The sequence below is a fragment of the Amphiprion ocellaris genome, chromosome 17, assembly GCF_022539595.1.
Source record: "Amphiprion ocellaris isolate individual 3 ecotype Okinawa chromosome 17, ASM2253959v1, whole genome shotgun sequence".
Lineage (NCBI taxonomy): Eukaryota > Metazoa > Chordata > Actinopteri > Pomacentridae > Amphiprion > Amphiprion ocellaris.
This window is the reverse complement of record NC_072782.1, coordinates 1,613,545-1,746,366: the sequence shown is the minus strand read 5'-3', so window position 1 is coordinate 1,746,366 and position 132,822 is coordinate 1,613,545. Positions and strand designations below refer to the sequence as shown.

The window sequence follows — 132,822 nt, the reverse complement described above, 5'->3', positions numbered from 1 at the left end:
AAACCGTACAAAAACCAAACTAGCACAACCCAAACGCTAAAGTCTCCTGCAGCCTACCAGAGAACCTCTGAGAACAGAGAATCAGGACAGGAACTCTTACCTTCTGGACAACCAACGCTGGTTCTCAAACAAGAATACAGAATGTGTCTGACCAGAAACCTCTGAAGACTCACTACAGCCAAGATAAAGACACAACTCACCTGCACCAAATGCACTAATCACTGCACACATTAGCACCATGTGCCAACTGTGGCTAAAGAACCACATTTACCAAGACAACTATCCAGTACAAAGCCCTAAAACACACCAAGAAACACATTAAAGACGATTTTACTGCTGGAAGCTGCAAGCCAACGCCTAAAGAACAAATTAAAGCAACGGAGCCAAACCCAGTTCAGTGGTGAAGAGAAGCAGAGGAAATGTTTGTCTGCAGCTAGATAAAGCAGGAAGACACTGAGCTGCTCAGGTGTTCCTGATAACACCAAGCTGCTCAGGTGTTCCTGATAACACCAAGCAGCCACCTGGACAGCCAATAGGAACACAGCTTCCTGGAAGTCCAGAGGGCTGGGTTAGTGAAGTAAATTTAGTTTAAAGTTGAAGCAGAAAGTTAACAAAGAAAGTTGAAAACCACCTTCTGATCCCTGAAATCTCTGAGTTTTCACACAAAGAACGCCTGAACATGTCAAACTGGTTCCATAGTAGAACCCTCATTGTAAAAACGTCATAGTATGGTGTGTTGCTCAAAAAACATTAGGATCCGGCTGTCAGGGGACAAACATGTAAGAAACATGAGAACAGAGAGAATCCAACCAGTAGGTCACAGTTTATCATCCCCCAGTCATCTCCTGAAGTCCATATGGTGAGAGACATCAGTATCTGGTTGTTAATTTACCAGAGGATGCTTATAATCATGCTGATGTGGTCTGTACTCTACAGTATTTTAGTGACTCAATAAATGCCAAAGTTGTTTTTTTTAAATGCTTTTTAGTTTTTAATAAACATTTAAGAGTCTATATGTGATCAATAAATGACCTTTGTCTATCTTAAGAAAAATTCACTCAGAACTCTATGTTAACATTACTAAATAAATCAATAAATACATGCATACACACAAAAATAAGTTAATACATTAACTGTGTTAAGATAAGATTTAGATTTTTTTTTAAAAAAAAGTTGTTTATGTTTTTGCAGAATCCAGTATTGCTCACTGGTTGGTCATTACATTTTATTAGTTTGATTTCACTGTTTAAAATGATGCCACCTCTTTTCACACAGAACCTGTGATAATAAAACAATACAAAATTTTTAGTTCCGTGTTAATAAAGCACTTAAAGCTTTAAGTATGGCTAAATGCTTTTTTCAAAATTAAATATATCACTCCTTAGGTGGTAGTGGCCCCAAGTTCAGTAAAGTTGGAAAGATATTCACAGATTCAGACTTCCAGCATCAATAACTCGTTAGATATAGGTTGTCAAAACATAAACGGTGCCTCTTTCCCATTGTTGCAAGGCAGACAATGTGCTACAAGCCCAGTTTTATCAAAAGCAGCTGTCTTTCAAGCTACAGGAATAACATTGGTGTCTATGGAGTGAACAGGGTCCGTCTGCAATTTGCAAAACCGCTGCAACAGTAAAGAGAGACAAATATTCAATAACTTCACTCTTATACATTGTAGTGTCACTAAAATCACTGCAGCCTTCAACTGGCTCCTGTTGACAAAGTGTTTTAACAGAAATGTAAATGCTGTAATTTGATTCTTTTAATGAACCATGTAACTTGAATGGATGTGATGCTGGTGTGACCACAGTGAACACGTCTGATGTTGCTCACAATGGTCCAAGGGACGCTCAGGGAGTTTGTGTGTTTGCGCACACTCAGGAAAAATTACAGGGAACATTGCCCTCCATCCCTTTATATTGGATTAAACCACTTCATAATATACTGTATCTCAGAAATGACGGCAGTTTCATTCTAGTGAGCTGTTTTATACGACCTCCTCCTCTTCCTCTTCACACCAGTCGTATGCCATGCGTGCAAAAGCTGTCTATTAGTCTGAAAAGTAGAATAAAGCTCAGACAGAAGGTCAAGTGGTGTCAAAGAGGGCAGGAGGTGGTGTAACAGAAGTCAATTATTGATTAGTCCAGTGAACTGATATGAATACAGACGACCCAGACTGTCTGAGGACTTGAGTCATGAATATAAAGAAGGAAAAAGAGACTAGAGCAGGGGTTCCAAACATGCGGTCTGCAGACCAAAAGCGGCCTGCCAGAGGGTCCAATCTGGCCCTCAAAGTGTAAAAATTCCAGAGAAGAATTAGATTAATTGCAAATTATAAATTTATAAAACTATAAATTTAAAATTATTTCTAGACCATGACAAGTTGTTTTGGTCATAAAGTAAAATACTAGATTGCTCATTGTTCTTTTGTTGTTTTGTGTCTCATTTTTGTAATATTTTGTCTTGTTTATCTTGATTGTTGTCTGACTTTTGTCATTCATCTCATATTTATGTTGTTCTGTTTCTCATTTTTGTCGCTTTGTGTTTCCCTTTTGTCTTGCTTGTGTTTTTGTCTTTTTTTGTCATTTTGTGTTTTTCTGTTATTTGTTGCTTTGTGCGTTGTTTTTGTCTTGCTTGTGTTATTTGTCCATTTTTAAAAATTATTTTATTTCTTGTTTTTGTCATTTTTTGTCTCATTTGTGTCATTTTTGACTTTTTTTCTCGCTTTGTAACTTTTTTGTCGAATTTTTGGTCTTGTTTTGTTTTGTGCCGTTTGTCTCATTTTCTGTCTTGTTTTTTGTTGTTTCATGTCTCAGTTTTGTAATAGCTTGTCTTGTTTTTGTTGCTTTTTGTCCTTTTTTTATCTGACTTTTGTCATTTTGATCATAAAGTAAAACACTATATCATTCACTTCCCGATATCTGTGACTAAATGTTGTGTTCCTTTGTCAACACTCTGTGATCTGGAAGTTGTAATGTGGAAATGATAAACTGAGGCTGAATGTTGCTGAAACTGAATTTATTTTTCTTAAAAATTTCAGGTAGTTCATAATGTTTTGTAAAACAATTATTTCTTAAATGTGAACTTTTTTGCACTAAAACAAAGGAAGAATTTACAGTTGTGGTTATTTATAGGTTATTATGCTGTGATTTTACTGGTTCAGTCCACAGGAGATCAAATTGGGCTGAATGTGGAACCTGAACTAAAATGAGTTTGACACCCCTGGACTAGATGTTTAGTTTTGTTTTTTCTTAAAAATTCTATTGTTTTCTGTCAGTTTCGTGTCTATAGAATTATCATCTAAAATGTTTGTTTTCTTCTGGTATATTATAAGTTTTATATTCAGTGAATTCCATGTCAGTAAAGCTCATTCATATCTGACATGATTCAGTTTGATGCTGTTATTGAACAGCCCTGAGCACAGATTTCACTCCAACTTGGGGTCTGTTTGTTTAATGAATCTCCACACCAGATGGAGGGCTGTGCAAATCACAGTGTCAACCACATTAATGCTGTTTTTATGGTCCCTGCTCGTGCACACATATAGTGTAAGTGCACATCAGCATGATAGTCCACCTCAGTCTCATCTAAACCGAAAATGATGCTAGAAACGTGGAACGTGGGGTAAATTCTCAAAATCACCTCTTAAAATTCTCAACCTTTGTCCTTTCCAGTGGAAGAAATGTGAATGCTATTGAAATTCTGAGCAGCTGTGCTTGCTAACTGATGTAAAGCTAATATTTTTTGACAAACCCAGATGGTTTCACACCTGTTTCTGTGGGCATAACAGGCTTTATTATGATGCACTATAATACATTTGAATAAGCAGCACATTTCAATTCCAATCTTGACAGTAAACAAGTCAAACATCAAGGTTTCTTTTTGGTCGCAGAAGATGAGATTTGGTTGATGATAAGCAGTTCAAAATTGGATTTAAGGCCTGGATGTGTCCGCAAGTATAAAATGAGGGCGTATGATGCCAAAGTGAGCAGGTGTGAGCATCGTGCCAGCCATGCAACAACATTTAGGAATCATGAAGAACATCAGTGTGTGAACAAACATGTCGAGCAGGGGGTTTAGGCTGTGCTTGTGTGGTTCGGGTGAATTCATGAGACATCTGGCATCCCTGAACCCCCGGCTCTCTATTACCAACACACACACACACACACACACACACACACACACACACACACACACACACACACACACACACACACACACACACACACACAGACCTGAATAATGAGGTGTCATATCTCTCTCACACCCTGGGACCTCCATTCATGCCTCATCCATTCACGTCATCTTCCAAATCCATCTCTTATTCCGCAACTGTCCCGTGTTACACACTCTTTCTCTTCCATTTATACACCCACACACACAATCACACAATGAGGCACACACACACCTACACACACACACACACACACACACACACACACACACACACACACAGCGTCAGTACGGGGGTCAGGTCATGGTGCTGAGAGATGACGCTTCTATTGAGAATAATTACAGCTGAGGATTGGCTGCTCCCTGGCCCCTTCAGTATAAACAGCTCCTATTGGTCAGGCCGGCTCACGCCTGGCCTACCAGCTGCCCTGTTTGTCCCGGGTGGTGTAGGTGATTATTATGAGTAATGAAGACATTGTTTATCATAGCAGATAATTTGACAGCAGAGCTGGCTCTAGCTGCTTCACTACAATGACGTCCATTGTTGAGGTGCTCCTAATTTATCCTTTCGTCTGTCTTGTGCGCTTGTGTGAAAATGAGCAAACACTGAGGTGAAATGAGAGGAACACAGACGTAACACCAGGAATAACCATCTAGCAGCTCAACAGTCATTTAGGATACTGGGTTTAAAGTTTTTGAAGGATATACACAATTTAATAATGTGGCGAAAGTAGTATTTAGGAACACAATAATGATGCAAAAATATGAAAAATACAGCACCAAAGAGGATTAACAGGACTCAATATGTAGTTTCTATTTGATGAACATTTCTAGAAATAAAACCTGCAAAAACTGCAAGTCTTTATTATAATACATTGCTGATTTTACTATCCTATAATAAGCTTTATTGTTCTCCTATATTGTCGCGATGGATACTAGTAATTAAACAATTACCATTTTCACAAGTCCTTGTACTAATGTTACTCTGTGGAACTGATTCAGCTGAAAAAAAGGTGTTTATGATTAAAATGTGCTAAAAATGTGGTCTTACACATCCAGAATGTGCGTAGAACTTATAGCATTTCTCTATAGGACTTCCAGCACCATTAAAAGAGTAAAGTGGCATCAAAAAAGAAGCCAGAAACCCGCTTTGAATCACTTCTCACAGCTACCTACTGCCATTGTTTAAATATTCAGACTTTTCGACATCAAAAATTCATAAAGAAAGCACAAATATATCAAAACTATGTCAACACTGAGTATAAATGCATTAGAAGATTTTCTATGAAACACTGAGGAAGTTTTTCCATCCCCTGTTGCCCTTTAAAGGGTAAGAATTCATCCAGTGGCTAACAGAGCAGGAATGTGTGTGTCTTTGTCTTTAATGTCATCAATATTAGCTGTGCGATTCAGTAGGTTAAAGCGACAAGGACACATGTGAAGACACACGCATCAACACACATGCACACAAGATGCCGTGTTCCTCCTGCCCCGTAACCCCGGTTACCTGTCGGCTGCTTCCAGCTGATGGCAGCTTTATAAAACTGCAAAGACCCACAGATCCCTCAACACTGTATGTAAGTTATGTGTGCATCACCTGAGTCCGTGCATCGGTGACAGCAGACATTACTGAGTGGATAGACCAATCTAATCTAACAGAATTATTTTCTCCTTAATCTCTTGTTGTTTGGCTGCTGAAATATCCGGGATACAGACAAAAAATGAAACGAAGAAAATGGTCATAAATAAAGGAGGAAGGGAGACTAGGATGTACGAAAGGTGATGAAGGAACAAATAAAGGGAAAGAGGCAACAAATGCACAGGCATATATGAGTTCATAGATTGGATGGAGCAGGATAATTTATTCAGCCAGTATGTATATGGTGTGAAGTATAATGCTATTAGCTGTGATTATATTAGGCGGCTATTTCAGGAGAGGATCTGCACCCAGCTGTTATCACAGATGTTAGGAGAGGAGAGGAGAGGAAAAGAGGAGAAGAGAGGAGAAAACGAAACGAGGAGAGGAGAGGAGAGATTTATATAACTTCCCATGCATGCAACCGAGGATTTATTGTATGTATGGGGAGGAAAGTTTTCCATTGTGTCCACGCTCCTACATAAAAACTTGAGTGTCCGTGCGCTTGCATCTCTTTAAAAGGAAGATGCTCTCCCCTGTGGGTGAGTGCATGTGTGTTTGCATCCCTGATGAGCCCTAATGATTGTGTGGTTTTCCGTGTGTGCACTTCATGCATCCTTCTATACCAGCATCCCTCTCAAACCATGTACTCGCGCACTAGCCTGCACATTCGCCATGCATGTGTGTGTCGGTGTGTGTCGGTGTGTGCGTGCATCCTCACCACCTCTCCCTCGCTCTCCTTCCCCCCTCGGTTCCTGTGTTGAGGTATCCTTGTTCTCGGTATTGTGATGTTTTTATCTGTGTGTGATTGCTACAGTTCCCCTCAGCCAAAACACACAGCTCTCTGAAGGCACACACAGTGCCAGCTTTAGCCGCCCTCCGAGGAGTTTACGTCAATAAAATATGAACCGTGGCGTACACACAGCCTAACAAACACTCACGCTAACCCGCACATTAACACACACACTGAGGCCTGCCTCGGCCTGTGCGTTTACACTGCTGTGAACATCAACACTAAGTGGAAGTTTGCACGCAAACATGGCGGCCACGGGAGTTACCTCAGGCCAGCTGCTCTGTCAGCCAGTGAATCAAGCGCACCCCTGTGTTCCCTGTCCATCATCACTGAATCTGATTTGACTGTGGAGAATGTTTAATTGATGAGCACCGTTTGTCCTTTTATATCTTGGCCTGATCTTTCAAGACCTTCCCATCGCTGCCATCCGTGGAAGAGAAAGAAGAAGATTGAGGAGGAGCGATGCGTGTTAAGTAAGAGACAGGGAGAGTTGTTCCCACATGGGGATGCGTGTGCGTGTTGGCTTAGCGTGGGAACTGTTGGTGCAGCAGGCTTGTTTGTTGGTGCATCAAGTGACAGCAACAAACTTCATGTGAAAGCTCTTCAAGCTGAAATGCTTTAAGTGGGCATTTCAGCACAACAGGGGATTGGAGAAACGAGAGGGCACACACAGCATGCACACGCACAGGACACGCATACGGCATGCACACGCACAGGGCATGCACACGCACAGGGCATGCACACGCACAGGGCATGCACACGCACAGGGCATGTACACGGCGTGCACACACACAGGGCATGCAGACGCACACGGCATGCACATGCACACGGCATGCACACGCACACACGCAGATGCACACGGCACGCAGACGCACACGGCATGCACACACACAGGGCATGCACACGCACACGGCATGCACACACACACGGCATGCACACGCACAGGGCATGCACACGCACACGGCATGCACACGCACACGGCATGTACACGCACAGGGCATGCACACGCACACGGCATGCACACGCACAGGGCATGCACACGCACAGGGCATGCACACGCACAGGGCATGCACACGCACACGGCATGCACACGCACAGGGCATGCACACGCACAGGGCATGCACACGCACAGGGCATGCACACGCACAGGGCATGCACACGGCGTGCACACACACAGGGCATGCACACGCACACGGCATGCACACACACACGGCATGTACACGCACAGGGCATGCACACGCACACGGCATGCACACACACACGGCATGTACACGCACACGGCATGCACACGCACAGCAGATTCACGCTACAGACTAACACTGCTAAATGAAGTCCATCACATCAGCTTGACAATTTGTGATGTAAAAAAAGACGTTTCACAAATGTAAGAAATTATATTAATTACTAATAACAGAAAATTCATGGTGTGATCACAAAATTCAAGCTAATATTTTAATCCAAATTATTTTGAGATGCTTGTTTCATATTTTTAAAAATGTTTTTTCGCATAGATCTCTCTTCTCATTCTTCACCCTTCCACTTGCATTATTAGGTCCCTTTGTACTTTTCTATGTGTAATTTTTCATCTCTTTTTTTACAAAAGCTTAACAAGGCAACTAAAAGTCGATAACTGATTTACAATCAGTATAAAGAAATGGATTTTGCTATTTTTCAAACGGACAATAAGGAAGACATTAACATAGAATTTGCTTGGGGGAAGACATTTAAACCCTTCAGTTTCTAGCTCGTTATGATTGAATAATGTCTCAGAGATCTCCATCCACCTCCTCTTTAGCAGACTAAAAACCCAGATACAAGTCTTCCTCTTACACTTTATTTGGTGCAAAGTCAGTCCTCGCTTCAGGTTTGGGTGTTTTAGTCTATACATAGACACAGTAGAACAGTCTTTCTTCTGGTTTCAGTGCTTCTTAGATGTGGTGAGTTGGATCATGAACTGACAAAATTTCATCACCACATACTTTCTGCTCCTTCTTTCCCATAACTTCGCACCTGGAATGGCTAATCAGTGCAAGAGGAGATGAGTCTTTGTTAAACATGGACTCTGGGAGGCCATATTTATGTCTTGGTTCACTCTCCTCCATCCCATGCCAACTCTATGTTCTCTCCCTGAAGCTATACGACCCGTTCTTTCTGCTCATCCTGTGGAGCATGAAAATTATTCATCTGCCTAAATGCCAACCAATAGTGTCAGCTCAAAATCCATCATATCATCATATATAATGGGGCATGGCCTCACGTTGATTCCTTTGTTTATAACAGATGCTTGTCTGTTTGCATTCAGTAAGCGGATGATTACCTGAATCCAGATGTGAAGGTCATGCACACATAGCTTCATATATCACACAGTATGTTTTCATCTGTTTGCATTTTGTGTTTGCATTTAGCATACCACTGATTTCCTGCTTTTAGATGATAAGGCCGTGCATGTTTGCATGAATTCAAAGGAAATGTGATGCGCTTGCCACTAAACATAGGCTAATTCCATTAAATTAGATTTTATTAAAAGGTGATTTGATCTCATATTTTTTGGGACTGTGGTAAAATTAATGACTTGTACTTTTTGCTCTAAAACAATGTAATCTGGATTTTGTATAATATGACCCAATTAAATGTCATTAGGGTTGGTTTCTTTGTTTTTGTTGTTCATATGTATTTGCTGTTCAGGATGTTGTGAATCTTTAGCTCTGCTGGGGGGAATGTGACCTCTTAATTTTAGAATAATAGTCCATTCAGATATTGATGTGACTGTAAAAAATAAACTGTGAAGCCCACAGAAGCACACAACGCACGAAGGCCGTCTATGAGCCTTTTATAGTTTAGAGCTTTTTTTGAGATGCAAATTCAAAAAAAATGTCTTAAACCCACTGATAAACCTGTGTGTGAGATCATCATATCCACAAGGTTAGAAATTCCTTTTTGTTACAATTAAGTCTGTATAGTGTTTAATTATAAAAAATGCCTTTATTGATAAATGGGATAAGTAATGAAAAATACGTATTTATCATCTAAACCACTTTTGAAGAAAATTGTATTGTTTGATCATAAAAGACTGACATGCAGGATGCTCATTTACTCAGCAGGATAAACTACTATTGGATTAACTATTGTTTGTCTCCAAGATAGGTTTCATTTGACAGATGAGATTTCAAAGTTTGTCAGTTGAACATTATTATTATTAGTATCCCCCGCCTTCTATTTAAAATGAGTTGAGTATGATGATGTTTTGAAAACCACTTCCTACATATGCCTGGAGGTAAAATTATGCACATATTATTTACCTGTAGCAATATCATCATTTTGATTACATTTATTCTACTCTACATTCTATCAGCTGGGAATTCAGGCAATTGTTTCTGTAAATGCCCACTTACTTTAAAAGGAAGATGCTCTTCCCTGTGGGGACCTCCTCATTTTGATTTATTGTCAGGAGTGGAACTGCCTCAGAGGTCCTCGAGCATGAATTTCTGATCAACTCAGACGCAGTAACAAATAGTTTCTTTCACTTTGCTCTCAAATGGTGCTGGGATGATGATTCTAACTGCAGCCTGAGGTGACATCAGCGAGCTTCCTCTTTAAGACACGCCCACGGTGAAACAGCATGATCCCTCACTGGCTTCCGACACAGTTAACTCTGTTTACTGGAACACGTGAAACAAGTCAGAGGTACTTTACTGCTCCTGAGAATAGAAGTGTCCTCCTTATTTTCATGTTTAGAGGGTTTTGACAGTCTGTCCATGTTACAGGTTACATATGACAGTTACAACCTGTTTGGATTTTTCAGCTGTCCATCTTGCATGTTTCTTACACAACAAATCCACTTCCATTTTAATCAGTATTCTATGCCTGCCACATAAACAGTTTATGCTTTACATGCTAAACTGCAGATTGTAAGGTTTGGAATTTTCCCAGTGGTCTGTATTTGCCAACCCTGGCATTATATAGCCTGTATACGTGCATTCAATAAGTCATCAGTGCAGTGCACCAAAAAAAGGAAAAGGCTCTGCTGACTGATGCTGCAAAGAGTGTTTAAGATGTGCCAGATTTATCTTGTGATAAGGACAGTGGCAAAGAGGCAGGAACATCAAAGAGAGAGCTCAATATTTGAGTTAAACTTGGGATTCCAGGTGCAGAGTCCCAATGCAAAGTTGACTATTTGTACTATTTGTAAGGTTTAACTTTCTAAGTGCACAAAGTTATCAAGTTGGACAGTCCGTCCATCCATTATCTATACACCACTTCATCCTAATTAGGGTCATGGGAGGGCTGGAGGAAGTCGCAGTACTCGGAGCAAACCCACGCATGCACAGGGAGAACATACAAACTCCGCACAGAAAGAGCCCAGGCTGAGACGTGAACCAGAGATCTTCTAGCTGCAAGGCGACAGCGCTAACCACCAACAGGAAATGGTTCAAACAAAACATCCAAATTCAATCATTGTCTGTTAGAAATATAGCATAGCATGTAAGCCATATCATATTTATTTGCCAGCCCGGCAATAAAAGTGATTTGTTAAATATTCTACAGTCTAAACTAACAGGTGAACGTGGCTCTAAACAAGAAAGAGAAAGAACAGAGGAAAGAGCAGGAACAGATCTAATAACAATGTTTTTGTCTGACTGTGCTGTAAATTCCAGCACAATACACCATTCATATAATCAAACTGGACTTAATTTGAATTTTTTTGATGTTGCATTACAAGAATTAGAACAAATGAAGTTTGATGCCACATTTAAAGAATACACTGATGATAAAAGCAGGTAATCATTACATTAATTCATCTTTAGGAGGAAAATCTTGGAAAAACAGCTTCATTATTTTCCATTTTAGCTTTACACATACAGTAGAGATGAATGGATGATGTGTTGGTTTTACACTTTCTTGACTTGTTTTGTCATATTGTGCCAGTTGAACCTCTGGATTTACTAGGGGCTGCTTGACAACAAATTCCTTGGCTGCTTTTTCCCTCCAGTCTGCTCCTGCACAACTTTGACCACAAGTATAGTTTCAGGTTTCATGTCTATTTTCTTCAAACTGACAATAACTGTGTATTTGAGAGTGATCTCCATGACAGTACCTCTGACTTCACAACAGCACAAAGTATATATAGCATGCATATAATTTTCCTACACACCCAACACAACAAGCTTCGGACCCTTTCAGCTGCAGAAATGCTCGTGTAAAATGCCATGCCTTATTGAAGTTTGAAGCTCTGCGCCCTGCTACACTTCTGTCAAACTTTGCTAATTAGTGTTGACAATGAGAATTGGATTAATATTAATGAGTGTGTTATCACTTTAGATCCAGACTATTGGGGTATTTCATGGTCTGGCTGGGGGGACATGAAGCGTGGACTGACGTTTGCAGACCTTTATGAGCACTAACAAGAATGAGTTTCCGGCCATATGTAATATCTAGTCAGACACAGAAGTTTTTAGCCAATCAAAGTTATTAATAGTCAACTTTTTAATAACCCATCCTGACCCCTTTCTCTTTACATTACCCATCCACCTTCTCTCATCCTCTCTTTGCATCTTTTTTCCTCAGTTTACTTGTCTGTCAGTGTGGAGTGAGATTCATTTTCCCTCACCCTTTCTACCTTTTCTTCTTCACCTCTCTCCTCTTCTTTATTTCTTTCTCACCTCAACCTTTTCTTCAGTTCTTTCATTCTTTCTTTCCTTTTTTTCACATGCACCTCTCTGTGAATGGACAGGGGCACTCATTAAAGCCATTCTTTATCATTTAATGAAGCCATTGGATTAGAGGTGATGCTTTGGCCAGTCGAAGAGGAGAGACGAGGAAGGGTGAGGGGAGTAGAGAGGACAAAAATAAAATCAGATGCAAGTAGCACCAACTGAACAAACATTTGATCAATAGTAACAAAATGGTTTGGCGATGTCTTTACTTATGTAGTTGTATGTACGTAGAATGCATTTTTTCACATTTCTTTTGTCTGTATGATGTCAAATAATTACACTTTCATGGTTTTCATTAAAACATCTCCGCTTACTTTTGTGCAATTTGTACAAACTTTTAAAAAACATGTACTGTTGAAAAGTAACTTTGAGTACGTATTTGGTTCATTAGCATAACCAAATGAAGTTTCTGGATTCAAGGTGCGGTTGGTTGGTTGGTTGGTCGGTTGGTCGGTTGGTCGGTCGGTCAGCTGGTTGGACTTCAAACGAGGTGTTTCAGGCAGGTAAGGAATAGTGTTTTCTTCAGGTGAGAACAAATCCCTTTGGTGTGGACCTTTAACTTGCACAAAAAACTTTATAACCCACTAAAGAATAAGGAAACCCCAAGAAGTATAATATATAGTAGAATATGTGCTCTTTAAATTGTAGGCAGGTAAAATTTTTGCATACTACTTCCATATGCAGACAAAACACAGAGTATCTATTTTTAAACAGACTTCCCCTTTTTATTATTGCAGTTGATTCTCTCACATTGGAAAGTCAGAAAGTGGAAAGTCAGATTTTTCTGAGCGTTAAACCTAAAAAAGACGCACATCTTTCAGTGACTATAGTTGCTTCTAAGGAGGTGAGGTAAAGAACAGATATCTGATCTGATATTCATATTCAGACCACGTAAGAAAAAGTTTTGATATTCAGTTTGAAGAAGAGCAGGACTTCAAGCTTTGTCCTGATGTCGATCCTTGGGGGGATAGAAACATCAATGAGGTGCTGGAGCTTTTAAGTGTGGATGCAGACTGTGCTGTATCCTCCTGACTCCAACCAAAGAGACTGTGCTGTGTACACGCTGCAGTGTCAATATTGAGATATCTCAGCTTAAAGAAATAAGAGAGCAGGCCGGCTCATCCCTCAACGTCTAACTTTCCTCTGCCTGTCTCTTTCTTCTGCCTCTCGATTGCTTTTGCTGTCTTTTTTCCCACCTCATGTCTCGTTTTCCACTTTCTCTGTCTCTACTTTCCATCTGTCTCACTGTCACCCTCTACTGCTGTTCATTCTTCTTCCTTCCATTCTATACCTGAGCCTTTCCTTTAGGATTTTTTACCACTTTTTCTCCAATTCTGTTTTATTTAACTCCATCATGATTGAGACCCCCTCATTCTGCCTTGTCTTCTCTCTGGTTGACCTTTTTCTTTCTTCATTTGTCCTTACTGTCTTAAGTTAAACTGGACAATACTGCCAAAAAGCAGAACTTTTATCACTAATAATGACTTTTGCAGATTTTTTTTGGTTGCTACAGCAATCTGAGCTGAGTCAGTCAGCCGACAGCAGCAGGTGTCTGAACCTGCTGTTGCCAAAAAACAGGGAACCAGTGAAATGGCCGACGGCACTGGAAATGGCAATCTGTCTGTGACGCAGCTATTATCTCCAAGCACTAAGTTACACAAGCTGCAAATGAATTCATTTTGGGCAGTTGGATATTACTTTCTAGACACTTCATAACCAACATCAGAACACTCAGTGCTCTGCAAATTAGCATGTTTTACACTTTCTGGAAAGGACAAAGCATTATTTCAATGAAAAAGTGTAAAACCAGAAAGATGAAGACTGATAAACAAACTGTGGGGGTATTTTAAGGTATAGACTTGTTCCACTTTTGTAAGTTTGGATTATTTCGCATCAGCTACATTTGAGAAATGTAAATGAGACTTCAGCAAGGGATTAACTCCTCACAAACCCTTACGCAAGGATCAGACTACATCATCCCGATAATGGTATGATCCAACGGCGCTCATGTGTCGAAAACGAGAGTTGGGCCTGATGACTTTTATCCTCTCCTTTCATCTTCCACAGAGTGTCACAGCCGCCATGTCACACCTCAAAGGGCCCTGACAGTAAGATGGCATAACTGATTTTTCTAACCTTCCCTCACCCAGTTTGACAGCCATGTGACACTCTGGGTCTCATAGCTGAGTTTATGAGCCCAGAAATCTCTGTCTGGCTCCCTTGGCTAATTCATCATTATGCAATTTGTGAAAAACTGCAAGCTATTATAATAGGAGTTTAGTCTGGTGTGTCTCCCTGGAAAGTTATGCAGCAGTTTAAGGCACCGCAATAAAAAAAAAAAAAAAAAAAAAACCTTAAATGTCAAGCAGTCTGAGGGTGGCAGTAGTTGATTGTGATAGACCTCTTCTGGCTTTTTTTATCAGCATTGTTTAACAAGAGGAAACGTTGCCACTTGTGAGTAGAAAATCAGTTATTTCTGTTCAATTTTGGTGCATTTGCACATTTGACCTTCTAATATTGGGTCTGAGAGTAGCCCTGAGTCCTTCAGTGGAAGCTACAGTCACTGTGCCTGCAAGACAAACAGCCCACAGAATGAGAAGTGAAGCCTTTTTATTAGTGGAAAGTGGCCCCATAGAAGACCAGGACACATGCAGTGGTTGAATGAATGAGTTAAAGTGGGAGGTGAGAGAAGAGCGAACGGTGCTTGACCTTCAATATTCTTCCAGTAATAATCACAAAACTGTATTAGCAGCACTTATTCTGTTTTCATGAAGCAAACAGGATGTTCTTATAGTTCTATAGTACTTTACCTGCTTTCAAATCGCAGACATGACTGGCTGGAGAAGTCACAAGTTAGTTAAGGGAAAATAATTGAAAGCAGTAAATAATGACTCGGTATATATGGACAGACAGACAGACAGATGCTGCCTGCTGGTGAACACAGTGGACTTCTGTCTGATTATGAGCTTATGAAATGCTATTTTTATCTCCATCTAGTGCATCACACACTAAAAAGCTCAATACTTAGCTTATAGAAATTGAAAGTGAATATTTAAAATGACAAAAAAGATCCAAAAGAGATTATACAGTGGGTACGGAAAGTATTCAGACCCCATTAAATTTTTCACTCTTTGTTTCATTGCAGCCATTTGCTAAAATCAAAAAAGTTCATTTTATTTCTCATTAATGTACACTCAGCACCCTATCTTGACAGAAAAAAACAGAAATGTAGAAATTTTTGCAAATTTATTAAAAAAGAAAAACTGAAATATCACACGGTCATAAGTATTCAGACCCTTTGCTCAGTATTGAGTAGAAGCACCCTTTTGAGCTAGTACAGCCATGAGTCTTCTTGGGAATGATGCAACAAGTTTTTCACACCTGGATTTGGGGATCCTCTGCCATTCTTCCTTGCAGATCCTCTCCAGTTCTGTCAGGTTGGATGGTGAACAGCCATTTTCAGATCTCTCCAGAGATGCTCAATTGGGTTTAGGTCAGGGCTCTCCCATCTCCCTGCTGCATCTCTGGAGCTCAGCCACGGTGATCTTTGGGTTCTTCTTTACCTCTCTCACCAAGGCTCTTCTCCCACGATTGCTCAGTTTGGCTGGACGGCCAGGTCTAGGAAGAGTTCTGGTCGTCCCAAACTTCTTCCATTTAAGGATTATGGAGGCCACTGTGCTCTTAGGAACCTTGAGTGCTGCAGAAATTCTTTTGTAACCTTGGCCAGATCTGTGCCTTGCCACAATTCTGTCTCTGAGCTCCTTGGGCAGTTCCTTCGACCTCATGATTCTCATTTGCTCTGACATGCACTGTGAGCTGTAAGGTCTTATATAGACAGGTGTGTGCCTTTCCTAATCAAGTCCAATCAGTTTAGTTAAACACAGCTGGACTCCAATGAAGAAGTAGAACCATCTCAAGGAGGATCAGAAGAAATGGACCGCAGGTGAGTTAAATATGAGTGTCACAGTAAAGGGTCTGAATACTTATGACCGTGTGATATTTCAGTTTTTCTTTTTTGATAAATTTGCAAAAATTTCTACATTTCTGTTTCTTTCTGTCAAGATAGGGTGCTGAGTGTACAATAATGAGAAATAAAATGAACTTTTTTGATTTTAGCAAATGGCTGCAATGAAACAAAGAGTGAAAAATTTAAAGGGGTCTGAATACTTTCCGTACCCACTGTATTTTCACTCCATTTCCCTCTGCCTCACCCCTTTCCTTTTTTATATACTTTTGTTCTGCTTCCTTTCCCTTCCTAAGTCTGCCTTCTTTCTCTCTCCTCCCGCTCTTTCATTCTCCCCCTGAGTCTCTCTCTCCTCTCTTTCTCTCTCCTCTCTGCTTCCTCTTTCACCCCCACCCCCAACCTATAGGGATAGAGACTCAGTAGAATTACCATCCTCTTGATCTATAATTACCACACAACTCTCTCTACCCCTGGCTCTCTTTCTCCTTGCTTACTTGCCAGCCGGTCTCCGATTGTACACAGGATACATACATACAGCATCATTTAAACATTTTGATTTTTTTTCCCCCGGATTTCAGCCTCATACTGTTTGCGGAAAGGAGAGTCAGTGAGAATCCAGCAGAGGATGTCGAACACATGTATGACAAACGCATGGCAGCGTGACCTATATATTGGATGAGCCATGCAGAAAACAGTTTTAAAAAATGATGCCATCACATATTTCCTCCTGATTAAAGGACATGTACCAGATCCATGCTAACACAGAGTATAGATATTTAATAGTGGCTGCGAACAGGAATGCTAATTGCAATATGCAAATGTTCCATTATTCAGCTATCTCAGATGTCTTCCTCATCAGCTGTGTCTTCCTTTCTGGCTAACAATTTCTCTTTCATGTCAGCTTGTTATCTAATCAGGGTACAGTCAGCTAATACCCTCTTAAAGTGTGTGAAGTATATATTCGGCTCGCTGTCATAAATGTGATGACTTCAGTGTTAAAGCCGTACAGTTTTGGGTTGAGTATGGATTTTTTTGCTGAAACTGAAACATTGCAAGGTTCATGGATGCGCCTTTGGCTGAATTTCTCTGTCTAGCTCTCACAACTGTCAGGCCATGGACCATAGACTTGTTATATTTAGGTTATTTGGCAGACTATAGGCTAACAACTAAAATACTTTCGGAGTGAGCAGATTTCATCATGATACGTTCTGTGAGAAAGATGTTTTTTCCCTTTCAAAACACGTCAAAACAGAAAAATAATATGTATAAATGATGCCTGTATGATCACAATTTGCATCCATTGCCAACATTCAGATCCTTTTCTACTCCCACCCCTCCATCCTCCCAACGTATCACAAACCTTATTTTTAGATCATCAACCAAATCTGTGGTAAACTTTTAAAATACTTAGGCTGCGTTACAAGAGAAATGGAAAGATTGTTCAGGAATGCTTTTCTATCCCTAATATGTTTTCACGTCAGCTGGCATTAGGCATTTTTATGCTGTCTGGAGATAAAGACAATGACAGATGTGGAAACAGCGGCTCAGTCATGCAAGTTAAATGTTGTTTATGTTACAATTTATATGCCTTAACTCTTTTCGAAAATGTAAAAAAAAAAAAAAAAAACCTCAAGTTAGAGTAAAAAAAACTTCATGAGGATAGTTTTTAGAATTTTGTTGCTTACATTAACTTACTTCAAAATGCACATAAAAACACATTCTGAAAACACAGTTGCATGGTGTAATTTAGTGTGAAGTCACACTTGGCTGTGAAATGTTCTCTTGATTAAGGTGTAGAACAGAAAAACACCAGCATAATGTATACACTATAGACATAACAATATGTCGTACCTACAGAAGAAGTCTGGATCTAACTTAAGCTTGCATCAGTGCAGACTGTGTTGGACAGCTTATAACTCTCTCCCACTCAACACTAGTTAGTTTGGAATCGCACTTAATGTGGCAGACCGTCCAGACAAGCCCACAAACAGAGTGAGAATGAGCAGGGAGAGAGAATGGAGTTGAGCCATCGCTCACTTTGCTGCATGTTGTGAGACAGAAAGTTTGGGTGTGAAGGTCAGCCTGCTGTAAGGGAACATACACAGAACCAGAACCTGAGTTCTAGCACACAAACATTTACCTTTTCATCCATGATAGTGGTGTTTCTCTGGGGATAGCTGCCAGTCAGCCCTTTCATTTCAGAATCTGGACCTATTTCAGTCTCAGAAATTATTTGATGGGTTGGCATGAAATTGTGTACAGACATTCATGTTCCAAAGGATTCCTAGAACAGGTATCCTGCTGACTCTGCTGATCCTCTCACTTCTACTCCAGTGCGACCAGCAGAGTGTCGTTTTAAAGTGTCCAGTTTTTGGACAGTGAATAGTGAAATGTTGGTTAAGAGAGGGAGGTATGGCACCCAACATGTTAGTGCTGCAGTGTGACCATTTGGCTGCCAAAGAGCGACTTAATCTGGTTATTAACGCAACTCTGCCACACAGAAATGGAATACTATTCCAACTAAACTGCATTCCGAGTTAAGTTTTGAAAGGAAGTGATTGTAGGAAATGTTTCTACATTGAAAAACCACAAAGTCTGTGTTTATGGTGGTGGTAGCATAAGTCCAATACAGGACTTAAACCCAGGGGAGAAGAATTTTTGTTCCAGTCTTACAAAAATATCAAGGCTTAGATTCAAACAGACCCTTTAACAACATGTTTGAAGCTTCGTTTGCATTCCTAAGGTTACCAAGATAACAAGTCTCACCTCATCTAATATACATTTGGTTGGCTGAAATGGAGCAACAGTTGCAATAGAATAAATGACAAATACCAGTATGGCACCCAACACTGCAGTGTGACCATTTAGGCTGCCAAAATACCACAAAATCCAGTTATTAACCCAACCCTGTTGCATAAAAATTGAGTTCTATTGCAACTAAACTGCATTGTCAATTACATTTTGAAAGAACCACGTTTTCTCCCAGTTCTGGTGATAGGAAACGTTTCCACTTTGAAAAGTCACAAAGTCTGTGTTAAGGGAGGTGGAGGCATTAGTCAGATTCAGGAGTTTTTGGCCCATGGGAAATGTTATGTTTAGACTTTTTTTTCCACAAAAAATATTAGGCTTTCAGTTCAACTAGACTCTTTCCAGCGTGTTTGAAGCATCTTCTGCATTCTTTGGGTCACCAAGACAGGAAATCCCACCCTAACTAATACGCATTTGTCTGGCTGAAATGGAGCAACAGTCTGGCAATATAATAAATTGCAAACACTAGCATTTGTTGAATAGAAACATCTTTGTGATATGCCACTAACAGATGTAATCCAGGAGGAAATAGGTTTCTGTCCAAACATAATTCAGAATGGACTTCAGTTGCATAGACGACAGGGCTTTCAGGGTTTTACAGGATTGTCTGATATCAGGATTCTTATTTGTCTATAAGATTGTTCAAACAGAAAAGACACGAAGCTACAAACATGATTCAACTCATGCGGGAATCCATGTGCAAAAGCTGGACAAGTCCTCCGACTATACATATGCAATCAAGACAAACAAGTTACTTAATGACATGTAAATTAACTGCATTTTTTCAACATTTTGCCTCTCATCCACCCACTTACATACTGATATACGCAGCAGCTTATCTTTTCGGAGAGCAGATAATGACTCAGGACAGGTTTGTCTGACATAATACTCGACTCTAAGCTGATATTAGGAAAACGGAGGATGACAGTTTTACTGGGATGGAAACGGAATAAAATCGGTATTTTGTATGATGAATTCAATAAAGCAATACGAAGCAGTGACCCAGCTTACTTCCAATCTATGGCAGATTCGAGACCCAAAGCGGCTGCTGGTTTTTAATCGGTGTGTCATTCGATAAAAAACGAGTCAGTCAGTCAGTCAGTTGTTTAACTATGATGAAATTAATAAGACAGTAGATGAGGCAGTGAGAGTAAACACAGTTTGTAACCTACACTTCTATTCTCCTCAGCATTTATTATTCATCAGCCGAGATGATTCTTTCATGAGGCAAGCTAGTTGCACATAATTCATAACGCAGGCTGTGGAAACTAGGACAGAGTGAGATACAGGCAGAGAGAGGAGGGAGGACGGGGGGAGGAAGGAAGGGGAAGGATGAGAGGGGCTGACTGAGAAAGAGGGTGACGAAAAGGATGAAGACAGAGAGGGTGTCAGGATGAGGAGAGGTGAGAGGGAAAGAAGAAGAAGGAAGAAGAAGAGAGGCAACAGGATTTGGGTTTACAGAAACACAATTGAATGAAGGGGGAAACATTGCTGCATAGTCTGCTCCGGTTCAGCACAGAGAGGGGGAGAGAGGAATAAAAAAAGATGGGAATTGGAAGGTGAAAAGATAGGAGGGGGAGAACAAGAGAAAGATGGGGATGAGAGAAGAGAAAGAAGAGCTTAAGACAGAAGAGGGGGCTGCGTCTAGTCGATGTGACAGACGTCTCTATCAGGCGGAGGGGGGAGGAGTCTGCAGCAAAAAGACAAGTTTATCAGTGGCGCTTTATTTTACCGAAGCAAAGGGACAATACATTTGTTCGAGCTTAACTATGCAGCCTGGTGGGCACACAAATGGATTCCCTGCACGCTTTTTTTCTGCCCCCCTACAGAATCTATAGCGAGGAGAAGCCATCTTATAAATATAACAGCAATGAAAGCTCCGTTATCATCCTTAACCCTCCTGTTGTCCTCATTTACAGGCACCAAAAAATACTGTTTCTTTGTCTGAAAAAAAAATCCAAAAATTCTGTAAAAAAAATTCACCAAATGTCTGAAAATTTGCAAAACCTTCAGGAAGAAAATTCCAATAATTCCTTAAAAGTTTCCCTTAAAAATTTTATTTTTAAAAAATCCCCCAAATTTGGCAAGAAAATTCTTGTAAATATTTTCAAAAAATGAGTAAAAATCTTCCAAAAAAATCCTAAAAATATCTAAAGTGATTCCATATATATCAGTAAAACTTCTAATATTTTATTTAAGAACATTCACAAAAAAATCAACCAAAATCCAGCGAAATTCACTGGATTTTGGTTGATTTTTTTGTGAATGTTCTTAAGAAACATTTTTAACATTTCTTTTTTCCACAAAAAATGTTCAAAGATTTCCCAAAAATGTTGAAAATGTGGACATCAGAAGCTTCACTCTGAAAATGTATTTTTTTTTTTCCACATTTTCAGACTTTAAAACGGGTCAATTTTGACCCACAGGACGACACGAGGGTTAATTTGAGACAATTCTAGTTTCATTTGAACTAGACTCTTTCCAACATGTTTGAAGCATCTTCTGCATTCTTTGGGTCACCAAGACAGGAAGTTCTACCCTACCTAATACATATTTGTCTGGAAAGCAATATAATAAATTACAAACACTAGCGTTTGTTGACATTTGTTGGAAAAAGAGAAATTTATCATTTTCTCAAGTTAAATGTACAAATTGTTGTACTGATAATGGAAACATGCTGCAATATTTATAACAAGTAACAATTTCTGCATTTATTACATGTAAAAAACACAGTTTGTTACTTTTGTGTTAATAACGGACATATGCTTAAATATTTATGACAACTTTAACCACAATTGTTGCTAAAAATACACATATTAAATGTTAAGTACACCAATTGTTGTGCTGATAATGGAAAAATGCTGTGATATTTATAATAAGTTACACAAACTTTATTTTATATGGTATTTTCATGTAAATTTTCAAATGTTTAAAGGCTAAAACTTTTTTTACAGTAAAATATGGAATGAAATATGTTTTTTTAACCCTTAAAATCAACGGTATCAATAGATTTCTTTACTGTAAATGTAGAAAATGTTTTGCGGTAATTTTATGGAAGCATTCCGGTGACCACAGCTGCTGGAATTTTTTAACAGTGTATCGCGAGGGAAAGCCATCTTACAAATGTAACAGCATGAAAGCTCCGTTATCATCCTAAATTTGAGATGATTCTCTTCGAAGCAGCTGTGTCTGCATGGCGCGAAACAGTCGACATCCTTGGCGGTGTAAATGAAGAAAGAAACAACTGGTTGAAGAGGTGAGATAAAAGTTGGGACTGCCTCCGTTTGGTCTGACGCCAAGAGCCAAAAGATCAGAATTCAAACATCATTCAGCAGCAGGCCTGTGCATGTATGTGTGTCTGATAGGGAGATAGTGATGTGGGAGGGGGCAGACAGACACAGAGAGATCACAGAGTGTGTACTTTCCCCCCCTGCTATACAGCTGTGGGCCATGGACACAGCAGAAAGTCCTGACCCCCAAGTACAGCACACCGTCTGAATCCCAATGACTTTCTGACTGACATGGAGCACTTGTGACTTTGCATGATGTGTGTGTGTGTGTGTGTGTGTGTGGGTGTGTGTGTGTGTGTGTGTGTGTGTGTGTGTGTGCGTGCGTGCGTGCGTGCGTGCGTGCGTGTGTGTGGACGCTTCTGTGCAGGCGTATGGGGGACAGTATTCCTCTGGGAGCTGAGAGCAGAAAAAATAGAATGCTGAATTGTGACAATGACACACTACCATGGTACACACAAACATGCACAAATACACAACAGCCACCCTCGGAAAGAGGTGTGAGTGTAGGGCAACGCAAGGTGACCACAAATAGAGTTGGAACAAGGCTAAGCATCTTGGCACCTGCTTCTATATATTCGTGCCATATTACTTGGGGAAAAAAGTTCTTGAGATCATAGAAAATCACAGATAGATGTATCCTAGAATGTCTATTTTCAAAAACAACACTCCATCTTGAGGAGGGCACCGCAGGTTCAGGAGAATATGGCGACACCACGCTGAGGTGTTGCTGAGCGATGCCTTCCAAGTCCATGCTATATTCTTAGCTCTGGAAAGTTGACTAAGGTAAGTGAAATTCTCTCAAAAGAAACTTTCTTTTTGATGGAAACTATTAGAAAAAAATCCACTGCTGCAAAAATAATATGCTCAACATTATTCAGTGACTTCTTGACACCAAATAATTGATGTTTTACATCCATTTGTGTTCATTTAAAATGACTAAAAATCAACATTTTTAAAAAGACATTCCATCAAATAGCAATGGAAAAAAAATGTTACATTATGAAAGAGCTCTGTGCAGCTTTATTGGATATTATATTACATTTTAGCCTACAAGTTACCTGCTGTTTACTGTTCTGGTTAACTCTCACTATTCTATTAATATAATTTTTCCAATTCTGGATACAATTCTCCCTTCAGACAAAATCATATTAAACATACATCTGTTAACCATTTTCTCCCTACGAGGTATAGATTACCCTTCTATATCTAATGAGCTAAAGCATGGCTGTCCAACTTGTGGCCCATGGGCCAAAAGCGGTCCTCCAGAGGGTCCAATCCGGCCCTCAAAGTGTAAAAATTCCAGAGAAAACATTAACTGCAGATTGTACATTTATAAAACTGTAAATTTAGAATAATTTCTGGAACTTAATTTCTTGTTTTTTGTCTGACTTTTGCCGTTTGTCTCCTGTTACAGTCGTTTTCTGTTTCCTTTTTGTCTTGCTTGTGTTTTTTGCCTATTTTTCCATAGTTTTGTTCTTTTTTTTTCAATTTTTGTCTCTTTTTTGTCGTTTGTCCATTTTTACCACTTTGTAGCCTTTTTTTGTCTCTGTTTTTGTTCAGTTTTGTGTCGTTTGTCTCATTTTTGTCATTTTGTGTCTCATTTTGTAATATTTTGTCTTGTTTTTTTGTTTTGTTTTTTTCTGACTTTTGTCGCTTTGATCATACAGTAAAATACGAGAGTTTCAGTTCCAGGTACCTGTGACTGAACGTTTGAGTCTTGGTAGACAAACTGTGATCTGTAAGTTGTAGTGTGTAAATGATAAAATGAGGTATAATATTGCTGAAATTGAACTTATTTTTATTTGAGTTGTCATTATTTTTAGGTTATTATGCTGTGATTTTACTAGTCTGGCCCACTTGGGATCAAACTGGGCTGAACTTGGAACCTGAACTAAAATGAGTTTGAGTCCCTGATCTAAAGCATGGATATAATTAGGTAACTTCATCAGTAATGGGGTTCACAGATTACTTCCACCGCCCTCAAGTGGCCAAAAAAACTGTTGTTGCAGGTTTGAAAACGAAAAGCTCATCGATTACTTTAACAGTAACTGCTAGAAATGGTTGGTCCATTTTGCCATATCCAGAATAAGACAACATAACAAACCAAAGGTGTCCTTTTCATCTTCTTTTCCACAGCAACAGTCACAACATTGAAAGCACCTGTCTAACACTGTGTAGATCAACAGAACAGCTCTGAGCCATCGAGGCTCCGACTCCACCAGACCTCTGAAGGTGTCCTGCGGTATCAAGATGTCAGCCGCCGATCTTTAAGGTCAGTGAGGTGCTGGCTTGTTTTTCCCACACATCTCACAGATGCTCGATTGGATTGAGATCTGGGGAATTTGGAGACAGAGTCAACACCTTGAAATCCTTATTATGTCACGTCCACGTGGTCTACAGCAAAGTTTAGGTAGGTGGTATACGTCCAGTTAACGTCCTGAATGGCAGGACCCAGGGCCCAGGGCATGACTCTTCTTCCTAAAGAGTATCCTGCTGCCATCTCTGCCCCACATATAAAACACACCCAGCCGTCTACATGACAGAAAACAAAACCTGATCCATTAGACCAGGACACTTTTGTCCATTGCTCCATGATTAAACTCTGATGCAGACATGCTGATTGTAAGTGTTCTTTAGAGTTGTCCAGTGAACACTCCGCAGGTATGAAGCTCTAAAGCAGCAAACCTGGACACACTCGGCAAGTCTTTGTTTCCCACGTGAATCAATGAGCCTTCAGTGCCCATGATCCTGTATCTAGTTCACTAATAGTCCTTCTTTGGACCATTTTTGCATTAACCCCTACCAGACCTGCTGTAGTAGAGACGCTCTGACCCAGTCACACATGTCTATCACAACACTGACCTTAACAAAGTCACTCACATCCTTCCACTTGCTTCTCAACATGTCAGTTGCTAGACCTGATGGCTCACTTGCTGCTTAATATATCCCACCCCTTGATAGCTGCCACTGTAACAAGATAATCAACACTATTTGCTTCACCTGTCAGTGGTTGATTGTTGTGTCTGATTGGATATACAACTGTGAACAGGATTTTACATGTGCTTAAAGTGTACAACGACTTCTTTCAAAACGGGACATTTTCTCATTTGCTTCTTTGTTTGCAACAAACACAGACAAAAAATTGCCATAGAGCCATTACTAGATGCAAAGTCATTACGCCACGGCTTTGTTTTTCCTCTCTTAGATACATTACATCATTTACTGTGTGTTTTTCAACCCACCAATATTTGCTTTGTAAGAGTCGGTGGTATTGTAATCCCATGAGCTCATTACTGCGGTTTGCAAAAGCTTCCTGACTGATCAGTTCAAATTTCACTTTTCTCTCCATCTCTTTCTCCAGTTTATGAGTTAATGTATGTGTGTGTGCGTGTCTGTGTGTGTTTGTGTACTGTATTTATTATTATTATTATTATTATTATTATTCATGACCAGCCTTGTATTTTATATGCATGCATGCAGCGTGCACAAATCTGTGCTTATGTCGCAATATGCAGATACTGATTCAATCCACATTTGAGCATTTCTGCCTCCAATAACACAGTGAAGCACTTATAGGACAAAAAAAGCACTGTGTGAGTCTCTCATATTACAGTGTAAGTTACACATAATAGTCTGAAAAAAGCAGTTTTCAGACCGATGCATTCTCTAAATGTTAATACCATTACAGCATTGAAAAAAGAGAGACTTATTGGGATCAATAATCCTACTAGACAATTAAATAATCCTCCAAGCATAAAGTAAAATGAAAACAATTATAGATTTTAATATATACCATATATTCAGCAAGAGCATTGAGCTCTAAAGTTCTAATTTTCTCAGAAAGAAATGAAAGAATTTGCCAGAGGGGTGAAGGAATGTCTGTTAGTGTATTGTTGGCTTGCTTTTAAGCTGTAATAGGATTGTCCTTCCCGTCAGTATTTTGAAACTATCCTAAGTGAACTTAGAGAGAATCACTAAAACGTCTATCATGTAGAGTAATACATGCAAAACTGCTGTGCAAATAGACAAAAAAAATCTCATGAACCTTCACCCCCCTATGCGTCAGATTAAAGAAGTGTCTTCTTCCATTTTTTATGGTATAATTAGAGTTTGTTTACTCAATATATTCATAAACTCATAACTTATTGTCCAGAATCATCTCAGTAACAGAAGGACAGAGGGTCACTGTGGGTCAACCAAGGTCACAAGTAAAACTCCAACCTTCTCTTGATTTCTCTCATGTCATTTTAGAAGTGCTATTTGTTCCATTCTTCACTTAAAACCTTCAGATTAGCACTCAGCTGAAACTTTAGAGGATCCTCTGGCTCGCAGCACACCCTTTTAAGATCAATAGCAGGAGAAACTGCCCCCTTTAAGGATCAATAGGGGCACTTAACACCAGGGCCTGGGTGAGGTCTTCTCTTTGGGTTGGTTTTTATTTTGTCACGATGCACAAAGAACAAAAAAAACAAAAATGGAAGAGTCACTTAGTATTTTAGATGAGGAAATGAATGCAAAACTAGCAACTGTATAATAAGGAGAGTGAGACTGAATCATTGTGATACTTTTCATAGACTGTTGTGTTTTTAGCAGGCTTCAAAGAATGTATCGTCTATTACAGCTGTGACCAATGACAAATGATGAGGAAATGTGACTTACATTAATGTCATCTGCTGCAAAGTAGGGTTGGCTGCTTTCCGGACTCATGCCTCATTGCACCTGATAAAGCAGCTTTAATGTCATCTGCTATGAAAAGGGAGATTATTCAGTAACCTTGATCGCTTTAATTCACACTGATATGCCGTTGCATCGGTGCAAAGAACTGCCGGTCAGGACAACGGTGGATCTTGCAGTTATTTTTCAAAATGTTGTGGATCACAATTAAAACAGACCAACAGAAATCAACCTCAGTATAGACCAGACGCTAATCTGCTGTGGGTCCATTACTTCACACAAACCCTTCCTATGTAGGTGTAAATGCTGATTGATTCCTTGAGAAAAGAGACACGAACCATAAAGCTGCACAAGACATAGAACACTTCATTTTCCCTGTTTTTTTTGTTTTGTTTTTCTTGGGAATATGTAGCATCTTGGTGTTGCTGGGGTTTGATGTAAGAATCCCGTTATTAGCAAGCAGATACTCAGTACATGGACAATTTGAAACAATATTGAAATATGAATATCAATCCCACATATGGCTCACATCCCTGCACAGGTTTCACATTACTCTCACTGTACGCCTGCAGCTGTTTAGCGATGATTCATTTTCTTCTTGCTGCTTCGTCTTCTTGTTTTCTCCTCATCCTTATTGTCCTTATCTATCAGCTTCCAGTTCTTCTTTTTTCCCCTCCTGATCCCCGTGTAGAAGTAGACACGTGCTCTGAGAAAACTTCATGTAGCATTTCAGAAATACCTCCCCGTGTCTGTGTGCGCTGGCACTGTGCACGTGTTAGCAGGTGTGTGTTGATGCATGTGTGTGTCTGAGCATGCTAATTGTAATTAGGTGTTCTTTTGTATCGGGCCTTTTTTGGGGGGGATTTGAAGCACAGATTCTGCCAAGTGCCCCGAGGGTGGGTGTGTGTGTGTGTGTGTGTGTGTGTGTGTGTGTGTGTGTGTGTGTGTGTGTGTGTGTGTGTGTGTGTGTGTGTGTGTGTGTGTGTGTGTGTGTGTGGTGGCTCTTTGTTTATATTGGGGTCAACTGACATCACACTTCCTGTGCACCAGTATTCCCTGTCTGGGAGTGTGCATCTGTGTGTGTGTATGTGAATGTGAGTGCGTGTGAGGGTGTATGAGCGTGTGTGTGTGTGTGTGTGTGTGTGTGTGTGTGTGTGTTACAGAGTGATGAGTATGCACACGGAACCCTTAATAAAGCTGTCAGCAAACGAGTGACTTTCTGTTTTTTCCCTCCCTCCATCTCTTTTGCACCACTTTGCCTCTTAATGCCTTTATCTCTTCACTCTCTTGAAATGAGTCACAAAACACAAATTTATTTCTCATCCTCTTTCTCCCCCCTCTGCAGGCTCCCATCATTAACTTTCTTTTTTGTCTACATCTTTTTGTTCTTCATTTTCCCACCTAACCCACTCGATCTTCCCTATTCCATCTCTTCTGTCTGTTCCTTTCTTCCTCTTTCTCCTTCTCTTCATTCTGCCATCCATTTTCATACCCCGCTCTCACTCTCTCCTCACTGCTCCCTTTAGGAATTGAGGGATTATGGAGATGAGAATGTGTATTGTTAGGGACAGGGCCCGTCTGTGATCCTGTGGTAAAAAAGATCCCAGTGCCCCCCAACAGGAGAGAGCTGCATCACCAGAATAAAGAGCATGTGGCTGTTAAACGCTCGTACCTGCTGCTGTAAACGGAATCACAGTCGCACAAAGACCCCGAGCACACAGGCAGGTACACAGACAATGCATGCACAGACTTTCTATATAATGAGACAGTGACATATACAGTAAAAGAGATGCAACCGCACATAAACAAACACCTACACACAGACACAGAGACGCCTAACAAAGCTGTCATAGCGGGGCTGCTAACTAGACAAGGCAATCACCAGGGGGATGTTCTACCACGGAACGGGGGTCTTCTCACTCTTTTTTTTCTTTATTTTTTATCTCTACCAGCATTTACTCCTTTGAAGTTTTAATTTCCCTCTCCTCGTGTTTACTAGTTGTGCTGCTGTATGTTGGAGAGCAGAAGATAGGAGCCTTCAGAGAGCGGATGCTGTGTGATTTGGTTTATTAGTGTCTACATTCATGTAATGCAGCTCTTTTTTTATTTCCCCAATCTAGTAAAATGTGTGTCAGCGTATGGATTATGTCTGTCTGGGTAATTAATGGGGCAACACTGAGCATGAACATACAGTGTTCATTATTAGGATCTGATAAAGTGGGCAGAAAAAAAGAATAAATCAAACTACCGTCTATTTCTAAGATTGTTTGTATTCCAATGTTTACTGGGCTGCATGGTGTTCATGCAACAGGAGAAGGTGATGAAATTGAAGCTGGTCTGAGGCACCCCAGGGCAAAACAGTTACGACACATACCACATGGATGGAAATGCCCCGAGCAGCACAGTACCCGCTTTGACCCCAGATGTTTATCGCCTGTCATTCCTGCCTGTCTGCAGCACCGATATCCAAAAAAAGCAAAAATAACACAAACATCATAATGATTTTTTTTCCAGAAAAAGGGAGGTCTGAAGTTTCCATGATTGATTCACAGACAGTTCCTCTCTTCAGCTCTTCCTGTTTACTGTCTTGTCACCAGAGTTTAATATTAGATCTTAAGGTAAAAGCTCCATCTGCATGAAGTCAGTCAGCTTTATCTCACGCTGCACAATGAAAACTGATGAAAGAGGTTCAGAACCTTTGGTGAATAAACGTTGAACTCAAACCCGTCTGCACCTCTGTGCTTTTAACCTATGGCCTATTTGTTTACATTTTTGGGAAACTTACATCTTAAAAAGTCCTGCTTCCTTCTGTTTCTGCACAGACAGCAATAAGGCAATAAAAAAAGGTCTGAACGGGATGATTGTTAGATAAGAGTTTAAGTCATAAAGGGGGCACACGTTCTAATGGGAATTGTGACTGTCAACTATACAATATCCGTAGGAATTTCAGAGTTGCTTGGATTGCGATAAAAAGGAACATGTGAAATACATGGAAAACCTGCACTATTCCAGGTATAAGTAGTGTCTTTTGTATGCTAATTTATTTGGCTTAGGACAAAAACAAATGAATCATATAGGGTCATCTCCCCGGAGTTTTCATATCACAAAATGCATATTTTTTTCTCTTTTTTTGATCCCTTATAGGCTTGAAAGGCATTCAGTGTGAAACAACTATGGTGACTTTGTGTCACAGCAAAATGAAAGTTCTCACACATCTCCTGCAGTATTTTATGAAGTCTGTCTGTTCCAAACAGCCTAACATATGGCTTCATATGCTACTTCCATTTGCTACATGTGATAATGCCAACATTTAAACTGATTTTAATTTGAGTGCTTCCTTAAGATGCAGTTCCACCAGACAGCTTCCAGTTTGTAGATTCACATTGCATTTTTTAACCAGTTGATGTAGATTTAGGCTACAATAACGAGTTATTCTCATTAAAGCGCTTATTGCTGAGGTTGACTGACATGGTGGAGGGTATAACAGTGATTATTTCATTACAATGACACTTGTCAAGGAGCGGAATACGTTAGGCAGCAGCACGAACAGTGAGTTCTTGATGTGTTGGAAGCAGAAAAAGATTAGGAACTATGAGGATCTAAGCACCTTTGATGAGGGCCAAATGATTTAGCCAGCCGGAGGCGTGTGCGTTGTTTATCTGAGGAAAAGACGGCAGCAGGCTGCACTGTGGATGGTGAGCGAGCCGTCTGTGATGCTCTGGGCGATATTCTGCTGGGAAATCTTGTGGATGTTACTTTGACATGCACCACCTACATAAACACTGCTGCAGACCACATACACCCCTTCATAGCAGCCATATTCCCTGGTGGGGGTGACCTTTTTAACCAGGATAATGCTCTGTGCCACACTGCTACAATTGTTCAGGGATGGTTTGAGGGACATTACAAGGAGTTCAAGGAGTTGGCTTCAAATTCCCAATATCTCAGTCCAAATAAGCATCTGTGGGATGTGCTGGGAAAACAAGTCTGATCTATGGATGCCCCACCTGGCAAAGAGCAGGGCTTAAGGATGTGCTGTTAAAGTTCTGGAGCCGTCGGGGGTCTTATGGAGTCATGCCTCGACAGGTCAGGACTGTTCTGGTGGCACAAAGGTGACCGATGCAGTATTAGTGGTGGTTTTAATGTTGTGGCTGATCTGTGTGTTTGTGGCATCGAAGCAGCACAGAAAACCATCTCCTGTATAACTGCCTAATCTCGTGTTTGCATTTTTTTATTTAAGTTGCAGCAGAGAACACATCTGAGACAACATCAGATGGTCCGAGATGATGTGTGAATATTTGATGATGCCTTTAATTATTTTTCTTTTCCTTTCTTGTCGCAACATAGGAAGTGAGAACTTAGTAAAAATTCCCGCTGGTTTACATATAAGAGTCTATGATGGAGCGCTGACATCCTCAGAGTGCCTTTTTTTTTTTTGTCGTCTGTCCAGTGCATCCAACATGAACCCTGAATTAGAAATAAATGGGTCCATCCACCCATCCATCCTTTTTCTAAAGCGCTTATCCTGTTCAAGACACACACACACACATACAAAAACATATGCAAACACAATGACAGCCACTATCCTGTGTGCTTCTTTGTTGTTTTTGTTATTTATTAAGAAAAAATTGTCTGGTAAATTGAAAGGCAGGCTCATCAGCCACTTTTACACCGGCATTAGCTGGATAGCTCAGGTCCCCACAGAGGTTGCATCGAGGGGATTGGAATAAGCTGAGAGAGGAATTTGGACTCTTGTAGCGTTGAAACTTTATTCTATTGTGCATCCTTCCAGTCCCTGTGCATGTCTAATGCTGTTAATAATACTGCTAAGAGGTCTTTTTTTTTCACAAACTGCACCACACTGCACCACTGCACAGAGCACAAGGGTAGGAAAACCTTTCTGCTACCTTCCCAAAAAAGATTTCTCTCGTGTTTTTGTCCTTGATGAATGAGGTTTGTTAATTACTTTGATATATTTGAAAGCTACTCTCAGTATATCTCGCTGTGTGAATTGTAAATCCGCTGTTGTCTTCTTCAAACAGCACAGTTCATCACATCTGGGTGAATGGAAGGGTTTTTTTGGACCCTTGATTGAAATCAGTGGTTTCAGCAGTTTTTAGCCTCGGTGTCTTCCTGCCCATGAAAGAAACATAAAGCCATCAGGTCTTTTTAATGTCTCTTTTTATTGCTGTCCTATATGTCTGGCTGCAAGCTGTTATCTCTGCCCCTCTGTAGTGTCGCCAGCTGTGCTGCTGCTCCCCTGGCAAGTAAATGATGAGGCCTGATGAGACGGGATGGCATTGTAACGTCTGTTTTTTAAGTAAAAATTTGTTTTGCATCCCAAGTAGCTGCATTTAACATAAAATATGGATAATGTAATGTGGCGTGACATATGGCCAATAGGAAAAAACCTCAGAAACAAGAAATCTGTTGCCGTGTTGACCTTCAGAATCCTTGCTGTGGTCAATAAACCAGCGGATCAAAGTCGAGGGTTTTGCTGTTTGTATATCAAGCTGATACATCAAGATTAACCCTCCCGTTGTCCTCATTTATGGGCACCAAAAGATATTGTTTCCTTGTCTGAAAAAATCCAAAAATTCTGCAAAAAAATTCCCCAAATTTCTGAAAATTTGCAAAACCTTCAGGAAGAAAATTCCAATAATTCTTTAAAAGTTTCTCTTAAAAGTTTTATTTTTAAAAAAGAAAAAAAAATCCCCTAAATTTGGCAAGAATATATTTTTAAAAATGACCAAAATGAACCAAAATCCAGCAAAATTTGCTGGATTTTGGTTGATTTTTATGTGAATGTTCTTAAGACACATTTTTAACATTTTTTTTCCACCAAAAAATGTTCGAAGATTTCCCAAAAATATTGAAAATGTGGACGTAGAAGTTTTACTGTGAAATTATTATTTTTTCCCCCACATTTTCAAACTTTATAACGGGTCAATTTTGACACAAGGGTTGACTGATAAGAGTCAATTCTCACCTTCAAAGTGACCATATTTCTTTCTATGACCCATAACAGTGTGTTCAACCACTGGACTCACTGTTGAGCCGCTGAATGCCAAAAGATGTGAGTAAATGTGAGTGTAATGAATGATCTACTGAGCACAACAGGCCTATATTTTCCAGTGATACGCTGTGAGCCCGTACACAAGCTGTTATCAGAGAGCCTCTGCAGTGTCTACCAGCTGTGCCAGCTCTCTCCTGGCAGGCCGAATAGTCGCAAAACCATCTGTGTCTGCAGCCATCAGGCAGCGACACCAGCGCGGTATATATGTCCTCCTTCAACGTGGCACGCTATACCTCCACTTCCTCTGTGGCTGGCGAGGATGGAGCTAATGCTATTCAGACAGTGATACGCAGGGGTTGCATCCATCTGTATTTTATTTTCCCATTTGGGTGCAAGAACAGATTTAAAATTTTCACATCACTTAGCAGGTTAAACCTAAGAGATGAAAGATTCTCCTTGTCCTTCTTATTCCTGGCAACGTAAAGGTTGATTGAAATTATAAACCTGCAAGGTAGAAAAAGCTCAAGTATATTATGCATGAAAGAAGAAAGAAAAACGTTTCAAAAGCAAAGTAAGAAGTGAATTTGCTGAGACAGATTGCCCCTGACCTGACTCTACTGCCCTTAATTACTGGCACATTTTTGCTACACAATAGCGCAATGAATCAATTTTGCAGGGTATGGAAAAATATAGGTCCCTCGCGAACACGACAGACAATCCTCCATACCTGAAAAGACCCCAGTGAAATCCCAGACTGTGGCAAATTGTAGTCTGTTGTACTCAGGAGGCTCTCTGCATGTCATGGACTCATCCACCAGCCTGGTGATTCCTCCTCTGGAGGAAAATTGCAAGGGTTTATTATTTTCACCAAGACTTAAGTGCAAAAGTGTTTTATTCTTACGAGTTCAATAAGACAAACAGATGATGTGCCGTCATATTCGTTTCATTTATCTTTCAGAATGTAACAGTTTTTGTTCAAGTCAACGTTTTCTGAAGGGCAGTTGTCAGTTTCATCTCTGAAGGAGCTGCTAACTTTCTAATTCACTTTTCCTTTTCAGTGTGTCAGGATTTGATATGTTGACCTTCTAGCCAATTTTCCCTCCATTATGCTGCACCTCTGCAGAATCTAAATATTCTCTTGTCACCTTTTTTGTCTTTCCAGTTCTTCAGCGTGGATTTAATAAAGTCAGTTCTCACGAAACAAGCTCACTGTCCCAATATGCAAATAGGACTACGTGAAGAGTTTTGAAAAGTGCATGCACTCGAAAAGAAATGGATTAAATGAAAGTAAAAACAGACACCTCAGTTTTTCCAACAGAATGAAGGAAATAAGAACATTTTTCCATTATTCTTACACATTGTTTTGGGTGATATTAAAACAATCACTTAATAACATAACAGCCTGGCTGGCATTAAACGTTCCCACAACATTGGCTAACATTACCTACAAATTCTTAAAGAAAATGTCTAAGTCAAATGTTCTAATAATGTTTTAGGGATATTATCATTTCCAGTAATGTTCCTATTAATTTAATATAATGATTAAGTGTCAACATTCCTGGGATGTTGTCAGGAACACGGATGACGTTCCACGATGACGAAAACTTCTCAAACATTCAAAAAGTGTTTTCCAGATGTTGTTGAGTCCTTAGATGGTTTTTATAAGACATTCCTGTGATGTAATATATTCACAAAGGTGGAACATTCTGCCTGCAACGTTCTGAGAATGTTTTCAGGAACACATCATAGAATGTTCTTCTGTGTAATGGTCTCACACCAAAATTCAAAAAATGTTTTCCAGATGTCATGAAGGCCTCAGAAGAGAGAATGTTTTTTTAAAAAAATAACTTTTTATAACATTGCTTTAATGTGATATATTCAAGGTAGAACATTTTGGCTTTTTGTTGAGGGAACGCATTATAGAACCTATAAAATGTTCCCAGAATGTTTCAGGAGAAGAAGGCAGAACATTCTTAGTGCAATATTCAGCTTTGAGAATGTTAGGACATAACATTTCTGGAACATCTGAAGTTATCTTGCCTTTAATGAATACATTCTGGGAACCTAAAGAAAGCTTTTAGCTGAAAACATTAGCAGAGCTTTCTCAGAACGTTTTCAGAACAGAACAAACGGAGCTGCAGCAGAAGTAATAAATGTCTCTATTGAAAAGGCTGTAAAGACGCTTTTGGTTTTTGATGAAAAACAACATTTATTTTTGAATTATTCAGGGTTCAGTGACATAAATGAGTCACCGAATTGCAAATCTAAATCTTTACATGCATGTGGTTTGACATCTGTTCATCTCCGTCATGTTTCCCATCAACTCTCATGACCCCCAACTTCAGATTATACTATTACACATACAACATACAGTCATATGACCGTCATGGGACCTGACATCATGTGTGAACGTGTGAATGAGCCCATTAAGACCGAACACCTGGAACCCGTTCAGAAGAAACCTTTTGGATCTGAGATAAAAAACATTTAAAAAGTCTTCACCCACGTCCAGTTGCTTTGATTTAACACCGCTGCTGACATACAAACACATAGAAATGCAGCCGTGTACACCTGAATATGTTTTTATTCTGTGTGTAACTGGAGGCGAGTAGAATCCCCATCTACACACACGCCTCCCAGTCTGTCATTGCTCTGCAGGGACTCATTCGTTTTCACATGTAACATTTAAACTGAGCATCATGTGTGGACACATATGTCGAGGTCAGACAAAGTGGAATCAGGATGTAAATACGGAAACAGTTTGCATGTGAATGTTGTCGACTTTTGTGAGTGAGTATTACATGGGATTGACTGTTGCTGGAGGGAAAACATTGATTTTTCTGATTGTGGGCTGCACAGTGGTGTAGTGGTTAGCACTTTCGCCTTGCAGCGAGAAGGTCCCTGGTTCACGTCCCGGCTTTCCCGGGATCTTTCTGCATGGAGTTTGCATGTTCTCCCTGTGCATGCGTGGGTTCTCTCCGGGTACTCCGGCTTCCTCCCACAGTCCAAAAATATGCTGAGGTTAATTGATCATTCTAAATTGCCCGTAGGTGTGAATGTGAGAGTGATTGTTTGTCTCTGTATGTAGCCCTGTGACAGACTGGTGACCTGTCTAGGGTGTCCCCTGCCTTCACCTGAGTCAGCTGGGATAGACTCCAGCCCCCCCATGACCCTAGTGAGGATTAAGAGGTGTGTAGATAATGGAATGGATGGATGGATTTTCTGATTGCAAATCATGTGAAAATTGACTTCTGATTGGTCAATCAACCTGCTCTGTGGTTAAACAGGGAAGTTAGTCCATGCAGCTACTGTTGCTATTAGCTAAATTACTCTGGATGGCTAAAATGTAGCACAGCCATTAGCAGTCTTGGTTGTTTTACTTTTTTGTGTGTGTCAGTGTTGCCGTTAAATGCTGTTGAATGCTGCTTACAGACATTTCTATGGTTGCTTTATCTGCAGTGTGTTTCATTAATGATGATAACATGGTTACAGTAGCCTTTGGATTTCTTCTCAGTTTTGATACTTAATTGATAAAGGAATTAGCTTTCATAATCTTTTTAAATTAATATTTTGCATCAAAAGCTGTCTTTTGTTAGCCGTCAGGCTCAAAACAAATGCTGTGAACTGCTGCAAAGTGGTTTCTGGACCCTCCCAGGCTTTGCTTTACACTCACCTCTTCATTTAGAACTGATTTCCTGCTCTTTGTACGCTAGTTGCACACTGCTGACTGAAAATCTAATCTGTTCAGTAACACAGAACTGTAGCGATGCTGCCAACAAACCCAACTGAACAGCAGCGTTTTGTCACATTTTCCTTCGACCACTCATATCCTGCCTCATATTTACTCAGATTTCAAGAACTAGCATTGATGATCTTTATGAATGCTTGCATTGTCTAGTTTTCCTGCTAGTGAGAGGATGGGAGTGTTAATGATCAAAGGTTTTCTGACTGCATTTTGCTGCCATAGCGTTCTGTCACTTAGCTCTGTTGCCAGATCAATGCTATTGATGCTATAGTACTAATATCGTGCAATGGGCCTCTTTCCTTTGTATTCGGACTTCAGAACATTAAAAAAAACACCACAAACACTGAAGAATGCAGGTAGTTTTTAGTGCAATGCAGCTCTGTATATTTTTGCATTGTTTTGATGCTCACAGAAGTGATTTCATGGATTTCATGGCATTATGTAGAATTCCTTTTCTCCACATCTGAAAATCTCATGCATGTTATCTTTTCTATAAGAAGTCACCGTATGTTGACTGGATTTGTGGACAGATAGATAAGAGCTGGACACAAGCTGGAAAAATGGAGAGACGGCAGCATTTTGTTACCGCAATTGAACTAGACTAACAATTGATTGGATTAGCCTGGATCCCCAGGGTGTGAGTACATATGTGCAGCCAGCATGATGTGGAAGTTGTAGGTTAATAGGAAGAGGAAATAAAGGGCTGCAGCAATGGGAGGGTGTGTGTACTCATGTCTGTGAGCGCACTTCTATACTTAGGAGGACTAAACGTCATTAGAAAGCTGAAACAGAATAGAAGCATCCTATCAATTATGATTTAATTCTACAGCTTGTTGTTCCATTTTTAATGGCTTGATTGCAGAGACGCGGGGGTTTAGCGACTCTGCTAGATGTGTTGTATAATGAAATCCTTGCAGTAATACAATCTCTACTTTTGAAGTCTGAAGACCAAACTCACTGTAGGCTCTGCTTTAATCACATTATAGGGATCGGTATATAAATATAGAGCGTGGTGACACCAGAGCAAAGTGTAGGAGGGGGAAAAACAGACGAGGAAAGGTTAGCACACGGAAAAAAAGAGGCAAGAATGCATCACATGTCGTATTGGTGGAAAAAGCTGAGGGAGATGAAAGCAAAGTGTCAGTAAAGTGCAGAGGAGCTGATGTGAGGGAAGACTGGCAGAGAAATGAGGGAGAGGAGGGGGTAGATTGGGAAAGACAAAAAAGGATGAAACAGATAAAAAGGAGAGGGGAGCGGGGCATGCCTTTGGGAAATGCAGGAAATCGATAGAAAAAGATGCCAAAACGTTGTGGGGCAAAGGAAGGAGGGGGTTTTTAGTGTTATATAACTCCAAAATGGCAGCCCTGGTTCTCAGAATAATCAGAATTCTGGAGCACCCTCATCCCTCCTCTGAGCTGACTTCTGTGTAATCAAACTGCAGACACTGTCTCCTGCGAATGGGATCGCATGAACCTGAGGGGAAGCCGAGGCATTGTTTATGCATCCCAAGACGTCAAAAAAAAAGAAGAAGTCAACATTTCTACACTGACGGATTTCTGCATCGTAAATATTAAATGACGGGGGGTCAGAAGCTTCACTAATAGGAACCAGTCTCATCCCACTTCTCCATCAGTTATCTGGAAGGATTCGTAACAAAATCAGTGTTTTTTTGGTTTTTTTCCTGTTTAAATCCAGCTCTGGTGATTTGTCTCTCCATTGTTTATACATCGTTATTTTTTTCCAACATTCGGCATGATTGTCTGCCCACACACTTCCACAATGGCAGGTAATGAATGGTGCACCCACACCTCTGATTGTTCTGCACAAAACATTTAGTTAATGTGCTGATTTTAATGCATTGTAAACCCCTGTACTGTAGCGTTGTATTTTCATACCGCTCTGGTTTAAAACAACCAAAATAAATGTATGAACCAACTGATTAATTCATTTCTTTCCTACCTAAGCTATGCAGCATTGTGTGTTATGAAAGTGTATTAAGCAAAAGTGTCCTTCGTTCCATTTAATAAGAATCTAAATCAAAGGTGCCGCGTCTTTATTTAGTATTTATGCAACATCTTCAGATCCTCAGGCTCTTTTTTTTCTGCTCCCCGGACTGCACATAGAATAAGTTATCCCTCAGCCCCTACACACTCTTTTTTATATAAAGTATATATTCTGTAGGTCCTGAGTTGGGAGATAAAATGTGTGAAAAGAGAGCAGTAGGATTTGGAGCAGCATGCAGAGGGGAGCAGCCAAAATAGAGAGAGAATATCAGCAGCACTGCCTGCCAGCCTCACTGAGCTGCTAAGCAGGGCTTAACGATGCCCAGGGGCTTGTGTATGTGTGCGTATGTGCATGTCAGTGTGAGTGTGTGTGTGTGCTTTCCTTCTTTATAAGCCCAAAACAAGAGCTCCATGTTTCGGGGTCAAAGAGAGGCCAGAGAATTTGAAATGCAGAACTTTGTTTGAGAGCTGATAACTTGTCAAGTGGAGTTACCAAACCACCAAAGGCAATGCAGGTTGTTTTAATTGCAGCGGGACGACAGGGAGAAGTTGTTCTTATTTTTTTGAACCATTTGCGGTGGTCTCTGGCTGTGTGATTGTTGTTAAGCTCGGCTGTCTTGCAGACAGAGGGGTGCCATGAGGGTCTTGTTGAGACATTTTTCAAAGCAGCCAGTTCTCGCTGCAGAGTCGTGATGGAGTTGTCAGACGCTGTTTGTCCTTCTTACCTGACAGGAGGAAGTTTCACCATGAAGGTTGAACAGCTAATGATGTTCACACCATGTCCCAGGTTCTCTGTCATCTCCTCAATGAACAGTAAACTTAGCCGACCTGCAGGAGCTCTGGACTCCTGCCCTCTGTAGAGGCTGCAGTTGATTTGTCAGGGAAAGTAAAGGTGTAGCAGATGAAGTAATGATGGTTTTTCTTCATTTAGATGCTCTGGTAAGATGTACATGTGCACTAGAAGGCCTCAAGAACTGGGACGTCTAAAAGAAATGCAGCCATAAGTCAAGTTAGTAATTAGACATGGTTTTCCTGTTGTGAAATGTAAAAATGTGGGCCATGGGAAGAGTCCATCAGCATTTTTGGGAACATCACACGTCCATATTATCGATATTTTAACGCTACACCACCATAACATAGTTCTTTCATGGTTACGGAGTCAGATTTGACTCTTTTGCAGTTGATTTAACATTTCTCTCAGCAATGTTTTTATAGTTTCAACCCATCGTGCCGACAGCTCAGCAGCTCTGGAGCAAAGCAAATACTGTAAAACAGCAAATATTGCTCTGGAAACATTAATGTGTTGCAATGCCTCACCACATATTGTCATGGCATACTGGAAAATCCCACAATTCCTTGCAGCAGAGGCCAGCTGGTCAAGCCCCAAAGCTGATTATTTTGGGAATTGGGGTTTGTGGTGATTGCATGTGTGCAAGTGCATGTGTGTTTGTGAGCTGGGGGTTAAAACCATTGAGAAATGTCACATTTGTACATAATATGCATAGTTTGTGCATAAAAATAGATATTATCAATGGTAAGAAGATTTATTTTGTAAAGAAGCTTTATAAAACTGCTGCATTTAAGAGTGTTAAACAATCAATGGCTAGAAATATGCAAACATTAGATGGCACATCTTTAAGTTGCTTTCTTTCTTTTTTATTAATGCAACCTACATGGACCATTAATATTACATTTTATTGACACCAGTGAAGTAAGTAACCAGCCCCTTTTAACATGTCCATGTGGTGTGTTTTTTATTGTCTGGAAAACTTTTTAAGCTCAGATAGTTCAATTTAAAAAGCATTTTCAAGGTAATATAAACCTCAGCAAACACAACAGTAGATTCTACTTATCGATACACTCGTTCTGAGCAGTTTGCAGAACAAAGAGCTGCTGCAGCCGGTTCCTTTTTGCATGTGAGAGTGTGTGACGTGACGTCTTCTCAGCTGGTAGACAGTCACTTCTGACTTCCTGCTTCTGCAACAAACGTGTCTTTAGCGTGCCGACAAAGTGCCGCCTGTAACAACTGTGTGTGCATGCATGCATACATGTGCCAGTGTGCGCTCCACTGACCCTGGATGACCTTGCTTCCCCTTTCCCTCCCCTACTGTCACGAGTGGGCAGACACTAAATCACAGCTGACTGTTCGGCCCCCCGAGGTGCCATCACATCTGATTGCACCAAACCACTGGTTTTGGAAAATGCTTTAATATGGTGCTCTATCCAGCTGTGAAAAAGAGAAGAAAAATCCTACAGAGATGCTGAAAAGGGGGAAATGGTTGAGATTTCTACTAGAGTACCATGTTCATTTTGACATTTTACATTCTATTGTCTGTGTTTTAGTTTGGTGTGTATTTAAGACTACTAGTGAGCATGATTTCATGTCATTGACATTAATGACACTTAAAGAAGGAGATTAAAGAAACCTAATATGTGTGTAATACGGTACAATGATACAAAAAGCATTTACAGAAGCTGCAAAATCATCATTGCATTTCCTCTAACCTTTAAGTGGCTTTATCTATATCTTTGCTCATAGTAAAAAATGGATCAGATAACTGTGACACTCAGAGCCTCAAACCCACAGAGGCTGGAAAGCTGCAGCTCCATGGAGCTTTACAGCCTCTTTCAGCTCATTATTTTGGTTGTCTAGAGCCCAACTTTGTTATCTTTGCTCACTCTGATATCCACATCTTTACCTGCCACAGTAGGCAGTAAAACAGCTCTGATAAATCTGCTGCACACTGTAAAATGCAGACACAATTAGCAACAAGATGGTGAATTTAGTGAAGTATTTAGCGGCTAAACAGGCAGACATTTGGAGTTAGTGGAGATCAACCGTAACTAAAAGGAGAGTGACTGCTAGATGATGTGATTTCAAACAAATGCTAACATTGATCCTCTGGTTCTCTGGTTGATCCATATCCACATGTGGTGACAGCAGGATGAAGCAACTGGGGGAAATATTTATGCATGTAAAGAAAATAAAGAAAAATGCAGTAGACATTTCTGATGTTACAGTAGAATTACATCTTATTCTAATTCTGTTAGAATACATCCATCAGAGTGACGCTACTCGACACATTCAACACATTAACGCATTTAGAGAATATAACGTGTTGCTGTTTGGTTTCCTGATTTAGCCTCTCGTCTCCTCCGGTATCATCCATTTCTTAGTGAGTTCCTAATTTCCTACCTATCCATCCTTGCTATTATGCAAATCCGCTGCCATCAAACTCCATTACTGCTGATCTGAAAATATCTCAAATTGACCTCTCCTCTTCCATCCATTTACCAAACACCCAAGAGGATAAGAAAAATCCACACTGAGACAACAAATGAGAAGATCTCTCGCACCGACGGCTGACGGTAAAGGGTGGTTTGGAGGTGGATTATTTTCTTTCACTTTCCTCCGCAGACCTTTTATAGAATTAAAGCGACACCTCCAGGAGACAACAACAGTTTCTGGCATCCCAGAACCACCTCCACACCCGCTGTCAGTGCTGATCAGACCCCTACACGTCTACAATACACCACCACCCTGGCATTACACCTACAGTTAGGCTTGGCTAACAGCGTTTTTTTAATCATTTACTGGAAAAAAGACGAAACAGTTCAAATCAGAAGAGGGTAAAAATTCAGAAGCAGGGGTGTGTGCACCTGCTGGGGTGACGTGGGAGGTTCAGGTGAGTGAGCAGTGAATTAGTACATGTATGTATTTATTCATATATGTGCAAAAAGAGCGTAGGAGGTGTCAGCGAGGAAAGCCACAAGAATATCACCAAGAGTGATCAAAGAATCTAATTGTACCACTGGGAGTGAAAAAGAGGAAGGAAAAAGCAGAAGGACAGGCAGCAAACACAAATAAGATACAAATAGAAACAAAGACTGAGAAAGAAGGGAAAAGAAACAGACACTGCATTCATTAACCTCCATGAATGAATCTGAGGAAGTGTCCAAAGTAATTAAACATGACATTACTGAACCATTAAACGGCATCTTGAAGTTTTATTTCCCTGTAAATCTGAATTAATTTGACACACTTTGTGAAATCATGAGGATAAAATACAGATTTAAAGGAAAAGAATACAGCAAGAATGTTTTCCTTCACACATATTTATTCAGCCAAAGAACAGAGTGTTAATCACAGTTAAGGAGTTGGCTCTGGTTTGTGTGTTTTTGTTGGTCTGTTTCTTAATGTACATACAACAACTAAATAAAGAGGCTTTTATGGGCTCATTTAAAATCAACTGTTACTGATTAACCTGTCTGTCTAGACTGTTGAGTCAACTCAGGATAAACTATAAACACATTTATCATCATGTACACCACTGAAATAATAGAATTAAACTAATTCTAAGAGGAAAGTCTTTATGAGAATTTTCCAAAAATGTTCTGAATAAGTTCTGCAAAGATTTGTAATAGATATCCAAATGCAATCTTTTTTTCCCTGCAAAACAAATCTACGCAAGGGTATAAATGAAGTAACTTTGAACCTTGAAAGTACAACTAAAAGTTTAAGCATGAAATTTCCATTTTTATCTTAGAGTATTGTTTACAGAACATTTGTCCTTTTGTTATTGTGGAATAATGTGGGAACCTTTTATAGGTTATATGTCTGTTTCCTCAACAACATCCCAATAACATCCTCAGAACACCAAAGGTAGAATGTTCCACTTCTGTTGATATGTCACATCACAGGAACATCATAAAAAACATTCTGTCATCTGAGGTTTCGATAACGTCTTGAAAACATTCTCCAAATGTTGCATTGAGAATGTCCTTCCTTTGTTACACCACTAAGGAACGCCTCAGAGTTATGTGACTATCGGCGTTGGTTTGTCTGTCTGTCCGTCCGTGAGCAACGTTACTCAAAAACAGAATAATGGATTTGGATGAAAGTTTCCAGGGAAGATCAGAAATGACACAAGAACCAAGTCATTAGATTTTGGCAGTGATGCAGCTTATAGCCTGGATCCACGGATTTGTTAAAGATTTCTGTATCATTGCCAGATAGCGGCACAGCATCACTGTATCCATGACAACAAGTGAACACTACGTCAGCTCCCTGCTGACGATCACATGGTTGTAATCCTACTACAAATCCACCGCTGTGGACCAGAAATTTTTTAAAGATTTCATCCGTTGGAAATCATACAGCGACTGAGCAGCCTTGGCGGAGTGTTTTCTTGTTTTCATTGTGGAAACATTGTCTAGAAAAATGTTCTACAGTGTAATGTGTTCTCTCAATAAAAAGGCTAAATGTTCCACCTTAAATATATCACATCACAGGAAAGTTGCAAAATGTTCTGTATAACAAACATTCTGTCGTCTGAAGCCTCGATAACGTCTGGAGAACATTTTTGGAATGTCGGTTTGGTCTTTCTTTTTCACCATGGAACATTGTGAGCATGTTCCATAGAAGAACGTTCTATGTGTTCCTTTAACAACATCCCCAAAACATTCTCAGAAAGTAAACCATTTTACCTTTGTGAATATTTAACATTAGAGGAATACACTTAAAATATTTCTTGAACATTGGATTTAAACTATTATGACAACTTGTAAGTTAAAACTGTGAAGTTAAACCTGCACACTCTAAGCAGACAAACACGTAATAATTCACGAGACCATACCACTAGTGAAAACCAGGTTTACAGAGTATTCACTGTTGCCAGCGTAAAAGCACATGTGGGGAAAAGACCGCTGTGTTCTTGCAAGAATGAACAGCAGCAGGAAAACATCAATAAAAACAAACAAGTCTTGACACAGAGTTGGCCGACCTGAGTCTCAGAAGGAGACGGTTCTAAAACCTGTGCAGAGGCAGAAAACGCTCGGTCACTAGTCCAGACTACAAACAGGACTTTAGAGTCTTGGTGCCAAAGTGGTTTAGATGCCGACAATTTAACCAAATGACCCTCTGATTGACGGAGAACTTAGCTGCATGCCAAACCTCAGCTAGCAGGAAGTTCTAAGAATATTTTCTTTTCAAAAATGTTTCTCACAAATGGTCTAAGAACATTTTAAGAACATTTTAGTTTCCAGTAATCATCCTATAAACTTAACATAAGGTTTAAATGTCAACATTTATAGGATGTTGTCAGGAACACAGATTATGTTCTGTGATGACAAAGAAGAAACGTTCTCAGACCAACATTCAAAACATGTTTTCCAGATGTTGCTGAGGCCTCAAAGCTTTTTTTTTTACTGTTTTGTTTTTAATAGAGAATGTTTTATAACAATCTTGTATTGTAATATATTAAAGGTAGAACATTTTTTGCCTTTTTATTGAGGGGACACATTATAGAACGTTCTCCTGTAAGATGTTTCCCCACCGGTAACAAAGGATAGATGCCTTCAATGAAAACATTTCTTCAAGATGTTATCAAGACTTCAAATGATAGAGCGTTCTATAAAAGAGGTTCCTGTACTCCCAAATATTGACAAAGGTAGAACATTCTGGCTGTAATGTTCTGAGGATGTTGTAAAGGAAGCACATTATAGAATCTGTAAAATGTTCCCACAATCGAGGCCTCAGATGACAGAATGTTTTATGAAGTTATGGTAATGTAATATTTTAAAGGTAGAACATTTTGCTTTTTGTTGAGGGAACACATTAAAGTGCATTTTCCACAATGACAACAAAGGAAGGATGTTCTCAATGCAACATTTGGACAACGTTTTCAAGATGTTATTGAGAGCTCTGATGACAGAATGTTCTTTATGATACTTTCCTGTAATGAGATATATCAACAAAGGTGAAACTTTCTGGCTGTAATGTTCTCAAGATGTTTTGGGAATGTTTTTTAGGGAACACATTGTAAAATCTGTAATGTTCCACGGTGTCATGTGAACTTTCTCAGTGAGTTTTGAGAGCTTAACTGTCCAACAATGTTCTGTTTATGTTTAATTATTCTACCTTTAAGAGAAATACTCTGAAAACTTCCCACTGAAAATATTCGTAGAACTTTGTAAAACTTTTTTAGAATGTTTTTGGAACAAAGAAGAAAATCTATCTGGGACCCCTTTCTCTGTATCCACGGTTTCTATCTGGATCTCTATTCTGTTTTTTTAATTTTTTTTTTAAGTGTTGCCTTTAAGAATAGCTTGTCCACCGGTGGAGCGTACCGTCTGAAAGGTGAGTCACAGCGAGGGAAGTCTACAAGCCAAGGTCGCACCTTGAGTCGTCATGTAGCCCGAAACCATCCATAAAGCCCCCGGACAATAGGGAGCGAGACGCAGAGGGCAGAAAATGCTGCCTGGAGGCCGAGCTTAAGAACCATCCTAACGCTTCTGAATGAGTCATGCGGCTTCACTCGACTTTCCTTTCATAGCTCTTTGTGTTATTGCTGCTGGTATGAAAGCTTCACCACCAGAACAGAATGTAGCGCTGCCAAATCACCAAGTAAACCCACAGGTCACAGAACACTGAAACTGATCTTAATGTGCAAAAAAAAAAACCCTTCCTTTACATCCTCCCTTCTGTTTCTACATAGAAAACATGAACACCACATCTAAAATTAACAAAAAGACTCTTTATAAGGGGATTGATATTGCTTTTAAGCCATAATGGTGCTTGAGTTGACCATCAGGAGCTTCTTTGAACATAATCTCACTATATATTGCAAAGTGCCACAGGTATGACATTATCTAAATGAGGCTAAAAATGAAAAATCTTAAACTAGTGATCTTTATTCTTCAGTTATTTTTGAAGGCATTACATTTAAAACAAGAAAAGCACTCAGAGAGCGCAGTATTCCACCAAGGCTGCTCAGTTGTTGTATCATTTCCAACGGATAAGTCCCAATAAGTCTGCAGCGGTTCATTTGTAGTAGGATCACAATCATGTGATCGTCAACAGGCAGCTGACATAATTTTCACTTGTTGTCATGGTTACAGTGATGCCATGTCGCTATCTGGCAATGATATGGAAATCTTTAACAGATCCGTGGATCCAGACTCTAAGCCGCATCACTGCCAAAATCTAACCACTTGGTTCTTGTGTCATTTCTGACCTTCCCTGAAAATTTCATCCAAATCCATTATTCTGTTTTTGAGTAATGTTGCTAACAGACAAACAAACAGTCAGACAAACATACACCAGTCTTCACATAACTCCCCCCAGGGCCCACCTCCTTGACAGAGTAATAAAAGAGCTTCATTTAAATGATTGGACATATGGTTTTAAGTAAGAATCTCCACTCTGTTCATCAAACATCCACCCTCTGTGTCGTTTTAATCATCCAGAAACACAAGAAAATAGAGAAACTTTAATTTAGTGCGAATAATCGATTATAATTCGGATAACCGAGTCCAGCAGTCCAGCAGCAGCGGGGTTCACCTGTGGAGGGTCTGTGATTGGAGAGACTTTGCGCTTCACTCCGCCCCCCTCCGGCGCGCTGCCCGCCTTCCCAAACCAGAGCGCACTGAGCTCGTCATTACCTCCTCCAGCCGCCGCAGAACATGAGCTCCCAGCTCTGCGAGAGGACGCATGACGAGACACATGGTTCCACTCCGCTTTCTGGTCTTCTGCTGACCCAAACTGCTGTTGTTTACTGAAAAAAACATCCCCTCTGCTCCCGGTTTTGGCTCCTTTTTTTCCCTTTTGGATGCGCCATGCAATCTCGTTGGTGGAGTTGTGGCATCCGGCTGGCGGCATGGATATGGATTTGGAGTGTGGCGTTGCTTGGAGCGTGGTGCATCCCCGCAAACGAAGGTGAGTCGCTGCAGAGACGCTTGTTTTCATGTTTTACTGCTGGTTAATGACACCGCTGTCTGGGCGCACGGCTGGGCTTTAATTGGCTCTGAAAAGTCCTGCTCGGTTAAAGGTCCGCCACCGTCGGTTTTCGCCTCTGACGCCGTTTGACAGGAAAAGGGGTCGCCTGTAAAATGAAAACGAGCGGATAATCTTTATGACAGCTGTGTCCCCCAAGTCTGTAATGACTCCGTGTTCCGAAACGGTGAAAGGTGATATAAAAAAGAGGGACCTTTGGACCAGAACATGCGTCTCTCTGATAACCAGTCCTTTGAGGACATGGCAGCCGACAGACGCACGGTGCGCTGCGAAAATCTCTGGATTAATCTGAAACATTTTCCAGTGCAGCTTGTAGGATTCTCACCAATTCCTATGTGACACTGATCTCAATGGGTATTTTTATTGAAATAACATAAAATAGCATAAAACATAAGACATAAATCCCCACTTAGATCCATATTTTCTTGATCTGGTTTTGTGTTTGATGAGTTTTTACTCGTTTCAATTTAATTCACCGGCTGGCCTTTTCATTTCTTAGACTAACGCCTGCTTTTGGACTTGTATTGCCTCAGTTGTGTTTGTTCCATTTTAAAAAGCACATCAGGTTAAGTTTAATGTGGAATTGTGTCATTAAAAATGGCCTTTGTTGCCTTTTAACCCCTGATTCCAACCTGGCAGACAGTGAGTCACCTACCATAATGTCACCGTTTTCATTTGGAAACATTCATAATTCACCACATTTGCAATTCCTATATGCACACAGTAGGTAGCAAACTAGCAATTTTCATGTCTACTGAACTAATGTACACCTGCATTGTCCAGGAATCTGTGTGAAGCGTTGACAATAGTGAAGTTAAACACATGAAGCTGTGAAACAAAGGCAAAAACAAAACTAAGAAAAGGAGGATAAAACAGTGTGTCAGATATTGTTCCCACGCTATTGTCTGCAGAGTGAGCAGCATTTTAATAGCTGGAGATGAGTGCCATTGTTTGGGGGCTATTAGACAGCATTATCCGGGAAAGAGAGAACATTCATCAACCTGACTATTCTCCAAACGGCAGATTTATTTGGTCAAAGTTTACATCGACAAAAAAAGCCTCCCAATGTGTGTCCATGGGAGAGTTTTGCAGGGCATCAGGTAAAAAGTTCAGCCAGATTGTGTAGATGATGTCTTTGTTTCAGTGTCTTTTGGGTTAAATCACCAAACTGTGGCTTCAGGCTTTTAATTTATGCGTTTATTCTTTATTGGATAAGTTACATTTTGCCACATGTCCATAAAAGAGTGAAAAATAGTCGTTCAATTACTGATGAGGTTTGTGGTCTCAACCACCGATACCAGAAGTTGCAGTAAAAATACTTGAATCCCCTTTTTTGTTGAAAGACAGGCTTGTTAAAGGCAAGCTTTAGGCTGCAGTGAATGAACAGAGACAGGAAGAGAAGTTTTTTTAAAAAACATATTTGATCATTTACATCTTAGAATTACTCAGACGTTTGTTCTCTTTGTTGTTTTCAATTATCAAGCCGATGCTCAGTTCTGCTCTCCGACAGCATGCTTTAAAAAAAAAAAAACTGTTTTAGTTCTTTACAAGTGCTCTCTCTTAAATTTGCCTAGAAAAGCCCTGAACTTCTACTTAACCTAAAATAAGACTGCTCAGCTCCTCACCCATCAAGAATCCTTCGCCAGAGGCTGCCGTTCGACACAAATTTTAGATTAATTTGGCACATATTTGCATCACGATGGATAATCATACGATTGCACGCATAATTGGAGAGGAGACTGAAGTCCATAATTAAACTAGCCTATTCTCTCATTGGACGGATTTTTTTTTTCTTTTGTAATTGAAAAAAACAGGATCCAGCACCTTTTTCCAGCTTGATTTAGATAAGTATAAAATAATCTGTCTGGATTTTGGCCACTTACTGGTTCTGAGACACCAAAATTACACCCTAATGCAGCTGTTTTTCAAATTAAAGTCCATCTAGATGACTTCCTTACAGAAGAACAAACAAGTGAAGGGAGAGAAATCCCAATATTTTCATTAATGCATTCATGTTTTTTTAGCTGAAGGGACAGTTTTGCTGTTTTGCCAGAGCCTCTGATCAGTGAATCTCTCCATCCCACTGCAGGAGCCAGATGTCTCATGTCAGTTTGAGAGATTGTAATTGTGTTTGATTAATCCAAACCTGACATATGATGAGGAGATGAGTAATGTGAGCCCACGCATTAGGGATCTTAAAACCCGCTACTTTCCTTTGGTCGTGATATTGATCAGATGAGGATGGGGAATCTGAGAAAATTGCAGCAAACGGCTCGACAGAAGTGCATGTTTGTCTTTCTGTGTGCGAGAAAGAGAGAAATCAGGCCTCTAAGCCCAGAGCCATTCATGCTAACATGTAAATGCCACGATCAAGCACCATGACGTGCAGTTAGGAGGGAAAAAGAGGCAACCGTGCTGAAGAAATGACATGTTTTGCACTTGAAACGTGAGTCCATTGAAGACTAATGGGGTCAAGTTGAGACTTACCTGATGCTAAGGTGCCAAACATTTGAATATAAATACCCAGGAAGCCTTGTGCATCGCAGCAGAAGTATCTAGCTATCATCCCAAGGAGAATTCTGTCAGCTGAAAATCCACTCAACATGTTTGAAATATGTATCCTTGAAGTAATGTCACTGAAGACTTTAAATCACTCGATTCGCTCAGCGGTGATGACTTTTAATAATAAGTTCTGTAGATCATTGTCATCACCGAGCTCTAACTTGTTAGGTGGTTTGATCCTTGGAGAGAGCGGGAGAGGGAGTGGAAGAGGTAACGTATCCCTTATGATCTAGTTCAGTATCACTTATCTCTTCTTTATGGCCTAATTAGTTGTCTAATCGCCTCCTAAGGACATCTTTTATTATTCTCAGCAGAACAGTGGAGACAGTAAGACGAGTTATATGCGTGTGTGTGTGTGTGTGTGTGTGTGTGTGTGTGTGTGTGTGTGTGTGTGTGTGTGTGTGTGTGTGTGTGTGTGTGTGTGTGTGTGTGTGTGTGTGTGTGTGTGTGTGTGTGTGTGTGTGTGTGTGTGTGTGTGTGTGTTGGCAGGCGTTGCAGAGCGAGTGTATTGAAGTTACTGAGCCAGCTTTTGCCTCATGTTTTCTCCTGCATACATCAGTGCACCATCTCGCTGCAGATTTTTCTTCTTTTTTTTAAGGATGTCTTGTCTAGTTGTTTGTATTAGGGGCATGGTTTGGCTGTTTTATAGCGTTGCTTATCATAACACATGTAACTGTAAATATCACTGAACAGCTGGTTATGATTGTGGCCAGTATTTATGGATTATTGATTGAACTTTGAACATTTTATCGATTGTTCCGTGTTTATGTTTAAACCAGAGGAAGTGAGAGGAAGAAGGTCTCCTATTGTGAAATCTATTTTAATTTGTGGTGGGAAGCAGCTGACACATCAAATCTTACATTTTGTGTCTTTCATCAAGTCCTAACTTTGCAAATGAATGCAAATTATCCATGACATCAGGTGGAGAAATTCTAAAAAGAGAAGTTTGTCCACTTTGCATGTAACTGATACAAATTTGCTTCCATTCACGGCTTTGCTTTGAACATACTGCACTATATGTAAGACTAAAAGCTTATCTATGGACCGTAAGTTGGACTTTCTCTTTTATTGTTTGGGTACATATGGTGTCAGGCACAAAACAAGTCCGACGTTATCACAGAGGAGATAAAGAAACTGAACTCCAGCCTTGTAGAACTGGAGACGCATTTATGACCTCATTCTGTGGCGATTAGACAAGTTTTAAAGCTGCGTAAAGGAGAGCTGTTTTTTGTGTTGATGTGATTGATGAGGTGCCTTTGAAACTGCTGCTGATAGTTTGTTCTGGCTCAGTCATCTGGATAGGATGATTTGCCACCTGCCAAAGTCTCTCACCTGCCCGTTTCTCCCACATCCAACCAAACCCGACTGCTCGCTAACACCCTAATATCTACCGGATGTTGTCAAACCAACCAGCCACCAGAGATTACGCTGCAGCTGAAAACCGTGTTCACGCTGACTTTAGTTTGGCCTCCAAATGTATCCAAAAACTCCTCTATGCGCTCACAGTTGCCTCTCTTTCTTCCCACCAAGACCTTTAGTGACTTTGTTGTAGAAGAAGCGCTGATAGGGAGCTAAGGCGCTGCTCATGAGACTACACCGCTGCCGGTATTTCACAAGGAAGTGATGGAAACATGTTTTGAGGAGCGGAGTGGTCAAGTAATTGCACTTGACAGCTTTCAGCTGACAGGCTGAGCAAGGACGTCTTTTTCTTGTTCCGTTTTTCTTTTAAATGGATGCGTCTGAGCTGCGAGTTGTGTTGCAGGCGCTCAGTTGTGTGTGAGTATAAAGCTTGAGGGGGAGTTTTTGGTCAACAAGATGCACACATGCTCAGCTCCAGTAAAATGAATGTGAATATCAGCTCTTGACTCATGGACTTGCTCATTTTTTGGCGTTTAGACTTCTATGCACTGAAATTTCAATCAGATTCTCACACATTAATAGCAGTGTAGCATATTCTACAAATGGGAAAGTGCTCTTTTATTCTGCCAGATATTAGACTTACCCTGGGAAGATATTTCATTCGACTTAATTTGATTTTTTGTCTGAATTTCAGTTTATGACAAATGCACACCAATATAAATCCTTTAACGTGGGCTGAGAGTTGATCCAAGGAACTGATCTGGTGTGATCATGCTAAATCACTCAAGACTCAACAGAAATTTCAGAAGTTTGTTTGAAGTGCCTTGAAATTTGCCAAAAACAAGTTCATAAATTACTCTAAATTTGCCACAAATTACTCAAAACTGTCTAGAAAGTCTGAAAATTGGGTCACGAGTTTAAGAATGACTCGAAATGTGCCAAAAATGACTAGAAACTTGTCCAAAAGTAGTTATTGTCCATAATGACTCAAGATTGTCCAGAAAGACTTAAAATGGTCCCAATCAAATTAAAAATGACTCAAAATGTATCCAAAAAATAACTCAAAGTGTGTCCAAAATGACCAGAAACTTGTTCTTGATCAGTTGTTGTCCAGAATGACCCCAAACTTCGTCCAAAATGAGTCCAAAAAGTTTTACTTCAATGCAATGCCAATACAGATTGATGGTGGCTTTTTTAGGCCTAAATTTGTGATTAAAGTTTGATTAATTCTGAAAACTTGCATTTGAATCTGCACAGAAATGAGCCTTCATTCGCTGAATACTTGACTTGAATAAAATAACTCCACCAGAAGAGGCCACAAGCACATGACGAGATGGAAACCACATGAATAGAGTGTTTGAAGCTGGGTTTTCAGGAAGAAGAAGTTTATTTCTTCTTTTCTTTTTTATTTTCATGAATTCATTGGTTCTTTGTCTATACTTAAGAATCTTTATTTTCAACTTTCAACAGTGAACCTGCTGGACTCTCGCTCTGTGATGGGAGATCTAGGATGGGTGGCCTACCCAAAGAATGGGGTAAGTAAAGCTATCACTGATGTGCATAACTTTTATATAATATTTTGAGTAGAGATGCTTTGAACATAATGTAATTTAAATGTCCTTGTACTGTTTCAAAGATTCGTTTAACAAACTTACTCATCAGCAGTGATTACAAAAAGAAACCTCTCTATGTTCAGTTTGTACAGTTTAGGTAGTTTAAGAATTAAACTCACTTTACGATTGTGCCTGAAGACACTTAATACTTTATTATTTTACTCTGAAGTGCAGGTTCTTCCTTTGTTTTATCAAGGTTAAAGGTTGTTTCATTTCCAAGAACTCTCAGTTCATTATCGGGGTAAATTGAATTCATGAATAAGATATTGAAAGTCACCACGGAATATATTATTCTCAAGCCAGGAATTGAATTTCCATTTCCAAGTATTCCCAAGGTGAGGGCTAATTAGAGAATGACTTACTTGAGTTATAAAATAGTTATTTTATGGCATTATAGTGTATTTTAATGAAAAAGAAATGGTGCTTAAAACTATTAATGTATTCTTGAATTCTATCTCAGTTCATGAGACAACAAATCTGTCACTTTTTCCTGAGAAAAAATGAATTTCCACAACCTCTGGGGGGTTTGTATTGCTGTGGTCGGTTCAAACAGGAATTCATCCATTTGATCGACATAGAAAATCTCTCGTATAGTTGCAAGCCGTGTCTGAAAATACGCAGCCGTATACGCCGGACCGATAGTGCTGACCGTGGCGTTTTCTCCGGGTATTCAAATCACGGCCCACTCTGTGGCTGTATGTAGATGGGAGAGATAGTGCTGACAAAAGCAGCCGTATGTGCAATCATATTAATGAAGATGTGATTATGGTGTGTGTGTTTTCAACAATGCAGCTGCATAAATAACCACATTCAGGGCAGACGGGGAGAGAGACAAAGGAAATAAAAGGCATGATAAGACAATGTAAGGATCTCATAATGATGTCCTAATTAGCTGTTAGCTTGGTATTCAGCTACTGTACATTTTAAGATGACTTTTTTTCTGTTTAATTTGTTGTCTGACACTGAAATTATAATAGCCATTGTCTGTTCAACAGCACCCCATCTGCAGTGTACTCTCAGACACACATTCACACTGACTTAAGTGACTTAAGTCTTGGCTAAATGAGATGTTTTTGAGTCTCATCTTCCAGATGGTTCATTTCATCCCCAGTTTTCTCCTCTTCCCTTCATCCCCATCATTGCCTGCCCTCTCATCCTTCACTTTCTTTTTCTTCATGCTTATTGCTGCCCCTCCCATCCGTCCTCCTCCCTCAACATTTGCTCGACTCCTTATCCCCGTTTTCTTCTTATTCTTGTCATCTGCTTGTCTTTTCATCTCCCCATCTCCCCTTCTGCTTTGCTTTTCTGAAGCCTCGGCATGCTTTGAAAGTTGTAAAAACGTGCATTTAAACCAAAAATAAATAGAAAGTAATTAACGGAGGAATGTTTTGAAGCAGACGGGGGAAACACTTAAGTAACATCAATACAGATCAACACGAAGATTCAGTTGAATTCATGTGATCAGATGATGCGCATATGGTTGCCTGGATACAGGATCCATCACTTTAACTGAAGGCCAAAGGACCAACTCACAAATCACTGCATCCTGTCTTTACACCATATTTAATATAGAAAGTTATGAGCAGAAGTAGTGATTCGTGTCTCTGCTGCTTTGACGCTTCAATTGCTGCTAACCAGCTAGCATTGGCTCTGTCCAGTCTCATGTTTCCCCACCTGCTGCTTGGCCAGGTTGCTCTTGTGGCGGTTCTTGATGCCTTTCCAGTGAGTCTCTCATCCCATGAATGGACTCCACCATCCTGGACTGCAGCTGGAGGTGGTAGTTAGTCATCTGATTGCAGGAGGCACAGGAAACAGTTTTCATCTGCTGCAGGTTCTGGTTGGAGTGGACCTCCAGCTCACAGCGGGTCTCTCGGAGAGCAGGACAATGACTACCGTCTCCAGCTTTTGGCTAAGACGATTGGGAGTCTGTTCTGTGGGCAGCTAACACCAGACGGCATGAACGAGGGCTAGACGGTTAAGAGAGACTGAACTTCTGAAGCACACAACAATATAAAAACAGAATACAAATAATCTTCTTAAGTTAAGGATCTCATTTCCATTGTTACTGTTAGGAAAGGGTTCAATTTATTTTTGTTTATTTAGAAATGTAGGGCTGGAACCCAATGATAATATCTGACTATTTGGTTGTTGTGGTGGTATCCGAATGTTAATTTTGAGATCCGAATACTCAGAATCCCCGAAACTGGCATTAGCAGCCAAATACTGCCTGTGTGTTCTGGCCACTTCCACCCCATCGGAGCATATTTTCTCTAAAGCTGGCTACATTGTGAACAAAACCAGGAGTTCACTCTTGCCTGAAAATGTAGATATGATCATCTTCCTGGCACATAACATGAAGAGAGTGTAGGTAGGCTACTGAAATGTCCGTTATTGTGAAAATATGTCGCTGTTTCAGTTGCACAACTTCTCTTGTTTACATTTGTTTTCTAGAAATGTCTGTTCATGTAAATATATACGGCTGTTTTGCACTATGTTCCTCATTAATTGGGCCCAAATATCCGGAGCCCAGAAATTGCAAGTCGGACCAGCCCTAGAGAAATGCATAAGTACTGAGTTAATCCACAGTGTAGTCAGATGTGCCTTTCAAGGACAATGATCAGAGAGCATGACCAGACTCTCCTTTGACCAGTGACTGTAACAGTCTGCCTTAAAATGCAGCTTTATTCAACAACACAATGCCAAAGATGACAAGAGAAAGAAGGGAACAGGCGCAGGTTTATTATGGCTGTAATAACCAGGAACCCGAAAGGCCACAACTTCATCATTTGTGTCCAACAATGTAATCCTTCCTCTGAAAATGTCCATCAACTTCAACAAGCTCTTCAGGAAGAGTGGGACAACATTCCACAAGCAGCATCGACAACCTCGTTAACTCCATGCATCACAGATATGTGGTAGTACAAAGAATGGACACACTAGTGACTGACTTGTGATTACTGCTGTATGACCCCACTCTGTCAGCCCATTATCATTTCCAACAGAGTGCGTACTTGGCTGTTTTATGATGTCCATTCTGTTGTAAAGATGCCAGTTGGAAAAACAAATACTTATTTCCCTGTCATAAAAAGAATGCATTGTATTAGAATAAAATACTACAGCCTGCATTTACATTTTTGCTCAATATAAAACACCCTTAATGAAACGAAAAGCAGATCTTCTTCTTTAGAATCATTCTGTCTTTTTACACAATGCCAGTATAAACTGAAAGCAGAAATTGGGCCCCAAGAAGTTCCCTTTTTTAAAATCTAATTTAGAAGTCTTACTTGAAAGTACCATCAATCATAGTTAGCCGGGATCCAACGTATTATTATTGTTTTGTGCTTGAGATCTCCTAGCAGGTCACCTGGCAGTTGGAGAGTGATGTGGTGTGAGCAGAGAGAATCAGAATAAGACGGGGAGTCGCAGACAGTGACAGACTGAGATGGACAAAGTGTGTGAGAGAAAACTGGAAAGAAACCAGGATTCCTGTGACCTCGAGAACACAAGTCCACGGCCTCCTCCTGCTTTGACCTCCAGGATCAAAAATCACTGCTGAAAAATAACGGGGGCAAATGAAAGTCAGGAAGACGATGATAAATTGTAGATCTCAACGGCAGAATTAGTTCTATTTTCTCACTGGGGTTGATGATATCAGGGGAGCAGATGATCAGACAAGATACAGTCATTCTGCTGATGTGTAAAAACAAGATGATTGGGAAGAAATAAAACACCCAAGTTCAAAAAAGCTACTTGGAAACCATTAGTTTGAGGTACATTAGAGGCTGCAGAGCTGGTATTTTAAAAAGTCATAATGGTTCTTTCAATCAGTCAGTGTACGTCTACATTCTTAGCATTAGTGTTGCCCAGAAATGAAGGTGAAAATGAAGAAAACAAACAAGGAGAGTTTAGTTTCCCTTCCCACTGTGATTATTTTGCTGTCAACTCTCTGTTGTCTAATGCCTCCTTTACTTCCTATTCCCACTGCATATGGAGGAGGGATTATTTGTAGATTAGGTGGATACTTTATCTGCTGCGTTGTTGACCATCATTAACGAAGAAGAATAAAAGACGAAGAAAAATCAGAAAAGACTGCAGCCTTAGAGATGGATCTCAAAATATGGAATATTCTTGCAGTCAAATCCATCTGTCTCTGTTAGTGCACCATCAGTGTGATAAATCTGATAATAATAATGTTCTGTCTTCAGCTGGGCCTGTAAAGACCCTCTCCAACCAAACTCAAAGACCCCAGTGGTGATGAAGAAGCACTGATCAAACATGTTCAGTTGCTTCACTTCAATTCATACATTAAGACTGTTTTTCCAAAGAAAACACAAAGACAACAGCCAGCTGACAGTTGATCACGCTCTGAAAACCCGGAGACTTGAAGGAAACCAGCTCACTATTTTCACACTTCTGTGAATCTGTTTAAATTGACTCGATGCATGACCAAAATATGAACAGAAAACACGCCTGATTAAAAGCAATGGCACAGCGAGGCTCTGGTTTGCTTTTTCTTTTAGCTGAAAAAATTGCTGTTTGACTTTAATGCAGTAATTTTCAATATATTTGAGCTTTTAGTTGCAGCACATATTGAATTGACAACTTCTGCATCACTTTGCCAGTTAATCTTCATATATACTGACCAGATATCCATTATTTATTATGGAAACAATCATTTATTAATAAAAAATGGCTGGATATCACTAAAATGTCAACTAAATAACTGTCTGAATTTAATACCAACCACCTTCTATTGAGCTAAACAATAATAAAATGAGTTTATTCAGAAATAGTTTGGATTGTGTTCTTTTTATTAAGTTGAGATAATCATGACAGTTATTTCTTTTTTGGCAATATATCAAATTTTATATGGAAAATAACAAATTGTATCTGTGTCCCAGAAATCACTTTCAACTATGTTCCCCATTACAAAAACACCTCTCCAGGAAGTGAATCATTACATGCAAAAGTGGTGATATCTGTTAGAGTTTGCCTGCTTCAGTTGCGATGACAAGCTGCTTAACTTTGATAAGTGAGTTCTATAGATATTGTTTTCTGACATATGGAAAGCTAATAAAAAAAGTAATTTTTAACAAGCTTTAGGTGTCGTCCACACAGCACAAAATGCTGTTTGGTATTTTATCTAACAGTGATTTTGACTCATTTCTTCACATCTCTGAATTAAGGAGGTCACGATTGAGAGTGTTTTAGATAATAAGCTTAGAATACAATGTGATGTGCTTCCAGATCTAACCAGAATGTTCCAACACCTCCGTTTGCCGTCCGTCGTTCACATTCAACACCTGCCGCGCTACATGCCCGATCCTACCGCCAGGCAATCAGCGAGTCATTCAACCCTACTTTGCCAACAATCTTTTGCTTGAACAAGATGAGAGAAAAGAAACTAAAAATAAAGCGATACCTCACCAGATTGATGCAATCAGTGATTCGCTTGGCTGAACCGCCGGTTAAAGAGCTCTCTTTCATCACCTGGCTCCGCTGATTCAGTGTGCTCAATTGACCAAATATAAGGGCAGGCTAGCGTCAAAGGTGCTGAACACACTGCAGAAACTCTGGGAAATGGTCAGGCACAGATGCTAAATGACGGCCCAGTGACACCTGACAGCTGGCTCAGCGTGTCGGGCCTTAAACTGTCCCTGCTGAGACAAAAAGGAGCGGCTGTTTGAACAGTTCAAGAAGTGTTTGCTTACAGATTTGTTTTGCTGCAGCTCATATGCTGTTTGCACGTTACAGTACCGGGAAGGAAGGGTGGGTTAAAAGGACAGAATTAGAGAAATGGAGGAAATTGACAAGAAGAAATGTGGTAGGAAAGCAGAGAAACAAGGTAGAAGACGAGAAATCAGAGGCTAGAAGTGAAAAAGGAATAAGGGAAGAAATTAATAAATAGCAGAAGAATGAAACGGGAGAAGAGCGATCTTAGAGTATAAAGGTAGAGATGGAGGTAAAAATAGAAAACAAAGGGGGCTTGAATGATTAAGGAGCAAAAGGCACAGTTCTATTACAGTGTCGCGATGGTCAGCAGTAATGGGTGGTAATGATAAGTTAGAGACAGCTTTATAGACTTAGAGCCGGGAGGCCACTCAGCAGAGCCACGGGGGTCCGCTGACGGATGTGACACAGGCAACACGCCCACACACATAAAAGTCAACACAACCAAACACTAATGAGGAGCTACAGAGCTGCCCGGGGAGAGTTCTGTGTCGGGAGCAACGTGGAAAAGGTTAGGAAGTCGCAGAGAGACGATACAGAAGGTCTCAGCGTCTTTAGGGCCATTTAGCACCACTAGAACTCAAAACTCTCAATCTGTTGGCTTTGTGGTTGCTCATATTAAAGCATCAGTTCACACAAATTGCAAAAAACACTATCTGGGCAGATTTTTTTGGTTTTGTATGATAAATGGATGAGATGTCTGCCCCTGAAGCTTCTAATATAATTCAAATATAATATCAGGAAGAGGAATATTGTTAAACGGGTATTTTATCCTGGTTTGTCAGGATGTTTCACCATCCTATATTTCTCCAGTTGTGGTAGTTCAAATAAATCCCACCCACAAGACATTTTCTGAGTATCTAGGATGTTTCTTTAACCCTCCTGTTGTCCTCATTTACGGGCACCAAAAAATATAGTTTCCTTTTCGGAAAAATTCCAAAAATTCAGCAAAAAAATTCCCCAAATTTCTGAAAATTTGCAAAACCTTCAGGAAGAAAATTCCAATGATTCCTTAAAAATGTCCCTTAAAAGTTTTATTCTAAAAACAAATACCCCAAATTTGGCAAGAAAATTCTTGTAAATATTTTTCAAAAAATGAGTAAAAATCTTCCAAAAAAATCCTAAAAATATCTAAAGTGATTCCATATATATTAGTAAAACTTCTAATGTTTTCTTTAAGAACATTCACATAAAAATCAACCAAAATCCAGTGTAACTCGCTGGATTTTGGTTGAATTTTTTTTTGTGGATGTTCTTCAGAAACATTTTTAATGTTTCTTTTTTTCCAACAAAAACTGTTCAAAGATTCCCCAAAAATGTTGAAAATGTGGACATCAGAAATTTCGCTGTGAAAATATATATATTTTTTCCACAATTTCAAACTTTAAAACGGGTCAGTTTTGACCCGCAGGACGACACGAGGGTTAAGATTTCTGGAAACCATCCCCAGGTTAATCGAAGTGTTTACATGGGAAGATACCACCACAAGTAAGTCGGGGAAAAATGTCTCTTTCTTGGAATTTGAGTGATTTGACCCCTTAAGCAGAGGTGGTGTGAATACTAAGGTGGTTGCACTGAAGATTATTATGCCTTTTTTTTTTACCAACAAATGAAGATGGGCTTACTCTATAGATTCATGCAGAGAAACACAATCAAAGCTGCCTTTAGATGAGCCCACGGTCAGTGATTAGCTTTTAAAGACACACTGATTAGTGCATGCTATTTTTTTTTATTCTCCAGCACCCCACATTATCAACATGGGTGGTCCCGACCCTGCAATGTTGTCGCTCCGTGCGCTGAGCTTTGTGTTGACGTCTGAGGACCCTACCCTCCTAATACCGAGCACTGCGTTCTTAAAGTGATCAAAGCATGTTGCGTATGAGGGGGATGTAGCTAAAAGCCCTCCTATTAAACTCATTCCACCTCCCTTTGTCCTGTTGGATCAAATAGTCTATTCTCCATAAATGTCATTACACACTTGACATACTATAAAGGAAGTCTATCGCATCAAGGGTCCAGGATGCCACATCACAGGAAGAAAGGGTTTGATGCTAACTTTTATCTGAAGTGTGTCTTTTGTTGCTCATTTCAGTGCAACCGGATTATGTTTAATCACTGTTTGATGACTCCGTTTAAAGAATTAGCTCACGCAAAGTATCGTGTTCCATTTACATTATAATCTAACAGTTAATACAGTTGAGCTGGGAGGACTTCCAGTGGCAACAATGGCAAACCCATACTTCCATACTGGATCCATTTGGCTCTGGGCAAAATGAGAGAAGGTCATCTGTTCAGGCTACCAATAATGAGTGTGTATGTGTGTGTGTGAGTGTGTGTTAAGCTGTGTAAAGCTCAGAGCAGGCTGGTGGATCTGTGTGATCTAACCAGTAAGAGGCTTAATGTCTGCACTGGGACTGACTGGGCTGAAGTCTGGGAGAGATAGGAAGTCAGTCGCACGCACACAGATATGTTGGCGTGCCTTTACTCGTTAGTGTAAGACACTTAATGTTAGCCTTGACCTCAAATTTAAATCTGACTTGAACTCAAGGACAAAGTCTAAACCCTCAAAAAGCATTTTCAGGAAAGCAGGATGGTCAGAAAATGTCCCCACTCTCAAGGACGAAAAGTGAAATTGTTGCACACAAACACAACATGAACTATGTAATAATGGTTTAAAATGCTTACTTTCAGTCACAAATTGTGCAGAAAGTGAATAATTATATGGGAGATAACAAAAGAGGCAGGCCAAAGCAGCGAGGAATGAAAAAAGACAGATGGAGAACTAGACGGAGGAAAGGGAGAGAGAAGACAATGACAGAAGGTTGTATACAACAGCTACAGCAAGGATTGATTAATATGGGCTATTAAGCTATAACACCAGATCATAGTCTGGTCCCTCTGGCCATATTACGGTGACATGATGAAGCGCCTGTATTAGCCATGGGAGAGTGCTAGTGATGCAGATAATAGCCATGTCCCAGGAGAGCTGCAGAGGGAATTAATGCTGCTGTCTGACACACACAGGCGGAGATGCAGACACACACACACACACACGCTTTAACACTGACGGAGTAATTTACATATATGCACACATAGGCAGGAATGAACTCACTTTTTTGAGGTATGGCTCTGCAGCACACACAGATGAACACACAAGTGTACGTTACTTTTATTTCTGACGGGAGCTCAACCCCTCATTTACTGTAAATGTATACACACCCCATAATGCTATCGCCTTCTTTTCTGTCTGCTGTAGGAGGAAATGAGGTGGAAGGGAGGAGGATTATTCCGTTATCTATACGTAGACACACACACACACACACACACACACACACACACACACACACACACACATATGCGTACACACACCTTTATAATTTCCTCACCACTGTTAAGCCTTGGCTTTGCTGTAGCTCATTCTCACTGCATCTCCGTGGTTCTCTGGAGGAGGATCAGTTGACGGTTTCAGATAATGCAGACACTTTTGACACTGAAACCAAAAGTATACTTTTAAATTAGACTGAAAAATATAGGATGCTTTTCTACAAAACCACCTTTTGGCAAAGTGAGCCAGTGTTCTTAAATGCTAAACCTAGCCTAAGTAGACACTTTAAGGACAAGTCTGAAACTCTCATTCAGATGTGAATCTGACTAAGTATTTGCATCCATTTTTTCTTTATTCTTAGTGCTAATGACACCATTGTCAACAGTGGTGGAAAGTATGTAAAGAAAGTCCATTTATACAAGTTCTGTCCATTTTTATCTTCTTAATTCTACAGAGGGATATAGTGTAATGTATATGCAACTACATATAGCTGATACATTTAGGAGTATTTTGTATAATTTTCCAATAATTAAACCTATAATGAGCTCATAAAATTTACAGGTAAAGACTAAACCTGCGCTTGTTTCCCTTTATAAAAACTACTGTCTAGTCGGGGCCCACTGACAATTTCAGACGTCTATTAGTTGTTAACAGTTTCTTCAGAGACATTTCTCCTTTAAATCTCTTAAATAGTTTCATTTAATTGAGACTCAGTTGTGCAAAAACTGTCTAATTTTCACAACAGATACAACAAAAATCCCAAAATATGAATGTTAATTTTGTTTTTGTTTTGGAGAAACTGATGCCTGAGTTGAGGCTGTCTGGACTAAACTAGCTAACTTTATATAAGTAGTTAAAACTAGCTGCACCTGGAACAGCTACGGGTGTTAAATGCTACTTACAAGTCAGTGCATGGATATCACCAGTCTAATAATGCCACAAATAGCAAAAGCACAAGTACGTTTGCTTGTGCACGGTTTACTTATCAAGTATGCATTTCTTCTTAACCCTCGTGTCGTCCTGCGGGTCAAAATTGACCCGTTTTAAAGTTTAGAAATGTGAGACATTTTCAACATTTTGGGGAAATTTTTGAATATTTTTTGGTGGAAAAAATGTTAAAAATATTTCTTAAGAACATAAATAAGTAAAACTTTTAAGAGAAACTTGTAAGGAATTATTGGAATTTTCTTCCTGAAAGTTTTGCAAATTTTCAGAAATTTGGGGAATTTTTTTGGTGATTTTTTTGGATTTTTTTCAGACAAGGAAACAGTATTTTTTGGTGCCCGTACATGAGGACAACAGGAGGGTTAAGCTAAATAACTGAACTCAATACGTGTTTCGCATCATTTTCCATCTCCATCCATTAACTTCCTGTTTGTTTCTGTGCCTCAGTGGGAGGAGATCGGAGAAGTTGACGAGGACTACGCCCCCATCCACACCTACCAAGTGTGCCGCGTGATGGAGCAGAACCAGAACAACTGGCTCCACACCAACTGGATCCTGACCGAGGGCGCCCAGCGGGTCTTCATCGAGCTCAAGTTCACCCTGAGAGACTGCAACAGCCTGCCCGGCGGGGTGGGGACCTGCAAGGAGACCTTTAACATGTACTACTACGAAACGAACGGGGACGAGGATGAAATGGAGGACGGGGAGATGAGAGACGGTGTCGGGATCACGGAAGAGGAAGACCGGGCGATGAAGGAGAGCAGATACATCAAAATCGACACCATAGCGGCCGACGAGAGCTTCACCGAGCTGGACCTGGGGGACCGCGTCATGAAGCTGAACACTGAAGTCCGCGATTTAGGTCCTCTGAACAGGAAAGGCTTCTACTTGGCATTTCAGGATTTAGGGGCCTGCATCGCTTTAGTGTCGGTGAGGGTTTTCTACAAGCGCTGCCCGTTCTTGGTGAAGAGTTTGGCTGAGTTCCCTGACACCATCCCGGGATCGGAGGCCTCACAGCTGGTGGAAGTGGTGGGTCGCTGCGTCAATAACTCCCTGCCTTTATACGAGCCTCCACGGATGCACTGCAGCACTGAGGGAGAGTGGCTGGTGCCCATTGGGAAGTGTGTTTGCCAGCCGGGATTTGAGGAAATCAACAGATCCTGTCAAGGTGAGAAGAGGGGGTTTGTTGTGAAATTGAGCTTAAATGATCTTTTCAGTTGATGAGTGAACTGAACGACCTTTCTGCTACTCAGTTGGCGTCTGTGTACAGCAAAAGCTCCGGCTTCTCAGGCGGTTTTTTGGTCCCGTTGGGTTTGTGAGTTCACATGCACGTGTGTTCCCTTTGGTTCTATCTTCATCCTGTGTGTATTTTCATATCTGTGTTTATTTTTGGTGTTGCGTGCTGGAGTGTGTGCGTGGATCTGTTTATTCTTGCGCTAAGAGTGTTTCTCGCCGTGCGTGTGCGACTCTGTGTTTCTTCTTAGCTTTAGTGGAGGGTATTCCCCTGAGCCCCCGCAGCACTTTGCTGCTCTCATAAAGCCGCTGTTCTGCTCCGACTCGTGCCCAAACATCCCCACCGCCGACCTTAACTGCCATTTCCACGGGCACCCAGGGCCTCTGTATTTTTCTCTCCCTCCGTCCTCTCCAGTCTTCCTCTGTGCTGTCTTTAAATTACTCAATTTTCCAACCAGACTCTACTTATGCACTCGGGTGCAGCGTTTGAATGACACAGAGAACATTTCAGTAAAAATCCAAGAGAATGCTCCCTGCACAGGCTTGGAAGTGTGTGGTGAAGTATGGTAGCTCTTCAGTGTCAAGCGATGAACTAAATCAGAGCTGTCAAACTCATTTTGGTTCAGGGGCCACATTTAGCTAAATTTGATCTTCAGGGAGCCGGACCAGTAAAATCACAGCATAATAAAGTGTAAATAACCACAACTCCTAATTTTTCCTTTGTTTTAGTGCAAAAATGTTCATATTTAAGGAATTATCTTTTTACAAAACATTATGAACAACCTGAAATTTCTTAAGAAAGATGATTTCAATTTCAACACTATTATGCCTCAGTTTATCATTTCCACATTACAACTTCCAGATCACAGAGTGTCTACAAAGAAACACAACATTTAGTCACAGCTATCTGGAACTGAACGATACAGTATTTTACGACAAAAAACAAGACACAATATTAGAAAAAAGACACAAAATGACAAAAACAAGAAACAAAATGACAAAAAATGAGACAAACGACACGAAACAAAACAAAAAATGAGACAAAAGTTACAAAGCGACAAAAAATAGACAAACACAAGCGAGAGAAAAGAGAAAATGACAAAAATGATACACAAATCAACGAATAAAGCAAAACACAACATGACAAAAATAAGACAAAAAACACAAGTGAGATAAAAAGGAAACACAAAATGACAAAAATAAGAAAAAAACAACAAAAAAAGACAAATCATTACAAAAATGAGACACAAAACAACAAAAGAACAATGAGCAATCTAGTATTTTATGATGAAAACAACTTGACGTTAAGTAGTAGTTTATGTCTTCTCTGTAATTTTTTACACTTTACAAAGTTGTCCAGCAGCTGGATTGGACTCTCTGGAGGGCCGGTTTTGGCCCGCGGGCCGCATGTTGGACACCCCTGAACTAAATGAACTGAGATCCTCTGCTATAATAACCAGCTTGAGAAGTACATAAGAAGATGTACTTGATTCTTCTTACATGCTTGTGGAATATCACATTAGTTTCTTTCCAGTGACTTCATCACCAGAAGGTTTTAACTGGAACTTTTCCTCTTTTTAAACCTCTCTATGCTGTGATCATTACAATGCTAAAACATAGTCACTGTTTTAAAGCGTGATTCCTTTCTTCAGTAGCTTTACTTCATCAGACACAGAACCTCTGTGGGGGATATCATTAGGAAACGGCTGTCAGTCGGCCACTGGCCTGCCTGGAATCTGCAGACTGTACAGTCAACCAGACTGCTGTTACAGATTCATGGCTGATGAGGCTAAAAAAACTCATCATGTTCTAGTTTCTAGCTAATGCTCATCATAGTAACACAGAAAGGTAATGATAAAAAGAACGGCTCATTGTTTTTATCGGTGATGCATAGAGAAGATGACCGAAGGAAATCTTTTCTACATGAGGGTTCCACTCCATGAATACTCAGAAAGAAACGTACATGCTAAAGATTAAAGAACTTCTGAACAGTGCTGTGATTACCACTCATTAGCCTGCAACCTAATTATGCACAGCTAATTATGCTTTCCAGACTTCTGCCATTTAACTAATTTGGTTTGACCCGTTGGGTCAGCTGAGGGAATATTCAGAACTACAGTAGAGGTGCAGGAATTCATTAAAAAAACAGTGCAGTCATGTTACTTTTTGTGTCTTGTAAGCACTTTTGCATGTACAGAAATGAGCTATAGGACTTAAATTTTTGCATATTATTGTAAATGTGCAGATCTTTCTTTCTTCTTCTTTTTAACTTGGCCTTCAGTTGTTGGTCATGGGTAATGCTACTGGTAAGTAATTCATGTTTTTGCATGCCAGCAGTGGATAAGTTGTTATATAACTTGGTTAGGATGGATTTGATTCCTTCACAATGATTCCTTAATATTTCATCTACAGCCACAACCATTTTCAGCTGTACCACATGTACAGTCCTAATAAGCAAATATTAGCTTGCTAAGATGCTAATACAAGTTGAAAACATAGTATTTTGTCTGTAATCTCTTTACAATCAATGTAGTATGGATATGTACGAGTCGTTATGTAATCAAATCAATTTTATTTATATATCGTGTTGACCAAAGTGGGGTCAGGCAGCAAAAAACATTGTGAAAATAATAAAATAAAAAATGTAAAGAAGTGCAAGAAGGTAATCAGTTTTTTAGAGAATTAACTAAACAAGGCAGAACAAGATAACATGCTACAAGATTTTTTCTTAACCCTTTGATGCGTAGACCACATGAGGAGATACCCATTTTCCATTGGATTTGGGTCACTTTTGACCCAGGTTATGCATCAAAGGGTTAAACATGTAAATTCAGTACAAATTATACCAAAAGTTACAAAAATTGAAATACTTCATTTAAGTCGATGTAGTTCATTTAAAAAGATGTCATTTTTTCACAGAATTGGTCAAAAAGATTTGCCACACATATAATTTAGAAGATTAACAATGTTTGTGTTTTATCAGACATCAATAAAAAAAAACACAAAAAAAGAAATAAAACTAAACACTAACACTAAATGTGGCATTCCCTAGTTTGTACTTGTATTCACAAAGGGCTGTGAGGGTTTATTTTGATGACACTAATCATATCTGACCTTCCTGCAACAAACTGACCCTTCATGACCTGTTTTCTTTCCCTCTCAGTGGCAGGACAATGTTTTAAGGTTTACCTGCTTTCATTTTAATGAGCTTCAGGATGTTTGGGGTTCCAGAGAGATGAAGTCGAGTGAAATGCAAATGTTTATCGATATGAAAACATCTCAGGGGTGCTCACGACAATATCATTTATCTGTTTTTTCAAATTGTGGTGCATGTGTAGAAAAAAAATAAAGTGAGCAGGACACACTCCTCACAATTAATGAAGCTAGACGAGGATATATTTGTTCCCTCCTAGTTTCATATGCAGATGAGACTGTTGAGCTGACAGCCTTTGAAAGCGTCTACAGAGGGAACTGTGGCAGGGTTTCCTCTGGCAGCTTTGTAACCATATGTGTTCGCTGTCTCAGTAAACACCTTTTCATGTGCCTTTCAGTCACTCAAGTTGGATTGCGTTTATGAGACATTTAAATGGTGTCTGGACTATGAGGAGTTGGATATCTGGTGCTCTTTTTTGGAGGGAGTGGAAGTTTGGATCATGTCTGGAGCTTGAGCTGAGTCTAATGCAGGGCTGTCAAACTCATTCTAGTTCAGGTTCCACGTTCAATCCAGTTTGATCTCAAGTGGGCCAGACCAGTAAAACCACAGCATAATAACCTATAAATAACCACAACTCCAAATATTTCCTTTGTTTTAGTGCAAAAAAGTACATTCTGAAAATGTTCACATTTAAGGAATTATCTTTTTACAAAACATAATGAACAAACTGAAAAAAAAATAATTCAGTTTTGACTACATTCTGCCTCAGTTTATCATTTCCACATTACAACTTCCAGATCACAGAGTGTCTACAAAGGAACACAACATTTAGTCACAGATATCTGGAAATGAACCATAGAGGATTTTACTTTACCATCAAAACCCCAAAGTCAGACAAAAAAGACAAAAAACAAGACAAAACATTGCAAAAATGAGACACAAAATGACAAAATGAGACAAACAACACAAAACAAAATGAGACAAAACATTACAAAACGATAAAAAAATGGAGAAACGACACAAGCAAGACAAAAAAACAAAATGACAAAAACGATTCATACAACAAATAAAGCAAAACACAAAATGAAAAAATCTGATGACAAACACAAATGAGACAAAAAGGAAACACAAAAATCTGATGACACAAATGAGACAAAAAGGAAACACAAAACGACAAAAATGAGAAACAAAACGACAAAACAATGAGACAAAATCAGACAAAAAACAACAAAAACAAACAATATTACAAAAATGAGACAAAATGACAAAACAACAATATACAATCTAGTATTTTACTTCATGATCAAAACAACTTGTCATGGTCTAGAAATGATTTTAAATTTATAGTTTTACTAATTTACAATCTGCAGTTAATGTCTTCTCTGGAATTTTTACACTTTGAGGGCCGGATTGGACCCTCTGGAGGACCGCTTTTGGCCCACGGACCGCGTGTTTGACACTCCTGGTCTAGTGACTTAATTTTCACCCTTTTGTGTGTTTTTGTGTCCTGTTAGTCGTGGTTTTCAACCTGACAGAGATGCTTAAAAAGAGATGCTACGTTTTATTTGTTGGACTGAGATAGTGGGTTGAAGGTCAGAGTGTAGTGTGTGTGGATCCTGCCTGTACTGGATGTGTGTGCTGCCTAGTAGAGCATGATTTAATGTAGCCTTTGTGAATGTAGGACAGAACTCATTATGGACAGCTCTTTTTCTTCTTCTCTCCTCTTCATTTATGTCATTCTCCCATCATTTCCTGTCTCACTCTTTCACTTTCTCTAATACCTTAGTTGTCCATTATCCATCTCTCTTGCTCTTGTTTCTTTTCCTTTGTCTGCCTGTCCTTTATTGTTTCTTCATCCTGCCTCTTTTCTCGCTCTCCTTCTCCACTGCTGCCGTCTACATTAGCACTCTCCTGCCTTTTACACTTGCCACTGCCTCTCACTCTGCTTCCCTTTCCTTACCCCTTTTAAAAATCTGTCCGTCTTTCTCCATCAACACGTCGCACAGCTGTCTGTTTCACCCTCACACTTTCCTCTCAGAAGTACATCTCTATTTATGGGAAACATTCAGCCATAAAACACCAGAATAAAGTGAGCCGTTTCCACATGGGGGCAAACGTTGAAAAATGTCCGTACGAAAGGTTGTAACGGCACGTTTCTTCAAGCAAAACTGCTTCAGTTCACTTTGAAATGTCCTCAGTTTGTTACGTGCTGTGAGCACAACAATTCTCATCAGATATTTGTTCATGTCTGCATACTTTTGCTCTTGCAAATAAAAAATTCTTGAGCACAAACTCAATGCATTGTTGCAGGAAAAGCCAGAGCAAGCACCGTCCCAGGGTTAGGAAACGTGTTTGATTGATGTTAAATTAAATTTATGTTTATACTGCACTTATATAATGATTTGTTCACACTGTGAATGATCAACTGGCCCCATGTGGACCCGAAACTAAGCATAAATACCAAGCAAAAAGCATTGGTTTGCTTTTATCCAGGGACAATATCAGCAAAGTTAATTTTTAAACAACAGTAGTAGTAGCATTGCCATTCTTTTAACTAATATACTTTTTAAAAATGTGTTATATTCCTAAGAGTAACCAGTCATTTCTTATTAACAGTATACAATATATGAGACAGTAGGCCAATTAGACACGAATATTTTTTTTAAATAAATGTAAAAGAAATGTCTCAATATAAAATCAAGATTCATCCTGACCTGTATGTTACTTTCCTGTCAGTTGAGGAATGTAGTGTTGGATTTTTGCTACTATTCTGTTCTGCTGTTTACCATCTTTTGTGTTTCATCAGTTTATTTTGTCATTTATCCAATTAACATCTTGAAAATAATATTGCATCTTAATATTTGCAAATTTTTTTCGTGTCAGGGTAAAAATAGCAGATGTGTGAGACTACGTCGTGATATTGTCCTCATTATACAAGAACTCATTTTGTGTCAGATGACATGTGAAGATATGGGATGTGACTGTGTGAGATGTATAGATGTATGTACAACTTTCCAGCTTGGATAATTGGAGCTCGCCTGCAGCACTGTCAGCCCCAGTAAGACTGAAGGGGAGGAGGGGGAAGTACATCTGTGGGTAAATGGATGGATAGATGGATGGATGGATCGGAGGAGCACAGAGAGGAGAAGTGAAGGCAAAACAAGGGGACACGAGATAGATTGAAGATTTCACACCACGGGGTGTGAGGGCAGGGAGACACAGAGATGGATGAGTGTTGTTTCAGGGGTGATGGCGATGGAGGAAGGATAACTGAGCATAGAAGTGGGCAGATGGATGAAGAGAGAGATAAGTGGGAAGTGGGTGTCTTGCATATGTGATTTAGGCTCAATGAATACCAGGCAGAATGTGGGAATAATGGCTGAATGGAGCGATGGAAGAATGTATGAATGATGAGTTAACTGAATACCAGCAGAAAAGGGCGAATAGTACCCCGGTTTTGAGGACAATATTGGCAGAATATGGCATTTACTAGTATATGGAGCACGAGAACTGTGTTTTTATATATATATATATATATATATATATATATATATATATATATATATATATATATATATATATATATATATATGTATGTATCAGCTGGTTTCTATCGGTAGTTGGGAATGAACCCAGCAGTCGTCTGTCTTAATTTAGATACAAAATGTCACAAAACAATGAAAAATGTCCATCACAGTTTTACAGATTCCAAGGTGACTTTTAAATGTGTTTAGTCTGAGAAACTCTAAACCTAAAGGCAATGATTTTACAATCTAAATCCTCGTGCTTGAGAAGGTGCAACCAGAAAGTCTTTGTTTTGTGTTCTTGATAAATGGCAAAACAGTATAATATATTGTAAAAATTGTTGAAGATGAACCTGCTGTTAATGTAATTCAGCTCTAAACCAGATCCTCCAAAAGTACAATAACTACTGCAATATTCATGTTCAGGCAACCTAAATCATGACAAAAACTTCAGTGGCATGTTGAAATGGTGAATAAAGGCTAAAAACATTGTTTGAATAATTGGATCTTGGAATGAAAGAGCATTTCTTTATAAAATATTGGCTAAATGAACAGCTGGAATGGTGGATTGAAGGTTGAATGGGATGCTGCGTGGGATAAGAGTTCCCTGAATGATGGAGTAATGGCACATGAGCTGATTGAACTGTTGTAATGGTAGCAGTGGAGCTGAATTACACACTGGAGTGAAGGGATATGGATTTAAATGGGGCTGCGATGAAGGAATAAGGGCTGGGTTCGGTGTTGGGAAGATTGAATAAGGGCTGACCGGAATGCTGGAATGAAGGGATAAGAGCCGAGTGTCGTGTTTTGAAGATAAAAAAAAAAGAACGTGGAGCGAAATCCTGGGATCGACAGCTTTGGATTCGGGCTGTGTTCAATTCACGTGACAAAAGAAAAAAGACTTTAGAGGCACAATATGGGCAGCGAAGTTGGGGGAGGGTAGGGGAGGAAGACGGCGGATCAGGAATACAAATGAAAACCACTGTTGGTATCATCAATTAGAAGAATTACTCGGAATGAGGAACCGGCTCTCGCTGGAAGCATAATAAAACCATAGAGCATTTTGTTAGAGATTGTCGTCTAAGTGTGTCATGGGTAGAGCCGGATTCTCCCCTGACGATACTTTGTTTCAGTGCCGGTTCTCCCCTGATGTTCCTCTGTGTTTGCCTGCCTGTCAGACGCCACTGCAGCATATGTCAAACTCGATCTGGTCACAGCAGCGCTGCTGCCATCAGAAACTGTCCCACTGGCGTAGTAATGTGAGGAAGCTTTCTGCCTTCCCTCTCCAGGGAATTCTGGGATAGGAGCTAGCAGTGTGGGAGCTTGTGGTTGATGATGTGGTGACAGGGGATGCACACATGATCACAGCAGCGTGTCGTTTCTATAGGATTAGCATCACGTGCCGATAAGGATCTGAGTTCTAATGCTACCTTGCTGCGGGTGTTTTGGTTTTTCTTGTTGTGCCTCTGTGCCAGTGGCAGGCGAGGCTGGAGGCGTTGTGGTTATTTTGGGCGGCTGGTGCTCAGGTGGAAGAGCTGGTTGCCCGCTAATTGGAAGGTGTCTGGTTCGATTCCGGTTCCAGACACTCAACCCAAAACACCTTGCATTAAAGCTCGGCCACCACTGGTGTTTCAGTTTATGTTTTTGTGTGCTGTATAGCACGATAATTACCCCTCTGGTAGAAAAGTGCAGAACTATTCTCAAGAATATGACATCTCTTCACACTTGGAGAGGATTTCTTCACATTTGGCACAGATGTTCCCCTGGACTCAAGGAGGAACTGATTCCAGTTAAAGGTCAAGATCACTCTGACCTCAAGTATTAATAATTCAAGAATTCACAGACTAATTATGACCACATTCTGCTTGAATGCAAAGTAGGATCAAATCAAATTTTCTTCACAGAAGGTCAAATCTGGACCAAAATGGATGTAAACAGGTTGGCAGAGGTAGTATTATTTCGAGTTATATTTATTTAGTAGGTTATTTAACTAGTATTATTTTATTTTCAAGTCATACCAATCTACATATATTAGTCATCTTACATTGGATTTACAAGATATTGAGTTAAAATAACATTGTGTACAATATTTTGTGCTGTGCTCATTATATAGAGCTTAGAACATTTACCTGCATCCTAAAAGGAGGGAAAAGGCTTTAAATGCATCATCATATTATTTATATTAAGCATTTTCCAAGTGGCAGAGACAATATTTCATCTTTTCTACTTCAAGTTTTTAAAAAGATTAATAAATAAAATTAAATATTGAAATGATTTTCTATTGCATGAATTGGACAGCTTAATGTATTAGTTTTAATTGATTCTTCTGATTTAATTATCATCTGTCAGTAATAATAGAAATCAGTGTTTGTGAAGCAGTGGCGTTGTGGAAGTAAAATCTTCATTAGAACCCAGTGGACCTGAAATACTCAGTGACAGTGTTGTCAAATAATGGAACTGCTCATTTTGATATAATACTCTGAAAAATATCCGTTTTCATTAGCATTTTTGACACAACAGGGAAAATAATGCCTCGCATGACTGCATGAGGTACATTTTGACATTAATCAAAGAACTCCTTAAGGTAGGAGTGCCACACATTTAAAAGGCAAATAAAAAATCTTAGTATTCTAAGCTCCCAACCCTCTCTGTTAAGAGTCCTTCAATCTAAATGGCAGTAAAGTGCAAGAAAAGGAACACAATCTTAGGCATTTTCAAATGTAAGTGACTAGAAATTATTAACCAAGATACTGTTAACCAGAGTGAATGAGACTGTAAATGAGAAAATGCAGCCATGTGAGTGAAAAGAGGCAGAGTTTTGTGGTCTCTGACAGTGAAAAGAGCCAGAAAGTGCAGCTGGTATCGATGCTGCGAAAAATGAGTATTGAAACAGTTTTAAATGTTCAGACTCAATATTTATTGAAAAATCTTTCGACAAAACCGCCCAGTGACGGTACAAGTAAAATGCTTTCCCGCCCGCGTCCGTGCCTTTAAAATCTTTTATGTTTGCAGTTAAAGACTGTTCAGTTACCCCTCACTGAAATAGAAGTTCTGTCATGCGTCGGCTCGGTGAATGATGGCACAAAAATCTGCAAGTGGCAGGAAGCCATCATCTCCTGAAATATGAATTGACTGGATTTATCAAGGAAAGAGACGCCATTCATCTCTTTAGACGTGGTTCAATTGGAAACTCCTGATGGCTTCTTTCACCAAACTCATCCTGTTCTCTCCTCCTCCTCCTCCATCTTCCTCCCAACCCCTCCTCCATCACCCCATCAGCTCGACGTGGTGATGCTGTCATGACAACTAAAGTGCTTCCTGAGTGCTTGTTGGGTAAACTGACTTTCCCAGAAGTGCTTCCTCCCTTTTACCCTTCCCCTGTTAGCATGCATACACATCCACGTGCTTCTTTCTATACTTGCGGGGACTTTAATTGACATGGTGCATTGCGTGGCCCCTGACATGGGCCCTAAACTACACAACAAGATGCATAACCTTATTTATTGCCATAACATATAAAGAATACTTCCACCTAACTCAAACACTACCCCTAAAACCGACGCTTCTTTGGGAAAATACAGAGAAGCCAGAATGTCCTCGCAAAGATGCAACAGCAAGAGCTCACACACACGCATCGACACACATTCCTGCAGTCGGTGAAATATTAATAAAATGCTTCATTCAGCAGAGCCGGCTTCTTTCCATGAAAGCCTGGTCGTCTCCAGAGTCCCAGTCAGCCGTGGCTCAGGACTGGTCGGACTGGTAGTTACGGACACTTCCCATGCATTTAGGTCAGGTGATGAGGTTCCCATATGATACAGTTCATAAAAAAAAAAAAAAACAGCAGTGACACGTTGTTGTCGTGTCTTTCTGCCTTGCACTCGAGTCTCAGAAATCTGAAAACAAGAGAAGCTTCGATGCATCCACAGTTCAGTAGCATCATGAGAGAACACTGAGAGTGGACGCATATTTTTAAACTGACTGACTGCTAGTTTTTATAGACATATGCATTTATGGACTTTGGAACTGGGATATATACAGCCATAGAATAATAAATTGACTTTTTTAAATCAAATTATTTGATACATTGTAGATTAATACTGAAGAAATTAAAATTATAAAAGAAAATGTATGGTAAAATATATATTTTAACAGATTACAATTGCTTATAGATATTATACACTTACAGAAACACATTAATTCAACAATTTTGCTGTGAAAATCTATATAAGATGTCTCTGATTTAACAGAAAAAAATCACACAACCAATACTTCTTTTTCTGTTATTTATTACTCAACTTAAGCCAAAATATTTTAGTGGTGAACTTGAATTTATTAAATTTGTGAATGTATTTTTATTGCCATTTTTATACATTATTTTGTATATTTGTATATTTTTCATGTTAAAATGTTATGATTTTTGAGTTTTTAATATAATTTGAAATTAGACATGCACATTTACTTTTTTGTGATTTTAGTTATATTTTTGTGTTATAAAAATATAGAAAAAAGTGAAATCCCAAAGAAATTTGTAAAAATACAGATCTACTGTATATTAAAAAACAGCGTGAAACAAAAAAGAAAACTGGAAAACCAATACTAAACCTTGTAAATGTTTATGAATTACCTCATTGCTTGCATCGTTTGACTGATCCAAAGGAAAACATTATTATTTTTTCCTAATAATGAAGCTATAAAGCAGCATATTTTGCATTCATTTGGTGAATGAAAGGCCGAACCAAAGCATTTCCTAATTGGTCGAAAGAAATGTTATTAGATTCCAACCAATTTCATGCAGAATCATTAAGTTTCACACATATGTGACCCTCCAGGCTGAGATCACACGTCTCCAGAGCATCATAACACCACTAAGATCCCGACCCTGGAGCACCTTATTTGTGGATGAATGCAGTTTTATTTCGCAGTTCGTCCTCCATTGACTGAGTAAATGGCTGTCAACTAAATGCTGAAATGCTAATAGAACATATAGTCGGGTGTCGTGGCTGGTTGACTTATTTTCCCAATACATCTGGTCAGCATAACTTGACGTTTGATTGATCATTTCTGATGTTTAATCTTCCCCTCTCCACTTTCACTGGACCAATAAATTGTTTTTTGTTGGGAAACTGCTCTGACCCGCCTGACCTCTGGGTTTCTGCTCGCGTCCTGATTGTGAGAATAAATGTCTGCGGAACAATGACCTCCTCTGTCATCCCGCTGACAGGAAGAGCCCATTGACTTGATTGTATATTATTATGGTATTATCATCTGCTCTTTGTTTGTGTTCTCACAGAGACACACACAGATATGAGTGCTGGTTGGCTTGAACACATGCGCACAAAAAACACAGCAAAACAATAACACGTGAAGGTATGAAACCCTGAGACGTGCACAAACAGACACACACCGGTTGTGTTTATGTTTCTTAGAGCAGTAGGTTGCTGCGGGACAAACACAGGAACAGGATATTTACTGTGTTTCCTAGACTGGTTTATTAGCTCACAATAGTATCTGCTAACAGTATAGGCGCTGCATTGAAACTCAGACTTGTCTTTTTTTTGTTTCTTCTGTCAGAGTTTACTTTAACGTCAATCCTGCCGACTCTGTGTGCAGTTGGAGGAGTGACGGGGAAGATGGATGCAATAAAGGCGTCCTATATGCACTCCTGTTTGACATTTACTGGGAGAAAACAGCTGTACTAGGAATAGTGTATACCAGGGGTGTCCAACATGCGGCCCGTGGGCCAAAAGCGGTCCTCCAGAGGGTCCAATCCGGCCCTCAAAGTGGAAAAATTACAGAGAAGACATTAACTGCAGATTGTAAATTAGTAAAACTATAAATTTAAAATAATTTCTAGACCATGATAAATTGTTTTCATCATAAAGTAAAATACTACATTGTTCATTGGTCTTTTGTCATTTTGTGTCTCATTTTTGTCATATTTTGTCTTGTTTCTGTTGTTTTTTGTCTTTTTTTGTCTGACTTTTGTTGTTTATCTCGTGTTTTCGTCATTTTGTTTCTTGCTTTTGTTATTTTTTGTCTATTTGTGTCCTTTTTGTCATATTTTGTTCTGTTTCTGTTGTTGTTTGCCTTTTTTTGTCTGACTTTTGTTAGTGTCACGTTTGTCATTTTGTTTCTCGTTTTTGTCGTTTTGTGTTTAATTTTTGTCTGACTTGTGTCTTGTTTTTGTCATGTTGTCTTTTGCTTTATTTGACAGAAACGAAGCGACAAAAACATGAGAGGAACGACAAAGTCAGACAAAAGAAGACAAAAGACAACAAAAAGCAGACAAAAAGCAGACAGAATGAGACACAAAAGGACAAAAGAACAATGAACAATCTAGTATTTTACTTTATGATCAAAACAACTTGTCATGGTCTAGAAATTATTTTGTCTTCTCTGGAATTTTTCCACTTTGAGATCTGGATTGGACCTTCTGGAGGGCCGGTTTTGGCCCACGTGCCGCACGTTTGACACCCCTGTATTAGGTAGATCAGTAAGGAGCCTGTAATATGAGCCGTGATTATACAATAACGAGTAAACTTGCTACTTTTGTGTATTTGGATCCATACTGCGTTCGCTCATATAAATGAATTTAAATCCAATGTTGGTACACGCTATGTGGTCCTTGACTTTAACTTCTGTTTTATACACCCTCCCCCCCAATCTCCGTTTGTCTTTCTCCCTCCGCCTTAATCGCTAACTCTCTCTAATCCCACCAAACGACAGCCAGTCATATAAATCAACATGTTTACAGTGAAATGTTTCCAATTAAAGAGGACGTTCGTTAAGAAGCATCAACGGACGCCGCCAGATCCTTAATTGCCTGGGATGCCAGTGTGTGATGCATATTAATTACGTATTAACCTCGTGCATCGCGGACGCACGCACACACAGACACATGCAGGCGCGTTAGTGTGTGTTGCATATTAATTACCTATTACCCTTTGTGCTGTGCATTAAGAGCTGCGTGGCATCAGAAAGACAGCTTGCCCAAGGGCAGCACTCTCACATACACACACACACACACACACACACGCACACACACACACACACACACACACACACACACACACACACACACACATTAATACCACCAACACCCTCCGTTCAGGTTGCATTTGCAATGAGGAATGATCCATTACAGTCAGCCAGCCACGACCACAACTAATCTCATGACAGGAAGGGCTTTTCTGCGAGTGTGTATGCGATTTCTGACATAAACATGGATTCTGAGTGAGTGTGTCCCTTTAAGGAAGAATTTGAGATTTAAGAGCTTGTTTTACTGGAACACATCTTGCAAGATATGAGAGATAAAGAAACAACAAAAACAGGTTATAAACATTTGGTTACTTTTTTATGCTGAAATAGCCCCTAAATCACAAAAAAATGCTATTTTTCTGGGCACAGAATAACTGTAAAGAATCTATTTTTTTAGTTTTATTTGCTTTAAGTCCTTTTGTTCCATATTCAGTTGACATTTGGACAACTTATCCTGACAATTCCACAATTGGACCTGAAGGTTGGCCTCTAGCTGTGGTCTGGTTTCACATTGTACATACATGTTCTTCGCCAGCGTGGCCCTTTAATCGCTTCATCCCACTTTCAGCCTTCGACTTGCCGCTCTGACCTTCGTGCCCTCTTTTCCCCTGCAAATCCTTCAACACATAATTAAGTGAAGACAGTGTAATTGCTGCATGATATAACTATGCAGTCATTTACACTCTTGCTGTCGTGTCATGTCGAACGCTACACGCGTGTTCTTCACTCGTTTTCCTGTAGAGCATGGAAAACCTATTTACCCCTTGATGGAAATGAGCTGGAATTAATGATAATAAATACCTCCACATCCACTCTGTTGGTGCTTATTAGTCAACTGGAATGGACTTTTATTGAAGTGACACGCGATGGAATTTTTCCTTTTTTTTCCCTTCACACCAATTTGCACATTTTAATTGCAAATGTTTATATCATTCTCATAATCATTTGCAACTTCCAGGGGGAAGGAAATTTTCATGCATTATTTTAATTTAATCAGAGCACATCAGCTTATCTTTGACACCACATTATCAGCAAATGTCTGTCTGTGTATGCTAATGTCTAAACTGACTGGGATGTTTTCTTACTTTACATTGCGACGGTTCTCCGCCAACAAAAGCCGACTTAGTCTGCATGTACAGTAAATGTCAGAGTGATGCTGATGTGTTTGCTCTCAGCGCTGGAACTGAGGAAAGCTAAGTAGTTATTTTCAGGGATGACAGCTGGAGGTGACTGGGGCCAACAGACTAAAACAAGAAAAAAACAATCCAGACTTGTTCAACAGGAAATCTAAGTAGGGAGCCATGGGAGCGCCACTCTGTGCCCACTCCATACTGTTTGAGTGGCAGATGATCTTTAGGGAGTGAAGCATCGGCACACCAGGCGGCGAGAGCAAACCAAAAATTTAAAAAAAAAAAAAAAAAAAGACACAAAAATAAGTAAAAATAATCAGAGCTGTACTGGCAATATATCTGAGCATCATATCTCTATTATGATTCCTTTTTTGCCATTTTGCTCGTCTGTACTTCTTTTTTTGGTGCTCGTCTCCACTCTGCTTCCCCCAACATGTGAAATGAGCTGCCACCCTGTTTTTATTGATTTGGCCTTGGGGGGTTTGGAGGATGAAGTCAAGGAGAGCCAGAGACCAGACAATAGCAATAAATCTATATGCAACCATAAATGTGTGTGTGTGTGTGTGTGTGTGTGTGTGTGTGTGTGTGTGTGTGTGTGTGTGTGTGTGTGTGTGTGTGTGTGTGTGTGTGTGTGTGTGTGTGTGTGTGTGTGTGTGTGTGTGTGTGTGTGTGGCAATGGGCTGACAAAAGAATGAGGTGTGTGTCCTACTGCCCTGGATGTCAAGCCCACATGTAAAGGTTGATATGGTTTTAAATCACCAGCTGCAATGAGAGAATGAGAATTAAATTAAGATTAAATACAAACTATACGTTTAGTAGATATTTTTTTCACAAATAAATTCCAAAATACAACTAAAAAGTGTTTTTAACAAAAATGAACATCTTCTCACATTTTACCCTCAAGGCATGTTTTTTTGTATGTCGTATTCATCCACTCATTCCAAACTAGGCCAGCTTCATACATGCCTCCAAAAGCAACGTCTTGAGCGTAATTATGGTATGTTTAGCATCCTCCATGCCTCATTTTTTTCTACAAGGCTTCCTCCTGTGTGCGTGTGAAGCAGAGGTGAGACTCGGAGTGATCCAGGGCAGAGGGAGAATTTTTCAGGCCTAATGTTCCATGACAACAGACCAAGGTTCCGTCAAGGTGAATCAGAACCACCTCCGCCGAACGACTGAAGTGCACACACAAATCATCCGGCGACTCCTTCTTTGTCTCCTCCTTTCTCCTCTCTTCTCAGCCCGGCTCGTCCTCATAAACTTGGCTTTTGTCTCCCTTTTTTTCCCCGACTTATCTTTGTTCTTTATCTTCCTGTGTTTCCTCCATTCTGCTGTCTTCTTACCTGAAGTTTAGCAATAACTAAGAAACAATAGATGAAAAGAACAAACACAAACCTTCTCCTCCCCATGGCATCCTCACCTCTGCTCTCCTCCAGCAGAAACATTCATTCGTCGTTGGCTCCACAGTTTTCTGTGGAACTTTGCTTGTATTATTTACCCGTTAAGGCTGCCACGGCAAAACCAGGAGGAAAATGATGCCATGATAAGTCAGTGATGGGTTGGCTTGGGTGGGGTGGGGTGTAGCCATGGCAACAGAGATTGTTGATGTATTCTTGCGTGTTAACATTCCGAGTGCATCACCCTCCTATCTACCTGCCCCACTTAGATCAGCCGTCTGACTGAGTGTTTGTGTGGGAGGAAGAGAGACATTCTGCCTGTTCCTGTGCTGCTTCTTCGTCTTCTTCTTCTTCTTGGTCTGTGTATTTGTTTGTACTGTATATGCTGCACATATGGGGCCAATATTGCGAAGCAGATGCAAGTGCGAAGTCTTAATCAGGAGCTGGGTTTAAATCACTGAGCTAAAGAGGGAAAAGCCCACTGATGAGCAGAGAGGAGGCTTTTTGATTAAGACGGTGAAACAACAGGTTGCGCAGGTTGACTTGAAGGAATAATCCCCCGGAGGGATGTGAGAAGGAATGAGACTTAAAAAGAAACAAAGAAGCAAATACAGATGTGACAAATGTTCCTTTTAATTTCAAACTATTGTGTTTCTGTGCTGAGAAGCTTCCGAAACACCCAACCAGGGAAATATTTCTACTGCTGTGATGTTGACCTCGTTTTTATTTTTAAAGAAATAACCATACTGTCCTGCTTTTCTCCCTCTCTCTCCCACTTTTTTTTATCTGTTCACCTTTTCTCCCCATGACCTCCTTCCCTTCTCCTATTTGTGCGTCTACTCTTATCGTCTCATCTCGTCTTGATCCGACCCCAAACACCCCATGGCGTCCTCTCCCCTCCCCGTCTTTTCAGTCTGTAAAGTGGGGTTTTACCGCTCGCTGCTGGAGTCTCTGGCCTGCAGTAAATGTCCACCTCACAGCGTGGCCCGGCAGACGGGGGCCACCGTTTGCAGCTGTGAAGATGGATACTATAAGATAGACTCTGACCCTCCTAATATGGCCTGCACACGTGAGGATCTGGTTCTACTTGCACCCATCTCCACAATTCAATCTTTTTTCCCCACCAAGTTACTGTTCTATGACGTGATTGGCTGTTTTTTCTCTCTCTCAGGTCCTCCGTCTGGTCCACGTAATGCTATTTCCAATGTCAACGAGACCAGCGTCTTCCTGGAGTGGTCCATCCCCATGGAGACGGGCGGCAGGAAGGACGTGCGCTACAACATCCTGTGCAGACGGGTTTTGCCGGACGGACGGGGATTGGAGGAGTGCGGACCCAACGTGCGTTTTCTGCCTCGCCGCGTCGGCCTGTCAAACACCTTCGGTGATGGTGGCCGACCTGCAGTCACACACCAACTACAGCTTCCTCCTGGAGGCCGTCAACGGCGTGTCAGAACTGGCGAAGGACCATGCCAAGCAGTATGTGTCGCTAAATGTGACAACCAATCAGGCAGGTATGTACGGTCCCCCATGAGAGCTCCAATCAGAAGCACAGCTGCAAACTTATTCTGAACTCCAGTGTTTCCTCTCGGACTTTTTTCAGCAGTGGCGGTGTAAACAAATGGCACTTGACTGCAGATTTTACTTATACAACCTATTTATTGAATGGCCAGTTGAAAAAAGCTTCTTAAAGGCTGAATGTAAAAACTAAAAAAATAATAATATTTGAACAAGCTCATCTAAAGATGCAGTCAGCAGTTACATCATGGCGTAGACATTAGCTTCACCCTCAGAATGTCCTCTCAGTTGCCTTACACCTTTTGTCCTCTGGGGTCAAAATGACACAGCCTGGTTTGACTGCTATTTAAAGCATATGCTATAAATTGTCAATCAGTTCTGCGTTACACCTTTAGTCTTACTTCAGTCCAACCCATTACCACAATTTTTTCCCTTCATTTTAGAATTTAGGGACAGATAGACCTTGTTACATGAAAGTATATGATGGTAAAAGATTTTACTTGAAGTCAAAATGACGTCAAGGACAACACGAGGCTTCATGCTATCAATAGTTTACTCACATTAGCAACATTGAGTCGGCACCGAGCTCAATTAACTGAAGCTACCAATATGTTATGTAATGTTAGCCGGACATCAATATTTTGTGAATGTCTATTTAACTTGTAAAGTCTATTATCAGTTATCTTAAGCTAATAACTTTTCTCTGGTAAATCGCTGCCCTATTTTCCAAGACATCACTCCTCTGACTCTCTGACCTGGAGCCTGGACGCTGGACATGACGTCACTTTCAAGGCCGCGCTCTCGCAACATTAACGTCGTATTAACCGACATATCAATGAGTAGGTACTGAGCAAGATGGTTATCTGTAGTTTAGATTAGTACTCAGGAGTACCCGACACAGTGCAGACATGCAGCAGTGGTGGATTTGCGACAACAAAAAAGAAAGAAATTTGAAGGAGCGGCAGCTAGGATTTAGGAATGGTGGACCATTTTCTGTTGTTTAAATGTTTCAAAAAACATTTTCTAATAATTCCTTTTTCTCCTCTCCAATCTGGAATCCAGGCACAAATGTCTTGGTTCGATAACAAAAGCACCAGATGATGAAATTATCAGAGTATTTGTCCAACAAATCTGTCGCTGTATTAATTTTCGCTTAAGCACCATCCCTGCAGTGAATGAGAGAACACTGCACAGTGGAAAGCCTTCTTTCTTTCTTTTTTTTCCCTTGTTGTTGTTGTTTTGCATTCAGATATGTCATTGAAAAAGCAGCTTGGTCCCCTCAATTAGACAATCCATTTCATGAACAGGATTTGCAGGAGTCTGTGGCTGTAATGAAAGCTTGTGATTCGCAGGCTGTTGTGTGTATGGGCGGTGCTGTGTGGTAGCAGGTGTTCTCCTGCATGCCTATCAACGGACATGAATCACCCCGACGACACGCAAGTTTACGTGTTAATTTGTGGCTGTGAAGTGCTGTGTTTGATCAACTCTGAGCAGAGAAGAACACTTGAGTTGGTACAATATTTTTATCGGTGATGCCTGAGCAGCTCAGGAAATCTTTGTATCTATAAAATGTGCTTAAGCAAGGCAGTAAATGAGCAGCACTAAAGCGGCCAAACATAAAAGGCTGCGCTCACATCAGACAAGGACGGAGTCTGGCTGCTTCACATAGCTGTAAATATTGGATGCTTTGTTAGCTTCCCCTTTTAAATGAAGATGAGAGTTTCATGTCTGCTCTGGGAGCCCATTTTCATGTTTACAGGAGGTATGTGCTTTTGTAGTTGGTTTTATTCGCTTGTAATGAAATGGGTAGCACACAGCGTAATGAAATGAGGAAAAATATGAGATTAATGCTCTCCTCCCCTTGGCTTCCATCTGGAGGGAAGATGAGAGACAAAAGCAGCGTTGAAGGACTGCGTTTGTTCCATTTTTTGCCCAACAGATGGTTCACTGGCAGTCAAAGAATACCAGGCCGTCGTAGGAATAGTAGGAGGAGTAGTAGGAGGAAAAGGTCAGGTGGAGGAAGTGTTGAGGAGAGAGGAAGAAGACGGAGAAGGCAGATGGTTGTAGCAGTAGAAGCTACTGACAGTCCTCTAACTGTGTTGTCACTGAAGCTGTCAGCAGGCTGAGTGGATTACAGTCAGACTACGCAACTCAAATTCAGTTTATTGGAGTTGTAGCTGGATTAAAGTTAGCCAGTCAGTGGACCAAGTGGAGATTAGGGATTACGTCAGATTACACACGGCTGGCAGAGTCACAGAAGATAAATGGTGCTGCTCTCTGGCATAGTGGTGCTTCAGGCTGCTATAGGTGAGGGTGTGGTTTAGTTTACCTTCAATATACGGGTTTAGGAGCAGTTTAGTGGCAGTGAGCAGAAAGTGCACAACTGGAAAGGTGAAAAGCAGGTAGTGACATTTAGTTCCAAACAAAAAACCCTAAGCTAACAGTACATTTACACTGTATCTTGAGTAAAAGAAACAAAAAAAACATCACTGCATTTGGAAACAAGTACTTTTAAAGCTAAACAAACAAAGATGCTTGAAAATAATTTATTTATAGCTAGCACACTCTGTCCATGTGTCTAAATAACAGTGGAAGACTGAACATTTTTAACGTTTTTGTTACAGAACAATGACAGAGAATTGCACTGGAATTTTATGACTTATAATATCAAGTTAATTTGTTTCAGGAGCAGTAATTAAACAGACATAAACTCAAGCTGTTGAACTATTTTTCAGTGGAAATGAAACAACCGTGATAGTTAATAGCACCAAATATGAGAAAAATACAGAAGACCTGTGGAAACGTGTTCTTGTGCTTTTCAAATGGCCCATGTTGCAGCAAGTATTGTGTTTCTAGTGAACTTTAAATGCCATTTTTGACCACATCAATGCAGTTAAAATGACTTATCTGTAAGGAATTAGTGCAAGAGTTCACCCCTCTTACCTGTGCTGTTACTCATCAGCTTAGCTATTGACAGAGTTCATGACATTTTAATGAAAATTCGCCTAAACCTGTAACCGTAAACCTTTCTTCTTAACGTTTACTGTGTCTGCATAGTCCCAACTGCTGAGAGCAACTTTTTGCAAAGAACTACGATAAAAGAAAAGGTGATCAGTCACTCTAGACAGGTTAGTTTTACCTAGAAAAAGTCCAGTAATGGCCCAAAGACCAGTTGTGCTAATTTAATATAATTGATGGCTGTAAAATTTTTTTTTTTTGTTTTTTTGTTTTGTTTTGTTTTTCCATTTGGTAAGGTGGCTGCATCCCTTACCAGCTCCACTACCATCAGAATGCTAGTATAATTCTGCTGGTGGTGGATCTACACTCATCTTTCTAACGGCTTGTTATTGTCGTCTAAAACACCGACACAACGGTGTGTATCACCAGCTCAGTACGGCTGACTGTAAGCAGGTTTTAGTGGCTTGGAGTCCTCTGAACCACCTCTAAATTCACTGACTTAGAGCTGCTTTTAGCACTAAATGCCTTGTGAATCACTATTGAAAGAAAACTTAGGAGCTGTAAAGTTTGCGACACAAGCCATATTTTCAGAAGTTTAGAGGAACTTCTAGCCTCAGGATGTTTTGTGAATAGAGCCTCCAGCTCTTTGATGCAGTCAGAACAAACTGCTGTTTGTGTAAAGTGACACTTAAAATCAACTACTTGGAGATCTTAGCGTGAAGTGACTCAGCAAAGTAATCAGAACAGTTATTTTAACAATAATCCTCAAGCGGTAATTGTAATGAGCAGTTTAACATGCTCTGATCCGTCCTTGCCTTTGTGTCAAAGACGTAATTACCCAGTGAAGACCTCGATCAGCACCGTGTAAACAACTCTACTTTGCCTTTTGTGTTTTTCTTGAGTCTGAGACTGCTCTTTTTGCTTTTGCTTTTACGGGGGGGGGGGGGGGGGGGAAGCCAAAAAAAACAAGATACCGAGGCAAAACTGCAGAGAGATGGGGGCGACAGCAAGACACAGACAGAACAGGAGTCAGAGGATCTGCTGTTTGATGTGTAGGAAGTGTCACACACGATAAGAGATCCGTGAAATAGGTGATTTCACAGTGTCCCTGTGAAGCCCTGATGAATAATAAAGTGTTGGTGCTCGTAAGGAGGAGATCAGCAGAGGTGAAAGGCAGGAGAGGAGTCGGAAAGAGAAGGAAAGAACTACAGAGTCGAGGTGAAAGCGACAAACTGTGGAGGAGAAACGATGGGGAGGTTATGATAGGGAAAGAGGAGATGACACGGCAAGAAGTTGTAAATAAAAAGGGAATGACAGGACAGGAAAAGGTAAGAGTGAAGAATCAGAGGCTGAACATGAACTGCTTGTACACATTGAGAAACACTAAGAGCTCCGGTGCAGCTTAGTGGTTTTAAAAAGGCAAGTCATGTTTTTTCCACCGCTTTGATGTTGCCTTTCACACCAATACATAATTCTGATAAGGTTGCCAGCCAGCAACCACTATGAAGACGAAGAAATATTTTTTTTAAATTAAAATAAATCACCAACTTGACTACAGAACTGTTCCTGCCATCCAATTACCTTCCTGGGTGTTTAAATGTTAGATATTTGTTCAGGCCTTTGAGTGGCAGTAATAACTATGATGTCCATTTTACATGAGGAGAAACCGTCATTCATGAAAATCATATAAAAAAGGAAGCTATGAAATCTAATTGGCTTTTAATGGCTGATAATCACAGAACCTCCACCATAAGCGTGATTATATACACATCCTGGCAGCGTGGCTTTAATACATCCTTATTTTGGGTTATTTGTTGTTCAGTGTAGCAGCTCTGCATGGTAACGCCACACTAAATGCTCCCATACATTGTCTTTGCTGTTTTGGGCTGTTAATCAAGTGAATCGTGATACATTACCTCGTGGGTGGTTTGGAACACATACGCTAAACGGCCCCAAGATTAAAAACATCTGCTTAATAATGTGTCGACGCCCTTCATGCCACTAAAACACAATAATCAGAACATGGACATGGAATATCTGGGGTGTTGGGGCCTCCATAGATCAAGCTTGTTCTGGGGAAACCTCAGATTGGCATCTGGGGAGTTTGGTTGGCAGCTGCTGCTGCCATTGGCGGGTACACTTGGTTTGCAGAAATCTTTTGATTAAGGGTGATTATTGTGACTGATTATTGTCAGTAATAACAATTTTAGGTCAACATTTCAACCTAAAGCTTGTCTTAAATAATGTTCAACAAGTGTTTTTTCCTGATGTTTGCTGTTGCACAGTTTGATTTACTGTTCACATCGCTTCTCTTTTTCATAATCTAACTTTGTGTTGATGTTTTTCTTTCAACTCTAACGCAAAAAAAAATGTGCGTGGTCAGGAACTGTGACCATCCAGAAGGGGTTTTGAAAGTGTTTTGCACAATTAAGTTTTCTTAATTTCAATCCAGATTGTTAGTATTGTATACAAAAAAAATTTGTATTAATGTGCATAAAGAAGCCAAGGAAAGATGGAAAAATCTCCAAAAGGCATCAAATTACAGATGAGACATTCTTATAATATGTCAAAAAAACGTTAGATTTTATTTCCATCATTTACACTTTCAAAATAACTGAAAACACAATAAAGGTGTCTGCAAAAGTTTGGGCACCCTGCAGAGTTAATACCTTGTACTGCCCCCTTTGGCAAGTATCACAGCTTGTAAACGCTTTTTGTAGCCAGCTAAGAGTCTTTCAGTTCTTGTTTGAGGTATCTTCGCCCATTCTTCCTTACAAAAGTCTTCCATTTCTTTGAGATTTCTGGGCTGTCTGTCACGCACTGCTCTTTTAAGGTCTATCCATAGATTTTCTATTATGCTGAGGTCAGGAGATTGTGAAGGCCATGGCAAAACCTTCAGTTTACACCTCTTGATGTAATCCACCGTGGATTTTGGGGTGTGTTTAGGATCATTATCCATTTGTAGGAGCCATCCTGTCTTTAACTTCAGCTTTTTCACAGATGGCATCAAGTTAGTGTCCAAAATGTGCTGAAATTTTATTGAATCCATTTTTCCTTCTACTCGTGAAATGTTTCCTGTGCCACTGGCTGCAATACAACCCCAAAGCATGACTGATCCACCCCCATGCTTAACAGTTGGACAGAGGTTCTATTCATTAAATTCTGTGCCCTTTCTTCTCCAGACGTACCTTTGCTCATTCCGGCCAAAAAGTTTTATTTTAAAAAATTAAGAAAATGGTGAAGAACAGGAGATGTGAAGTGAAGGAGACAAACTTATCAATCCAAGTTGATCCCATACAAACAGAGGAGAGTGTCCTAATTTAATCACTCCTATTTCTGTTTTCCATATTCAGTTCTAGTCACCATTATTAAAAAAGAAGCCCAGTTATGAATGACAGGTTAGCTGCTGTCACATGCTTTTAAAACACTACATTTAATGCACATCAGTCCCAAATATCAGTTATCTGTCTTTCTTTATTACCAGTGACATATCAGAAGATCTCTTGTTTCTATGGTTGCATGTCAAAGTAACATACACATGAAGGCCAGGACTGAAGGTTTCCCAGCAGAACATTGGATTGTAAAGTGGTGATAAGTGTTATTGATTTCACCTGTCAGTACAGTGTTGTAGATGGTTGGTGTATAATAGTAATAATAGAGGGGTTCCTCTGGAACTGAATTGATCTTGTGATAGAAGAAGACTAAAGAAGACTTACAGCATGTTTGGTTGATCAGAGGATTTAAGATGAGACATTGTAAGGGTGAAATTGGCCATTGCTGGACAATCAGAGAAGGAACAAGGTGGTTCAACATCATGCATGTCTTAAATGATCAGTCCATTCAGTAAAATTCAACATCTTTGCAGTAGTAAATAATCTTTCTTGCTTCTTTATGCATCTTTGACTTTTGGTTTTTAAGAAATTTGTCTTCTAGAGATTTGTCCACTGAACATACAAGTTATGTTTTATCATCAATGCCTGAAATCTTTTGGCATTTGACCAGAAAAATGATTCATCTGTAAGGAATTACCGCTAAAGTTCACGCCTCTTACATTAAGTATTATCAGTTCAGCTATTCACAGGGTTCATGACATTATTATGAAAACTCCCCAAAGTTTGTAATTATAAACCTTTTTTTTTTTTTTTTAACGTGCTGCTCATGTATAGTCCCATTGGAGGATTCCACTCGAAGACGAAAGCATTGATTCCCAACTGGAGAGCAAAGAACCCTCCAAGGGGTTGTAAGGACAACTGTGGGGGGTTGCGAGATGATTAACAGGATTAGAAAGAGGGGAAAACACAGTGCAGCATTGTCTATAGTGTCCCAAACCTTAGCTTTTTCTTGTGCAATGCCCATTGCTTGGTTGACAAATGGTCCCACATGCTTTCTCTGCAGGGCCTTAAAAAGCATTAATAGTCATTAAATTGATTTTGCAAAAATTAAGACCTTAAATGGCATTAAAAATCATTCAATTTCATTCTCAATGGCATTGAAAATTCTTTCTGCAGTTTTCAAGAAAAATATTTGACTATAATAATATGTAATTATAGACTGCGATTCGTCAGATATGTGCATCTGCGTAAACATGCTGAAGCATTGCAATAATTGTTCCGGCTGGTCAGGTACAGTTGCCAACAACTGCATGTTCTTAAAGTGTCCGGCAGACTGGACCAGGTGGAGGAGAGCTGGGAAATAGAGGAAGGCAAATTCCAGCAAAAATGCCTAGAAAACATGGATTTCAGAGAATGACTGCAGTCCGTGGGTGGTCAGGGGTGGGTTTTTTTGTCGTTTTGCGTTTTGTTTTTGTCATTTTGTGCCTTGTTTTTGTCATTTCATGTCTCAGTTTTGTCATTTTGCATCTCATTTTTGTCATTTAGTCATTTTGTGTCTCGTTTACCTAATTCCAGCAAAAATGGCTCAAAAACATGGATTTCAGAGAATGACTGCAGCCTGTTGGTGGTCAGGGGTAGTTTCTGGATTCAGAAATAGTGAAATGTAGGGACAGTTTTCATATAAAATCATCTTTTACAAAAAAAATGTGTAACTTATTGAGTTTACAGTATAGCATTAAGATGGCATTTGAAAGCATTAAATTTGACTGGCTGATTTCTGCAGAAACCCCATTATTAAGGGGCCATAAGGCTACAAGGTCTCAAAGGTCACCCCATAGGAAGTATTCTTGTTTTTAGAACCTTTATGGATTATTGAGTAGCTAAAATGTGTTGGTGTCAGCTCATAATAAAGAACTGCATTCATTGACGGTCCCAGATTGGTTCTTGGCTGCCAATTAAATCAATTGAAAGTGTCATAAAGAGATCATTCGGGTTAAAAGTTAAGTCGCAAGCAAAAGAGATGAGAGCGGCTTTGGTACTTTACAACTTTAATAAAGGCATCTCTGTCCCCTATCTCTCTTTCATTCTGCCTCACAATCTATCTTTCTGCCATTCTCTGAGGGTAGTTATAGGATAATAAAGCAGATAGTTGAAGGTCTGTATTGATTTTAGCGATGGTACAGACAGATAGCGGTCTGAGAGGCTTATGTTCAGCACTGTGATAATGTTGCTCTTATCTGAGGCCAGAGTTGTTACACTGGAGGGCTGCACTCATCCACTGAATAGCTTTTTCTAACCTCTCTCTGTTTGTGAGGGGGAAAAAAATCTCATATCAGCCTGATAGCAGACAAAAAATGGCCTCGCTGACTGAAATTATGGCAAAACACCAGGAGTTTGTGTTCATTTGTGTTGTGCGTTGCCGTGCCGTAGGTGCTCATTAGCGGATGTAACGCGCTGGAAGTGTTTAAAGCAGCGAGTGCAATTCAGCTGTCTGCTGTGTTGCTATAATAAAAGTGTTGCTGGGGTCCTGTCTACACTCTTTCAACATCTTTCCTGTTTTTTCCAGTTTCTGTCAACCCGCTGCCTTCCAATCCTTCCCCTCTTTTCCATCAGCTCTGTCTGCGTCGCTGTTTTTCCGCTCTGATTTTAAAACACTTGTTTACTCTCCGTGCTCGACGCGGCTTTGGGTGGATATTGGCGTCTTTGCTTTTCTGCATTTGGTGAAGGAGAGGGAAGGGAGAGTTAGCGCTAAGCAGGAAAAGTCTGGGAATGTTTGATCACTGTATCTGTCTCTGATCAATATTTGTTGTTTAAAAGTCTGTGCAGAAAATACAGAAATGACACCGTAATATAAAGTTAGATTTCCAGGGGTATGAAAATGCACATTTTGCATGGAATTTTCTGACTGAAACGAAAATAAACATGGATTTCTGCAGCATATTTACACCTTTATCTGGTGCTGAACTTGTTAGTTAAATAATAGATTCTGAAGTTTGAATTGCAGATTAATGTTTGAAGGTATTCGTACAAAAAAAGCAATTTGTAGACCTGAGCTTCCGCTCTGGAATTAATGTTTTATTGAATGATTAAATTCATTGTAAGGAGAATCAACAGATCAGTTAAAAAGTAACTAACGGCTGCAGCCTTGGTTTAAATCAGGGGTGTCAAACATGCGGCCTGTGGGCCAAAACAGGCCCTCCAGAGGGTCCAATCCCTCTGGAGGTCCTGTTTTGGAGAACAGATGCAGGACGACTTTGTGAAGTGTAAAAATGACAGGGAAGACATTAAATGCAAATTGTAAATTAGTAAAACTGTAAATTTAAAATAATTTCTAGAACATGACAAGTTGTTTTGATCAGAAAGTAAAATATTAGATTGCTCATTGTTCTTTTGTTGTTTTGTGTCTTATTTTTTTAATATTTTGTCTTGTTTTTGTTGTTTTTTGCCTTTTTTTGTCTGACTTTTGTTGTCTCATGTTTTTGTCGTTTTGTGTTTCCTTTTTGTCTCGCTTGTGTTTTTTGTCTTATTTTTGTCATTTTTTGTTTTGCTTTATTTGTTGTTTTGTGTAATGTTTTTGTCATTTTGTGGGTTTTTTGTCTCGCTTGTGTTTTTTGTCTACTTTTTTGTCATTTTGTTTGTTGCTTTTGTCATTTTTTGTCCTGTTTGTATCTAATTTTTTGTCAAATTTGTAGTCTCTTTTTGTTTTGTGTTGTTTCGTTTTTTGTCGTTTTTTCTCTCATTTCTGTCATTTTGTGTCTCATTTTTGTGATTTTGTGTTTTGCTTTATTTGTTGTTTTGTGCATCGTTTTTTTTGTTTTGTGTTTTTTGTCTCACTTATATTGTTTGTTCGTTTTTTTGTCGCTTTGTAACTTTTTTGTCGAATTTTTTGTCTCTTTTTTCTTTTGTTTCATGTCGTGTGTGTTATATTTTGTCTTTTTTTCTCGTTTTTGTCATTCTGTCTTTCGTTTTTGTAATATTTTGTGTTGTTTTTGGTGAGATATTTTTTTGTCTTTCTTTTGTCTGACTGTCGTTTTGATCATAAAGTGAAATACTGTATTGTTCAGTTCCAGATAGCTGTGATTAAAATGTGGAGTTGTTGTTATTTATAGGTTACTATGCTCTGATTTTATTGGTCCGGTCCACTGAAGATCAAACTGGACTGAATGTGGAACCTGGATTAAAATGAGTTTGAATTTTCAATGCAGGATGTCAAACCAGGTGTATTTATATAACTGAAAATCCTAAGTTTATATATAAAGCTCTTTACACCCTCATATGACATCCTCTATTCAGAACTTTTGATTAAATATAGCATGGCCAGCTGCATCCATTCTGAGCGGATTTAAACTTAGATTTGGGTGTATTGTTACCCATAAAGCTGCTGGGAAAATAAACCCTCTCTCTCATCATTGAATCCCAGCCCTTTATACCATTTAAGTGTGTGTGTGTGTGTGTGTGTGTGTGTGTGTGTGTGTGTGTGTGTGTGTGTGTGTGTGTGTGTGTGTGTGTGTGTGTGTGTGTGTGTGTGTGTGTGTGTGTGTGTGTGTGTGTGTGTGTGTGTGTGTGTGTGTGTGCGTGTGCGTGTGCGCGTGTGTGTGAGATTCGGTCTCTGGTTTCAGGCTTTTAAGATGTTCCAGATAACACTTCTGTGCAACCATCCACTCAGGATACAGTTACTGTGTTTGTAGCGATGATTTATTCCCCGTGGAGTTCTGCTGAGGCTATTGAAACCTAAACGGTGTTTAGCATTTGCAGTAGACACACACACACTCGTACACTATCAGGAGGTAGCCTGAGGGAGCATTTTGCCTGGTTAAAAGCTCTTTATGTGTCAGAGACTCTCCAACTGTCCCTCTGAGAGATGGACCAACGGCTCAGGTTACAACAGGATGGCTCCATGATTGATGCAAACCCACACGACTGAGCTCACTTCACTTCAAAACGGAAAGAAGAACTTACCCAACAACCTGTCGTGAAAGTTTCTCAAACGGCCAAAGGCAAAAGAAAGTGTGGAAATCTCGTAAATTCAAAATGAAAGCAAAATAATCTTTGTGGAACCCGATGTGTTTTGTTGTTGTTTGCTTTGTCGCAGGACTAGAACAGCTTTAAAGTGTGTTGTGTCCCTTTGCAGGCTGCCAAATCCAGAGCACTAGACGCTCTAAGCCAGATGTGAAGAGTCATAGAGTCGACTTTATGGGCTCCTCTGGTAGCATCTGCTAAATAGCAAGATATAAAGGGACGGTTTAATTAGACGCAGGTGCACCTTGTTGCCAGATTGCAAACATGTTTTTAGAAGCAGAGCTGCTATGGAACCGAAAATAATCTCGCTGGTTGAGTGAGAAGTCAGTGGACTGAGAGAAACCAACTCAAAGATGCAAGAAATTCAAGTAAACTGAAGAAAAACATAGCAAATTACCTCTAGATTTTAGCAGAAATATTAGAACAGATGCTCATAATATGGAAAACCTCTTCTTCTTTCCGCCCTTTTTTTCATTTTTTGAGTTTTCATCAGCAGTTTAATATTTCATACCGTACAACAACCACAGCGAGTCCTACGATTAGCTCCGTACATGTACACATCAAAGGATGACGCGTCGTCAAATGAGCGACGTCTTACAACATTAGCGCCATTTCTCTTGTGTTTAATCAGGCTTTATTAGCTTGTTCTATCCGTTTTATTTAATTTTAACAAGGTTAAATAGTGGAAATGAAACCAAGGCGCTGGGTTGCATCAGATTAAACTGCTGGGTTTTTACTGTTATGATATTCCTCTAAGGGAGTTGGATGTCGGTGCTTGAAACTGTGCTGTCTTTGTGTCTTTGTGCAGCTCCTTCCCCAGTGAGTGTGGTGAGAAAAGGTCACACGGGGAAGAGCAGCATCGCTCTATCGTGGGCCGAGCCGGATCGCCCCAACGGCATCATCCTCGAGTACGAGATCAAGTATTTTGAAAAGGTAAAGAAAAGAAATGTTGGTGGTGTCCCTGCTTTTTAAATGGCCTTGAGCTGCCTGTGGCTTCTCTTCCTGGGACTGTTGATATACAGATGTTGCTGAACCTGTCACCAAAGTATTGATTTTAAATGCTGCTTTATGTGCATCTCGTATACGGTGTGCTGCGTCTATTGAAAAAAATCCACAGGCTTTGTGATTTGTGGAGATTATAGTTGTTCTCTTGGGAAATTTTCTCTCTCATAACTTTCTAAAAACACAGCATATGAAAAAGTTTTTAAAGTTGGCAAATACAGACTCAAAGTTTGACCTGTTTTTTTTATTATTTGTTTGTTGTGTGCTGTCAATGTCACCTTCACCTGAATGCACATTCATCTAATCTGATACAAACATCTCTCCTTTGATGAAGACGGAACCACAGGACAGAAATGCCTGTGGAGCTCTCTGGTGAAAGTGAACTTCAGAAACTTCTATGCAGTAAAAAACATCCAGCACCACTTTGCTTTTCCCTGCTCTGAACTCTGCATATTTATTATATTACAGCTACAGAAACATATAGACAACCATTTTTCAAATTATCCCTCAGAGATGCAGCTGAATATACATTCCCTTGAAGTGGTCTTTTTAACCTCATCCATTGAGAAAGCCTTTATTCCAAAATGACTCTTTCATGAAACAGCACCAGCAGGTTTTTTTATAAAGGTGGATTTGGACAGAGAGCAATTTGATGCTTCTATTCAGATCATTGTTCCTGTGCCCTTCCTCCTTTCTCTCTGTCATCCTCTGATGTCGTCTTTTCTGGGAAGGTCAGAATAAAGGTGCACAGGAGAGCAGGGTTTGTGGTCAGTGGTTAGCTAATGGCTTTGGGCTAATGGAAGGGGCATTTAGCTGTGTTTAAACCTGATGTGGTTACAGTTGGGAAACTGATCCGAACACGAAGCATTTAGACACACTCACATACACCACAGGTAACCTGGCTGTGGAAATGTGAAGAGGAATTAGTGAGAATCTGAATGCAATGAAGAAGAGGCACAGGAAGAAAAGTTTGCAGAATGCAGCAACGAATCTGATGCAGTCAAGGCTATGAAAATACATGAAAAACATGTGAGTGATGCTTTCATTGTCGTCTGTCTTTGTCCCGCGACAGGAGCAGGACTCTAGTTACACCATCATAAAATCCAAGGACACAGAGATGGTGGTGGAAGGTCTGAAACCCTCTTCGGTCTACATCTTCCAGGTGAAAAATGGGTTTAAAACTCCAATAGATGTATAATAATTCTAAGTCTAGTGTATGAATGCATGAATATTCACTCACCAGCCACTTTATTAGGCACACCTGTTCAATTGTTAACACAACTAGCTAATCAGCCAATCACATGGCTGCAGTTAAATGCATTTAGGCTTGTAGATGTGAACTTTGGGCCCCTTAGTACCAATTGAGCATCAGTTAAACTCCACAGCCTACCTGAGTATTGTTGTTAACCCAAGGACTCAGGTCTAGTCCAGGCTGGAGTCTGGACTAAACATGGAGAAGCAGCATTTAGCTGTTCTGCTACAAACCAGTGGCACAAACCGCCAGTGAAGATTAAACTTCCACCAAATGTAGACACTTTTAAATCCAGGTTAAAAACATTTCTTTTCTCATGCGCCTGTGCATGAAATCTGCACGGTATCTTTTAATTCATCTTGACTGTTGCTTGTTTTTTTTCATCTTATTTCAATTTAGTTACTGTACATGATTTTACTATGATTTTTGTAATGTCTGATACACTTTTTCATGTTTTATCTGCACTTCACTGTAATGCTCTTAATGTTTAATGTAAAGCACTTTGAATTGTCTTGGATATGAAGAGTTCTATACAAATAAACTTGCCTTGCCTTCCTTTAACCATGTATGACCACAGTGGACCATCTTCTGATGCTGCTTCCAGCAGGATAATGCTCCATGTCACAAAGCTGAAATCATGCCAAACTGGTTTCTTTAACATGACGATGACTTCACTGGACTCCAACGGCCTCCACAGTCACCTGATCTCAGTCCAGTAGAACATTTGGGATGTGGTAGAACGGGAGTGAATGTTTAGTCGACAAATCGGCAGTAACTGTGTCATACCATCATGTCAATGTGGACCAAAAACACCTTGTTGAAAATCTGCCACAAAGAATTAAGGCAGTTCTAAAGGCAAAAGGGGGCCCAACCTTTTACTAGCGAGGTGTACCTAATAAAGTGGTCAGTGAGTGTATATATGGAGCTACAAGTAAGATGTTTGTGATTGTTTTACATCGCAGGTACGAGCCCGGACCTCGGCAGGCTACGGTGCTTTCAGCCGACGCTTTGAATTCCAGACCAGCCCTTACCGTGAGTACAGCCGACGCTACAGTAGAGTTCAGCTCGTACAGGACTCCCTCCTGCTCTCCCAGGCTGTATCAACACGCAGACGCCAGGTGTGCTTTTTGTGCGTCTAATCCCGCTTCTTCTTTCTTTTGGCAGTAACCGCCACCAGCGAGCGTGCTCAGGCTTCCATCGTGGCCGTGGCCATCACGCTGGCGCTGGTCCTGCTGGCAGTGGTGGCTGGATTCCTGCTCAGCGGACGGTGAGGCAAAAATGCACACACAGGGAAGAATAAATACAAGCAGGGAAGCTTTTCTGTAATGATATGTTTGCAGGTGTAAGCGCATGCAGGCTCATAGCCTATGGTGGAGAGGGGATCCGTGTTAAATGCTGCCAACTGCAATGACGTGAAGGAAAAGTGGGAGCATTTCACTGAATGCCAGCATGCTAATTATGACACAGGATGTGATATGAAACTATTAAATGTGTTGCTTTTTAGGTGCTATAACTGTTATTGGAATTGTTCATTTAAATCGATCAGTACAGAACTTATTGTAGCATGAAGCATCAATAATTACTTGATACTGATTCATGTTCAGGCTAAACGTGAGAGTTTTAGGAGCTGAACCAACAAACTGCCCTTTACAAGAACAAAATCAGTCTGAAGAGGAAATTCTGAAGGAAAACATTGCTCAGAATTTAATATTTCCCTGTAATTAATGAATTAAGGTGTTTGTTTTTTATTAAAACACACATTTCTGTGTATATATGCTAGCTTACTCTGTGGACATCCCTTTATCCTTGTCTGACCTCTTGCAGAAATTACAAATATCGAATCTCATTTTTGTCCCAGATATTTTGTTGAGCAGCATTATGGGATGGATTAGATCCGTAGCTTGAGGGTTGGAGTTTTGTAACGGGTCGGGATTAAGGCTTGCTTTTTAGGTTATAACTGCAGGGACGGAACATATGTCAGCGTTTTTTTCTCGCGTCTGGAGACACAACCTTGCACTCTTTCAGTCCAGCATTTTAGCCACTCTGTGTGCTGCATATTGTTTACTGCAGTGATGTTATGTTTGCAGGCCTCCAGGCTCATATCTTAACCTTGTCTTTTAATTGGTACAACCAGTTTTCTACTAATCTTTTTCTCATGTGCATATATATAAAAAATGGAGTAACAGTTGTCTGTACAGTAAAGAAAATCCTTTTATGTGTCTATAAAAGGTTCTTAGACTGATTTGAGCCATAATTTCCCCATAAAAAACATGTCAAATTAGCTTTAATTGCAGGCTGTGTATGTTGACATCCTTTAGCTAAACCATAATTTAGTAACAAAGCTGAGAATATTTTCAGGAATGTCTTTTACTATTTAAAATATCTCTGTTATGTTTTGTTGTCCACGTATCTCTTCATTCAAATATTTCTATCAATAATCTATCCATCCACCAATATGCAAATCTGTTCATTCATCTTTTATTGCACATACATGTTTATTACTTCTGTGTCTCCATCCATTTAACTAGCAGGTCATCATTTTATAAATTTAGTTGATCCTTGTTCAATAATTTAACCACAGAGATGGTGAATGTGTAGCTCTAAACACTGCTGATGTTCAGGGATTAAAACAGCGAATCAGAAGGACACAGAGGTGATTTTGGTTCAGGGAGGAGGATCGAGGATCGCTCTGGGTTTTGTGCGTGGGGGAGGATAGACGGAGCAAATTTCCCAGTGATGGATTTAGGGCACCACAACCCCCTTCGCCCTCCTGCCTCCCCCACCCCGCCTCTTCATGCATGACTCTCCAGCATGCATGCGCAGACACACAGCACACATGTGTACACACTGACATGCATGGGTTAACAACACACACATGCATGAAGTTGGAGGGCCGGCTGGGCACAAACCCCTTGACTCAACAGATCCAGCAAACTAAACACCCTCCGGCAGAAGCACAAAACACACATGCACACATGCAAACACACACATAGACTGCCCCCTCTATGAAAATATCCAGCAAACCCCCTCCAGTCAGGTCTGGCTGCCCTACAGAGAGCCGTGATGGGAAAGACTTGGACGTGTGGTTATGTTCTATTTATCTTCAGGAACTAAAACATGAGGAAAACTCCGCCGTCTACAGCAGCTCCATTCACAGACGACAGAAATCGGTCAATTTACCCCACAGATAGAGTAATTTGTGAATCTGTGTCTGTGTTTGCTTTGTGCTGTGTGTGTTTGTGTTTGCATATAGGATCACGTTTAGAATCAATCCTCCTGTTTATTCTGGGTTATCGGCGATTATCTCTGATGCCATTTGTCTAAATATTGGCAGGCGGAAGCTTTTTAAGCGCTAACGCACATAGAGAGAGGCACACAAAACATACAAATGAATACATGTGTTGGCCATCAAGGTTACAGAGTCTCAGAGGATATGATACGAACGCAGACAAAAGCCCTCCTGAGCGAACTGATAAAGATCTTTAATTGAAAAGTGATGGACGTCTCCTTCCTGTTCCAAAAGTCAGAGTTCATGTGTCGAGAAGGGCTTTCTTGGAAAAAAGAAATCATGTGAAAACTGCAGCCCTTTGCTTGCGTCTAAAAGGCCTGGTCGTTTTCAGCATTTTCAGCAATATTTTTGAACCCTCTTGAAGTGTGGGTTAGCAGATTCTTTGAGGAAATTTTAAAAAAAAAAGCTTATTTTGCACTTGGATCTGAGTTTGATTGTGCTCTTTGCTGACCAGGGTTTGCTGCTCTGGATCGTGGACATTTTGTGGTCAACATTTTGTGCTCCTTTGTACTAGAAATTGGAAATATGCTTTTAAAAAATGATGCACAGTGATTGCTACTCTCAGCTGAAAGGCAATTTCTCTGTGTGTGTGGATTTAGGAGTGTGTGCATTAAAGTTCACGTGTCCCACCTTTTTAACAGTGTTAATTACAGGACATGAAAGTCTGATTTTGTCTTTACCGCCTTGTCAGTGTGTGAAATTGAGATAAGTGTATTTTTCTGCAACAACTAGGGGCTCAGTCAGTGTTTTTACATGTGTGTTGTGACACTGCTGTGGCATCACATTGACACTGATGTGTTTTGGACTCGTCCTCCTCAGGCGGTGTGGCTACAGCAAAGCAAAGCAGGATCCTGAAGAGGAAAAGATGCATTTTCACAATGGTCACAGTAAGTGAAGAAACTCATCCTGCATGTGTGTGAGCAAGTTCATCCAAAGTTTACACTACATGTACAGTAGCGGGTTCAGACAGCGGTCACGTCTCTGTTAGTTTGTACATCTCCGTAGGCATTTGTCTGTACAAACCAGTACAGTCGACAGTGTTTGGTACCAGGAGCTATTCTTTGAAATGGCACAGCTACAAGCCTGCCACATGGCCACCGCCGTGGTGACAGAGAGAACACAGAGCTTTGACGATTTATAGGCTGTGACAGCTTAATATATTTGTCCACATTTTCTGGCATTGTACCCCGCTATCCATCTGCTGGCATCACGGCCAACTGTGACGGGTACATCAGCTCCGGAAAAGTCAGGAGAAAAAAAATACCTCCGAGCCAATATGTGTGGGAATACTGTCACCGTGATTCACGCCATGAAAGGAAATATTTAAAATTAGCATGCATTTATTAGTAATGATTGAAAGGCAGTCCTCATTATAGTGTAATTAAGTGTCTGAATCATTGTATTTAGTCTTTTTAGGTAGCCTTTAAGTAACGTCAGTGGGAACTTAAATGATACGCTGATATGGTTATAGCCACATCACGATAATAGGAGGGACATTACTGACAGCTAAACAGACAGGTATGTCAACACAAAGTTAGAAATAGGTTTGATTACAGTTAGAAAATTAACACAATGTTCTCATAGGTTTTATAAAAGGGCCAGAGTCACCTTTATTTGCAACTTTGTCAAAAAACAAACTTTTAGTGAGCAATCATCACTTTTCCCAACTGATCATAGCAATTTTGATGCTAGCAAACACAATGAAATGCTCTTTTTAAATGTGGCAACAGAAAATGTGATCACTCACGCTATTGTATTGTTATTTATATGTATGTTATATACTAGATACATGCTTACTGTCTGTTAAAATGTCCTAAATGACATTTAAATGGTAACGAGGCCCTGTGTGCATCTGTTCAGTAAAGTTCCCGGGAGTCCGCACCTACATCGACCCCCTCACCTACGAAGATCCCAACCAGGCAGTGCATGAATTTACCCAAGAGATCGACGTTTCCTTCATCTCCATCGAACGGATCATCGGTGCTGGTGAGTCCAACTGGTGAAGATGCATAAAAATCCACTGGTTCTTGTTCTGAGCGTGAGATTTAGCCACGATAATGAATCACAGATTAGATTCTTGTTCATTTTAGACTGTTCAGTCAGCGTTCTGAAGGAAAAACATTACTTAACCAAGCCTAATTCTGCCATGTTGGGTAGAATTTAATGACTTTTCTCATTGCCTTCTCTGTAATACATGATATTTTCTTCAGCTGTCCATAAACCTGCCACTTTCATAAATGCAAAAGCGACCTCTTTTAGACGCATGTCTTTACACAGGCAATTAAGCCAAACAGTGTGCTGGAAAATGACAGTTCACACGGCTATAAATGGTGTTTGTGCTCTGCTGACAAACAGGCTGATTTGTGATATTTGTTGGCTTCACCAGAGCTGTAACTATGCTGCAGTGAAATGCTGTATTCCAACACTCCCACTTCTCATGGAAGAAATAGATTCTACGGGCTTTAGGGAAAAAATATGGCAAATATGACTAGATAATGGGTTATAACAATCAGTTAATTAACAGAACAACACCTGTGTATGATGTAGTTTCAGGTTTATGTCTTGTATTCAGGTCTAGTCAGGCTTGATTTGCCATCTAACAATATTTTCGCAGGTCAAGGTTGGCTGAAATGTTGAGGCCACACTTAAGGTCTATCTTTTTGCCTCAGGGGAGTTTGGTGAGGTGTGCAGTGGACCGCTGAGGCTGCCTGGGAAAAGAGAGATCCAGGTTGCCATTAAGACCTTGAAAGCCGGTTACACAGAGCAGCAGAGACGTGACTTTCTGTGGGAGGCATCAATCATGGGCCAGTTTAACCATCCGAACATCATCCGTCTGGAGGGCGTGGTCACCAAGAGTGAGTCACAGCATGTCGGTTTATCTTCCCATTTAACCCACTGCATTGTGCATTTTATTCCAGCCTTACTTTATGTCACCATGCAGATAACTGAGATGGTTCTGCTGTGTAGATATTTATCAATCTCAAGCTCAGTGTATCAGGTTCATGGTCTGCTTCCCAAACTCTGCTCTGATTTCTTCTTCTTCTGTCTGGGTTTTCTGTCATCCATCAGGCTCAGATGTACTCCATCAGTCAGGTCCCAGTAGTTTATCAGGCTCAGTGGAGTTTTACTTTAGAAATGACCTTTTTCTGACTCACACATCCAGTTTATGTCATCGCTTCAAGTGCGACAGTCAGGAAATGTCATATTTATGAGAAATCTCTGGTATGTTGGGTTCTCCGACAGATAGCTGATGCACAAGTGTGAAAAGCAAATAAATAGTTCCATAATAGTTTCTGATTTAATTACTGTTAATTGTATGGTCTAGTTTTTTATAGTCTTGTATCAGAAATTGTATATATCTTAACTCAAGAGCTTTGGAAAAATTATATGGACCAAAGTTGCAGCAAATAGTTGAAAAATTGATTATATTTTATCAATCATTCAAGACATTTTTCAAGCAAAAATGAAATTTAGTACTTAAACTTTTTCTGTTATATATCACTAGAAATGTAATATCTTTGGATTTGGACTGTTTGGACAAAATAAACTTCAAATACATGTAAATGCGCCACCACATGTTAGCATGGGAAAGTGTTACGGTTTTGTTGTTGGATCTTGACAAAGTGCAATCCAGAGTGATGAAAACCAACGAAGTAGAACTTATTCTGACAAGATGAGGCCTGAATAGCCGCCATACTACTGTAGATTCCATCTGTTATTGATTTTTACCTCTCTGATTGGCCAGTGCTCTAAAATCAATACTTGGTCATGCTTCTTTATTCTAGTCTTGTCCTCTATGTTCATTACAATTGAGATATATTGGAAAACCTCAAATTAGAGCACCCACTTTTTCCCTCTGTATGATTTCTATCAGATTTATAGTTCCCCATCTACAGATTTCCTCATTCACGTACATATAATTTGATGTTTTTTGTAAGAAACTGTGTTTTTATCCTTTCTTAGGCAAGCCTGTGATGATCATCACTGAATACATGGAGAACGGATCACTGGACACCTTCCTCAAGGTAGGACCAGAGGAGATAAAGATGTCTAAGAAAAAGGTTGGAAGGAATTGAGGAAGGGAAGGATTGTGTGGATGTTAGTAGAATAACAGGAGGGCAAGTCAAAAACACCTCTGATTCTCTGAAATCAACTGGAAAGGCATTGCTAGCTTCATTAAAAGGATATGAAGTCATTTCTAGATCAGACGTGGGTGGATATGCTCTACTTGCTGATACACCAAATTGAGAGGACAATTATCACAGAGGTGGAAGAACATTTAAACTTCTGGAAAGAAAAAATACATCTTTGAGAGGATTTTTTAATCGAGACACACTGCTGTGGTCAAAGAGGATCAGTGTGAAATAGGAATGGGCTCCAAAGCTGTCATTATCCCAGTTCAGTAGCTCATCGTTGGACACATTCAGGCAGAAACTAACCAGAGATGAATATGTGATAGATATGAATATTTGTATAAAGTCTTGGCTTATTGTGCCCAAAGCATTCATGGTGGTCTGGTGTTGCAATGAGAAAACAGAGTTATTTAGATGTGTATTCAGGCTGTCTGAGTATTATTTTTCAATAAATGAGCAACAGTAAATAATGAATAATCAGATAAGCTGTGCATGGTGCAGTTTTTATACACATTCTACAAATTTTGAAACATCCTCTGGCCCTGAGTGCGACTCGGATCACTTAAGCAGGAAATATGGAAGTCATGTGAGCACTCAGGCCTGGAATAATGTCGACTAGACTTGACATCACTGAGAGTCGGAGCTGGGCTGTAATGAAGAGGCAGGCTGGCAGATTTTCTGAATTAGGTGATCCCTCTCCAGAGCACTTAGCGGTCTATTCACTGCTAACAATGGCCCAATGCTCAGGTGGCGGACGAGGCTAAATCCTGCATGGGAAGGAAAAAAAAGGGTAAATTCCTCCAGCGGATGGTCGATGGGGGATGAGAGAAATAAGGTCATATTATTCAGCACAACAATGGCAAGATGGTTTAGGTGTATTTCAGACGATAACGGGAAAGGGGGAGAATGAAATGCTGTGAGATGTGCAGCCTGTAAAGATCACAGATGACTCCTGAATATGACATTCTGACGGTGTGCAGAAGGAGGACGCTGTGAGACAAAACACAGACAAAGGAAGGAGGAGATGTGCTGTGGGGCTGTGGTCAGTGGAAACCGCTGACATGACCGTCCTGTGTGCCTTTGGGGAATAAACCTGGACGGCAGAGGGGAAGCCAGAGGAGACGGGGACCAGCAGGCGGAGCAGCACAGAAAACCCTGTGAAGTAATTACATGGATGGCTGGTGTGCTGAGGCCGGTATAAATGACACAGCCATGAGAAAACCAGAGGCCGGACCGGGTCCTGGATTAGCCGTCACAGCTCCGGACAATGCACCGTGAGGCTCATAACTCACATCTCTGGCTTAACATCTCATTTCACATGTAAGTGGGATGTTCTGCTGTGGCTGGATGGAAAGAGGAGTCGTGGTAGTGAGGGCAAAAAGGAGAGTTCTGCTGTAGCGACATGTCTGCTGTGGAAATATGAAGAGCAGATGAGGGGAAGGCTGCAGAGTTTACATTTGGATTGGAAGGAGCTGAAGCTTAAACTAACAATAGAGAGCTGCCACTGGGAGAAAACTTTGAGGAATCCTTGTTGGAAGGTCTTCTATAGCAGGGAAAAACTGAAATTACTGTTTATCTTGTATGAAGCTAGTTCTGGATCTGAAACAATATCTCCTCTTTGCATTAAAGAGTCAACTTTTGTAAGCTGTTTACACGCTACAAACTAATCACACATACTGAAAAAAGGAGAACGTGCTTCATTTGGTAACATGCAATTGAATTAGGTTTATCCAGATTAAGTTAACATGTAATGTTGGTGCCACTGGTTTAAGATGTTTAGATTTACTTCAATTATCTGATTCCTCTCTAGTGAACAGTTTGCTGCAGCTTGGATTTTTTTTTGTTTTTCCAACTTAAGTGTTTGCTTTAGCCAAAGATAAAATCTAAAACATGATTTTGTCATTAGGCTTAACGATGTCTTTACTCTGTTATCCCATTTCAAGAAAACACTACATATTATGTAATGCTAAAGGAGCAGTAAGCCTCATTTCTACTTTTTCTCTGAAATTAGAAGATCGGTTCAAAGGGACAAAGTGTCATTTCAAGTCAAGGGAATCCACAAAAGTAAATGAGATTCTTTTGAAACCATACTTTACTTCAAATACACTTTTTTCTTTTTGTTTTACAGTGTACATAAACTCTATCATCCAACAGAACATTGATATTGGACAATTCTGCCAAACCATTCAATAGTAACACCCTTCTTGACATGTTTAGTATTATTAGAAACATTTTTGGATGGTTTGATTGGGTCGTCTTAACTTGGCTAAGATGAGGACAAGACTGCAGAAGAAAACTTTTTTATGTTGTTGGTCTGCATCAAGACGCAAATTCTGATCTGCAGAATGAAGTTAGAGATGCTCCGTTCATCATCATAACCTCCACTCCCTCTGTTTGAACCTTGCTACAATACAAATGCTGCTACTTGCATTGACGCAGAATATTATCTTTATCGTTTAAAAATTAACAACTTGAATTAAGCTTTTGTCCTTGGCAAAATGAAGGTTCTTTACCCCTCATTATTTTTCTTGGATTTGTAAAGACCAAATTATTTATGTCTTTGTGTACAGATTAGAACTGAAAGTTGAAGTCAGAGCTGGAGGAGAGGAATGAGAAAGGTGACTGACTTAGAGGAGACCTTTGTCTGAACCGGAGACAGAGATTTCAGAAAACATGGTGTGATTCAGGGCAGCAGGGCAGCACTGAGCTCGGGGCAGTATGAGAGGAATCCTTAATCTTGGTCTGACTCCAAAGCTGGAGGAACAACCTGAGCTGTAGGTGAGGGTCTGTTATTTAAAGAACAGGGCTCAATAAAAGTCTGATCTTCACTACATGTTTGTGAAAGTGTATCATGGCTCGAACAATGGAGATGGACCTCAGAAAATGATGCTCATCAGGCTAGAAAAGATTAAAAACCATGTCTAAAGTGTTTGGACTACACCGATATACAGTCAGACAGATTGTGTACAAATGGAAGAAGTTCAAGACTATTGTTAAGACCAGACTCGATCCAGAAGTTGCTGTCCAACAAAGATTGTGTGTAATAGTTTGTGTTGTCACAAAGGAACCAAGGGGAACTTCTAAGTACTTAAAAAACATCTAATGTCCATGTTCATGGGTCTACCATTAGGAGAAACCGAAAATGATTGTGTGCATGGCAGGGTTGTAAAAAAAAGGGCACTTTTCTCAAAAAAGAGCATTTTTACCCGTCTGAATTTTGTTAAAGACCACGTGGACAAGCAAGAAGACAATAGAAAACTGTTTTAATGGATAAGACCAAGATTTTTTAGCTGAAATGAAAAGCATTCTACTTTGAGGAAGGAAAATGCTGCATTCCAGCCTGAGCTTGCCCATTTGTAAAGCATGGTGGCGGTAGTATCATTGTTTGGGCCTTACCTTGCTGCATCTGGGCCAGGATGGCTTTAACCATAGATGTAGCGATGAACTCTGACTCGTACCAGCAAATGCCAAAAGAAAAATGTCCAAACATCTGTCTGTGAAGTGAATCTCAAGGGAAAGTGGGTCACACAGCAAGACAACAGTCCAGAGCACAAAACCGTTCCACCGAAGAATGGTTCAAGAATACAGTTAATGTTTTGGAATGGACAAGTCAAAGTCTTGACCTTAATCCATGTGAAATGTTGTGGAAAAATCTGTGGAAACCCAGCAGCATCCCAGAGTTCAAGCTCGTACAGAGGAATGGACTAAAATTCTTCTTCTAGAAACATTTACTTTCAGTTATTAAGATGCCAGGTACCGAAAACACAGGTTCACGTGTAATATGGGATAATTTTTCTCTATAAATAAATGGCCAAATATAATATTTTTTCATCTTAATTTGTTTTAATGTGATCTTTTTTATCAGATTTTTTTTCTTCTCAGAGGTTCTGATTATGTTTAAGGTCATAATTATGCAGAAATTAAGAAAATTACTGCTGTATAATCCAAGGAATTGCAAGTAATGAAAAGTGTGCTGAGGGCTGCACAGTGGCGTAGTGGTTAGCACTTTCGCCTTGCAGCGAGAAGATCCCTGGTTTGCGTCCCGGCTTTCCCGGGATCTTTCTGCATGGAGTTTGCATGTTCTCCCTGTGCATGCGTGGGTTTTCTCCGGGTACTCCGGCTTCCTCCCACAGTCCAAAAATATGCTGAGGTTAATTGATCATCCTAAATTGTCCATAGGTGTGAATGTGAGAGTGATTGTTTGTCTTTGTATGTAGCCCTGTGACAGACTGGTGACCTGTCTAGGGTGTCCCCTGCCTTCACCTGAGTCAGCTGGGATAGACTCCAGCCCCCCCCGCGACCCTAGTGAGGATTAAGCGGTGTATAGATAATGGATGGATGGAAAAGTGTGCTGCATTCATGTGCTTACTAAACTAAAGAGGACATGCAGACTTGTCTTTGTTATCGACTTTGTTGACACGCTATAGCTTCATTAGCTTTGTGGGGATCAATGTTTGTGACTCTTTCATGCTACAGGGGAACCTTTAAGTGGTTGTTTCAGACTGTTTTTCAATGCAGGTGTTACACATCTTGTGTCTTTTCATTATACATCTGTAAGTCTGCAGAACAAACACTGTGAACTTAAGCAGATTGTTCCACTGCAATTTTCTGAATAATTATTATTATTACATAAGTGGTGCATACATTATATAAAGTTACAGTATGAGGTAGTGCAGACATGAAGGAGAAGCACTGCAGTGACTGTTCTGCAGAACAAAACAGTGCATCCTTTAAACTTTTGTCCTCTTGTATCATTGTCTTTTCTTCCACTACATTCAGTAGTTTAACTAAAGCTACCAGACCAATCATCACTAAGAATGCATTTTCCTTTGTTGTCTCCTTTCTTCTATAGAAAAATGATGGTCAGTTTACTGTCATCCAGCTGGTTGGGATGCTGCGTGGCATTGCTTCTGGCATGAGGTAAACACAATCCCAACACACACATATTGTATTGTATGACTGGATATATCGTTCATTTGTTTATGTTTGTTTCTCTCCTTTCTGTTAATAAATGCAGATACCTCTCCGACATGGGCTACGTCCACCGTGATCTAGCAGCTCGTAATATCCTCGTCAACAGTAACCTCGTGTGTAAAGTTTCCGATTTTGGTCTGTCACGGGTTTTGGAAGATGATCCAGAGGCTGCGTACACAACACGGGTAAAGCTGCACAGGACTTCAGCTCATAATTCAGTCCCTCCAGGATTTCACAGACAGTTTTCTTGATTGTTGTGTCCTAAAATGTCTGAATTCGCAGCAGCTTTTCTAAAAAACTGCGATGTATAATTGTGATATGTTAAGCGTATTTGTTGCAATGAAATTGTGGGAGACAGTGAAAATTGCTAATAAGTTGTATTTTTTCAGCTTTTAGAACATGATTCAGCATTTTAATTGACAATATTTGTTCCTAAACTAATTCTTTAACGCTCCACCCCATTTCCACCAGCTGGCACACCACGGTGGGAAATTAGCAGCAGCCAGATACTGGTTTAACAGGAAGTGGTTGGTAGATTTAAGGCACTAAATGATCATTTACTATTGAATGAGTCATATTTGGACATATCTGTCAGTGGCTTAAAAAGTTAATTTCACATCCTGGCACACACGTGTTCACACACACACGCTCACGGCTCGTCACGTCAATTAATGAATCGAACTTCCCTTCATTCTTTCAGAGCTCCAACAGATCTGGATGCACAGCTTCCATCATGATGATCTGTCTGGTCTGTGGTCTGCTCCTTTCAGACGTTCTCCTGATATGTTCCGTCATAGAAAAGTGTTTGTCATTTGATGGTTTTCATTTATATTCCACCACAATATTTCACGGGTGTAAAACAGTTTAGCTCTGCTTTGGTGAAGAACATCAGGGAATTGTTTTTCACGGTCTCTAGCAGTAATTTTTGTTGGTAAATGGGAGACATTACAATGCAACATGTCTGCATCTTCAAACCATAAACAAGGAAGTGAATTTGGTGATGTACGTGCATCATGTTTGAGCCGGGGACTGCTATGATTGGTGGAACTCACGGGAGGCAGGCCAAAATTGCAGAAAAGTTGCGGTGATTGGACAAGATTACAAGTTCGCACAGAATTCTCGGAGATTGGTTGAAATTGCATGAATTGTTGCGATCGCAACATCGCAAGTTTATGGAGGGACTGATAGTTAATGTCACTAATCGTCATTTAAATGAATGAAATCTAAAATGCGTGTGACATTGCATTAACTGACCATGACTCAAAGATATTCAATTAACATGACATAAAAACACAGAAAAACCGTAAAATCTACATTTTTAGAAGCTGGAGCAATAAAAATGTATTATTTAATCAGTTTTCTGGTGATTTGACTGGTTAATTAGCATTGGTGTGAGAGGGAAAGAGGCCACAGTGTTGTCTTCATTTCTGTTTAATCCAGTGTGCCTCTGTGCCGTATCAAACTTTGGATTAAGTGGAAAACTCAACACAAAAACTCACATGCGTATTTCCACAGCGGCGCGACAGCAGCAGGCTTTAAATTGAGCTGTGCATCCCGGGCTGAGTGGCGTCCTGTCAGCCAGAGACCGGCTGCTTCCTGCAGGAGGAGGGCCAATTAGTCCTCAGCTCGGTCTCTGCAACACTCAGTTAGCACCGAGGCTCGCTGCCTTAGTGCCAGATATGCTGTCACTCACCTCTCTCTGCCATGCTCTACTCTCTCTCTCTATTTCTTTCTTTCTTTATCACTGCCTGCCTCTCCTTCCATGTCAGAGCAGTGAGGATAACATAATTCACACCCTTCAAATAATCAGACCCTGAGATATCCTGCTGCCGTGTTCATCAATACCACATCAAGCTAATTTCATTACTCATCAACTGAAAACACATTTTCCTGTGGAACTCAGCAGTCTTCCTGTGAATTTTTTTTTCATTTTTCTTCGCAATGAAAGCTGATGAGAGAAAATGAGCGTGTGGATCTCAGGCCCCCGACAGTTAGGACAGGGACTGAACAAGAAAGTGAAACTCGATAACATGAATGTTCCTAAATTGGTATTCATTAGTCTTATGTGTGGGTTGGACCACATGTGGCAGAAGTGTCTCAATTAAGGTCTGTTCTTGGTTTTCTCTCTTTATATATAACAAAATACCCCTTTTCTGAACAACTCCAGCTGTATTTATGCATCAGTAGGTCATCTGTACCAGCGTGGGACTGTAAACATATCAGAGTTATTTATGCAGAAGCAGCAGAACAGACTGAAGTTTGAAATTACTTTTTTTTTTTTTTTTTTAGCCTGCTTTCTTTTATATCCACAGACATGTTTGGATGATCTAGTAAATATCGCTGCATTATTTTTTTTTAATCACAGGGAGGGAAGATTCCTATTCGCTGGACGGCTCCGGAGGCGATTGCATACAGAAAGTTCACCTCAGCTAGCGACGTGTGGAGCTACGGGATCGTTATGTGGGAGGTGATGTCATACGGAGAGAGGCCCTACTGGGAGATGTCCAATCAGGACGTAAGTTTCAAGAGACGTGTGAAAGGAAATGAAAGCTTGTATTGCTAATTGAAATACCAAGTTGATGTACGTTTTTCATTCTTTCAGTGTTTCAACTATGATGGAACCCTAACCCGAACCCTTTTCGTGATGAAAACAAAGCTAAAACTTAATAATTACCATTATTTCAACATTAGAACTATGAGGTGTGATGAGGTGCAGCATCTGAGGAATAGATAGGAGTAGATTTATCAGTTTGACCTATTGAAGTGCTGCTCGGTCAATATATAAGTGCGGGACTTTTTGTCACATAGTTGGCATTTTTGCTGTTTCCAGGCCTAAAAAACCGCAAACATGTGTTTGGCCACCTATAACCAAACACCACATGGCATTTCTAGAGAAAGATTCTTCTAAATATTATATATACAATTGAGTAAAGTTGAAATGTAAAGTTATTTCTAAAGCTATTGTAGTAAACCTGTTGACTACTATATATTAATTAAGTCAGAAAGCCTTGGAGTCTGGCCAGTCTTTTCTTCAGGAGGAAATGACATCATGTGGAGCAGGTCATGTGATCTGGAATTAACACACTTCCTTGAGAGGTGTTTTTGTAATGGGGAACTTAGTGGAAAGTGATTTCTTAGACACAGATACAATTTGTTATTTTGTGGTAAAAATAACACAGATGACCACAGAAAAACACAGAATGACTCAATGAGACACAAAATTATCGTAAAAAGAGACAAAACGACCACAAACAGACTGATAATGACCAAAAATGACCACAGAGAGACACAGACTGGCAAAGACACAAAATGACCAAAAAAAGGGCTCAAAAAGACATAAAATGATCACAGAAAAACACAAAATGACTCAATGAGACACATAATTATCATATAAAGATACGAAATGATGACACACACACAAAATAACTACAAAAAGTGAAAAAATGACCACAAAACACCTAAAACTACCACAAACAGACTGAAAATTACCAGAAAGGGTTGCAAATAACCACATAAATGCGCAAAATGACCACAAAAAGACCTAAAATGCCCAGAAAACTATCTGAAAATGACAAAAAAGAAATAAAATGACAAAAAAAAAAAATGCGCAGGTCATATGATCTAGAATTAACACATTTCCTTGAGAGGAGTTTTTGTAATGGGGAACTTAGTGGAAAGTGATTTCTGGGACACAGATACAATTTTTTATTTTCCATAAAAAATGTGATATATTGCCAAAAAAGAAATATCTGTCATGATTATCTCAACTTAATAAAAAGAACACAATCCAAACTATTTCTGAATCAGCTCATTTAATTATTGTTTAGCTCATTAGAAGGTGGTTGGTATTAAATTCAGACGGTTCTTTAGTTAACATTTTAATGATATCCAGTCATTTTTTATTAATAATTGATTGTTTCCATAATAAATAATTATGGAATTTCTAAAGACATGACCATAATGAACATAAAAAACATTAGTTTTTTTACTTTTAATAAAAATGTATGTAAGATATATCCCATGGACTTCAAAAGTCCCTCAGTTATAGATTGACCCTGCTAATTAAGAAGCTCCTTACATTCAGTAAGGTGACATATCATCCAGCAGATCATGAAAGAAACGTAGCTACACAGGTACTGAGGTGTTTCCATTAATTTGCCATATACCAGAATAGCACCTGTAACCATAGTAACCATACACAAAAATGCTGTGACCTCAAAATACTTGGATATTATGAAGATTAAAACCACAGACGTTAGTTTTTGTTGACTAAAACGACACTAAAATTTGACTTGAAATAACACGAGTAGAAATCAGGTGCTTCTGCACCTTCTGAGTGATGCCAGCAACATTGGCATGATTGTGAAATGCAATCACAGCAGTGTCGATCGGTGTAGCGTTTGATTCAGACGCCACACACATGCACCCACTCGCCACCTTCCCACCCACCCACTCACAGAGGCAGCATATGCAGGCTCAGCCCTCCAGTGACCTCTCCATCCCCTGCTCCAGACTCCTCCCTTCTTTTGGTTATTAGGCCGTCTGTCTCCACGTCTAGAGCGAGGGAGGAGAGGAGAGGAGAAGGAGGATGAGAGGAGAGTGGAGGAGAAGACGTTTGATGTTTAATTGAAAGCGTTATGCTGGATTTTCTCTGATCTGCACAAGAAAGTGCAGCCTCTCACACTCTCTTTCTCTAAGCTCTCTCCTTCTGTTTCCCATTTCTCTCCCCTTTTCCCTTCTCACTCCTCTCTTGTCTCCCTCTTTTTTGTGCATGTGTGTCTCTCAAAACTGCAATCTCTGTCTTGTACTCGTTCTTTTTGCTGTCGTCCGCCCTCTCTTTCTTTCTCCCACCTCGGTCTCTCTGATCTTTCCTCCCTGCCAGTCAGCTTTGTGCAGTTCTTCGCCCTCTCAGCACGCACCCATCATTTGATGCTGTGGTTCTCTCTCATGCTTTAGCGCCAGTGTACGTATGCATGCGTGCGCCCTCACGCGTGCACGTGCATTGGAGTGCTATCATGTCTGCCTTTTGTGTGAATTTGACACAAGTAAAGGCTGTCATGAACTCAACAAATCAATTCCCTGCAGTGTCTTACACTGGCAGAACTAGGCTGAGAACTCCATCCTGCTTCCACTGCAGGGTCTAACGGAGGGAGCTGGGCTTTATTTATTATTCATCCAACTCAATTCCCCCCCTAAAATCATTTCTGTGATTCGACGCTGCATCTTGTTACTTGAGGAAATGATTAAGTGCACTGTGCAGCATATGAAATAAACAAATAATACTTTTATGTTATGGGAGTCTGTTGATCCTTGCAGGGGGATTTTTTTTTTCATTTTCATGGATGTTTTGAGTGGAGGGTCAAACAGAGAGCAGGTGCATCCCCGGAGCAAGTATCAGGATTGCAGATCTTGCTCGGGAGAACTTCATTTGGAAATGATTTAGCCTCGCTGAAGTGTGTCAGAGACCTGCTGAGGAAAAGTTAAAGTGTTGAAGCATGTTCTGTCCCCTATATATCCTTCAAACTAAGCCCATGTAGTCGGTTTTTATTTCAGGATCAGGTGTAGGAGTGAGTGTTGCAGTCATTTTACCTCAAACTGGGTCAACTGTAATTAAATGATCACTGTGCTTTTAAACATTAATCAAGATTCAGTAACTGCATGGCTAATTTCAGTATAATTATATGTAATATGTCCGTATTTAGATCAAATAGGAGATGGTTTTATAGCCTGAAAAGAAGGGATAGTTGAGTTTTTTAGCCTGATTAGCTGCTTCTGTCAGCTGCAGACATAAAGTATGGAGTGTTTGAGCTTCTCTTCAAAGGCCAGGTGTAGCAGGATGAGGATAATCTAATATTAGTGACTGATGTCTGGATTTTATGATGATAGCTGGGGGTTTAGTGGTGTGCTTTTATGTATGGTGTTGCAGCTTTTGTGGCACGTCTTTGTAATCTGTTGCATGCGTTGTTTAAGTGTGTGTGTTCTCGTTTCATCTTGCTAGTAGACAGCAAAGTTAAAGTTGCCCCTTTGTACTGCTGATATAGGTTTTTCTCTATCCTTTTTCTCAATTTGTAATATCGATAAACTCACCCATCCACAGATCATTTGGACCATCCTGAGGTGTTGCACCATCGCATGTCCTGTTCAGAAGCTAACCTCTGCCTGTCCTCCTCCGTCTCTCAATCTGCCTGCAGGTAATAAAAGCAGTGGAGGAGAGCTATCGGTTGCCAGGTCCCATGGACTGCCCCGAGGCCCTGTACCACCTAATGATGGACTGCTGGCAGCGAGAACGCAGCAACCGGCCCAAATTTGATGAGATTGTTTGTCTACTAGACAAACTCATTCGCAACCCCAGCTCATTAAAAAAGCTGGTCAACTCCTCGCACAGGTAGGACGTCACGCTGCAGTGTCAGAGCGTTTCAGCCTGGATGTGGAATTGAAATAAAATCAGGCATTCAGGAACCAACAGTTATTGTGATTTACATGATCTGAGTGACTGAAGGTTGAGAGTTCGTGGAGTTAAAAGTTTAGAAATGCATCCATGTTTTGGTTACAAGAAAAATAATCTTTGAACATTCCGACAGTGTAACACCTGAGATTGCCTAATTATGGGATGTAACAAGAGCAGCAGAAATTTAATAAAGCTGGCTTTATCATATGTCTCACATCAGTCAACAGCACTGACAGGAGTGACAGGTTTCTCAAGAAATAACAAATTAATGTGTCGCTCCAATTTTCTAAATAAGACGGCACAAAGCATTAAACTAGCTCTGAGTGAAACTTCCCCACATGTGACATTGTTTTTATTTTCTCCAGAACAGATCACGCTGCCTTTAGATAAATCGGTTCCACTTGTACTTGGTCTCTGTGAGAACTTTTGAATCTTGAGACTGCTGTGCATTAATTTACCCATTCACTCTTAAGAGAATTAAACCCAGCACTCCAAGCTAATAGGATCATCATCATCCAGATGAAATGTAAACACTCGTTATTGGAGTCTTATGTAGCTGCAGAATTAGAATCAGGATGGATGTAGTGTCTGGCTGCTGTGTGAGAGCAGAAGAAGGGGAGAGAAATAAAGGAAAGTGGCTCAGTTTGGTTAGAATTAAGGAAGATATTCATGCATATGCATTGCATTAGCGTACACAGATCAGCCATAACATTAAAACTGGGACAGAGACAATAATGGTTTTCCATATCAAATATTATGTTTTATAGAGTCTTTAGTGTTTGTATAACAATCTATTCAAGATTTGTGCCACCTAAGCTCACTGGTTTTTGATCTGGACCTGGTTCAATGTGGCAAAAAAGACAGTGAACAAACAGTTTTACAAATCAGACACTGTAGGTTAAACCATCTTTCATTTTTGCGTCACAGTCTAGTCCAGAATCTAGTTCATTCACTTTTACCAGTCAGTGGTTTTATTATTGTTTCTATTCATCTGTATTTCAGTATGGGAGGGTTATAAGGGCTGTGAAGCAAATATTATTTTCTTTGGAGACAATGAGATTATGTTGGATCTTTTGTTGACTTCTCTGTTTCCTACTGAGACACACATTCAGAGGAAAACACTTAATAAATCAGCAGCGTATCTAACAGCCCTGCCATACGACATTCGTGTAGATTAAAGGGAAGCAGCACCACACTCCTGTTCTAGCTGTAGTGTGGAGAATATTGCTAACTAGCATGAACATTTGTGTTTGATAGCAGGGAGAGCTCTATTTGTTAGTACGAGGAGTGAGCTGAATGCCAACGAGTGTGGAGAGGACAGTGTTTGTAGCTTTGCGTGATGGTGCATAACTAGCATGAGCAAGTCTCACTGGTAGCTGTGAGGACTGCTGAGTTCAGCTGTGGGCTTTAAGATGCCTAAACATTTATGATAATCTGCATCCCAACAGTCAGTGGCAGTCCTTCAGAGAATAATGCGTCTTTCACTGTGTCTCAGGGTTTCCAACCTGTTAGTGGAGCATGCCAGCGTAGAAGGGGACAGCCACACTCGGAGCCAGACCGTAGGAGAGTGGCTCGACTCCATCAAGATGGGCCGCTACACTGAACTCTTCATGGAGGGAGGTTACTCTTCACTGGAAACAGTGGCTCAGATGACGTCAGAGTAAGACTACGTATGCACATGCAAACATACATGAGTACTAGGAAATCTGTTCCTGCTGCTAGATTTCATTCCCCTGATTTTCAGATATTTGCATCTCAGATTTCTGCTTCCACTGCAGTCCAATAACACCGTGTTTTACTAAAAGAAGCAATTAAGTGTTGTGAAGGTCAAAGGAAAATGAGACTGCAGGATCTATTACAAGCCTGTGAAAGCGCTCCATAAAGCTGCCGTCCTGTGAGCTTCTATAAAGACAGATATAGCAACAGAAAATTGGTATGACATTTATGCATAACTCTGAGACCGTCCAGAAGCTACCATAACATGTTGTAACAGCTTTTTAATTGCTTTAGTCAGGCTATATGTAAGAGCTGAGCCCTTTGACTAGATTATATTTTGCAAGAAAACTGTGCTCTTAACATCAACGCAAAACTGGCACTGAAAAGTTAGTTAACTAAGTAAACAAGAAAATCACATTTTGTTTTTTTAATCTCTTTCATTACACATTTCCTTGTTTGTTGGCAGAATGCCTTAAAAATAGCGGCCTGTTGTCTGTTTTTCAGGGATTTGCGAAGAGTAGGAGTGAACTTGGCTGGACATCAGAAAAAAATTATCACTAGTATTCAGGAGATGAGAGTCCATATGAACAACACTAACTCTACTGTAAACATCTGATGCTTATGTACAGGCACACACACACACACACACACAGACACGCATCCACACATGCACACACACGATATATGGACCTAGTATGTAATCAAAAGACTCGGTTGGACCTAGAGCGGCTTAGCACTTTCTGCGGACAAGGAAACCCAGTGTTCTATGGATCTAAGCTGGAGGATCTGCATTTCGGTGGTTCTTGTGTGTGGAGTTTGCTTGTGGTGTCAGTTGGGATATTTGACATTGCAGCGCTGAAACCAAACTGAAGCGGACTGAGTGGTGCCACGTGGAAGGATGGTGTCGACGGTGAGCTGAAAAACTGAACTTTAAGTGATGCTTTTCGTTCTTATTATTCCAGTTGTGTGCATTTTTGGGGGGGGATTCTTACATTCTTTGCACTGTTTGGATTCTGCCAGATCAAAAACATGAAACATAGAACCACGGATCTGGCCCTGAGAGTCAACCATCACTTTTTTGACTGAACTTTTTCCAACCTGCCTCAGGTGAGCTGAGCCCAGTGGATCTGAACAGGCTTGTTCTCTAGAAGTACAGTTCCATCAGGAGTCGTTGAACAGAACACCATTCTCAGGCAGGGTAAACACATAATGGACCAAGAGTAATCATTACTCAGCCTTTGCCATGTCCATGTGCTTGGGTTTTTGTTTTCCTGTCTCTGGCAGGTCTTCATGCCACAAATCTGCAGCTACAATCCAGGTCACAGAAGTTTCAGATTCATGTTCATTTACTTTATTATCTTACAAAGCAATGCTGGACAGTAGTCATAATACATCCTTCATTGTTTAAAGATGCTGAATTTTACAATTGGGTCTCATTGAACCTACAAAAGAAAAGCAAAAACAAAAAAATGGTGTCAAGATACAAAGCTTTAGGCATTAAGATGCTCCCTAAGGCTGTCCTTCTGGCTGAATGTATACACTGATAGAATGTGAATACACAACCATTCTGGTCCTTAAAACCAGCCTCTGAATGAAGCCACAGATTGTACAACAGATTCAGCTGGCTTTCTATCAGGTCTGCTCTGAAAATCTGTAAGAATCTCCACTAAGATCTTTATGGTTTCCTACAGAAGTCAGTCAACTCCAAACTATGCAGATTCTAATTGAAAATCACTTTATTAACGGGACACTTCACGCACTCAGACTGCAGAGAAGCTTTGTGCAGGTTATAGCGACCAGCATCACACATTCAGATCACCTGCTTCACTTCACAGTCTAGTAGATCTGTTTACTGGAACCTTCATACGTGTTTCAGCCACATTCTCATGAACGTTCATGTGCGTTCGGCATTGGACATTCGAATTAAAAGCGCATTTTCCAGTGAAAATGTCACGTCAGAGGTGCCTCCAGTGGGATTCAACTGGAACAATCAATCCAATGGAGATTCCATTTAGGGGAAATTCATGGAATGTTCAATCAAGCTTCATGGGATGTTTTGCTCGTTTATTAATGGAACTGCCACTCACATTCTCATGGAATGGATCCCCCGGATTCTAACGGGACTGTTTACCGGTATTCCTATGGAACCTTCACTCAGATTCTAATGGAACCCTCTGCAAGGATTCCAACGCAGCCTTCAGTCAAGAGTGCACTCAGATCGTCATCGAGCCTTCACTTAGAACCAACAACCTTCAGGTACCCGCAGAAAAACCCTCAGCAATGAGTTCAGCTTCACCACGCTGCAGCGTCTCTCACACACATGTCTGCCACACCACTAAAAACCTCAATCTAACAGGACTGCTGAAAACAAGGAGGCAATATACAACTTGATAATCATTTATTTATTTATAATTGTTTGAAAAAAAAAATAGCAAAAATTCTGTGGACAGTTTGTGTTTTATCATGATACTCTTTCTTGGACTACTGAGCAGCTCTGCCTACATGTCTTTCATGTATATAATGTATTATATATTTAAAGCAGGGAGCATTGTTCTTCTGTCTGCCATCATATGGACTAATTGGTATTGATCAAGCATCTCAGAGTAGTACACATTAGTAAATAGTGACAAATATTCTAAATCTGTGTTTTTCGCTGTCAGGTGGGGGCAACCAGCACATCTGCCCCCATAGAAAGGTCCCACAGAGGGTATGCAGAAAGAGCAAATATTCATCTTATGTTGTTGGTGATTGTGTTTCATTTCAAGTTTTTGGTGCAAGACCTAGAAATATTTTTAATGGCCCTAAAGAGACGGCGAGAAATTGTCTCTAGAAGTATGTGAGAAGTTTGCACAGGGACTGATGTATGGACTTCTGGTGTGTTTTAAAGGTATACAATGATGTCAATGATTGCTTTACTTCTCCTTGGTATGTTATACGTCGCTACTCAGTGCTTTTTTGCTGAAACTTGACCCATTGCACCGCTGTGTTTCACCTGAGCAGAAAGTTCTCACACTGTATCTAATCCTCTTTGCAGAAGACATGCTAGTATTTTTCTTGGTTCATGTACTGCTAGTGCTGGGGCATGAAGGTGGAAATGAGATTGTGAAGATTTTTTTTTTTTTTTTTTAAAGAGGTGGTATCACCTGACTGTATGAAAAGAGTAGAAAAGCACACAAGAAGAATGTAAGGTTCTAAAGAGGTTTTTTCACTATTTTAAAGAACATGTTTCGCTCTTAAACACTCAGACCCTCCTTGGAGTTCAAAAGTGAAAGGTGGTAGGAATTTCACTCGTGGTATTTCAGGTTTTCCACCTGCTGTCAGCCATTCCTGACTGGTTTCATGAAATAATGTAAGTGGGGATTAATCACAGTTGATATTGTACATGGGTATGAGTTTCTAAGAGTGGAAATGTTCTACCAGAGTGAAAGATAAATGTCTGCACAGCCTCTTTAGTCTACTTTTATCACTCTGGAGCTGTGGCTCTAGCTTGTACATTAATATACTACATAGTAATTATAATTATGGGGGAAAGTAGCCATTTAGCAACTTTAGATCTGTGGTTTTATACCTTTTTATTTCAAACCACAGGGTATTTTTTTAATAAAGCATTTTTATCTTCAAAAATGCAACCAACTTTTTGGCAGTAAAGTAAAAATACATATGTAGACTATTGTGGCTATGCAGATATTTCAAATAGCAGGGGGATGCATCTGTAATATGATGCATAATATAAGGCATGTACAGAGAAAGTAGTCACATTGGGTGCTTTAATTTTACCACCCAGCAACTTTCCAATTGAAGTTTCCTCAGTCACACGAATACTCCGAACATTTGATGAAGTTTCACAGTGTTTCTGATCCTTATTGGCTTTTTACAACCACACTTTTTCAGCTTAATTTTACAAACCAATGTCTGGGGCATGAACAATAGGTGACTAGTACACCCTTATAAGTGCCTCTCATGTTTTGAGCACCGTTATCTCCTCCCCTGCCAAAATGCCCCAACCGTGCCCCCCAACTTTCTGTATATTTCCTTCTTGCCAACAATGTCTACAGGCAATAAGAAGAATGTCGGACAATGTGTATGTTGGAACTAATTTAATTTGCACTTTATGAGAAATCTGTTGCCCTTTTGTTTGACTAAAATGTCTCCAGGTGATTGACTTTTTAGTGTCAAAGTTTTTTCTTAATTATTTACTTGATAATTACTGTGTTCCCAGATGCTGATTATATCACTTCATATTCCCAATGCTTCCCATGATGTAGAATTTGACTATTAAGCACAAAGCATTGGTGATATTTTTAAAACGAATCAAAGTTATATGAGCATCACTGATGTAGAGCACCAGTTTTCTTGTGTATGGCACAATGATACACCTACAGAACGTATGCACAAGGTTCGACAGGCATCTTTTAGGACGGACGGCGAGTGAATGATGTAACTTTTTTATTTAACAAGAGATCAATAGCACTAGCCCTTGATGTCAACAGACTTCAGTCAGACGGAGTGTTTGTGGCATTTTACCATTACCACTGTTAAGTACAAAAGTGTGAAAACAGGTATTGATTTGTTGCCATTGCAAACGACAATAAATATACAGTTCGGCTGATAGGTGTTAACTGTGCAACAATAATCTTCATTAACTCAGATGATTTATTCTCAGCACTTTTGCAACGACATGATGTTATCTGGAGTCTTATTTAACAGGAAGCTCTGACTGTCAGCTGGAACTCCATCAGACATACAGTGTTTGTGCATGAGCCAAATTTGTGGTGTCAAATTAAGTTGCATTTGGTGTAACATCTGAATCAACCCCATTTGTTGTTTGGAATGGAGTTTCAGAGGAGGTAATCTAATCTATACACATCAATATAAATGGAAATTTCCATAAGAGGTTCTTGTATTCATGCACACTCGGGTTTGATGGAATTGGTTCCATAATAAAAGCACCGCATAAACCGTTAGATACCAGGTTTGATTGAACTCTAGCAAATGTACAAAAGCAATACCTGATATTATTAGCAAAAATCATATTTGCATACTCGGATGTATGGGAATATAACAACAATAAAAGGTTGCACTAACATCTGAATGGATTGAAGACGTGAACATTCTGAAAATACAGGTTTGGGTGTCTGAAAACCTCATAAATAAATAAGTGGGTGGGGTTGTATCGGGGGCAAGAGTTTTGGTAGTAAAAGTCCTAACATTGTCCATTTACTACCAGTACTATTACTCTTTTTTGACTAGCTGCTTCAGCATTTCCAGTCCATAAATGGAGTGAAATTTCTTTCAGTTCATCAGCTCAGACAAGGAGCAACTGTGCAAATAAAGTCCTAGACAAATGTACAACTCATTTCTGGTTGCAGGCATCTTCATCATAGCAGCAGCTAATGAAGCTTGTAGGTATTGTAGAATTTTGTGCCATATGATAAATGACATTGTGGGGAGGAAGCTGTTTCATAAAAGCTACTGTGGGTTAAAGCATATTGAAGAGTTCTCTGACTCTCAAGTGTTTGTTGAGTAATACTGAGACTTTTTTGTTAAAAGTAAAAATGCAAATTTGCAGTGGGAAAAACACTTCTCTTAGCGATGGCCCCACCCACTTCACAACTGTATAGTTAACTTCTCAGGAAGTGGAAAATAGGTACATTCATTGGGTTGTCACACATCTGGTCTGAGGGGGAAAAAAAGTGCAGCTTTTTACTCAAAGTGTTATCTTATAAAACAGGTGTGCGATTATTCGGATTTCCCCAGGTCGAAGACGATAAGCGACATTATCAGAAAGTCACGCATAAGGTTTTGAATAACTGTTTTGTGATTCATTGAAAGCACAGTAAAAATACTTAGCTATTGATGTGCTATTGGTTTGTCTTTGAGACTGTCATGTATTCTGTTTGTGTTGATGTTTTTGTAGTGTGTTTTCAAATTCTATATTTTTGCAATAAAACTTGTAGAAAAAAAAATCAAGTCTTGATGCAGATGTCATTGTCTGGTAACCAAACTGCCACAACACACTCAGGTGGGGGTTTAATCAATGATTGCTTCTTTTTTGAAGACTTACATGGACCTAAGTAAAATTCTGTGTTCTCATATTCTGTCTATTCAATAAACAGGTTGTCTGTACATGATAAAGCCATTTTTAGCCATGCTAATGGTGTAGCTCAAGAGATGTTGGGTTGTTAGTCAGAAACATCTCAGCAACTATTAGATGGACTTCCATTATGTTGCATACTTACTGACTTGTTCGATCCATTACTTTCCATTTCGCACCACCAGAAGGTCATTTTTTTTTTTTAATTTATGAACAAGTTGCTTCAAACCACCAACATTCATACCCTCTGCAACAGTACTTTGCTTGACAAGATACACATTTGCATGTTAGCAAGTTATGTTGGCATCAGCATTTAAAGGTCCTATGTGCTGAAAATCCTTTTTAAGAGTTTTTTGTGGTTGTTGTAAACTATAAAATATGAAGACGTTTACTTCTGCCCTCTCAGCCACAGATTATTTGCTTTCAGAGCCGTTGAAATACTTTCAAATTCTAAATTTCAACCCTGGAGTGTTACCGGAGGACACCATACTTTTTTACTTTTGTGACATTTTTCAAATTCAAGGTCAATTAAGTTACTATATATGGTTCCTCACTCGTTGATTAAAAAAAAAACATTTAAAGAAATGTAAATATCATCACTTAACAGAACTACTCAACTGTAAAATGTGTGTTTCGTCAGCTAACCGTGGTCAGTTTGGACGTTTCAACTGCAAATATGGAATAGGACCGAGACGTAAGTCCGTCTTTTTCCAACTTCGGAGAAAAGAAAAAGTTTGATGTGTTCCAGGCCTCTGCTGATTGGTCTAAATGCCACGATGTAGTGTGATGTAACATAGAGTGATCTTCACTGATTGGCTGGGTGGAAACCACATGATTCTCCACCTCACTGAGAGGTGGAGCAACGCCATATTTAATGTGTGTGGAAGTTACCAAATATGATCACTTGCCTGATGAAGGGTTAAAAGACGCCTAAAACCCGTCATTTAAGCATCTTTGCAGTATTTTAAGCTGAACATTTGAAAAAACACATTGTGGGAACATGGAAGACTTTGATTAATTTGCTCAAAAGGAGCACAATATGACACCTTTAGGTCAAAGTGGTATGTGTTATACCTGGGGGGGATCCTCAGTGATAAAGCCATGCAGTGGGGCAGGGGTGTCCAACATGCGGCCCACGGGCCAAAAGTGGTCCTCCAGAGGGTCCAATCCAGCCCTCAAAGTGTAAAAATTACAGAGAAGACATTAACTGCAGATTGTAAATTAGTAAAACTATAAATTTAAAATCATTTCTAGACCATGACAAGTTGTTTTGATCATAAACTAAAATACTAGATTGTTCATGGTTCTTTTGTCATTTTGTGTCTCCTTTTTATAATATTTTGTCTTGGTTTTGTTGTTTTTTGTCTTAATAAACTGAGGGATAATGTTGCTGAAATTGAATTTATGTTTCTTAAGAGAATTTTAGTTTGTTCATGATGTTTTGCAGAAAGATAATTCCTTAAATGTGAAAATTTTGCATTGAAAGAAAGGAAAAATTTGGAATTGTGGTTATTTATAGGTTATTATGCCCTGATTTTCTTTCAGTATTGAACATGAACTAAGATGGGTTTGACACCCCTGCACTGGGGAATAGTGGAACTACTATATGTTACCTGGGAACCAACAAATCCTGAATTAAAAAATTAAATCTTTAGTCTGCAAAGTGCTATTTATTTATTATTATTATTATTATTATTATTATTATTATTATTATTATTATTATTATTATTATTATTATTATTATTATTATTATTATTATTATTATTATGAAATACAGCAACTCTCATAGTAATTCTTGTCTAAGATGTGTGTGTCTTATAATGACAACCTGACAAACAGCAGTAGAAATAATCTTATGTATTGTTTCCTCACAGTGAGGCTTCACACAGTAATTGCAGTCTGTTTTTTTTTTTTTTCAATAAAAGGCCTGAAACATGCAGAGATTGTAGATTGTGCAGATTTCTCTATTGTGTTCATAGCACTGATTATACTAATAACCGCTACAGATGCCCTGTTTACTCTTTCATTTATTCACACTGGCAGGTTGTGATTTGGAGCAATTCACAAATAAACAGTTAACTTCCTAATTTCAGCAGTGAGGGATGGAACATATTAGTTTACCACAATTAAAAAGCAATCAGTAAATAAATGCTTTATAGCTGCACCTGTGAGCATTGTAGCTTCTTAATTTTATTGCTGGTTATACTGGTCAGTTAATAGACTAAATTACGGCCTTATTGTTAGGATTTTTTATCTGTTTTTTTGCCTGTTTGTATCTCTTGTTGGTTTTTATATAATAAGCTACTTTGGATAGACAGTGTAATTGCTCAAAGATGTTTCCCAGCAATCTAATTAGGCATGGTTTATTGGTTGAGATGCCAACTGTCAGGGTAACGAGGGAGCTGGTTACCAGTTTCTCTCTTTGTCTAGGTGGAGACTGTGTGGGGGAGGTAGAGGCAGATGGAAGAACGAATACAAAGACAGTTTTTGATCAAGGGAGAAAATCCACTACTGCCTAAGTAAAGATAGTAATCCCAAATCACACTTCCTATCTTTGTGCAGAGCTATTTGGTGAAACTGGCTGCCGGTTGTGTGTCGTGGCTGACAGCAGAATCCAGTGAAAATACAGTTCATCTGCAGGTTAGAGCCGTAATGAGCTGCGAGGTTCTGTAAAATGTATGATGTTTTAAAACCTGATGATGCAAGTGCTGGTAATGATGCGTCTGTCAGATGCGGTGGAATTAGCTGCTGATGTCAGCAGCTTGTGTTGTTGTGTGATCGCTCCCTCATACAAAACAGCCAATAAGGTGGAAGCTCTGCCAATAATTAGCATAATGCCTCCTGTACACCAGTATGTCTGGGTTTGTGAGAATATCCTTAAAAAGCTACATGTAAAGGCACTTCACATCGTTCAGAACATTTCTATCTTAATTCCTCTCTGATTTTACAATAAAAACTAAATTGCTTAACCTCTTTTACGTAAAACTCCATCCTGAACTATTTATGATTTTGGTGATAACCTTGAGTAAAGCGTGAAGGTGACGCTCTGTTCTTAGAGTGCTACAGTAGTTTATATGTAAATATTAGCAATAAATCGTCGCGTATGTGTAGAAGTGTGCGTTCCGTGGAATCAAACCTGGCCGATCTCTGGGGGAATCCACTGCCTGCAAGGCTCAAGGTGATTATTACACTCACACACAGCCAGAGTATGAAGGTGAAATTAGCCATCACACCATCAGCATGGCTATTACCAAAACCTCTGTATCAGCGGCTTGGAGAAAAGAGCTGCAGGGTGTGTGTGTGTGTGTGTGTGTGTGTGTGTGTGTGTGTGTGTGTGTGTGTGTGTGTGTGTGTGTGTGTGTGTGTGTGTGTGTGTGTGTGTGTGTGTGTGTGTGTGTGTGTGTGTGTGTGTGTGTGTGTGTGTGTGTGTGTGTGTGTGTGTGTGTGTGTGTGTCTGTGTCTGTATTGGGATTGCACTGGGGCCATATTCCCACTGCTGCTGACTGGGATTGTTCCTGGATGGATGGATGGATGGAGGGGTTTCTAGCTTTGGGCTAGTCCGGCTGCCTCGGTGTCCGTCTGCATGTCTTCACATATCTTCTGTCTGTCCATCTGCCTCTCTTTGTGTTGACCTGCTCGGTCTGCTGGGCGACTACATGGATGAAAACCTTCCATATCTGCATGAAAATTTGATTTGTGACTCCATCTTTACGTTTTTAATCCCAGTCTGTCAAAACGAAAAATAAAAAAGTGAATGCAAACTGTTAAGCTGTCTGTTCGACTATCAGCATGTCGATCTAAAAGTCAGGTATCCCAGGGCACAATGAAGTAATTTTCTCCTGAAGAGGTGTCAGTGGTCGAGGCGTCCCGAGGGTCATTTGAAAATCATTGCAGAGATGCCTCTTTAATCATTATGAATGACCTTCAGCAGAACCTTAGCTGTCAGTTTAGGTGTGATTGTGTGGATGTCTGTGAGAACGAAGGCATGTCTGTGGGTGTGTTCATGCATTTCTCTGCCTTACATTTTTTCTGGATGTGGGTTTACTGTTTCTGTGTTGGATGTTTCACATTTGTGTGCTGATCGTTACATTTTGTGCACTTTGTTTTGGTAGGAGGTTGTGTTATTTTGAAGCAGAATCTGTGTTGCTTTTTTAAAATACTGACGTTAAATTACAAGGAGAAGCTGTGGAGTTACACTTTCATTGCTTTTTCCAATTTAAATAGCAACAACTTAATCATGCATCTATTAATCTATAACAGGGGTGTCGAACATGCGGCCCGCGGGCCAAAAGCAGTCCTCCAGATGGTCCAATCCGGCCCTCAAAGTGTAAAAATTACAGAGAAGACATTAACTGCAGATTGTAAATTAGTAAAACTATAAATTTAACATCATTTCCATGACAAGTTGTTTTGATCATAAACCAAAATACACTATATTGCCAAAAGTATTGGCTCACCCATCCAAATAATCAGAATCAGGTGTTCCAATCACTTTCATGGCCACAGGTGTATAAAATCAAGCACCTAGGCTGCAGACTGCTTTTACAAACATTTGTGAAAGAATGAGTCGCTCTCAGGAGCTCAGTGAATTCCAACGTGGAACTGTGATAGGATGCCACCTGTGCAACAAATCCAGTCCTGACATTTCCTCACTCCTAAATATTCCACAGTCAACTGTCAGCTGTATTATAAGAAAGTGGAAGTGTGTGGGAACGACAGCAACTCAGCCACCAAGTGGTAGGACACGTAAACTGATGGATGCTGAGGAGCATAGTGCCAAGAGGTGGCCAACTTTCTGCAGAGTCAATCGCTACAGACCTTCAAACTTCATGTGGCCTTCAGATTAGCTCCAGAACAGTGCTTCAGCAGAGAGCTTCATGGAATGGGTTTCCATGGCCCAGCAGCTGCATCCAAGCCATACATCACCAAGTGCAATGCAAAGCGTGGGATGCAGTGGTGTAAAGCAGCCACCACTGGACTCTAGAGCAGTGGAGACGCCTTCTCTGGAGTGACCAATCATGCTTCTCCATCTGGCAATCTGATGGACCAGTCTGGGTTTGGTGGTTGCCAGGAGAACCATACTTGTGGGACTGCATTGTGCCAAGTGTAAAGTTTGGTGGAGGGGGGATTATGGTGTGGGCTTGCTTTTCAGGAGCTGGGCTTGGACCCTTAGTTCCAGTGAAAGGAACTCTGAATGCTTCAGCATACCAAGACATTTTGGACAATTCCATGCTCCAACTTTGTGGGAACAGTTTGGAGCTGGTCCTTCCTCTTCCAACATGACTGTGCACCAGTGCACAAAGCAAGGTCCATAAAGACATGGATGACAGAGTCTGGTGTGGATGAACTTGACTGGCCTGCACAGAGTCCTGACCTCAACCCCATAGAACACCTTTGGGATGAATTAGAGCAGAGACTGAGAGCCAGACCTTCTGGTCCAACATCAGTGTGTGACCTCACAAATGTGCTTCTGGAAGAATGGTCAAAAATTCCCATAAACACACTCCTAAACCTTGTGGACAGCCTTCCCAGAAGAGTTGAAGCTGTTCTAGCTGCAAAGGGTGGATCAACGTCATATTGAACCCTGTGGATTAGGAATAGGATGTCACTTATGTTCATATGCCAGTCAAAGCAGGTGAGCCAATACTTTTGGCAATATAGTGTACTAGATTGCTCATTGTTCTTTTGTCATTTTGTGTCTCATTTTTGTAATATTTTGTCTCGTGTTTTTGTCGTTTTGTTTTGCTTTATTCATTGTGTTATGTATCATTTTTGTCGTTTTGTGTTTTTTTGTCTCGCTTGTGTCATTTGTCTAATTTATTTTGTCCCTTTTTTGTTTTGTTTCATGTCACTTGCCTCATTTTTGTCATTTTTGTCTCATTTTTGCAGTATTTTGTCTTGTTTTTACAGTTTTTTGTCTTTTTTTTCTGACTTTTGTCATTTTGATCATAAAGTAAAGTACTGTATCATTCAGTTCCAGATATCTGTGACTAAATGTTGTGTTCATTTGTAGACACTGTGATCTGGAAGTTGTAATGTGGAAATGATAAACTGCGAAATAATGTTGAAATTTCACTTATTTTTCTTTAAAAAATTCTGGTTGCTCATGATGTTTTGTAAAAATATAATTCCTTCAATGTGAACATTTTCAAAATGTACTTTTTTGCACTAGAACAAAGGAATAATGTGTAGTTGTGGTTTTTTACAGGTTCTTATGCTGTGATTTTACTGGTCCTGTCCACTGGAGATCAAACTGGGCTGAACGTGGAACCTGAACTAAGATGAGTTTAACACCGCTGCTCTAGAGTATCATTTTCACATCTTAAAATCTGTAGTGCTTGCCTCTAAAATGCTACTTTATTTGCACCTGTTAATGGAGTTCTGTGTAAATTTTCTTTTCACAAACAAGTAAGAATATTTAGATATTACTTCAAAAGTGGAATCCCAGCAGTGTTTATTCAGTATTCACACAGGAAGTATATTATCTGCTGAATGAAAGCAGTGTCTCTGGAGTGTCTAACCACCTGTCAGTATTACAAAGAGTTCCACTACGGGCAAGTGTAAGAAGATGATATTATCACTGATATAAATCAGAATTCCCACTTATTTCCCCGCTCTTCTCCTGGAATCGTGCTTTTTCTTACATCCAATTCCGGCCGTTCCAGCTGTCAGAATGTAATTTTTAAAATCACTTTTGCAGCAGATGCGAGCCCAAGGTGCATATGGACAGATAAAGCGTCTCTCCTCCGTGTAGCAGCCACCCTCAGCACCCATTAAACCGTTACTGGAGGTCTGACCCGGACCAAATAAGCTGCTGGTAAATAGCCTTATCCATCCTGCTACTGATCCGAGGAGGCTGCCATGAGAGGGCTGTGTGATGTCAAGTGGCTGGCAAGGACACACGTTTTAGACACACACACACACACACACACACACACACACACACACACACACACACACACACACACACACACACTTCGCCTGGCAGGTCTTTGTGTAGCACTGGAGATAATTCAACACACACACTGGTCTCTCTCTCACACACACGCTCTCACTCTCTCGCCCACAATATCCTTCATACAAAGGCAGCCAGGGGGACGTATTTGTCACTCGCCCAGATGTTTTTCCAAGGTCCTTTATTCAAAGCAGTCAATCATATGAGCGGAAGCGTCCCTAATGTGAAGTCCTTTCGGTTTGTGTGTGTGTGTGTGTGTGTGTGTGTGTGTGTTTGGGTTCGTGCATGCCGAAGGTCAGTCAAGGTGAGATGAAAGTGCGGTTAACCTGAGAGGTAATATATTAATAACAAGTACAATACAACACAGACAGCAGCTATTCCTCTGCTCTAATGAGGTCTGTCACTCCGACACACACAGCTTTAAATTGACTTGGCCGAGCACACACTCTCTTTTTTTTTAATTTCCAAAGTTCATTCATGATTCTCTTGAAAGCACACAAAGGCATTCCTGTAGAAGTGATGAAACTGGACCACAATGATTTAGGGAAATGAATGTTCTGTGATGCAAAGATAGGAAAAATATGTTATTATTAACATTATTATTACAAAAAAGAGCTTCCACCATCTAGAGCAGGGGTGTCCAACATGTGGCCCGATGGCCAAAAGCGGACATTAACTGCAGATTGTAAATTAGTAAAAATATAAATTTAAAATCATTTGTAGACCATGACAAGTTGTTTTGATCATAAAGTAAAATGCTAGATTATTTATTGTCATTTTGTGTCTCATTTTTGTCATATTTTGTCCTGTTTTTGTCGTTTTTTTGTCAGTTGTTATTATGTTTCTATTTTTTGTCGTTTTGTGTTTCCTTTTTGTTTTGCTTGTGTTTTTTGTCTTATTTTTGTCATTTTGTTTCTCGCTTTTGTCATTTTTGTCATTTTTTGTCTCATTTTTGTTGCTTAGCATTTTTCTCATTTTTTGTCTCTTTTGTATTGGTTGTCTAATTTTTTTGCCATTTTGTTTCTTGCTTTTGTCACTTTGTGTCTCGTTTTTGTAATATTTTGTCTGTTTTTGTCTTTTTTTGTCTGACTTTTGTCATTTGTTTCAAGTTTTTGTCATTTTGTGTTTCATTTTTGTTTTGTTTGTGTTTTTTTGTCTTATTTTTGTCATCTTGTGTTTTACTTTATTCATTGTTATGTGCAGCGTTTTTGTCATTTTGCGTTTTTTTGTCTCGCTTTCATTGTTTGTCTATTTTTTGCTCGTTTTGTTTCTCAGTTTTATCATTTTTTTGTCTTGTTTTTGCCACATTGTAACTTTTTTGTCTAATTTTCTCTCTTTTTTGTTTTTTGTTTCGTCTCATTTTTTTGTCATTGTTTCTCGCTTTTGTAATTTTGTGTCTCACTTTTGTGATATTTTGTCTTGTCTTATTGTTTTTTGTCTGAGTTTTGTTGTCTCATATTTTTGTCACTTTGTTTCTCATTTTGTTTTGCAAGTTTACTCTGTTATTTATAGGTTTTTATGTTATGATTTTAATAGTCCGGCCCTCTTGAGATCAGATTGGACTGAATGTTGCCCCTGAACTGAAATGTGTATCAGGAGCACATTAAAAAAGGTGATGTGTGAAGTGTGTCATATGTAACTGTCCTTCTATTACAAGATTTATGCTGTGATTGTCAGGAAAGACATATTTTTATTATTTAAAATTGAGTTTTTACAGCTTCATCATATCATACACTTCAGGTTTCTTGTTCCCAGGATGAAAAAAATCCACATCTCCAAAAACACTACACAGAAAAACTGGTAACTTTATTTAAAATCCACTGAAAACGATGTGCGTTTGAATCTTTAGCAAACCATTTTGGTGTTTACAGATGCTTCATGGTAAAATCAACAGACTTCACCTGCTGAACAAACCAAAGACAAAAACAAACCAGATTCACTCTTTGGTTCAAACATTCCCACAGAGAGCGCTGCATGGCATAATACGATGCGTGAAATGTTCGTGTAAGAGAAGTGCAAGGAAGTAAAAAAAAAAAAAAAAAAAAGCAGCCAAACACCAGAGATAAAGGCAGAAAGGATTGAAGAGCTTCATGTGAAACCTTGCATGATGTGTGCTGCTACACTGGGAGGTTGTTAGCCCTCAACCTCGCTCTATAATGAAGAGGTGCTGCCTGCCCACTGAGCTGTCTCGTCTCATAATTATTTTGACATTACCCGCTGAGAGCTGGAAGGGAATTATCCTCCACAGCGTCTGCTCGCCATACATTGCCCATAATCAGCCTCGCCATGCATGGGTAAAATTGTGCATGTACTGTGCTTCAGTACAGAATGTGCGTATTTGTGTTGGGGATAACGTGTTACAAATGGGTGCTTTTATTTTCAATTTAAATAACAGCATCTGATCAGACTGACAGCTACAGGCGCTATTTTAAAACCCTTAAAGAGATGGATGTGACCGTTTCTGATGCTAAAAGTTAGCCTAGCATGACTTTATTAGGATGTCATGTACAGGTAATGTAACGAGTCGTGTCACTAATCGCTGTAATCTAATATTTCTCTGTAAAATCAGCGTTCCTGCTCTAATCAGCACATTTCCGACCCCTATATGTAAAGGTTAAGGGTGATCCTGATCCCGAGTCACAGCAGACAGTTCGATCAGTTATAGTGGTTGGATAATGGGCAAGTGTGCAGGAAAAAAAGCAACGGCAGTGTTACAGTACGCCCGCCTCGGATGTCATCAGCCTGTTAAATGGCCATTATAATAACGGATCATACATATGAAACAGCAGGGACGTCCTTCACCTTCTAGTAGGCTCAGTAGGCCATTAGTGCTCCATGTAAAGGTGATTTTCCACTGAAAAAGAGGAACAAAAGTCCATTTTTGCAGGTTGTAGGGGTTGGTGGAAGAGTTTGAGTCTCATCTCGTCAGGTTATTATTTTAGTATTATCTTTTGACTTAAGTGGGGCAATGGTTAAGTCTCTGGACTACTGATCCGAAGGTCAGAAGCTCAAACCCTGATGTGGCCACTGTTGGGCCCTTGAGCAAGGCCCTTAACCCTTCATGCTCTAGGGGCGCTGTACCGTGGCTGACCTGTCGCTCTGACCCCCCCCCGAAAATCTGAATTTCCCCTCGCTAAAGAACACCCACTGCTATATTTATCACACATTGCAAAGCTGCATTTTGTACATTTTCAGCGTCTTGACTCCACTATACATTTATTCACACCACCCTAGGAGGTTGCTTTCGTTATTGGGGTTACTTTCTGTTGCTCAGTGATAAGAATGGATGATGACATGCCCTCAGGCCTACAGAAAGGTGGAACAGGTCCCTGCAAGCCCATGTAGACATAAATTACTGGCAATGATAAGCATTTAATGGGCTGATAACATCTAAATTAGGTTTACATTATAATGCAGGATCCTCTGTTTATGAGTGTAAAGAATGCATTCGTTTTATGCATCCAGATGACTGGAGGCTGGAGGCTCCATTAAAGATGTTTTGTCTCTTCAGAATC

At 40.0% G+C, this 132,822-nt stretch overlaps 1 protein-coding gene across 1 annotated transcript; it reads left to right on the top strand.

The window, feature by feature from the left end:
• The first annotated feature begins 47,250 nt into the window (after positions 1-47,250).
• LOC111581636 (ephrin type-A receptor 5) lies at positions 47,251-122,228 on the top strand. The gene is given in 20 exon segments (XM_023289889.3): positions 47,251-47,529; positions 52,999-53,063; positions 63,589-64,309; positions 81,534-81,689; positions 81,792-81,994; positions 81,996-82,131; positions 94,253-94,377; positions 95,519-95,608; positions 96,661-96,730; positions 96,863-96,965; positions 99,807-99,874; positions 100,848-100,973; positions 101,657-101,842; positions 102,951-103,012; positions 107,973-108,040; positions 108,138-108,279; positions 110,460-110,609; positions 114,286-114,479; positions 116,038-116,202; positions 116,763-122,228. Coding segments are annotated over 20 exon segments (3,042 nt in total). The 5' UTR covers positions 47,251-47,429; the 3' UTR covers positions 116,875-122,228.
• Positions 122,229-132,822: the final 10,594 nt, after the last annotated feature.